The sequence below is a fragment of the Thunnus albacares genome, chromosome 9 (genome assembly GCF_914725855.1).
Source record: "Thunnus albacares chromosome 9, fThuAlb1.1, whole genome shotgun sequence".
Taxonomy (NCBI): domain Eukaryota; kingdom Metazoa; phylum Chordata; class Actinopteri; order Scombriformes; family Scombridae; genus Thunnus; species Thunnus albacares.
This window is the reverse complement of record NC_058114.1, coordinates 25041939-25185813: the sequence shown is the minus strand read 5'-3', so window position 1 is coordinate 25185813 and position 143875 is coordinate 25041939. Positions and strand designations below refer to the sequence as shown.

At 41.4% G+C, this 143875-nt stretch overlaps 8 protein-coding genes across 23 annotated transcripts in view; 3 read left to right on the top strand and 5 right to left on the bottom strand.

Moving 5' to 3' along the window:
- Nucleotides 1-11073: 11073 nt before the first annotated feature.
- LOC122989436 lies at nucleotides 11074-13542 on the bottom strand. The gene is made up of 3 exons (XM_044362317.1): nucleotides 13100-13542; nucleotides 11657-11705; nucleotides 11074-11471 (listed from the first exon to the last, which is right to left on the bottom strand). Exons 1-3 carry the CDS (start codon nucleotides 13349-13351, stop codon nucleotides 11098-11100), a joined length of 675 nt encoding a protein of 224 aa, XP_044218252.1. The 5' UTR covers nucleotides 13352-13542; the 3' UTR covers nucleotides 11074-11097.
- Nucleotides 13543-16270: 2728 nt separating this feature from the next.
- On the bottom strand, nucleotides 16271-31456 carry fam20b (FAM20B glycosaminoglycan xylosylkinase). Of its 4 annotated transcripts, none has more exons than XM_044361876.1 (9): nucleotides 31231-31456; nucleotides 29649-30030; nucleotides 29252-29499; nucleotides 29047-29133; nucleotides 28815-28924; nucleotides 24675-24846; nucleotides 21677-21868; nucleotides 19648-19707; nucleotides 16271-19526 (listed from the first exon to the last, which is right to left on the bottom strand). In XM_044361876.1, exons 2-9 carry the CDS (start codon nucleotides 29775-29777, stop codon nucleotides 19295-19297), a joined length of 1230 nt encoding a protein of 409 aa, XP_044217811.1. In that variant the 5' UTR covers nucleotides 29778-30030; nucleotides 31231-31456; the 3' UTR covers nucleotides 16271-19294. The 4 variants fall into 4 exon arrangements, with proteins under 4 accessions (XP_044217811.1, XP_044217810.1, XP_044217813.1 ...); XM_044361875.1 differs by having other exon boundaries at nucleotides 29649-29969; XM_044361878.1 differs by lacking the exon at nucleotides 31231-31456 and adding an exon at nucleotides 30903-31213 and having other exon boundaries at nucleotides 29649-29969.
- A 4556-nt stretch (nucleotides 31457-36012) lies between these two features.
- On the bottom strand, nucleotides 36013-117487 carry ralgps2 (Ral GEF with PH domain and SH3 binding motif 2). 11 transcript variants are annotated; one of them, XM_044361313.1, is made up of 23 exons: nucleotides 117179-117487; nucleotides 95036-95088; nucleotides 94597-94706; nucleotides 93122-93234; nucleotides 92746-92876; nucleotides 92093-92200; nucleotides 91379-91429; nucleotides 81820-81903; nucleotides 75502-75591; nucleotides 75309-75401; nucleotides 73719-73845; nucleotides 47416-47553; nucleotides 46603-46693; nucleotides 46289-46356; nucleotides 46013-46151; nucleotides 45690-45841; nucleotides 45557-45611; nucleotides 44866-44943; nucleotides 43771-43876; nucleotides 42770-42862; nucleotides 41720-41825; nucleotides 40052-40143; nucleotides 36013-39963 (listed from the first exon to the last, which is right to left on the bottom strand). In XM_044361313.1, the coding sequence occupies exons 4-23, from the start codon at nucleotides 93201-93203 to the stop codon at nucleotides 39934-39936; spliced, it is 1914 nt and encodes a 637-aa protein (XP_044217248.1). In that variant the 5' UTR covers nucleotides 93204-93234; nucleotides 94597-94706; nucleotides 95036-95088; nucleotides 117179-117487; the 3' UTR covers nucleotides 36013-39933. The 11 variants fall into 11 exon arrangements, with proteins under 11 accessions (XP_044217248.1, XP_044217250.1, XP_044217255.1 ...); XM_044361315.1 differs by having other exon boundaries at nucleotides 95036-95084; XM_044361320.1 differs by lacking the exon at nucleotides 93122-93234.
- angptl1a (angiopoietin-like 1a) lies at nucleotides 49625-70279 on the top strand. Its single transcript, XM_044361324.1, has 6 exons — nucleotides 49625-49948; nucleotides 63458-63715; nucleotides 63859-64479; nucleotides 67453-67646; nucleotides 68681-68951; nucleotides 69075-70279. Exons 2-6 carry the CDS (start codon nucleotides 63526-63528, stop codon nucleotides 69260-69262), a joined length of 1464 nt encoding a protein of 487 aa, XP_044217259.1. The 5' UTR covers nucleotides 49625-49948; nucleotides 63458-63525; the 3' UTR covers nucleotides 69263-70279.
- Nucleotides 117488-118343: 856 nt separating the features above from the next.
- LOC122988746 (cytochrome c oxidase assembly factor 7) lies at nucleotides 118344-120297 on the bottom strand. 2 transcript variants are annotated; one of them, XM_044361328.1, is made up of 4 exons: nucleotides 120221-120297; nucleotides 119865-119991; nucleotides 119603-119743; nucleotides 118344-119057 (listed from the first exon to the last, which is right to left on the bottom strand). In XM_044361328.1, the coding sequence occupies exons 2-4, from the start codon at nucleotides 119968-119970 to the stop codon at nucleotides 118612-118614; spliced, it is 693 nt and encodes a 230-aa protein (XP_044217263.1). In that variant the 5' UTR covers nucleotides 119971-119991; nucleotides 120221-120297; the 3' UTR covers nucleotides 118344-118611. The 2 variants fall into 2 exon arrangements, with proteins under 2 accessions (XP_044217263.1, XP_044217262.1); XM_044361327.1 differs by having other exon boundaries at nucleotides 120119-120263.
- Nucleotides 120298-120327: 30 nt separating this feature from the next.
- zyg11 (zyg-11 family member, cell cycle regulator) lies at nucleotides 120328-127025 on the top strand. Its single transcript, XM_044361311.1, has 17 exons — nucleotides 120328-120759; nucleotides 121429-121594; nucleotides 121960-122171; nucleotides 122283-122600; nucleotides 122753-122866; nucleotides 122955-123071; nucleotides 123163-123303; nucleotides 123496-123672; nucleotides 124696-124760; nucleotides 124859-124958; nucleotides 125055-125105; nucleotides 125201-125362; nucleotides 125561-125608; nucleotides 125711-125908; nucleotides 125993-126045; nucleotides 126588-126685; nucleotides 126825-127025. The coding sequence occupies exons 1-17, from the start codon at nucleotides 120736-120738 to the stop codon at nucleotides 127013-127015; spliced, it is 2235 nt and encodes a 744-aa protein (XP_044217246.1). The 5' UTR covers nucleotides 120328-120735; the 3' UTR covers nucleotides 127016-127025.
- Nucleotides 127026-128913: 1888 nt separating this feature from the next.
- On the bottom strand, nucleotides 128914-134113 carry echdc2 (enoyl CoA hydratase domain containing 2). Of its 2 annotated transcripts, XM_044361325.1 has the most exons (11): nucleotides 133802-134113; nucleotides 132741-132808; nucleotides 132568-132655; nucleotides 132379-132465; nucleotides 132192-132284; nucleotides 131202-131258; nucleotides 131023-131085; nucleotides 130805-130929; nucleotides 130161-130211; nucleotides 130004-130051; nucleotides 128914-129578 (listed from the first exon to the last, which is right to left on the bottom strand). In XM_044361325.1, the coding sequence occupies exons 1-11, from the start codon at nucleotides 134025-134027 to the stop codon at nucleotides 129501-129503; spliced, it is 984 nt and encodes a 327-aa protein (XP_044217260.1). In that variant the 5' UTR covers nucleotides 134028-134113; the 3' UTR covers nucleotides 128914-129500. The 2 variants fall into 2 exon arrangements, with proteins under 2 accessions (XP_044217260.1, XP_044217261.1); XM_044361326.1 differs by lacking the exon at nucleotides 133802-134113 and having other exon boundaries at nucleotides 132568-132671.
- A 5455-nt stretch (nucleotides 134114-139568) lies between these two features.
- The window catches only part of LOC122989659 (leucine-rich repeat-containing protein 52-like), a 14774-nt gene continuing 10467 nt past the window's right edge, over nucleotides 139569-143875 (top strand). Inside the window, exon 1 of the mRNA XM_044362680.1 lies at nucleotides 139569-140960. Coding sequence (XP_044218615.1) covers nucleotides 140312-140960 — 649 coding nt within the window. The 5' untranslated portion in view covers nucleotides 139569-140311. The remainder of the gene's footprint in view (nucleotides 140961-143875) is intronic.

Sequence of the window (143875 nt, the reverse complement as noted above, 5' to 3'; positions counted from 1 at the left end):
TCTTTTTTGTTTTCCATAAACATCAACTTTTATTGCTCTCAGTCAAAGAGGGTTTCCACTCTGATCTGTCTGAAAGTTATCCATCTTACGTTATGGTGAGAACTTTAAAGTCCCCCTCCACTAAAATTTGTTTTCTTTTTGTTCCTTCACTTGGATATTTGAGCTTCACAGAATGATGTATGTGCAAAGTTTGACACTGGAAGACAGTTTTCACATTCATCTGCTAAGGAGGGAAAATGTTTGTGAAGATGTTGAAAATGTTTCTGTTTATAACATGTACCTGCAAGCGTGAATTGTGACATCACAAGTAGTTTGAAAGTCAGTCATGGTCCAGTATGCAACTTACACAAGTGTGATGTGGAAACTTAAAGCCCCCAGTGCACAAACACTGAGAATGGACATCTAGTGTTGAGTGAATAATTGAAATGATTTCTTTTTTTACACTCTGTATCTAACGGGAGCCTTTCACACTCCTCACAGTGAGTCTGAACAGCCACTCAGATGGTCCTCATGTGGGCACTGCACTTGCTGCATGCTACTTGTGATATTTGGTGGCTGAACATCAGACAACAATCAGATGATAAAAGCAGTTTTACATCTGTAAAACAAAGCTCAGTCGCCTTAAAAAATCCTGTTTTCCAACGACCTCCACCACTGGCATACTTCGCTGAACAGTTAACTCGGGCACTGTGCAATAACCCTGTAACACTAAAATACTCACTGCACCTACTAATTATACATATTTATTTAAGTTAAAGATACAAAATATGCAATACATTTAATTCATTACTGTATACTTGAACAGGCTGTATATAATGTACATAACCACCTGCTATGTGTATATAAAGTAACATGTCACTTTTTTTTCTTAACATTTAATATTCATCTCAGCACTCTTCACTTCTTTGCACTATTTGTATCCTGTTTACGGTTTATGGAAACCGTTTCACCTCTTTATCTGTATATAGACATTCCTTGTGTATCTGTCTGAAAATGTTGTGTTGTGTAAGTACATTGAGAGCCACTAAACTGGAGACAAATTCCTTGTATGTGTAAACATACCCAGCCAATAAAGATGATTCAGATTCTGATTATCAAGTGACAAAAAAAGCAAAAAGAAATAAGTCAAGAGAATAAATTTCCCTTTGCTCATATTACACCTGTCCAAAAAGCCCCAAATATCAAATGTCTCTGTTGAAACTGTGAGATGTGTAAGCAAACATCCTGTTTCTCTGTTGCTAATGGATTTTGCTCGCTGTGTTTGGCCATATCATGTCATCATAATTTTTGAGACTTTTCCCATATTACAATATATTATTACATCATTTTATATACAGTCAAATTAATCATTTTGTGAGCGAGTGAATGTTTAAACTATCTTGTGTGCTGTAAGTCGTGTCCAAGTCGTTTCCATAATTATGGACAACACACTTCTGGAAAGAAACGCAACTGTCTAACTAGAAAAGTGTTTAGGTTTTATATGCTGTCCTTTACACATTCTGTGGTTGCAGTGTTAAGAGCAGTATCACCACAAAGGTTCAGAGTTCAGTACCTGCAAGAAGTCAATAAATGAAGTCTCATAAAAGTAGTTCTGTTGCTTGGTCAGAGGGCACTACAGAGCACATTATCCATGAACAGATAAGAATTCACCAAATGTGAACACTTTAAAATGAAAGATCTATCAATTGTCACAGCTGATCCTCTGGCTTGAAACAGGTCCATAAGAAGGACAGAAACTCAACTCTTGTCATTAAGTTTGGAAATTAAAGTTTCTGTAAGTACTGACTTAAACTGCAAATCCTAATATATAATATTGATTTTATTTTAAAATTTTCATTACCAAACACTACTTGCTGTTTAACTGTGGTCAATATTTAACAGTGACATGTGAAGCTTTTTTGCAATGTTAAAAATCCAACAACCATCTTCTCCAAAGGAGTCATCCTCTTTGGTTTTGCTGTGGGTGTTTTCCTGTCATACAACTTGCTCATCCTGTGATACTTTATGAGCTTTATACTATAAACACCATGTCACTGTTTCCTACAGAAGGTTTTTACAAATCTACATTCAATTTCCACACCTTGATCATCTCTTCTTATTAACTGTTTGCTAAACCCCTCTCTCAAACAATGATCATCCAGTCATATAGATGTGGCCCAAGTTATTGGTACCCTTGCATTTTACTAAAATAATGCATCATATATCAAGTAATATTTTATCATCAGTGCATGTCCGTGTTTGGTTTGCTGTGGAACAAAACAAAAAAGTTGGGAAAATAACTGAATTCATGCTTATTCTACAAAAACATTCTAAAATAGCCTGGACAAAATTATTGGTACCCTTTAGAAGTTGAAAGAAATAATTGATTTGTAGTGATACTTTAAGCAGACAAGTGTGTTTTAATTAGTATCACAGGTGTTTTCAATCTTATAATCATTCATTCAGCCAGTTTAAAAGGAGAAAATCACTCACTCTGCTGTTTTGTGCCACTGTGTGCATCACATTGAACATGGAAAACAGAAGGAAAACTAGAGAGTGGTCTGAAGACATTAGGAAAAAGGTAATAGCAAAGCATGGTCAACGTAAAGGTTACAAGAGCATCTCCAAAGAGCTTGATGTTCCTGTGACCACTGTTGCCAATATCATTAAGAAGTTTAAGGCCCATGGAACTGTAGCCAACATCTCTGGATGTGATCGCAAGAGGAAAATTGGCCCAAGATTGTACAGAAGGATTGCTCAAACGGTCGAGAAAGAACCAAGGAAAACTTCAATACAGATCCAAGCTGATCTTCAAGTTCAAGGTACAATAGTTTCAAGTTGCACCATCCATTGCTGTCTGGATCAAAATGATCTCCATGGTAGAAGAAAACCCCATTTCTAAAAGGAAGACACAAAAAAGCCAGACTGGACTTTTCCAAAATGTATATTGACAAGCCACCATCCTTCTGGGAGATTGTGCTTTGGACAGAAGAAACAAAATTAGGGCTTTTTGGTAAATCACACCAACCCTATGTTTACAGAAGAAAAAATGAAGCCTTCAAAGAGAAGAACACTGTGCCTACCATGAAACAGGGAGGAGGCTCAGTGATGTTTTGGGGTTGCTTTGCTGCCTCAGGCACTGGGTGTCTCTAATCTGTACGGGGATGAGAAGAAAACGTTGGACCGTTCTGAAGTGGCCTGCTATGAGTCCTGATTTGAATCCCATTGTCATATCTGTGGAAAGAGCTGAAACTTGCAGTTTGGAGATGATACCCATCAAACCTGAGAGAACTGGAGCAGTTTGCTCAAGAAGGGTGGGCCGAACTACCAGTGGAGAAGTGTAGAAACCTTATTCAGAGTTACAGAAAGCACTTGACTGTTAAGCACTTGAATATTAAGTTAAGGGTACCAATATTTTTGGCCATGACATTTTCATTTGTTTTATTGTATTAAATAATATGTTAAGTTGTAAATCAAAAGCAAGAATGAAAGATACCATATACTTTTATTAGTTTCAGCTTAATACAGAGAAAATGTTTTTTTTTAAAAAAGGTGGAGGGGCACCAATATTTTCAGCCATATCTGTAACTAGCAACGGCAAGTCTGTCAAGCTTTGCATTTCTCCATGTTGAAGCGTTATGCTTGAAATTGTAGAGTGATTGGACCTTTTTATCCTATCCAAAAACAAAAACACAAGAGCAAAATTGTAAGGAATGGATTAAACAGTGTGTTTGTCCGGCTGCAAGCATTAGCATACCCAACTAACTAGTTTACGATCTACAGTAATAACCTAGCATTAATTCCAAGGATACATTGGTCTGTCAAGTTACAGGTTACATTTTAAAAATCCTCGTTCATGACTATCACATCCGCTGTGTAGTATTTCCACAGAGTGTGGGATGTGGTGGATGGTATATTGGTTTAGGGTAACGTCCCTGCTGAAAAAAACAGCATAGAGCAGCAAAGCTGGTTTTGAAGAAGAAGAGGAATAAGTAATTTGGGTATGACCATTCACATATTTTATTTAGTTAAACAATAACTACAATTACTGTACCACAATATGTAACAATATCAATAAAAACTGTAACAACAGCAACAACATGCCAGTAATGATAATACTTTAGTTAACAGTAACCACAGCAGTGCTTTACACTTAAAATTCATATTCATGATATAACGCAAGCACTCCACACATCCTCCCTGAGCCACACACCACACCCTATGTGGACCTGAAATAGATGAAAATAGAACATGTTTTAGAAATGAGTAAAAGTTTTATCATGAAATAGCTTTTCTAGTCTCTTTATTGTGGATGACAAATGCAGGTACACTTCAAAACAGTGTTTACTGTAGAAAAATATTAGTTTTTGGGATGTAACATACTCCGGTTCTGTGAGTATGGGTGTACTAATCACTTACTATTGGCTAATGCCTCAGCACTCTGACAGTATGGAAATGTGACAGCTGAAATGGTCCTTAATCGGAGTTAGCTTAATCCAAAAATTAAGAAGTGTTAGTGTTTAATTAGAACACGATCGCTTTTGTAGAATATCACCAAAATGCCTTTCCAACTACTGCAAGTAAAAAGAAAAAAAAGGTGTGGCAAGAAAGAAAAAAGTTGCATCGGAGCGGCAGTTTAATTTCACTGAAAAAAGCTTGCATTGTTGGGAGATCAACAAAAAATAAAGTTATATTCTAAAGTTTGTTTAGCAGCTCTACAAAAATGACTGAGCCTGCCTTATCCTACATGGCTACAACCCCGTACCTGGTGAGTGATATAACCCTGAACCCGCTCCAGCATTCCCTCACATGTGAACTCTCGGAGAGTGAAAGGCTTCACTTGCACAAACATACACAAACACTAAAAGTGTTTGTCCTCAGTGCTGCTGCAACTGATATTTAGGGATTACAAGGTGCATGTCTGCATATATGTTCTGAATATACAGTTATATATGACTCTGCTTGTACTTTGGGACCTACCTCTGTGCATAGAATAGCTTTTACTGCTTCCTGTTCATCCTTCCTGTACTGTTGGTCATGTCTACAGGGATTATTGATGAATACTTCAGCATATTGCTGAGAGGAAATCTGTAATCCAAAGTTTTTTTTACTGTCTTTAGATCTAAAAATGGATGTACAGCATTTTTTTCAACTTGAGGGGTTACCTACCTGTCTTGTGGTGGATGTCATTATTGTCTGAGGAGTGTGGTGGGTCAAATCGTGGCTGGAGGAAGACGCAACCCAGAGCTGTTGCCTCAATGGGAGCTGGACCCTCATAGGGGAAACCAGGACCTACAAACACCTGAAAGGGGAGCAAAGTATACATTATTTTGTAGTACAATTGGGGATCTATCATTAACTATAAACAAGCAGGATAAGAATGTAATGACAGTGATCCACATGGGAAAAATTCCCAATCCTCTCCTTCTCTGGTTTCATAGCTTTATTCTGAGATCAGCTCTTATCTGACCTTGGCTATGTGGAGAAATTGTTGGACGTGTTCCTGAGTCAGCAGGCTGTGGTTTCTGATAAAGCTGGACAAATTAGAGGCGTGCCCTGCATGCTGGTAGACTGTGGCATGGATCTCCAGCTCATCACTGATCACAGAAATAGGTAAGAGAAAGATCTAAAGAAGGACAACAGCAAGACCATGACAAGACCAACCTGTCTGACAATCTTGTGAAATGATAGTGAAGCAAACGGTAATTTTTTTCACTTTATAATCAAACCAATGCCATGATCATTATCTGCCACATGTAGTCATGTTTACCATAGACAACTGCTATCTTTTCTTTCCTGTCGGTATCTGACTCTAGCTCCTTCTCCCTCACCTCCACCCTTGCTATCTCTTCACTTCCAAAGCCCATGAAGGAGTTATAAGGAGTATGAGTTTGACACAACAAAACACAGATCAGTTATATTAACCATGTTAAAAAAAAATAAAAAAGTAACAGTATAAATTATGAATGAATTATGAATTACAGTCTCTGCTCAACCTGCATACAATATTCAAACCCTCAACCAAGAAATTTCCATTTTTACAAGGAAACTCTGAAATGAAGAATACGGACAAGGACAAGAAGTAGTCACTGCTGGAACCTCAGAATCAGGATCTGTTTATTAGCCAAGTATGAAACATACAGAGAACGTGTCTTGGTGTTGCTCCCACAAATGCAACATAGAAGCCAGTACAAAATGTATTCACAAACACACACACATACACGCAGAGTTATGGAACATGGTCAAGTACTGCAGATGCTGGACATCCCAGCTGCCCCACAGTGTTTTATATCCATGGCTGCATGCATAACTCCTCAAATTAAAAGCTGGTTCAGTGCTAAATGAGTCCAGGATTCTGAAGCGGCACCTCGAATTAAATGTTTTTTTTATTTTTAATAGAATGGGAGAAGTCATGTTTTATGATATCATTATGTGATATCATATTGTTACATGATAGCATATGATTCACATCATTGTCATATTCATCAAACCATTAAGTGATCCCTCTCGCCCTATGAATTGGGGCATTGTCATCCTGGAAGTGACCACTCTCGCTACGTGTAACCTGGGTGAGGCAAGTGATCTGATAAAGGAAAGTGACGCCCAGCAGTCAGTTTCAGGCCCTGGGATAAGGTATCTACAACCAAGATAGCCTCTTTTTAGAGAAGGCAGAACTTTTCCTCTGTCCTCTGTAACATACAAATAAGATATCAGAATTACAGCTGACACATCTGTATACATTCTCGGGAACAGAACATAATAGGCTGACACTAGGATGCAGCTCCTCTGCTGTTGGTTGAAGAGTGAAAACTGACAAATTAATAGGCTGATTAATATGAAAAGATGGCCTCTTAGGGAGAAATGAGGGGTTTGGCCTCACTTTGCAGATGCAATAGTGAGTCTTTTTGATCCCACTGAATCTTGGGAGTTAGTGCCTGAGCTGGATTACTGTATCCATTGGAAAGAGTTATCAAAACCAAAGGGTTGAAATCATGCATCCCTGTGGCTGAGATGTTGTGGGGGAAACAGCTAATGCCCGAGTCTCTCCAATGACCTGCCTGAGTAAAATAAGGTTGGTCGAGTTAGTGACCTTCTTTTAACTTGGTGTTGAAAAAAAATAAAGATTAGTCTATTATCATAATTATTGTTTATGTGTATGTTGATGTTGATTCTTTTCAGAAGAATAAAGACTTTGCTGTGTTTCTGTATGTTACAGACTATTACCATCCATTGTATTTACATTTCTCTTGCATGCATATTTCCATGTGTATCTTGCAAAAGAGGAATCCCATCTCGCTGACCTTTGAACTCACTGTGAAATCATTTACCTGAGCGAGAGTTTATGATGTTGCATCATCATGACTGTAAGTGTGTATAGGTTTAAACCTTGTTAATAACACAGTTGAAGTATATGCAGTAACAGTTCACTACTTTAAAGGTGACCTATTATGCTAATTTCCAGCTCTACATTTTACTTTGGGACTCCACCAGAGTAGCTTTGCATGATTCACAGTTCAAAAAACTCATTATTTATCTTATGCTGGCCCTTTATGTAGCCCCCCAGTTCAGCCTCTGTCTCTAACAGGCAGTCTTAGCTCCTGTCTTTGAGCCACCCCCCCCCCCCCCCCCATGAGCCACTTTGCTCTGATTGGCCAGCTTTCCAGAAGCCTGTGGAGGGGCAGCTGTATCAGAATTGTGTTAGGTTACTACTGATGCAAACCCAACAGTTCCTGCTTTACTGCTACAGATTAAAAGCTTTTCAATGACTAAATAACGGGAGACTTTTATTGCGAAGAATTTACAGAAAATTAAACTTCTTCACGGAATTAGTTAGAAACAATGCATGGAGGAATAGTACAAGCAGAAACAGCCACAGTGATGATGTTTGCAGACAACCAGCACACCTCCAACAGGTAAACTACTTATTTTACTTTGCTGTACTGTGTAATGGAGTCATGGCTCGGCATGACTACCTCCAAAGCAATGGAAAACACCATAATGTGATTGATTGTAAGCACTGCCAGCAGAGTTCATGAGAAGTAAGTGCTTGATTTCCACACTTACAACTTCAGGAATTTTGGAATTCATAGATACTATTTTAAAAGTGAACATGTGCATGCCTGTTGACGGACACAGGGGTGTTAAAATAAGCTGTTTTGTGATCCTATTACAATTCACAGTTTTACACACTCTCCAAAAATAAACCTGTTGTGATGACGTGGGTGATTTTTTCTGTTCAAGCCTGAACTTGCTCCAGTGTTAATTCCTTGTTCCTGGTACTAAAACAAATAGTCAGAATGTTTTCCTAAGCAGGGATTTTCCATGCATCTTGGAAAGTCTCTTGTGGTTTCCCATAGAAATCTATCTGTTGTTCTATTATTAGAAATGACAAGAGTCAAGCAAAATCATCTTAGCTGTGGATTCAGATCTTCAAACACAGGGGCTGTTTTACTTTTATTTTAAAAAATACAGCAAGGCAGATGGCCGGTTCTGCTCGAGGTTTCTTCCTATTGCAGGGAAGAAACCTTGCCACTGTCACCAAGTGCCTTCTCACAAGGGAATGTTGGGACTGGGAAATTAAAGAGTACAGTCAAGACCGTGCTCTATGTGAGGAGTGCCCTGAGATCACTTCTGTCGTTATTTGACACCATATAAATAAAATTGACTTGATTTGATCTGGAAGTCTGAAAGTGCAGCCTTAAACCTTCAAACTCTCATAGCACACAAACGGAGTGATCATTCATTGCAGCAGTGCCATGTCAGGTCACTGTGTGACGCAAGAGATCTCCTTCTTCAAACCACTTTCACTTTTAGTGAATGGTGAATGGTCACGTGCCAGGTAACGATGATGAAACTGCTGACTCTCAAAGCAGCCAGACAGACAGTGGGAGAGAGAGAGAGAGACGGCGGTGAAAACAAAGAAGCTCATTGCAAAAGGGAAACTCGTTTTATTAAAGTTTCATTCCAACATGTGGTCAGTGCCAAAGCTTACAGGAGGTAGCTATACTCCTGGATTAATTATACATCATCAGTGTGTATCACATTCATAGATTGCTCATTATGCAACCATTTAAACCATCACTGATATTCATCCTGCTTTTACATGCACTATTGCTGTGGTATGAATTAAATATTTTATCAACAATGATGCTGGGCGTGACATTGTTTAATTGCTTGGACCAGATGATAAAGCCTGCAAATATTATGGCTTAAGAAGTGTACAGTACAATGTGCTTTACAGCATACTTTAAAAAGTATTTTCCCACCATCATAACACCATTGCTTTTCATTTAAAACATCATAGCTTCACTAATACAGTAAGTACAAAAAACCTCACACGCAGGGCCGTAGCTACCACACTGAGACCACATCTTCAGTCTTTTTTTTCTTTTTTTTAATAATTTAGGGGATTTTTAGACTTAGTGTGTATTTAACTTTGACTACTTTTAGGCCAATAAGTAAATGAAATAATGGTATCAGCTGAGTTTATTCCAGGCAGTGTAGAGATGGCTTTGAAACAGCATTATAGAATTTTAGACATTGATGTTGGAAAATAAAAATTACAGAAAAAATAATTCAACAAAACTGAAATTAAATTAAATATTTAAAAAATCCAAATAACTTAAACAAATGTAGACATATTCTTTTTTGGTGTAATGTGGGTATAGTATAGTATTTCCAAAATCCTGGCTACGGCCCTGCTCATAGGGATTGGTCAATACTTTGCCCCTCCTTATAACAACACACCTTATCAAGAAAACACATAGTGACACACACACACACACACACACACACACAGATCACAAACACGTGACATATTACCACAAGTAATGTGAGTGCTGTGAGTGCAGATACAATCAAAAGAGTGAAAACCTCCACTTCCTTCATCTCTTCTCTGGCCTTTACACTGAGCTGCCAGTGTGTCAGTGTGATTGCAGCATCAAACCTGACCACCAACATGTGTTTAAATCTCTTGGAGCACCAGCTCTAACTCGATAAAGACAAATACGTTCATGTCTGGTAATGTATTCGTCATAGAAAGAAACTATCGTAGTAAACTCTAAAAATCTGGTGATCCAAGTGAGTTAAACACTGTTTGAGTCGTGTTTGGTAGCCGCCCTCCACGTAAGACAGAGATTCACTGTACTGTGGAGCTTTACAGGAGAATAAATGCACCAATAACAAATACATTCATTATACATTCATGGTACTATTATAGTGAAATAAACTACAGAAAATTACAGTATATTAGCTATATTATATATATATTAAAACAAGGCACCTGAGGAGTGCAGAATCATTAAAACCCCTTACAATCAGCGGCCTGAATACAGGCCAGGAGGGTTTTCTTACTTTATTTAGGATGGCAAACACTGTTTGAAAGCACTAAGCCTCATGATTCTGTGTGTAAACCAATAACACTGTGATGGCAGTTGCTCATTTGTGGTAAGAGAAAAAAAAAGGGCAAGGAAAAAACTTTTATCATGTTTGTGCCTCTTTAAATGTGGTTCAATACCACGTAGACTAATTCTGACTTTCTGATAGTGAACTCTGAGAGTTAACCTTTAGAAGAGACAAGGATCCTGACTAATTGAAAGTGAAGCTGAAATTTATATTTTCAGCTATTTTTTGATAATCAATTGTTTAAATCATTTTGTAAACAAAACTGCCAAACTTTTGATGGTTCCAGCTTATTAAATGTGATATTTTTCTGTTTTTCCTTGTCTTACATTAAAGTAAACTGAATATCTTTGTTTTTTGGATATTTGGTCTGACAAAAAAAAAGCTTTTCTGAAGACATCACCTTGGTCTCTAGGAGAAGACTCTTCTTTCTGTCATTTTAAAGCCCAATTGAGATTAATCTATAATGAAAATAATCATTACTTGCAGCCCTAATCAAAATGGTTCAAGCACAGAGCCATAGCTCCCTTGGCTGAGGTAATAAACAAAACAGAAAAGAGTCTGTCAACACAAGCTGTGCCGTCAGTGTGAGTCCTGCTTAGTGTCTGTTCTCACAGCGGCAGATGACTGCAAGTGCTGAGCTCCCTTCCTCATTCCAGTCAGCTTCATGTCTTCATGCTTTTTCTTAGAGTGTGAGAGAGCGTTACGAGGCACTCATCAGGTAGTACACCGACTTCCCAGCATATAGTTCAGGCCCACAGTTGCGTTCTTAATCTTGAAGTGATTTGTGGAGTACAAGTGCAGAGCAGCCTTCTCCTTTGCTCTGAGGTAGACTACGGAGTGGAGCCCCCTGCAGATCTCACGTGAACCTTGCATGTCGAAATTGATGAGATGAGTTTCTTGCCCCACCACCAGCAGTTGCAGGGTCCCGTTGGCCTCCTCGTTGCTTTTGGACTTGTAACACACATCCATATACAAAATGTAGGGTCCAGTGCATTCGATAGAGATCGTCTCATTCTTTTCGCCGGCCACACTCATATTTTTTCTGCTTTGAATGCCATTGAACTTCAGTGTATCATTGCCTTCCATTTCTAGAGGATGAAAGGGGGAGTGTGAGGCACAGAGGGGAAAGTGGCAGAAAGTGAGAAAAAGGCAGAAACACGCTTGTTTGTCTTGTTGTGAAACTTGCGAAGCTGTATCTTATTTTCAATATGAGTGATGAATAACAAGATAAAGATCAAGATCAGAAGAAAAAGTTCTTTTTTCATTTACTCACCTGGTATGGCTTCAAACTCTATGTGTATATCATCAGGAGCAGTGGGCTGCTAAAAAAAAAAAGAATAACAAACTAAGTTTAGAGAACTAGTGGGTTAAATGGTTTGTTTATTGACTTTTCTGCTTTCCTGTTTGTCTGCCCTCACTGCCATTATGACTATGGCATTATAAATGTGGCTCAAGTGTCGGTGTTTGTTCAAAGGTCACGCAGCTCTGCTCTGTGATCCCTTTATGTTTGACTGGGAAGTGCAAGTGCTTGATACAGTAGTAAGGTAACAGTATGGTGTGAAAAACAGTCTCACAGTGACATGATTAAAAACTGTAGTGAGAGTAGCATCGCTGTGATGAACACCACAGCCTAAATGTAGTACAAATGTTAGTCATTAAAATTAACATTACACAGTAAGTGTGCGGATATGTCAATGCAGATTCTAGTCATCCAGGTCATATCTGGAGAACCTCTGCACACCATTCCTGTTGCTTTTCACTTTTAAATAGTGTGATTTCTGTAGCTCTGTTCTCTCCTGCTCAAACTGTTAATAGTGTTAAATATGACTCTTCATTTAAAACTGAAAACCACAAGTAAAAATAGCTCTTTTGAAGACAGTTAGTTCCACTGTGAAAGGACTAATGTGGTAACGGTTTGAATATGAACACACTCTACTGCACCGTCAGTCCTTCTCCAATTTAATCTTTTTTTAAAAATCAAAAGAAGGTGTTTAAAAAAAATAAAATAAAAGACAGACACAAAGCAGGGTGCTCTTTGCTGTTGCAATGCCATTTCATTTGGTGGATATTTTTATCCAAAGTGACATACACATGAGAGTTATAGTGCTGTTATAGTCTTAAGTTAAAGTTTATAGTTTGTGTCTGCCGCCTCCTGGTTCCTGTGAGTGCATGCATGCCCCAGACATTTCCTCACTCACAGTATGAATGAAATAAAGCTGCATTGAGGGGAATATTTCCACATTATTAAAAAAAGAAAAAAAGAAGAAAGAAAAGAAAGGGGAAAAAAAGGTTATACGAGGGGAAATGATGTGTCTGAGCATCCACTTAGATTATTATTACATCCACTGAAATTCTGATTTAGGTAATGGTTTTATGACAGTAAGTTAGGTTTAACAGCATGTTTCAATTCACATGTAAATGCATGAGCAGAAAAATAGGTCTGGATGTATTAGCTGAGTGATTGTGATCATTTTTTGAGATAAAGGTTTATTTTATTTTTATTTTTAAATTTTGTGTAGGTTGTTGAAATTGAAATGTCTACACTGATCCACAGCAGAGATGCATTTGAGAGTAGTTTAACACCTTTAAAAGGATTACACACACCTTTTTGAATTCTCATTAGGCTTATACATGGCAGCAAGTTGCATTAAACTGATAAAAGAAGAGAAAAAACTCAGCTCCTCTCTGTATACCCCTCCACTCCCTGCTCACTCACCGGCTTCAGCCCCTGAGTTTCCCAGTAAACGAAAAGAGTGACCAGAAGGCACGCAGCCACCAGCACGTTCTGCACCGCCACGACCACCGCAAGTTGTCCCGCGCGCCTGTCCCGGTGGACCACGCGGCCTCCCTCAGCATCCATCCTCCTCCGGTCCATCAGTGCTCTGAGCGCCCTGCAGGAGCTCAACGACGCTTTTAACGCGAGTGGGTAAGGTGAAAGGAGGGGAGTGACTGGAAAGAAACTGCTCATGATCTGCAGTATTTTGTCTGTGCGTTTGTGTGGGTGGGGGGGGTTATAGCGCGCTCGTGCAGACAGACACACACACACACGCGCGCGCGCACAGAGCGTGTGAGAAGCAGGAGTGAAACCAGCGCATCGGGAGCTGATTGGCTGCTCACTGCTGCTCGGAGACTTACACTGCGATGCTGGAACACAAAAGACAAAGTTCAGCCTTCAATCACTGTCATGTTACAATAATAACATGAGGAGGTGTAGGGAGAGATGTGAACCCGCTGAGGAAGTTGAGCCACAACTTGTTTCTAGGAAACCAAAAGTAGTCATGTGACCATACATCTTATTTTTAAAAATGTTCCCTCATTGAAGTCACAGCAGTGCATGTCAGGTTTGAGTCTCTTTACAGCGACTTTAATCTTTCTTTATGTCCAGTTGGAAGATCCAACAGCTGTTTAACATAAAACATCCAAGATATTTATTGTACATGAAGTGAGCAAAGGACAGTGAAGTTTATAATAGAGAGTACCATCTTGTGTGGTGGTAAATCAAAAAGTACATAAATAAATGGATCTGTTTCTGAATAAATTGTACATTAATGCAGGCAAGGGCGGATTTAGTGATTTGGGGGCCCTGGGCAAACTCAGTCACGGAGCTTCCTTCATGCCTTATTTTCTCTAATTGAGGATGTTGGTGTTGGCGCTCGTAGAAGTAGCCCACTCAGAACTATAAACTATTAATACAACGCTAAACATAGTTTGTTAAAAGTAGTTCTGCATTCAAAGATTCACATAGATAAAAGTGCAGAAGTGTTAATAGCACAGTACACTTACGTTTACTTAATATCTGGTCATGGTGGAGCTCATTTTAACTGCTTTATATACTGCTGGATAGTTGAATCTATAATAATGCATCATGTTTTATCTGTTGATTGTATACTTTGTGTGTAAAATCTTAACCTGTATAGTAACCAGTAACAAGCTGTCAGATAAATGTAGTAGAATGACAAGTACACTGTTTCCCCTTGAAATCGAAGAAAGTGAATCCCTCCCGTTAGAAGTGGAGTTACAGTTGCATAACTTGGAAATATTACAGTACATGTACTTCATAAGTGCAAGCCTAATACTTGAGTAAATGTACTTGGTTACTTGTAATGAAGGAGGTTGATGATTTCTATAACTGAAATCTTTAACCTGGTTTTTCCTCTGCTTCTCTGACATGAACTGCTCTGAAAAGTAACTCAGTTCATTTAGTAGTAGGTAGGTTTACTTGGGTAGTATTCTCCTTATGCTACTTTATATTGATACTCCACTACATTTGAAGATTAAGAATTTTGATAATTTTGACAAAATGAATAAAGTGATAAAATATGATGCATGAACTACCCAGCATTTGGCCTATATAAGGTAGTTACAATTAACATGCAAATTTTGCAAAAAAGGACACGTGTCTGTAGTAATAATAATACAAGTAACATGTAATATTACATAATTATATAATAATTATAAAGTAAAACTTTAAATGCAGGACTTCAACTTGTAATGGAATATTTCTATACTGCAGTATTATTACTTTAAGGATGTGAATATTTCTTCCATCAGCATGTTGCTGCGCTCTTTTCTTTCTCTTTCCTGAAAGCAGGTTTCTTTTCTTATAAGGGTACTAGTTGACCCCCCCCTCTTCCTTGAATGACGTTTTTTCTTATATTGGCATCATTGTCTTTGTCTGTTTTCATGAGGGTCGGGGGTGGGGAGTGAAGAGGGTCAGTGCTCTCGTCATCTAGCAAGCGAGACAACGTGATAGGAAAATGTTAACTGTGGTTCTGCTGGTTGTTTCGGGGGGAACAAGCAGACCACCGTCAGGAGTTCTACAGTAATTGCTTTACCTTTTCCCTTTGTTTTGGGGCTTTTTGTAAGTCATTTTGGGGTGTAATGAGTTAGATAGTAACATCATGTTTCATATCTAAATATAATAATTCTGCTACAGATTTATTGTAATTTTTGGCACCCCTTTTAGTTGGGGGCCCCAAGCAGTGGCCTACCTTGCCCACTGTAATGGTAAAGTCTGTCCCTGCTTGCAGGATGCGATTAACCGCTACCATCCTGTTCCCCAACTTAGTTTGGTTATAAGTTGGTTACACATAAATTGGCCTAAAAGGAATAGTTCCACATTTTGGAAAATGTTCTCTTTCTTGTTGAGATGAAGACTAATATCACTCTCATTTCTGTAGCTACAGCCAGCAACCGGTTAGCTTTGCTTAGCACAAAGACTGGAACGAGGGGCAAACAATACACACCGGCTCTGTCTAGTCACTAGCTAACATGTTATATCTTATCTGGCCAAGAAACAGTCCGCCACATAACCCCCGTTATGCCACAACTTATTTTTTGTATGGTTTAAACAAAGGAGATATATAACGTGTTCATTAGTGAGCTTTAGAGATACTTAATGCTAAGCTAAGCTAACTGGCTGTTGGTGGTAGCTTCATGTTTACGTTACAGACGTGAGAGTGGGATCATCATCATCTCATCCAACTGTCAGCAAGAAAATGAAAAAGCGTATTCTCCAAAAAGTTGAACTATTCCTTTAATAGGCACTCTGTAAGCATAATAACTGAAATATTTAAGTCATTAAAAGTAGATTTTCTTTCATTTTTTCAGCTTTCCATTTCAGTTCATATTAATCAATAAATCGAATTACCACAAACTAATAATCATGTGATGAACTTGGGGCTTTCGGGGGCCCTGAGGGTCTGGGGCCAGTTGCCCATCTTGCAGGGTTGGTGAACTAGTCCTACATCAGTGTGTTGCTTGTGTTTTATTTGTGTAGTTCCCCTTTAAAATGAAGGTGCTTTAAGACATTTGTGCATTTTGCACCATCGTCCCTTTTTAACGTGCGTTAAACTGAGTCAAAGGAAGACTATTTTTTGGCAAGTCATATTTTCAAAACGGTTTTATTTTCCAACAAAATCCGATGATTTCTGGAAGGCCAAACCATTGCGAAATTCCCCCAGTAGCTCTCTTATCTGGAGACATTAGTCTCATTACCTCACTTTAAAGAGTGTTTGTCTGACTGTGGTATTTGTATTGGGTCAACACTCATTATGTCACACTTTATGGCTTTATCTCTATCTCCTACACACACACACACACACACACAGAAATTCCTATAACAGTTGCGTTGGGACTTCTGCAGTGCGTCATATTCAGTAGTGAGTTTGCAGTAACTTTGTAATGCTTCACGGCACTTTGCCCTTACAAGAGGATATTCACAACATACATAAATTATCCTAGGGGGACATCTAGTGTCTGCGCTACGTAGTCATAGGTTAACAGTATTTTAGGGGATTATTATCCACAATACTTTCACTGCTTCCAACCTCAGGGGCGCACAAATTGAGAAGACAACAAGCAAAAAATATCACTCAGAGACCAAAGAAATGGGTAGAAAAAGTCAATGAGAAGTGATAAAGCCTGAATATTGTTAGGAATAATGGCAGCTTCAGAGACAAAACATGGCCAATAAGTGTCAACACAACATGGACGACATCAGGAGACTCAATGTGGTCCCCGTGGGGAAGCACAATCTATATTTCCTGTGACATGACCTGACAAGCCCTAACATGATAAAAAAAAAAAAAAAAAAAAACTGTGGTTTTCATCAGAGTTTCAATGTTTTGGTGCGTGTCCCAAGTAAAACACCTGCTTAGTATAAACGAAACAGGTGTCCTACATCATCTGGTTGCTTGCACACATAAACACAGAGAGGCTGGTTGTGACAGCAAGACGAGCAGGCAGCTGAGAGAGAACATCTGCATGTGGGAAAGGGGGGACCTGCCACATGGTTTCACAATTACGTTTCCCTCTGTGGGTGTAGCAAAACAACAAAACTCACTGAGAGCAGGCTATGAGGACTGAGAATTTACACTTGATAGCCGTGATACCTCTACTGTCAGGGTTAACGAGGAAAATGAAGTAAATGTCAAGTGATAAGGAAGCTCCTGTGGTGAGAGATGATCTGTAACTGAAGTACATGTTTACATGGGGAAATCCATAGAAGAAGTACTGTAACAACACTTAGAATATATCGGTTTACAGGGCACAAATATAAGATCAAATATTGATTTAAGGAGTTATCAGTTTCAGTATTTGAATTTCAGCTGACAGACAAACATTGAGGGCAAATTGATGAGGAAAGTTTGAGTTTATGGAAGAAAAGTATCAGGTTAATCATCAACAACCCACACACATCCTTTCTCAAACCCCTGTAACCTTGAGTGACTACATGATGTGCAAGAGGTGGCAAAAATCGTTCTCTCAGTTCTAATTCAGACGTTTTATGCCTGTGTGCAACTTCTGACTGTAACTGACTGCAGTTACAGTCAGCTGCTCATCAAGCATCAGAGGATCACATTTTAAGACCGCTCAGTGTTACAAACCAACTCGCACGTAAGACAGAGGCTGACAGGTGTGCAAAACCACAAGTCACAAATCACCCCCCACTTCAAACATTAAAGTCTGTGAGGGGAAAAAAAACAAACAAAGAGGACATAATATTTTGTCGTGAAGTGTAAACTGCACCGGCTCCTCACCTGTATCCGTTTCAGACACTGCAAAGCACACAATTAGTTCAAGATAATCTCAGGTAATGGCAACAAGTAAAAAAGTCAAACAGGCACAGTTGTTTGTAGTTTGAGTTGTAAATTTCAGCTAAATTTAGGGCACAAGAAGTGATTCAAACTCAAATGAAAACAAAGAGTGGAGTTATTATAAACTAAATGTTAACTATAACCAGTTTGTTACTGATATGACCTGTAAAGCTTTACAGATTAAATCTGATTAAAATACATATCAGAGCATCTAAACTAAGACCAAAGTGAAAATCCCTGCCAACACAGTCACTGCACCGCATCAAACCAAACGGCTTTTTAAAGTAGCACCAGTGGCACCAACACATATTTCTAGACAGACTCTGCTTTTAAGTGGTGAACGAGCGGAGGAAAGATGACTGAGAGAGAACCACATTTAAATAGATCATAGTTTAATGCTGAAAATGAACCCACACACCCAACCTCTTCTGCCCCCTCTGTTCAAGTCTGTGAAGTCAGTAGCTTTCTTATTTACGGCACAGTATGGCACCCTTCCTTACACACACACACACACACACACACACACACACACACACACACACACACACACACACACACACACACACACAGTTTATTTAATATTATAATCCACAAATTTATATTCTTTCATCTCATAAGTCTATGTTACTACTTAGTTAAATATGTACACACTGGTGGGAATGATTGGGTTAATTTCTCTTTTTCTCCCAATTAAAGTCAAATTTTAATTTAAGGAGAAAAAAAAAGTGTTCAGTTCTAAATGAATTCAACAGGGAACAGGTTCATCTCAGATGAACTGACATTTCACACAGCTTTTCAGTTTCTTGGACTGTAAGCTCCAAACAGCCTGAAATACGGCTGTACAGCTCCCTCCTGCTCTTTTCAGAGTCTGCATCTTGCCGAGCGACATCCTTCCTCCTTAGTTGCCCCCTAAGGAAAAGTTGGGAAAGGGATGGAGGATTTGGCACGAGACAGGAGTGTCATCACAGCATGTAGTAGTTGCAGGAGTTCTTACACGTACAGCGGACACTGTCCTTTAGTGCACAACAGTCCTGAGAGAAAGTTTATATAGTTGAAGGTGACACTGTTCCAACACTTTGAATCCAGTGATTCCCTCTAGAGAACTACTCCAGTCTTGTCACATACCACTGAGTGACAAGGAAAGGACAAGGGAGGAAGAAAGTCTTTGTTCCACCCAGTTGATCCATTTAGTCACTTTGTGTTTCATCTTTAAGACCAGAGTTGATTCTTCCATGTCCCTCTCCTCCTCTCCAGGCTCAGGAAGTAAAGTCCTGGCTTTTTTTTGTTTCTCCCTTATCTCCTCTTCCTCGTTTCTAGGGATGGGGAAGGTTCATTCGGTCCTCTATTAGAGTGTTGTCGGGGCCCTGCGCCTCCATGCACTGTTTGACAGTTGCTATGACGCCAGACAGACGCCTGTCCAGGGCTGCGAGGTGTGGCTCAGCCAGGACGGGGTGAATAGGGTCAAATGCCAGAGCCTGTCGCATAGCTGAACTCAGAGCTCCACCTCTCAGCAGGTTTAACCTGTTCCACGTGGACACACGAACCCTGACAAAAAGGGAGAAAGCAAGAGAGATTATTAAATGTTTTTATTCATTTTCAAATATTACAATAAAAAATTAAGCCTCAAAATTGAATCATCAAGATTTGAGATTCTCTGAGTACTCACATGCAGCACTGATAGAGTGGCGCGAGGATACTTCGTTCATCCAGAGCTGCATTTCCAAAGCTGCACACAGAAAACAAATAAAAAAAAGCATGAAATAAAATCACAATTAAAAAGCCTGTCTGCACTGCGGTTTAGAGAGGCCATCAAAATGCATTAGTCCCACTCTGAGGGCACTGTAGTGAACACGCACACTGCAAAACACTTTTGAATGCAACACATATGACATACTCCACTCAGAGAAGTCAAGTGAACCAGCAGACGTTCGTATTGAGACGTTGTTCAGATTAAAAAGAAGAGGACAAATAATCCAAAAGAATCAAATATTAAAAATAAACCAGTCAGCAAGTTTTAAACTGCTGAAAACAGACAACAGACTGATATCAGGTGGAAGATCATATAAGCAGCCACATTTTAGTTACACATTAACAAGAGTTTATTTGGTTTTAAAATATACCATGAAAATGAGGGTTGTGCGATATCAGATGACCTGAAATCTGTGGCATTACTGTTTTTTGTACTGCTCAATAAAAAAGAAAAAAAACAGATATGACCCTGTGTTTAAGGGCTTCTGTTGTCTCATCCCATCTACGGTATGTTTTATTTAAGGAGGGACATTAGAAAACATCATGTTGGGTCTGAAACGTTGCCCTGGTCAAGTGTGAAATTTACTGTTGTTACTTCTTTCTTAGCCATGCACTTGTCTTGTTGTATACGTAGGTTGTGTTATAAGTGACGGAACAAATTGCTGACATTTCCTTCCTTCCTTGAACTATTTTCCAACAGTAGTCACATGTAGCCTTGTTTTGTTCTGTATCATATTTATGTAACCTCATTTCAAATCTTCCTCTAGTGCAACCACAACTGCAACCCCCAGCTGGAAAATCTCTAATAGACTGGACACTTGTGGTTAAAAACATTGCTTAAAACTGGGAGGTGGAACATTGATGACTTGATTTCCTCTATGTAGGGTTGTTTCTTTGGGTTGGAAGTTATTTTTTGATATTCTGTCATACTGGATTCTGCTCAGGAGTAAGGAAGTGGGCACATTTTTGGAAGCAGTGGCTGAGAATCTGCTGCTGCTCGAGAGCCAGTATCCTCTCAGTCAAGGATCCTTGATTTTTTGCCAAAATATCAAGAAATAGCCTGCTCAAACAAATAATGTGAAGCCATGACTGTTAACTAGCTATTTTTCTCATTCATTATATATAAATGGTATTATCAGTGGCTCAATTGTAAAAACAGCCATAATGTCCAGTGAGAAGTTGCTTGATTTCTGCACTGAACCTCATTCTGCCAACTGTGATTAATTCTTGAAAAATGTTCGCAAGCTAGACGGAAAAGTTTCCACTGTTGGCTTTGATCATGAAAAACGAAACAACTTCAGAGAAGGATTAACGGCTCAGTGTCCTCACTACATGGATGGGGCTGTTCAACATGAGTCAACTATAAAGTAGTTTCAGTGGCGATAATTGAGTTCTTGAAAAAGATGAGCTTGCCGGAAAGTGCCAAAACAAACAGAAATTGAAAATAAATATCAGACAATTCTTCCAAAATCATCAGGCTGTTTTGTTGCTCTGCCAAAAAACATGTTGATAGAATTAAGTGCAGAATATTCCAGTGAGTCAGTTCGTGATATATTTTTCATGTAAGTGTTACAGACAGGAATCAGCCTTCTGCACCACTGTGGTGTAATGAGTTGCTACTTGGCGTCTCATGTGAAAAAGTCATGTATCATTCATGACAAATTCCCATTTCTGATTTCATGGAAAAACCTAATCCAGTTATTCAAAACCTGTCAAAAAATGTTGTTAATTACAATTTCTGTGTTTTATCCTTCATTTGTTTTTGTTAATTTATTGATTTATTTATATTTGTGTTTTAGTTTATTATTGTAACACTGATAATAAAATCTGCTCAATATTAATGATTCAAAAGGTGAATGATGTTCAGTTATCTTGAACAGACAAACAAACAAAAGGACACAAAAAAGATTTGACAGCAAAACAGGAACTTTGAACTTTGAACTCACCTCTTTGCATTGTCTAATAGGATTAGCATGCTGGCACCACCATCATCCTGGAAACTCTCATAGTGATGACGATCAGCGTTTCCGATAAGATAATCAAATATGGCCGTATCAATGACATCAAGCAGCCTCGGTCCTGCGTCATATGGAGGCATTTTCTTCACCGCCTCACAGTAGCTTTCATCGTACTCCCACCTAAAAATAAATAAATTTTCACTTTCACTTAATGCTCTGTCAACCACACGGCTGCCATTCACAGAGCGATACAATCTTGCAGATGGTTACGGTGTTTCTCCTGTTTTATGCAAAGGTAAAAATGTGACCTATATTACTAATTCTAGATTTATATCTTGTATAGTTTTGTAATTTCACATAATCTTACATTTCCACACATTGAAAATCTGATGACATTAGAAGACTTCGGTAGACAGTACCATTAATGCTGAGCTGTGCAGGTTTTTCCTGTTACACAGCTGCTCTGTGCACATATTCAGCTTTCACTCAGACGGTGCACTGTCCTCAGTCACAAGTAGCTGTGTCAGATTTTTAAATGGAACTCATACTGATGACCCAAATTCACTCTTCAGGTATTCTGTAAAGTCAGCTTTTGCTTAATATTTCATGACTACAGAGTGAATATGAATTGTCATGATTAAAGCTGTTGTGCAGGACTTTTATTTCCCCTTTCTGGCGGTGAGAGTAATTACAAAAACACTGTTGTGCTTACATCATAGGCTCCACCGTTACCTACTCCGTTGCAACTGTTGCAGCTGTAAAATGATGGGTAAATTGTTTTGAGCATTACATAACCCCCGCGAAATGACTCCTTTCACTATCAGAATTTGATCCATTCGGTCCAATAACATTTGGAAAGTCTAGAAAAGCCGCACGATTAAATTATTTTATCCCTATTCAAGTTAGCAGAGAGCTAACTGGAAGTCAGCTGCTCGGCCAGCAGAAGTCTGCATTCATGCATTCATCGGGCCAGCGCGGGAATGTCAAACCTGACACCAGATTAAAAACTCTGATATACTATGAAATACAGAGATTTATCTGGCTGTAAAAGGCTTAATGAGCATTGTGTGAGCTCATTTAGCAAGGGCTTGAATGTAACGGACGCTCATTTATATGTAAAAGTTCTGCACTGCAGGTTAAAGGCAAATTCTCTCTGATGATATTAATATAATGTGGTGATGGCCCCTCTGCATCTACACTAAAGCACCTCTGTGTGAAATATTTACCTATCAGTCACTATTTCATTTTGGTGACAAAGACAAGTGTAACGGCAGCAGAAAAATTAGACCATCAATGAGACTGATGTATGGAACAGGAGAAGAGCATGACCGAAAAACAAGAAGACTGAGTCTACTTGACTTCAGTATCACATGCAAGCGCATACAAAGTCATGTATACACATGGTAAGGTAACACTGGGGTAGTCTGTGTTTCAGAATCATATTATCTTGGTAGCCAAAAATTAGTTAGCATTCCCAAGACATAATGCAATCCATGACAATTGTAGAAATCCCGCTCTGCTAGCTCAATTTACTGGCAAATTAATATTTGTCTGCAATAATAATTACTTGTTAACATATGTTAGCCACAACATTTACACGTACTGGAACAATGTTTTCTGGATAAGCCATATTTGGGGATGGGTACCAAACTTCAATACTTTTATGGCACCGACTGAATTGCTTTGAAACTATCAAGTATCAAAAAATACCTTGTCATTCAGTACCAAATTTTGATACCTAAGGAGTAAATCTCATCAGTGTCAGTGAGCCAATAAGCATGCAGCATGCTTGTACCAAGATCTAATAATGCTGGTAACTAGCTGTCTAACATTACACATTGTAGAGGCATGCAGGAAAAACACTATGTTACACCCACGTGTGTGTGTGTGTGTGTGTGTGTGTGTGTGTGTGTGTGTGTGTGTGTGTGTGTGTGTGTGTGTGCGTGTGTTATATTTTGAGAGTCTTGATTACATTTGTACATCACACAGGTGTAATTGGCAACCATGAAGGGACCCTGTCACATTCAGGATAAACAGCAGCAGTGGTGAGCATACAGTGAAAGAACGATGAAATAAACCTGGACAATTAGCAAAAGAAGTACCTGTATTTCCCCACCTGGCTAAGAAGCTAAGCTAAAATGGCACCCACTAGCAAACACTCTGCGGTCAAAAACACAACCTGTCTGGAAAAGTAACAGCTACTCCAACCCTTTCATGTCGCTGACTGCAGTAAGTGAAGTGGAAATAAAAACGGACTATGTGAGTGAAAAGAAATAATGGACTGAATATACTGGTTACACTGGATCCTCTCAGATGGACTCTTTGAAAATGAAGACTGTAAGTTCTACCTTCTGGCTTTATACATTTTATAAAATTGGTTTTAAAAAAAGTATCATTCAGGAACCGGTATCGGTGTCAAAATGTTTTGAATGATACCCTGACTTAGCCATATGTGATCACACAGTACAATTTCTGTGGGGAAAAATGTTGCACAGAAAACTGCTCTGCTAACTCAGTATAGCTGTTACTCAGGACCCATAAAATAAAGCATTATCAATTATTTTTTCTCCAAATAATTTCCATGTACTTTCCGAGAAAGAACTTTATAATTTGGTGCTTATTATGTGAAGGAATGTGCTCGAAAGAAATGCTTCATTTAACCCAATTAAATGATAAGATATCTTATCTTCAATACACCACCCTCACACATATACCTTCCTCAGCCAGCTTCCCACCCAGCAACCACATGAAGTGTTTCTCAACATGAGCAGAGTAGGTGGAGAGTCATTACTCTCTGAAATTAGGAAAGTGCAGGGTGTTATCTTTACATCATCTGACCTAAAATACCACAAATGTGGAAAGGTTATTGATACTCAGCATCAGCAGAAATCTTTCCATTTCCTTCAGAGGAACATCAAACACAATAATTCAGTTAAGATTTCCCCTCGCTCGCTAATAAACCAATGGATTCACACTCCACACCCACCTGGCTAGTTTCCCCTCTCTGTATGTGCGTCCCCAGGGGTGCCTGTGTTTCTGCAATGGCCAGACATCTGGTAGCCACAGGGTTAAGGATCCCTCCATCATCTCTCCCTCTGCACACGCTGGCTCGCTCTCCCGACAGTAATAACACTTTCCATAGAAGCATGTATTATTACCTGGAGGAAGGAAAATGGCCAATGAAAATAAATCCACTTGACAAGACACCTTAGTGATGATGAGATATGAAAGAGTGGCTAACATGGCATTATAAGGAGGTACAGTACAAAGCTGCCTACTACGTTCTCTGAGAGAGAAAAAAAAAGAATCAGTAACAGAATTTGAAATGAGTGAAGAAAAAAGATGAACAGAAAGAGAGCATTAATAAGGACACACACAATTCATCAATACATCTGCCTCACATGGACATCCAGATGTAGTCTTAACACACATACACACTCACACATACGCACAGGTAGATGTCCAACAAAGCAAAAGGTAGCTTACTGAAGAAAAAAGAAACTTAAAATGAACAGAGACCAGAATTCAAGCCCTCATGTAATGTGATAATCAATTCAAATCTTTTAGTCTATTAAATGCCAAAAAACCTAAAAATATAGTGATACAAAGTGATGTCAACTGCTGGACGACTGTTTAGTCGATCAAGTCAGGCTTAACACAAACTAGTTTGTGATGTTCATTTAAATATGGGAATAACAGCGCACTTTCGGACAATCTTTCCTCAAAGGCACTCCTAGTGTTGCACGCTGGAGAGTGTTGTATGAAGAATGAAAAAAGGGAACTTGACAGAGAAGCTCATACCCTGCTTGCCTTCTACCTTCACACACCTGGTCAATCACTGCGTGAAAGGGACACGAGTTTAGTTGTGTTCGACCATCTGACAGGCACTTGGAGCATACTGACACCTTTTGACCAACAATCGAAACACCAGGTTACCAACACTATAAATAAATCCTGAAAACAGTTAAAGGGGACCTATTATGCTCATTTCCAGCTCTATATTTTTATTCTGGGACTCCACTAGAGTAGCTTTGCATAATTCATAGTTCAAAAACTCCTTATCTATCTTATATTGGCCCTTTATGCAGTTTCTGTCTGTAACAAGCAGTCTTAGCTAATGTCTCTTTAAGGCCCCCCTCCCAATGAGCCACTCTGTTCTGATTGGCCAGCTTTCCTGAAGCCTGCCAAGGGGCAGCCATATCAGAGTTGTGTTAAATTACCGCCAATGAAAACCCAACATTTCCTGCTTTACCGGTTTATATTAAAAGCTTTTAAATGACTAAATAACAGGAAACTTTTATTGTAAAGAATTTACAGGAAGTGAAATGTGTTCCTCACTGAATTAGCAGAAGTTTGTTAGCAGCCCTAAAACCGGTCGAAATAACAAGATATGGAGATATTTGGAGCTCTGTGTTCAGCGGATCAGTGGGAAATAATGCAGGGAGGGATAGTACAAGTAGAAACAGCCACAGTGATGATGATGATGTTTGATGAAGAGCGGCAGACAACCAGCACACCTCCAACAGGTAAACTACTTATTTTACTTTGCTCTGCTGTGTAATGGAGTCATGGCTCGGTGTGACTACCCTCAAAACAATGTAAAAATGCAATAATGTTAGTGGAGTGGAGCAGTGAACTTGCGCTGTGCATGGAGCAGATGACCATATAAAGAAATCTGCCATGAGCCAACATCGGCTCAGGCTAAAACTAGAAAAAACCGTTGGAAGTCTGAGGCTGGTCCTTTTTGCTTACAGGGATTTACTTCATTATTTGACACTTTGGCCACTTTTGACATGAACATACAACATTGTAACATTTTATTTATATATATATATATATATATATATATATATATGAAATCTAGAAACTAATTCCTCAGCTGCTTCAAGTGTAGACAGCAGACTGAAGTTACTGCTGTAAATCGCAAGAACATAATTTTAATGGCACAAAGTTTAAGTTTTGTACCGCACCACTGAAAAAAAGTGTGAATGCAGGTATAAACAGTTACATTAAAAAACAAAAGGAACTGGAATATTTTTTTTATTTACTCCATTAGTCAGCATTAGTAAATGTGAACACTGTTCTTGTTTGCTGATGGAGTTCTCATAGGGACTACTTCTTCGGTAGAAAGTAGTTCTAGTGAATTGTTGACACTTTGGTCTGTTGATAATCCCGAGTGACAGGGATAGTTTCTGGAAAACATGTTCCTGTTGAATGTATAAATGTCACTTTTCAATGTTGTGAGAGTCTCATTGTCAGGTATTAAACAACCTGGACCAATAAAAACCCAAACTCTAGGGGTAGAGGTCTTCTGTATTTCGAGTGAACCAAATCTTTTAAGTGTTTCTTTATTAAAGACTCCTCCTGAGAACTTAATGACACATTTGTGTCTTTGCAACTAATATGGTGGGTGTTTTTCACGCTGTAGTGCACAAGTGCCAAAAACCATGACAGATATTAATCAAGTTGAATACTGATTGGCGGTTAGTCACAGCTTTAAGATCATATAACATATGTGCGACCAGCTGGTGTATCAGTCACAAGCACACACCAAAAAAATGATGCAATGTGAAGAGGAGAAAACCACATCAAGCCCATGACAGAAAAACGTAGGCAACAAATATAAACAGGGGTCAGATGTTGACCTTTACAAACTGTGAAAAAGTCATCCAGAGGTGACATATATCATCACAACACTATTAAAGATCAAAGATTGCGGTGAAACACTGCTGGTGCACATTTTTTTTAATCAACAATATTTTACATTTATTTGACAGCAGACAGTATGGACACAACAAGAGAGGGGTACGATCTGTGACAGAGGCCTCCAGCTGGAATCAAACCTGTGAAGCACTTTGCGGTGGTTTGAGATACTTTACACACTCATCTATTGAGTAAATGGTGATCTTGTTTGACAAGTCACACCTGTACAACTGACAGAACTAAGGCCTTCAAATTCATTACTTCAGGAAATTAATATATTTCTTGTGGAGCCGATATTAATTCATTGCTGATATATGAAGGGGGACCCAAAAATTCCCGGAAGCCAAAGATAGCACAGGAGTAGGGTGTAGTTGTTGGATTTGCCACTAGGCAGCATACAGCTCCGTGAAACTAAAATTGGGATTGAAAAGGAGAAAGATTCACCACTATCGCAATCACAAGAGGCTCTGGACACAGTGGACAAAAGATAACTAAAGGAATGAGAGAAATGTTGGGACGGGTGTGTTACATCTCAAGGAGAGTACCATCCGATTTCTTTACACTCAAATATCAATCAGTATCAGCCTCAAAAATCCTGTATTGGTTGTGCTATCATTTTTTGTCTATGTAATCATGTCAGTTAAGACCAATTTTCAATGCATACCAACAACAATTGTGTGAAACACCTACACTTAGTGATTTGCAACCTTTGCTGAACAAATGGATCGAATGAAAGGGTCATGGATTGCAGCTTTCATTAAATATAATGTAATGTAAACTCATGTAATATAATTCTATATTACAATAAAAATGCTACAATATAGCACATTTGTGGACAGTCAAGTGAGTATCTGTTTATAGATAAATATTGTCTAATCCAGTCTTGTCATAAAGCAGTCCTGCTTATTGATTAGCAACACTACCCATAAATGTCCTAAAAAGTGAGATTGGGATGCTCTCCTTCATCTATTCATGCTCTATCTATGACAGACAGAAAATCCATGCAAGAAGAGTATTAAAATCTATCAATGGTTTTAATACTCTCCTTGTATGATCCTTTTCCAGCAAAGGGCTCTGACAAACCTGTTTGTCAAAAGCCTAACCTTGACTTGACATGATTATACTGTATCAACTGTCACACCCTCACCAAACAAGACTTGACAGGGCATATCCTGGTCTGATGTGCTGCTTGGGAACGCCGGAAAAAAGACAGGAGAGGATGAGTGAGACAGAGAGTGAGAGTGATTGACAGTAAGAACTTATTTTGGACTGGGAAAGCAAAGCGGACAGATGAGTCAAAAGAAAGGGAAATCATTCATACAATTACAGCACACTCTCAAACTGTGACGTCTGAAAACACTCACTTCTTAGAAGACGCATATTTGAGAAGTGTGAGAGAAGGACAGAGGGGAGAGATACTCACCCTGCATGAGGAATGTGCTCAGCAGCTGGTCTGTGGCCACAGGTTTGATCTCTGTGCGCAGGTTGATGTATCTTCCCACTACTAGAGGTGCTCTCCTGAACCCCAGGATCCTGCAGAGAGGATGGTGTGACAGTACATGATACCGCAACACTTTCATAGCTCTGCTGCAGGGACAGATCAAAGCCAGTATGAGAATTAATGTCAGACATTACAAATAGCAACGCTCACTCACCTATCTAGGTGAAAAGCAGCCACCTCTGCATTGTGTCTGTCATAGCCTGCATATGGCTCTCCCTCAACCACGTAGTCTCTGTTATATCTGTGTGACAGTGTAAAGGACAGAAATTAAAAATGTGAATCACCTAAGTATAAAACACATGAATAAATTACAAATTCTGGCATCTGTCTGCATACAGCCCATTTTTAACACATCTGACCTCTTGGGTTTGAAGACGACTTTTTGTCCCCCATCCAGCACCAGCAGGGCTTTGAGCTGCGTGCCCTTGTAGCCCACATCTGCCCGTTCAATCCTCGCAGAGCTGAGGGCGGTGAGCACAGCAGCCAGCTCTGGGGTCTCCTCAGGGTACACTTCTCTTGGGCCCACCCACTGGCTTGCTATCTCCCATGGAGACTGGAGGGTGTGGGTGAGGCGAGCTCCCCGCGACAGAGAAAGGCCGGCTTCCATCTGTTAGGGGTTGGTGACAACAACACTGTGTCATGATACAATATAAACTGTCAAGTATGACTTTATACTAGCTACAACCAGTTGGACTCTTGTCTTATATTTATATTTTAAACAAAGCTGAAAATTAAACAGTTCACTTGCACCCTGACCTTGCGAAACGCTCTGAGGTCCCGTCTGCTGGCTGCAGACCCTTCACCTCCATCCAGCAGGAAGATCTTCGCCAGGCCCAGGAGGAGGAGCACGGCACACAGCACCACCATGCGCTGTTTGAGTTTCATCTCCACACCGACCGATCCTGACCCCCTCGCCTGACGCTGTGTGTGTCCCCCGCAGCGAATCCCCCTCACCCCTGATGCATGGCCCCTGCAACTCCCGGTCGCCCGCCCTGTCACACAAACTCTTTTGAAGGACGTGAGCTTGGCTGCCTGTCCTCCCCCCCGGAGTTATGATTTGAGCAAAACAGCAGTCACCTGAAGGGAAGACAAACTGAAATAAGAGAGGGCTGGGAGGCGGGGCAGAGAAAGGAGAGAACTAGGAGAGGGAACAGACAGAGAGAGAGAGAGATGAAAAATGTACTGTCAATAATGTGCAGAGAGAAAACTGATTGATTTGCTGCCCCTCTTGCTTGTTTCCCCTCAGGGCAGACGATGACCCAGTACTGCAGCACAGCTGAAGCCTGCATGTGTAACTACATCAGGATGACACAGGCTGGTCTGTGCAAACCGTGTGTGTACATTCAAAAATACCCAACAACACATAACTTGTACAGTGTGCAAGCTTACTTTGGCTGCAGGAACATTTTATACAAGTCTTTAGCTGCACATTTGCAGCATTCAAACTTTCCTGTTTCAGGTAATAATATCCTTCCTTCTCCAAGCTGGATTTAGGTAAATGAAGGCGTCTGTCTTTATAGCATTACTGCCTGTCTCCAGTGAGGGGATGATGGACATGTAGAGTTCTGCTGTGGTGCAGAGGGGGGGTCAGATGAGGTGTTGGACCCAGCACAGCCCCCCCCCCCCCCCCCCCCTCTCTCTCTCTGCCTTCACAGTCTAACCTTGCAAAGGAGAAAATGCCCTGAAAACCAGATATTACCTATAGTCAGTGTGCACTTACCTGCCTACTGAAGCTAAACACTCACAAAAAATGGGCTGAAACATGGGGCTCGTCAACAATTTCGTATCTGTCTCTGCATGTTATGAGCCCCTAACGTTAATCACGCCAGTTAAATTAACACAACTGCCACGTTTAACTGACAGTTGGCGGTTAACTGACTCTGCTGTCGTTAATTCAACGTTACGGCAGCGCTGCCAAGCCCGACGTACCATGTTAAAAAAAACTGACATTACGAACAAACTAGCCATTATGAGGCTAAAACGTTGAGCTCTGGCCACGCAGGCAATCACCTCGTCAACACAATCGGTCTTTCATGATGTTGCTGCCTTTTTTCCCCCAAACACCAATGAGAAAACGGCTGTCCAGCAATGACCTCATAAAAAACGCTTGAAATCTATAAACGGTGGCTTTGCTTTGACGCTTTCCACCATTATAATGTCAGCGTTGTTTGTCTTATCAAACCGTTGCATCGATACGCTCCTGTCTAACTACTAGAGCTATTAGCTGCTTAGCAAAGCGCCGTTACACCTTGCTGGGTAGGTTAGCCACAGCAGCCAGCTAGCTACTGTACGTCGTCTGTTATGTTTAACTTACTGGCTGAAGACCAGGCTGACTTACCTTATGGTAATATGCTGTTCACCGCGGACAAAGTGGCTTTCAAGTGTCGGTAAAGTGGTGCAATATTTAAGTTACATACAATAATTCGCCCCGCTGCTAAAAGCCCCAATGGTTTGTCATTTTCTCAATCCCCTCGGCAGCTCCCTTTCCTCCGCCCTTTTCCTTCGACTCCTTCTCTGGCCTGCCGAGTCCACTTCCGAAACACTTCCCCCTCCTGTAGGTGCTCCAGAGCGCCGCCAGGTGGCAGCATTGGGCTGCGAGCATTAAATGTATTACAATGTTAAAGGACCGGTGTGTAAGATTCAGGGGGCTGTGATGGCAGAAATGGAATATAATCAATCATCAATATGTTTTGAATTAGTGTACAATCACCTGAAAATAAGAATAGTTGTGTTTTCGTTCCCTTAGAACGAGTCCTTTATATCTACATCATGGATGTATTATAAGAGCTGGATACTGGACCGAAAGTGGCGCCCATTCAGTAGAACTGCTCGGCTGGTGTATATCATGGATGTATAATAAGAGCTGGATAGGGCTCCGCCACTCAGCCTTGCAGCCAATTTTTCCCAGTGGTCACTTGTGGTATTGCAGCAAAAAATACCCCTGTGACCCTAAAAGCATTTTCTCCATAGACCACCATTGTAAAAGAGACATCTGTAAAACTGACAGGACACCTTGAACTGCAAATAATGTCAATTATGACTCTTTCTGTATGAACTTTTGATCCATGGAGGTTAAACTTTCCTTGAGCCAAGAAAAGCGATTTAAAAATCTGTGACATCATCACAATGTAAAGTCTATGGCCTAGATGGGAACTTGCGGGCGAGGCCAGTGGGGGAAGTACTAATGCACATATTCAGCGGTCCGCACAATGCAGAAGCAAACCTCAAAGCTAGAAACTTTTTTTGGCATATGTGCCAGCTGAGCAATTCATATAGGACTGAATGGGCGCCATTTTTAGTCCGGTATCCAGCTCGTATAATACATTCATGGTGCATATGCCAGAAAAGTTTCTAACTCCAGGGTTTGCCTTCACATTGTGCGGCTCACTGAATATGTGCAGTGGTGTTTCTCCCGCTGGCCCCGCCCACTGAGTTCCTGCTCGGCCCATAGACTTTACATTGTGATGACGTCATAAGATTTTTAAATCGCTTTTCTCAGCTTGAGGAAATATGAAACCTCCATGGATCAAAAATTCAATATACAAAGAGTCATAATCAACCTTATTTGAAGTTCCAGGTGTCCTGTCAACAGTTTTACAGACGTCTCTTTTATAATGGTGGTCTATGGGGAAAATGCTTTTTGGGTCACAGGGGGATTTTTTGCTGCAATACCACAAGTGACCACTGAGGAAAATTGGCGGCAAGTCTGAGCGGGGGAGCCCTATCCAGCTGTTATAATACATCCATTATCTACATCAGGTGCATGTTTCTATAGTAGCCCAGAATTTTTCGCAAGTTTCGCAGCCACTGTAGGCTCTCCTATATGCTTGGAAGAGAAGGGGGATGGGTATTCAGTTAGTTGCAATCTGCAGCTTCACCGCTAGATGCCACTACATCCTACATACTGGTCCTTTAAACTAGAACACTATAGTAGAGGGACTAAGGCCCCTAAAAGTTGAGATACCCCTACCCAAGGGAGAATGAAGCACAACCATATTTTTTCATAACTTTAAAATGTGCAGTCTTTGAAATGGATGGCTGCATAAAAATGTTTACTGCACAATTAGTTTATCTGGTTGATGTTTGGGTCCTCCCGAAAACCAAAAATATTGAAAATTTTCTAGTACCACCCAACCTTTTGGACTTGTGACCCCTTAAAACAGTAGCTATGTCCACTTGTCTGTCCACTTGAAGACTGATTCTTACAATTGTCTCTTTTTTCACTTAATATCAGGGGTTTAACAAAAAAAATGTTAAAGATCCACTCCAAACATGTTTTAAGACATATAAAAATACTCTGCTTTGAATAATAATTTATCTTGTTTTTTTCCACAAAAAAGTTCAATTAACTAGTTAGAAATTCTTAAAATCACATCTACTCCTTCTCCCTCATTAAAAATTCAGAATCTATGAATATGTAAATATTTTTCATTTAAAAAGTTTAAAGATCCCCTCCAGACATGTTCTAAGATTTATGTAAAATAATCTACTTTGAATAATAATTTATGTCTGATATTGTTTTTCCACAAAAAAGTTGAATTATCCTGTTAAAACTCCTTCTCCCTCATTTGAAAAAAAAAAAAAAAAAAGTCCATGAATATGCAAGTGGCGGCGGCTGTGGCTCAGGAGGTAGAGCGGGTCGTCAACTAATCAGAAGATCGGTGGATCGATTCCCGGCTCCTCCAGTCTGCATGTCAAACTGTGCTTGGGCAAGATACTGAGCCCCAAATTGCTCATGAAAGCTGTCCCATCAGTGTGTGCGTGTTTGTGTGAATGATTATAAACTCGTCCTGATGAGCAGGCACCTTGCATGGCAGCCCCTGCCATTCAAGGTGTGAGTGTGTGTGTGATGGGTGAATGTCGGCATGCAGTGTAAAAGTGCTTTGAGTGGTCAGAAGACTAGAAAGGCACTATATATATGCATCCCATTTATTTAATCTCAGAAGTTTAACTACTGGACACAAGATGTCTCCTACTTCACTGTAAAGTCAATTCTCAGTGCTTGTGCACCAGGGGCATCAAGTTTCCGCATCACACTTGAATATTGTACCAAGACTGGTTTCAAAGCTAGTTGTGATGTCACAAATCCTGCTCGTAGGCCCAACATTTAACTTAGATCTTCAATGAGCACAGAGAAACTTTCCGCTTTCTGCAGATGAATGTGAAAACAGTCTTCTTGTGTCAAACTCTGCACATATATCATTCTGCACAGTGAAGCTCAAACATCCAACTGTAGGAACAAGAAGAAAAACACATTTTTGAGTGTAGGGGGACTTTAAATGAAAAGCTTTATTTCCTTTTTGCAAAACAGTTTAGGGCAGATTTTTGTTTTTTGTCCAAGAATCTCACTCTATTATTGAGGATGCCAATGTTTTGAGGCCTCAGTGGGGTAATCATATGTGGCTCTCACACAGCTCTGAATGCTCAGCTGGTGTTGTTAGCTTAAAAGACAGATTCAGTGGATACGTTTTACATACAGATGTGATCCAGGTGGGCATTTTGTCTGTCAAGTGATTAAGTACAATGACGCTGCTTTTATTTGTGCTGATACTTATAGGTACAACAGCAAACTGGAAAATTATCATCTTTTGTCTTCTATAGATAATAATTTTACAAGCTGGTTAGATAAATACACAAATGCCACTTTATTTTCAGGAGGGGATTTTAACATCATCCTAGATGAAATAAATGACAAATAGCCACCTGGAGAGCTGAATATATCTAGCTCCACCTTAAAAATATTTATGGATAAATTTACCCTTGCACATATTTGGAGAGTGAAGTTCTCCACTGACAAAATGTTCACATAGAGCAATAAAATGGGTTCTAGTCAATCTAGATTAGATTTTTGGTTAATATCTGATGGGTTCAACACAGACTGTGTGGATGTTGAAAAAAGACTGATTCTTCCTTTTAAGATCTTTTCAGCCATTAAGAGATCCCTTTAAATGCATTTTCAATGTATGCAATGGGGGTCAAAATCCACAATTGTCCTTCCATGCAAAAATGTTTTCAAGTTTATCTGAAGCCAATATGAAGCTTCTGCTGCCCAAATTAGTCAAATCAAGTCAACATCTTTCAAAGTTAGTCTTTTTAGTGCCAAAGTCCCTTGTTTTTTTTTTTATACTATCCTTCCACTGCAACTGAACAGGAAAACACTGTCAATGAAGACACAAAGAGGGTTGTTTTGTTTTTTTTACACTAAAAAGACTAACTCAGTAAGATATCCACTTTATTTGATTAACTCAGACTGCTGAAGCTTCATATTATCTTCAGATAAACTTTTAAATACATTTTTGCTCAAAATGAGGACTGTGGATTTTGTCCCCCATCATGATGATTACAGTGAGCAAAACCTGCTTCAATGTTCGTTTGGCCACCTGACTGTTATTTTAAGAAAGACTTGAAAAACTGTGAACCTGAAACTGTTAATGGAAAATATACTCAAACAAAGACAAAGCAGTTGGGTCTTTATATTGAAAACAATAACAAAGTGCTGTAGACACCTTGATCGAAAAACACGAACTTACAAAATAAGTAATTTTTTCCTTCTCTAACTTCCCTTACTGCCAATAGACCCACAGTTGTTCATTTTGTTGGTAATCCAACATCTGCACTGTGATGGATGTGATTGTAACTGAAGACTAATGGAGTAATGCTTCATTAAGAAAAATTATCAACTGAAAAAATAACCCAACACATGTACCGTAATTAGAGTAAATGTAAATTGTTCCTTAGCTGATTTAATAAATCTAGATTTTTGGATAATATTTTGGAAATATTGTAAAGAAGCCAAACTAATGAGGAAATTAAACTCAATGAAACTCTCAAGCAGATCCTTTCAGTCAATTTTCAACAGTAGCTCTTAAAGGCATTGTTACTGCTCTGTAAGAACTCAAATAGGCTCTACAGCAGCTTGAAAAACACTGGAACTGATTGTCAGTATTAAAAGCTGTCAAAAATTGTAGTACCTGTGCACATCCAATAAACATCAAACAAGTGCTGGACCAAAGAAACAATGTAAAAAAGAAAGATGAGAGTCCACACACTGCACTGTTTAAATGCAGTTCAACACACACACACAACCCTTCAACAGACCAATGAGCATGAAACGAATGTGTGGAGTAAAAAAGGGCAGAGTGTTTATTGGTTCTCAGTCTTCACACCAGGCAGCGCATCACTCAGCAGTGAGGTCACGGCGCTCGCCACAGTCATGACATGGGCAGACAGAGACAGACACACACACACAGAGCCAGGTAAAGGGTGAAGGTTAAAAGGTCATTTATACATCACCCTCGCCACCTTCAATGATCTGAACTAAAGTTGTTGATGTCCTTGGTAAACAGTGAACGATGCCTGTCCAGCACGCAGGAGGCAGGGTTCACAGTGGTTCCACTTCCTCTGGTGGAAACATTCATTTCAACATTTTTCATGACTGTAAAAAAAAAAAAGGAACGGCAGATTCACTCAAAACACTTAATACAGGGCGAATTGTACATTTGTAGACAGTATGGTCAATTTAAAGGAATTAACATGAACGAATTTTCAAGCATGACATCAAGTTTCTTCATAATGACCAAAAATGATCCCAAAGGAGGAGACATTTGAATTCTCCACTCTCATTCCAAAACAGTATCCTCCAACAATCACGGAGTCATTACGTTAGTTATGATTGGCCTTAAAACCCCAAAAAATGATTAAAGAGACCACAAAACATCCTAAAGTGAAACATGTGTTTCCATTATCTTGACCATACACTGTACAGAAATGATAATAATAATAAAAAAAAAAAAAACATGTAAACTCAGGTTACAGCGAGGGAAACCTCACAAAAAGCGCTTGACATAATTTGGGTATTTATTGAGAGAAAGACTGATAAACCGAAATAAATTCAAATCAACCTCTCTAGTCTGGTTCAGTACAAAACAGGGAACTCAGACATACACATCAATTACATATCTTTTTTTTTTTTTTTTTTTATCTTTCTAGGTTAACATCAAATAAAGTAAACAGAAAGAGGGGAAATGATGTTGACTCCTGGGGTTACTGAGACAGCATCAATTCTTTAACTGCATAAACTTTAAATGGTGCTAATTCTCTTGTTGATATACCACATTGTAACTGACAGCAGGTTAAACTTGTCTGATTACGCCAGTGAAGAGACACCAACCAGCATCTGTAGATACATACAGGTAAACAGTCTCTCAACCGAACTCTGTCTCACCCATTTCATTCACAGTCCTTTTCATCTGCTGCCAACCACCAGTATTCAAACACCAGTAATGATCAGCCTCTTTAGTGCTTCAGCTCTGGGATTCTGTCATTTCATACAGTCTCTGCTTTAACTTGCAGAGAAAGCTCTTTCAATTTTGCATTTTCACCAGCCCTTAATGGACACAGTGCAATTTCTACCTCCTATCTGCTCACGAGTCCTCCTCTCTTTTACACTTCAGCATCCAATACATCACAAGCCAGCGTGGAGTCATAGCACGAGCTGGCAGTCAGCCACACAGACGATTAGGTAGCCAGTTACCTCACTGCTCAGCAGCGACGGCAGCCTCAAGGGATTGCCCATCTGGCTTGAATTACAATGTTTAAAAAAATAGAGAAGTATGCACAGAGCACACGCATACTTGAGTAACTGCCGCATTATGCCTGTCTTTGGCTTTCTCATTCATTCTTCCACAGGTTAATCCACTACCATCTCTTCTTTAGGAAAGGTAATATACAAAGAGCTGGACATCTCTTAATGGGCACTAAATTGACTACATTTGTAATGTTTGACCTAAATTGACTTACAAAGTTTCATTTCTGCATATTATGTGGAGGACAGTTTTAATGCATCAGTGGATGGATGCCTTCAGCAGGACAGCACAGTGCACAGTCCGCCTCTTTGACTAGATATAAGCCTGAGAGTGGGGGCTTGACATTGTCAGGGTGGAGGTTCAGGCCTGTGACCAACTGTGTCTGTGAAGCACATTAGTGAGGATCCACCGCTGAGAGTATATGGATATGTTCCCCTTTCCATCACCCTTTATCGACAGCCTGGAACAACTGTAACTCTGAACTTAATATACCCCACATATGTTTCCTAAAGTAGATACAGTACATGTGGAGGAGTGAAGGGATTGTGACGTAGGGCAAAAAGATTATGTAAACATACAATGTAAACAGCTGTTTCAAAAAGGGAGAAAGAGAATTTGATGAATATTACGGACGAAATGCGCCCCCATCATTGTCATCACCACAGTCCTGATCATGTTAGTTCATTTGCTCCCGACAAAAACAAACGGCAACCGTCTAATTCATGGCACACCGAAACATCTGCGATGCACACTGGAAACTGTAAATCCCACTGAAACACGTCAGTACCTACATCTGATTCAGCCTGCGCTTCATTGTGACAGTAACATCACTTGGCACTAATCATAACCAAGGTGCTTATGCTATTCCAAATCAGATACAATAGGATAGGGCCTAAAATTGGGTTGTGCTGGATCCTGGTTAATAGAATAAGGGGTCAAATAAAATCCACATGTACATAAAATATTCAAAATAACTGGAGGAAAAACAAAAATGTAACATTCAAATGTAACAGACAAAACTACAGTGACGTGCGATCATCTACTACATGGTAATACTGTGAACTGCACCATCCCTCCCAAAAAAAAGGAAAAAAAAACAAAAAAACAACTAACAACACAAAACAATATCAACAAACAAGATTTAAAATAGACTCTGTATGGCTCCAGGTAGCTTTGAATGTCTGCTCCAGACCAGAGGCTCTGACCATATTAAGCAACAAGAAGAAGAGGAGATAAAATCTTGTATTCTCATTGCTCTCCCTTCTCTCTCGGACTCTTTCACAGTTTCAAGTCTGTAGTGTTTAGTGTGTGTGTGAGTCTGGTGAACCAAGCATCAGTTTTCTAAGCTGATGGCAGCCAACTGAGAGCAACCAGCACTGGAGAAATACAGGTTTGTAAAAGGAGTAACGATATACTCTTTGTCTACCCAACCGTGAACACGTCTTAGCTTAGATTCTGGGATTATCGTACCTATGTGGAACACAGACAATATTCCTGTAATTTAAGCAAATACCTCACCCTCCCACCCCCCCACCCTCGCCCTATGCAGTTTATATAAACACGCACACATACATACAGAACACTTAGCGAGTATATGACAGAAAAAGGGGGGGGGACTAAGTTCTGTAATAAAAACTGGACACATTCAGGAAGTGTGGGAATTGCTTCTGCTGGAATCGATTGCGAATCAGAGCCCTTATGTTTACAACAATGCAATCAAACAGGCCTGTGTGTGTGAGAGTGTGAGTGCGTGGTTCATGTAAATCATCCCGTGACTCCAAGCCAACTCAAGTGAATGAAGAGACCAACGATATCTGTGTTGAAAGTGTGAACCGTATAAGTACAAAAAAGTGTGTTTCAAACCCTCCAAAGTCCAATGGGTTAGTCCGATGTGAGTGTGCGTGTTGTGATTGAAAGACTTTGTGGGTCCAGCTGATTAAAAAAGCCGGAAATCTTGCATTCGAGCATGGCGGGGGCACAAATAAAAATAGTTAACCCCTTAAAAAACGAACAAACAAACAAAAAAAAACAACAGAGAGGGTTATTTATGTCCATCCAGGGACAGTCAGTGTGAGAGAGGAGAGGAGAAGTCAAATGGCTCCACTGAAGTGCTGAAACACTCGCAGTAAAAACAAAAACACAGAGAGCAAATGGGAGACAAGAGCAGTGGTGCAGGTCCTTGTTCAGTAGTCAACACATCCATCCATCCATCCAAACACACATACACACACATACACACACATACAAACACACACAGGGTACTCTAGTTAAGGCAGTGGTGGCAGGTGAGGCTGCAGTGAGGCCAGGGCTAGAATCGGAGAATCGGCGGTCAGGGCTCATGGCAGTGAAAGCTCCCACTACTGAGTCAATACTCCTCCTCCTCCTCCTCATCCTCCTCATCTGTTTCCTCATCCCTCTCTCCTTCTGTCGATCTCGTGCATCTTCCTCAGCATCAGTCACTCGAATGACATCAGATTGGCTGGCACCTGAGGGAAAGAGGAACATGAGTAAAATGCGAGTATTATCCAGTATTCGGTGTGTGCGTGTGTGTGTGTGTGTGTGATGGCACTGTACCTGTTGTCTATTGCTCTGACAGGCAGCACTCAGATGTTTGAACCAGAGCAAAGCGTTCATTCTGTTCCCAGCTTGGTACTTGTAGGTGTTACCTAGGCAACGGAGACAAACAGTGTGAGACGCCAAGGCTCTCGTTTTCCATCTGCATTCTCGACACTCTGGAAAGATGGCTGAAGCCTCACTTGACTTTGGCCAGCCCAGTGAAATAAAAACAAAGTTACGGTGGAAAGGTTCAAGACAGAGACAGCGGGTTTGTGTGCGCGTGTGTGTGCATGTTTGTGCGTGTGTGTGCATGTGTGTGCGCATTAACAAGAAGAATGCCAGATATGACTAGTACGCAGGCCACATGCTTAAACCGACAGCAAGACTACCGCTCAGTCAGATGGACATAATGTGAATGTGTGTGTTTGTATGTGTGTTTTAACATGTGCAGGTGATGCCAACATTCAAACCAAACTCCACTGACACAGTTCACCTTTTCACTGCATCTGTTTTCAGAGACATGACTGCTTGCTTGTGTTGTCAGTTCCTCTTTGCATTTCCTTGGCAATGGCAGAGTATGAGTGTGTGTGTGTGTGTCTCTCAACATTAGGGCTGGGCGGTTAATCGAATTTGATTTTCAATTACAATTTTGGCCTCAAACGATTATGAAAACAAGAAAATTGAGATAAATCGATTATTGTGCTGCATTCCATTTCGCAATGATGCTCTGGTTTTGTCTTGTGTTATAAATCCAGCACATTGTGCATCTTAGCAGCCAGACAGCACAGTGAGAGACAGACAGGCGGAGTGGAGCTCTTCCTCACAGCAAGAATGTTTCTGCATTTAGCAAACAATTAAATTCAGGCACATTTTTTGGATGAAAGTGACTTATTCAAACATCTTCAGGCTACTTTGTTTTAGTTTCAGTCAGACTTTGGATGCTATTATTTTAGATACAAGGATGCTTCGCCCTGTGAAATGATCCCTCCTTTCATCCAGATGCTCAGCGCTGTGCTTTTTCTGTCTTCAGTATTTTAATTGTGCACATGCTTACTTGTAAAAAGCTTATGAGAAACCTGGTTACGTGTATACATGGCAGAGAAATCAGTGTTCTCCAGGGAGTAAAATCTACCTGAAGAAACCAGGTTTCTCTCATCACATACTCTGATTACAGAAAGCAGGTTTCTCGTTCATATGACAGATATCAGATTTCTGGAGAAAACCGACTGTAACCTGGTTACAAGTGCATGTAAACACACTGCAGGATAATACAAGTCAATGATTTCTGTCAGACCTCTTGCTTCTCAAAGTACTATGATGAATGATCATTTAAGTACTGATCACTCTCCACACAACATGCATCTTAACAATCATTACAATAATATAATCTCAATTGTTTTGGTCTAATTTATTTTTATTTATTACTTTTTATAATATTTATTTAAATATACTGTATATATATTTATATTATATATTATTTATTCATCTCTTTTTTTACATTCATTTTTAAATTTGTTTTTCAGTTGAATTATATTTAATTTTCAAGTTTTTTTGTTTTTTTTTAAGTGCAATAAAAGCATGATGTTTCCAAAGTTAATGAGTAATCATGTTAAATAATCGTGATCTTACTATTGAACAAAATAATCATGATTATGATTTTTTCCATAAACGAGCAGCCCTACTCACCATGCTCAGAGTCAGTCAACAAGAAGACATCAGGATGCTCCGGATCATCAGCCATCATGGCCATCAGACCCACCACACACACGCTCTTACTGGACGTTGACTTGAACTGGGAAGAGGACAAATGGGAACGGCATTAACTTTATTTTTCTGAGTACTGTTGTGTCTAGGAGGTGGAAGAGAAAAGTTAATGCTGGCTTTGTGTGTGTGTGTGTGTGTGTTTGTGTGTGTGTGTAACCTCTCAGTCTTGCCTGTGAGTCTACATGTGGACTCCACAAGGTTCTCATTAGCCTGTGAGTGACACACAGGTCTGCAGTGATGTCATTGTTCTCATTATTCAGTGAGTGCTACCATCTGTTTGTCCCCCCACTGTGCCAGGCCCTGTCCAGCCCCACCACACACACACACACACACACACACACACACACACACACCGCATCTCACGTCCACTCATTCACTGTTTTTATTCCAGTTCTCATTGTCCCTCCTGCCTTCTTTCTCCATCTCTCCTCCTCCCTCCCCTACACTCTCCTCTGAGCTTCTGTACAGTTTCAGTAAACGTTCCTGTCAAATGGATACAGTCCAAGTACTGAGACACACACACAAACACACATCCATCCTGCTCCACTTGTTGTTAATTTATGCCAAAACTAGATTAAAAATGGAGATTGATCTCATCTGCATTCTTGTCATCATTTCCTTTCTCCTGTGTACACCAAGTAAAAAACACATGAAGAACCACTATGCAGAAGTGTTTCGCCTTGAGCTCATTTTGTAAATAAACTTTATGAGAGTGACTAAGTAATGGCTATCAGATGTCAACACTAATTTCTTTATAAAACTGAGGTTGATTAGGGATAATTTGGTCCATTTGCGCCCTCACTTCTAACAAAAAGTGCAGATCAGATGGCGGAGGACTTTCAGATGTCTCAGTGCATCTTATCCTCTCTGCACCTGAGCTCCTATGGTATTGTCCTAACCTGCCTAAACAAACTAAAATAGTACAATTGTTAAACAGAGGGGAATGACGGACTGTGTGTCTGTGTGACTTACATGTTTTCTCTCAGTGGCCTTCAGGGACTTGGCAGGGTAGTAGTAAAGCTGAGTTCCGCAGAGAGCCACCCAGTATTTGGTCCAAGATGCCACCTGGAGGCACAAAGGTGATATCCAGTCACAAACTCCACTTAAGCCTGATAGAGGGACTACAATATAGTAGTCAGGAGCTATTAGGTCATTTTAAAGAGTAAATCCAGGGATGATTTTTGTGGTTTTATTTATGTCTGGATCTGTGCTTACTTCAAAACCCTCAACTGGGACAGATAAAGAGGCAAGATTAGAAATGCAGAGACAGAGAGTTGAATGACAGAGAGGGGGACTAAATGTCTTTACTTGTCTGTGCTTGTTTGGATGACTGAAGAGCATTTTTTATCAGCTGGACACAAAAGTCACTATTGAGCAATTTGAACACTAATACAAGGAAAACAATGAGGATTAGGATGGATGAAAATCATGTTTAAGAAAAAAGGGACATAAAGTAAGTAAAGCTGCTAATTAATACTTCGGGTGTGGAGAATATTATCTCTCCACACAATCTGGACATGAGGCTACATGGGCAGATTTGGAAAAAATTTGAGAGCTTGTTACATCATCAAAGATGCTTGTAAATCACACGCACTACCTATGACAGTTTTAAGTTATTTCAACTACATAAAGAGCTCCAGATTTGTTTCCATCCAAAATAGAATAGGATAATCTCCGAGCCAATATAAAATGGCTTAAGAGGCACCAGGAAAACAAAGGCGGTGAAAAAGAAATGCATGCACGGTCACGGAGGGAGAAAATTAAAATGAGTATAAGGAACGGAAACAGACAGAAATAGAGATGTTCTGAAGGTTAAGGAGTCTCTGAGGCGCTATCTGTGCTGTGCACGAAGCATTTATTGCCCATCTGCTCTAGAACTCCTGTACAGAGTACATGTAGGTGTATGTGTGTGAACAGCGATGCACGTGTTTAGTTATGCATGTGAGTGTGTGTGTGTGTGTGTGGGTTCTCACTGTTGGTTTCTTGCCCTCCTTGAGTACAGTCTTCCGTCTCAACACCCCCTGGACTGTGACTGCCCCGGGATACAAGTGAACTGCAAGCTCCTCTGACTCGGCTGAACTACAACAGGACAAAAACAAACATTACGAGCTATATAAACAAACACGTGCACAAGAAAACATGCATGTTCTCATGCACACGCACATACCAGATGAAATTAGAGATGAGCTAGTAGTAAAGGCAGACGCAATCTGCAAAGCTACCTTAAACGCTGCTTGATGAATTAGTAAGCATTTTAAAACTAATCCTATTTCTGTCTTGCTTTCACAGAAGTGAATTTCACGGATATAAATCTTTGCACTGCTATCTGAAGAGAGGAGAGCAGAGACGGGCAAGGTGGTGTGCAGATTGTGTCTGTCTGGAGGATCAGAGCAGGAAGCCCAGTGCAGGAGCCCAGTGCAGCCTGGTGGAAAGAGAGAGACCGAGAGAGAAAAGAGACCCATCCCTAACCGCAAGGGACGCTTGATATGCAACGGCCATGAGAATTGGCTTTAATAATCCCGAAGAGTCTGTTCCTCTCGACTTTAGGAATGAGGATGTAACAGTTTGTTTCCAGCAACACATGGAGCTCAGTGCGACTGTGGAAACTCATTTTTAACTCCAAGTTGCAAAATATCTTGGAAACCTACCACAAGAAGAATTCTAGGTTGACTAGAAGCTCAATGTGTGTGTGTGTGTGTGTGTGCGTGTGTGTGCGCGCACGCACCCGCAAGTCAGACATGCAAGAAATTCAAGAAAGCAAAAGGCAGATTACAGACTGATACTATGCTATAAAAGATAGAGAATCATAACCCCATATCACAACAGATCCTTTCCCCTACACCTGATTGTGATTTCACCCCAAAACACACACACACACACACACACACACACACACACACACACACACTCACACACTCACACACGTTTCCCATCACAAGATTATCCCAGCATTACACACACTCTAAGCACCGGCATACAGCGGCCCCTGGCAGGGACTGAGAGGCATGAAGTGAGGATAAGAGAGGGTTTGGTTCAGGTCAGGTTTGCTCCGGTCGGGATGTGTATACCTGCTGGGCCTCAGGACTCCTCTGTAGGGGATGCGGGACACACGGGTCACTGGGCCCAGAGAGTGATAGAACCGAGTCCTGTTCAGAATAGGATAAGATATGACAGGATAGGGGGCACGGAACACTGTTAAGGCTGTGCTGGCGGGTTTTTGTTGCTGTTTTTTTTCCCTCTTCAATTTGCATGAGTTAGGGCTGGATGGAGGAGTGGTCGTCTGGTTAGAAGAGTTATTGATGGATTATTTAAGCGTTTAAAGAAATGGTTATTTGGAAAGGAGGTTAAGATGATTTTTAGGCCAGTTGAATTTTGAGCTTTTGAGTTTTTATTTCAGAACTGGTGAGTGTGGCACCAGACACTTGTTGGCACAGTGGGACTACTGGTTAGGGGATTTAAATGTTAAGCACTTAATACATTCCAGGCTGCCAGAGAGAAGCGTCTTTATATCTGTGCTGAAGTCTGAGAACAGTAGTGGAGGGATGAGGCATGACGGCCTTGGCTGCAAGGCTAAAAGCAAGGCGTGTGTGTGTGTGTGTGTGTGTGTGCGTGAGTTTTAATGGCGCATCATTTTGCATAGCTGTGTCTTGAGGCTGGAGCTTTGAAAATTGTACAATCACATCAGGAATGGGAATAATTTTTGATTCTGCACATGGATGTGATGAAAAAGCACTGCCGTCTTGGATGTTTTAGCCTTACCTCTCAAAAGCCGGCCAAGACACCTCTTCACTGAGCTCAGAGCCTTCACTGCTCCCTGCGTACAAAAAATGATCGTGTCACTGAAAATACAAACTGTGCAACGTGTTACATAGTGTACATGTGTATTTCTTACCAAGTGAAATACCACTGGACAAAGTTGAGCTCTCTGCATGTCCCCTGGTGGGACTGTGGCTCTCCATCACGCTATCGTCCAACAGATGGCGAGAACCAGCGTTGGGAAACGTAGCGCTTTTAAACTCTACTGTATTCATCTTGTGGATAAAACTATGTAAACACAGCAGAGAGATAAAGAGAGACAAACAGAGAGGTGTCAGTATCTTTACTTTAAACCATTTGGTGTGTTTTCTTCAACAACTATAAAATGGTGGATCCATTTTAACTGACAGGTGGAAATACTGTTTTTCCACTTAATACAATACAAAAGCAAAAACTGACTTGTATCCCAGGCTGTGGCACTTCCTGTGTCCGTAGGGCAGCAGGTTTCTGGGGGAGGGAGGCGTAGCCGGGACTTTGGCTCCTTCAGCTGCTACCGTACATTTACGGCCACAAAGAGGAGATGCTGACGCTTCCTGGCCTGTGGGTAAGAGTGGGATGGAAAGAAAAAAAAAAATTATAGACCATGAAGAGTGGAAAGAGAGAGAGGTAAAAAGATGATTTCCGCAGGTTTGATTCAACATTGAACTCCCACTCGTGATCTGTACAGAAACTCACCGACAAGATCCTCTTTGGAGGCATTTGCTCGTGGTGTGCTGGTGCCTGGCTCAATCTTCTGTGACAACCTAAATAAAGAACATTGCTATTTCCATCGGCTTGAATTCATCCACTGTGAATTTCTCATTATGAAAATTATTGTGGGGATGGAATTTTTTTTGGGTGACACAGATGAGGTTTGCGCCCAACAACAAGTAATAAAATTAGAAACAAGGATAAAAGGATGGCAGGAAATCACAGCTGCGACCAGATCAGTTAGTATGAGATGCGGACATGTGGAGTTACTGTATGCATCTTATTTTTATTTTTCTTACTTGTAGTTGTCGTCCTCCACGAACTTCTGCAGCTCCTCAATATACCTGACTGAGTTGAGATACTTCTGTACATGAGGCAACACTGGTATATCTGAAAGAGGAAAGATAATGACAGACATTAGAGTTTATGTGGATACAGATGGGTTTGAACACCTGTTACCAAAACTGGCAATCTATGAAGGCAATAAAGTATGCCTGTGAGTGAGGATATCAATTTTCTAAAGGTGAAGGTTGGTGAAATATTGAAATTCTGGAAATTACAGAAACATATTTGTTCTTTATGGAAGTTTATGGAAGTAATTTCTTCTCAAGTGCAGGTGTGAATTAGGAGCTTAAAATATCCTAACATGTTTGAAATATTTGACCGACCCTGGATATATCTGGAGGTAAAACTATATGAACTGAGTATATTTTATTTAACTTGTTCAAATGCCACAGAGACACACAGACGTACAGAAGTATTAGTGTCTCCATGGCAACAGAGAACGAAGTGACAAAGGCTGTTTCCTTCCAGTTTTTATACAGACTTCCTCCTCCTGTTTGTTCCTCCGCATGACAGACATGATGCATCACATCAGAGTACAGAGAGAGTTACAGTTTAGAAGCTGCTGATAAGAGGAACTATCTGTGAAGATAGTTCAGCTGGGTGATATCTGCCAACACTTTCTTTCCAGCCGCGTTGACAGAATCTCTTGTGCTTCAGCCACTCCACAGGCGGAGGTTGGTGCTCACGGAAAAGAACAAATTGTAACAAACTTTCTTTCCAGTCACCATATACCTTGACATCCTGTTAGTGTGTGTATCTAAACTCACCGTAGGTACAGGATCTCTGCAAGTCCGATATGATTCTGAGAATGTTATTCATCAGGTTTGATCTCTGTTCGTTCTCCAGTATGCTGCCCGTGGAGGGGTAGGCTGAGTCTATGTACGTCAGGTCAGACAGGTACATCCCTAAAACAAAACAGCAGACAGAACAAGATGCAACATGTTACATGACGATGTAACCCCTCAATCTTCCCCTCGTGCTCCCATCCTTCAGCAAGTCAGCGTCCCCAGTGGGAGCCAAATGAGGACAGAGTCCATCTGTCAGAGGTGTTATTTCATACACCAGTGGGGAACACAAGGATTTTTCTGACCCAACACAGAGAGCTCTGCTCATTAGAAAGCAAATATGTAGATACAAACAAGGCTGGACATCGTAACAGGGCCAGATTCCCTTGGGTACATGATGCAAGCACCATGCAGCTGTGGGTTTCATGGTGTGAACACCAGCTGGTAATTGCATGCTGCTTATTTAATATCTCACAGGCCAAAACAGACCCCGCACAAACTCCCATTTGCATATACTTTGCTCAAGTTTCAGAATGTTTTTTTTGCCGTGATCCATTCCACACTAATCTAAAAGATAGCCTTGAGTAGATGACTGATCTTCTCTTCAGCCTTTCCAACTCAAGCTCGTCTTCTCTACATCTCTCCCCCGGCTCTTTTTGGCAGACTTGGAGCAGAGCTGAGATTCTAAGTCTCTCATTACATAAATATTAACATTAAGAGAAAAACCCAGGAGCAGCTTCCCACCATTCTGAAAAGTGATTATCAAGCTTTAGAAGTGAACTGATGGTGCGCCTTTCCTTCCTCCTCTTTCTCTTGCTCAATGTTTCTTTCACACGCCAGCGTTGAAATTGAGTGCAGATGTAAGAAAAGTTATCACACAGTAGACTACATGATATCCACACCCGTGCATTTCTTGGAAATTTGGGTTATTCTCGCAGATGTGTGCACACAGCGATAACGTAGTGCATTCAGAGTCTAAACACAGATGCACAAATAAGCAGCAACAACAACAGAACTGTAAAACCAGATCCAGTAGATAAAAAGGGCAAACCTTGTCTTCAGATAACATACACACAAACACAACACCATCTGATTAGAATCAGAAAGAGGGGGAGAGGCAGAGTGCAGAAGAAGCACTTTACAAGCTTTTGGAGACACAGCTGTAAGGAGGAAAGTGAGAGATGGGGAGAAGAGGAGGAAGAGAGGGATCCTGAAGGCTTAACCGCTATAGCTGCTCTTCTGAGAGCATGTCAGGGATAACAGCAGTTAGTCATGCACAAATCCAGGCTGCCTGGAACACCCACAGACAGATGTGTGTTTTAAAGGACCTGTGGTTAGGGTATGAAGACACTTTGTGTGTGTTTACATGTGGCAAACCTTGTATCAGGATCAAATTAGAAAGCTAAGGGTATGACAGAAGAGATGTGGTCACGAAGTATGGGAATGGGAAAACCACTGACTGCACCTCTTTGCTACCAGTTATCTAAAAAGGAACCATAAAATATTTCAGGACAAAAAAAAAAAAAAAAACCTTATCTGTCCATTTCTCACATACCTAAACGCATTAAAGTAAATGACTTCGCTGATAAGGTGCAAGCAGAGTAATGAAGAAGACCAGGCAAGCTCAGACTACACCTGGAGCAAGGACTGCTCCAATAATGCCATGAATCTGTTTTATCTGCCTTGCCTTGCTCTTCTGCTCTCACATACCCAGCTGAAGCTCTACAGGAAGTTACTGTTCAGAAACACGAGCAGCATTACAATCAGCTCTTTCCGTTGCTGCGGGGAAAGCAAAAAATCAAGGGATTGGGAGTTGTTACGGTTGTTACTCGTCAAAGTAATCAGGTGAAAAGGGGTCAAAGAATCTACAGACTCAGCAAAAACAATTCAAACAGGTCACATTTCCTCCCACTTATTTTGCTTCTTCTTTATAAAGAACCATGAAACCGTTGTTGAGGATGGGAAACTTAATGAGGCAGCTCTGTTATTCTCTTTTTCTGTCTTTTTTTTTTTCCAGAGTGACATCAGAGGTAGGCTGGGCCACTCCAAAAAAAATAGGAGAGAGGAGGAAAAAAAAAAAAAAAAAAAGTCAACCTCCAACTCCAACTCCCACACCCTCATCCCCCTTCTCCTCCCCTCTCTTCCTCCTTCCCTCCCTCTTCCAGTCTCCCCCATCCTTTGTGAAAAACTCGAGGCATCAGTCGCCAGAGCTCAGTCTGTTGAAGTGGCCGGCTTTTGAACCATGCCCCAGTCTGAGCCCCGGGACAGCTGAGTCCACAGAGAGGAGCACATCTTTGGGAGGTAGGCCTTGATTAAAGGCCTTATATTGTGATTTCCAGCTGCAGGACAGAGGGAGTCAGTGGAGGAGAGCAGCCCAGAGTGGAGGCAGAAGACTGGGACAAAAGGAGAGACAGAGAGATGAGTCCTGAGCACTGCAGCTCGGTGAAGACACAATACAATACACACGTGAAACTATAACTGCAGGAAACACACCCCCACTACTGGTAACAAAAAGGTAAATGTTGCCTGAGTTCATTCTGAGTTTGTTTTTGGAGTGTGTGCATGTCTGCGTGTGTGTGTGTGTAGATGTATGTATGAGTATGTGTGTCTGAGCAGCTGTGAGAGCTCTGGCTGAGAGGTTGGAGAGGTTAGGACGTTTCGTGACTGGAAGCTCCGTCTGCAGACAGAAACATTTAGCAACGCTTCTTTGGCTTTCCTCTGGAGTCTGAGGACTGGGATATACTGAGACGAATATATGAGACTAAGTACGCTATGCAAAGGGTGTGCAGGACGAGATTTGTGTCACAACAGGGATGAATTTATAGAGTGGGCTGCTAGATAATTTTTGGTATTTCTAATTGGTGGGTCAAATTGTTTAAGAAACTTTTTCAGTCATTGGTGTCTCAGTTAAACTTAATTTGAAATGTGCACAACAGCCTACCTGCATGGAAACAGGAGGCTTGAGGGAGAAAAGAAAAAGAAAGAAAAGTAGGACAAGATCATGCAGAGCATTCCTGCAAAACACTTGAGGGAGGCTGATCTGATCAGATGGAGAGATTTGAGATCTGGAGCCAGCACTGTTTATTTTTTCTTGGCTTTTAGTTTTCTAATACAGCTCCACCTGAGTCTGGCTGCTAAATGGGGTGCAGGGATGACGCTGAGTTAACCTGGTGGAATAAGGGTTAAATCAATAATATTAATGAGGTTGTGACATGTCTTTCAGCACATGCTGATCCGTGTTACATAGGGTGGTCATTAGATCATTCATCAAGATACACAAACATAACGCAGTGTAGTTTGTGAAATCCCTCAAAGTTACAGGAGTCTCCTTTACAGGGTCGTGTTAGGTTGGTAATCCAACCCTGACCACATCCTCTATCAAATACAACCCATGGATATGAGACACTTCAGTCACAACTTTGTCATAATAGCCAAACCTTTGAACACTAATAACATCAATGTGGTGCACTTCCATATCACCAACTCACAATTATCTTCAAATGTTTTCACTTACATCCTGGTCTGTGAGATCTGTGGAAAATATTCTGTTCACTAAAAAGCCACATCTGTGAATGCTGTACACGGCCATGAGAGAGAGGACAGTGCATGCACACAACCACACACACACACACACACACACACACAGACACACTTCAAAAAGCCTGAGTTTGATGTAAAATGCAAAATGAGGGAATGGCAAAAGACTAAGAAAACATTTCATGAGCTTGCTCCACAGACTAATAAATCAAAATATCAATACCCCCAATAACTCAGTCTGGAACAGAGGAAAGAAAGCTAAAAAGATAAAGAGGAGGAGGGAGCAGCAGTCTGAGAAATATCCAGAACATTCTGTGCAGGGGCGGCAGAGCTTGGCCCTCAGGTTCACCTGAAACCCGGGTGCATGGGGACAGGCCTGGGAGAAAGCTTTAAATGGGTCATTACTAACAATTCATACGTAAACTAACCATTCTCTTAAAACTCACTCGGGATAATAAATCACAACAGAAAATCTGTTTGATGTCTTTACCATTTAAAGTTTTTAAGACTCCCTGGACAAGCCAATAAATAGCGATCAGCTAGTGCCTGGTAGGCTGTCAGAGCCAGTTAACTGCTGCCCTCCCCCAGCCATCCTGTCACACACAGTGTTGTAACCCAGCAGGAGATTGATAGCTCACTCAGCCAGCACCAGCCAACTGCGGTTTTGGGCGATGGGCATGCGGCCAATTGTATCTTACTATTTAACCTGAGGCTGTGTGTCGACCCTTTGCAGACACAGATGTCTAACGGACAGCTCAGCTGATCTTATCAGTAAAACTGAACCACATATAGAAGCAGACACACAGATAACACACACACACACACTGAAACACACTAAACACAGACATGGGCTTGTCCGACAACACTGCTCCTGCACAGCTGGCAACATGCGGTTAAATCCAACCACAGCTACAACAGAAAATCCCGCACACATAACTTTTAAAAGTTAACCATACATTATGAGTTGCAGGGCTGTGTGTAGCACTTGTGTCTAGCTTGAAGAGCAGCAAAAAAAAAAAAAAAGAAATCTATGGGGGAAAAGAGCCAAGGCTGTTGCAAAATTGGAGGAAAAGTCTTGTTTATAGCTGCACTGTGAAGCTCATTTAGAATCCCTCTAATGAGAGCTTGGACACAGTTGAATGGACAGGTCAGCATAGGGAGGAAGAGGTCAGCCAGGAGGTCGGGACAAACAGACAAGAGAAGCAGAGGCATGTAACGAAGTGGAGAAGTGCGTAATGCTGTGCGTGTGTGTGTGAATTTTACGTGTTCTTCCTTGTTGATTCAACTAATAGAAAGCATGTGTATGAGCTTAAGATGAGGTGTGACTCAGAAGAGAAATTAATCCAAGAAAGAGTATTGGAGGCTACAATTAATCCCCTGAATCAGAATCTATCAGCCAAAGGCTATAAATGCTGTAAAAAAAAAAAAAAAAAAAAATTAACTCTCCCTCCTCCTGGCTCTCCGCTCTCTCCTGACCCTCCTCCAGCTCTTCCCTAATGAAACTGTGTGAAACCTAAGTAGCAGCATATGTTCGTCCAAAGTGTCATTTTACTGGTTTAATTCAATCAAGAGAGGAAACCCACCTGAACAGGCAAAGTTACAGCCAATCCGTTTAGTAAAGCCTGAGTAATAAAATTGGGATTTTGTTATGCAAGACTTAATTCATGCCTGTGTGTGTATGCGTCATTCTGAGTGTGTGTAAAAGGAGGCAACGAGGAGGTTGTGTTTGTGATGAGGGGCAGGGTTGTGTATTTGTTCTGTGATGGAAGGGAGGTAATGAGGATGAGTGTCATGAAGTGATGGAGGAGGGTGTTGGAGGGTGGAGAGTCCTTATCTTGACAAAGTATGACAGATAGAGAGAGAAGGCCTTATATGAACTCTGTCCTGCTGGATTCCCTGGGCACAAGAACTGCATGTTTGTGAGTGTGGTGTGCAAAAAGGAAGAAGGGGAAACTATTTTTCCACAAAGACCAATTGATTGCAGGGGTTTGTGGAGCGGACGGGTAGGGGGTGAGGCTGAGGAAGGGTGGGGCTGCACCCTAATCCCACATATAGACCTCTGACCCCAACATCAGCCCATATGTTTAGAGTTTCACTACAGAAGAAGGAAAACAGATGGGGGGCCGTGGGGCCTCAAGGGTTTTGGGGGCTCCCTGCTCAGTAATATGCATCATGAAGGTAGACAGCTCAGTAGCTAGAAAGCAGGAGGCGGGAACCACTTCTGAGGATTTTTTTTTTGTTGGGTTAGTTGTTTCCGAACCAAAGCCCAATGCCTTCCTAAATCGAACCACTTCATGTAACACAACTTGTTCGTTTTTCCACCTCACCCTTCATTTTTAAAATCCTGAGGGGAGGCTCCAATTCCAATTACTGGCTCCATTCATAAATGCAGATAAAACCCTTGTCTTGCTCTTTGTATCTGCCTTGATTTCCCTTTTAATATTTCCAGGATGCACTGTTTAATGGGGAGATATAAAACAGCACCATTAATACTGCAACATGAAGCATTTCATATTCCACTGTGGTAGCAGTGCTTAATCTTAATTGGGTTTCTTCAGTTTTGTTGATGAGGCTTTTATGAGTTTTTCCTTGTTTTGTTAGAGCTGTTTTTATAGTGTACTTTTTTGTACTGCTGTTTTTGTTTGCTTTTTTTCATAATGTCAACACTTTTAAAAACCCATCATGCTGCGTTCACCTCTGCAGCCCTCGATAACCTCACATACTTACCATTTATTCTCTCTGAATTCATTCAATCCTTTATTTTAAACTGGTTAGATGGTTTCTCAGATGTCAGTTCTTCATTTTCCTGCTCATGGCTCTGTAAGCAATTGTTTCAGCAAGCGCACAAGAATGAGTCTTTGAGGAGCAGAGTGCATGAGTGGGCATGTATACTCAGCTCTGTTGACAAAAACAGTGAGTGATGACATCATGTATAGATGAAAGGCTCTGGCTGTGTACTAACAGTAGAGCTGGCTGAGCTCCATGTTGTCATGTTAAGTAGTGTTGCCGTTCACTATTGCTGGTCCCACGCCTCCTCTCACTTATATCTTTGCTTTTCTCTCTCCTCTGATCTGTCTTCTGACCACTGATGGATGTGTTGTGTGATTAAGGGCATTTTGGACTTGTGGAAAAGTTTGAGAACCAGATGCAGGGTTTCCCACATAATTCACATATAATTGTGGCGGTAGCTGACTGGATGGGGGGTTCTTTTTCCAACTCTCAGCCCAAATTCGTCCCAAACTTAATTTACCGTTACATCCTCCCACCCCGGGACAATGGGAGGTCCACTCCAGCCCTGCACACTTGCTAATAACTTAAGAGTTGGGTCTCCGAGACTGTGTTAAGAACACAAACTAAGTTATCAGAGTTAACTTGAATGCATCAGTTTTGGACAAATTTGTGTAAAGGTGTTCATGATGCTAACCATGCGTGATCTCCGGATTTATTCGGCCAGCTGTTCTCTCTGCCAGGAAAAGCCAACAACCATATAGACCGCTCCTCTTCTTCTCTGGTTTTATTGGCAGACTACAAACCAATATTAAGGATGCATGCTGCCACCTACTGTACTGGAATGTGTAACATCATGCTATTCACAGACGTGTCCATTGTCATGTGTTTGTGAGAGAGAGACAGAGAGAGAGAGAGACAAAGAGAGAGAGCAGGGTGCTCAGCTCCAAAAATAGTGGCGGGTAATGTTGATATTGTGGTGGGCCGGCACAAATAAATGAATGTATGGGAAACGCTGAGATGGGGCGGTGGAAGGATGTGGATTTTGAAGCTGGGAAATACATTGGCCATGAAAATCGAAATACATTTTGTCCAAGTTTTTCCTCCCCTGCTTGTTGAACTGTAATCCATCAGGCTATAGGCTGACACATCAGCATTGGTAAATCACTGCACAGACAGAAGCTTTGAAACTCACACAGCACATATCAAAAGATACTTCTGGAAGTAAAACAGCCTCAATCAAAGTTTGATACACTCTTGGGAGGCCAGTATCCCCCTTTCCTAATACATGCATCCAACAGTCCACTGTACAAATGGATTAGCACATCACCAGAGATTCGCCCCACATATACTCATCTAGTTTAAGAGCCATGCATCAGGAAAGACAGAAATTAACTGTCGTGCTACTGTCATCTAAGACTCTGTTAGATGGGACTAAGGCACATCGTGCTGATGAACATGTTTACATGAAAGCATTTGTGCAACTTATCTTTAAGTCAACCTGTTGCTACTCAATTGCCAGTTTCATGCAACTCATTCCGCTGGCATATTGTACACTATTCCTGGCTTTTTCTCTTGTTGATAAACTTGGAATTGTTGTACAGTATTACTAATACTTTCATGGATTTGCCAATAATTATTACACCTACATTTATAATGTTAAATTAATGCAGTTATTGCTGCACAATATAAATGATATGCTGGCACGCTCAGCATCTATTACTCATTATTGCTCCATGTTATAAATCCCAGTTTATGAAAGGAAAATTTAAATGAATAACAGATGCATCTGCCAATAATTTGCCGTAACCTACACAGCATGAAAAGGACAGACTTACTCAGTATTTAATTTACTTGCACAGAAAAGTTTGTCTATTTTGCTCATATTGATATTTGTTCTGTACTTTGTTTTATTTGCAATTATTTGGTATTATTTTCTCCATTACAGAAAACACATACATATATGTTACAAGTAAAATACTAACATTAATGGGATTCATCCCAAAGAGCGCACAACATCTCCTATGTTTCTAACAAGACATCTGCAGCCGGTCAGCTTTCCATAGCAGTTCCTACTATGTGTTTATTAATCAGTTTATTGACATGTTATTTGTCTTGGCTCCGTGTGTTCCATCAGGGTTTTTGCCAACACATACAGTGTAACCTGAGGCCACAAGCATGACATATGGTTGTCTTTCTAAGGTAACAATAAACATTTATTATGCTGTTAACTGAAAAGGCAAAAACAAATTTTTCCTGTCAAGGAGTAACGTAAACAGTCATCTAGCTTAAACAGAAAACCAAGCCAGATGAAAGCCAGTCTCCTAGCCTTATACTCCAGAGAATGAGCGTGTGGTGAACTATCATTGTTAGAGCAAACCGAACCCAATCTAAAATAGTAACTCAGCTGTGGGTTTCATCAAGGCAAACAACAACACTGAAGTGCACAGTTGAGCTCATTGTCACAAGGAGCAAAGCCAGGGGTAAAGCTGATACCATGTTGCAATTTGTGTGTGTCTGTGGACAAAAATTGTGTTCAAATATGGGTACGTGTGAGGAGGAAAACAACCGTGTGTGCATGGGACAGTCCAGAAAGCTGTCATCATGGCACTAAACTCTTTAATTATTATTAGATTAATTAAACGAAGCCTCTGGCTTCACAAAATCACCTCCTGTTCAAGACAAAGAGCTGTATTCAGTGACAACCAGCAGAGCTGTTCATTTCAAACAGAAGAGCCTAACACTCTAATGAGAACATTAACAGAATGAACAAAAAACATAAGCAAAATGCAGAGTGCGGCTTAAGTTGCAGACACATGTGGCACATTTAAAAAATTGTCTTTAAAAGATGACAGAGTTTGTTTAATGGGCTTAAAACAGTAAGACCATTGCGTCTCTACCACAGCGCTCGAAATTGTCCTATTGTCCAAGTGACAATAAAAATAGCACCTAGGACACCATGATATGGTGTCTGGGACAATTCTGGGACAGTAGAGAAACTCATCATTATAAATGAAATTATTACTTTTACGCATCATGGAATATATACTGTATAAGTTTAATTGTTATGTGTTCAAATGTAAAAAATGAGAGGTGGCATCAGATGTATAAAGGGTTAAGCACAGTTAAATGCTATAACATGTTCAACAGATATACAGAAGTTGTGACGTTTGTGCTGCAATCTCACTCTCTGCCTCATTATTACAGATAATGACGTAACAAGGTGTCAGAATAAATTTTGGAAAGACATCTGAAGTCACCCGAGGGGAGGAGAAAGATGCACCTCCTTAAGACAGTCAGGGGGGGAAAAAAAGTCGATTGCAAGTCCTCCTGTGTGCAGAACAGAATTAGCCAGTAGCTAAACAAGCTAAACAAGCTAGCAGTGTCGCCAAAGCAAGGGAAAAAAAAATTGTTGGCCAACCATAAAACAAGTGAGAGTGAACCCAGCTGACGATAAGTTGGAGAATAACACAGGAAACAGGTGTTTGAGGTTGTTGATAAGTCAGACAAAAGCAAATGAGCAAATTAACAGAAAAATAAGTAAAAGGCAGATAAGATGAGCCAACCAGTACAAGCAGCAGCTCCAGTTAGCAGTGTCCAACTGAACCCACCAGGAAAGTTTGATTTTAATAGTACAAGTGAATGGCCAAAGTGGATAAGATGTTTCCAGCTCTTCAGAATAGCATCAAGTCTGGATAAACAGACACGAGAATATCAAGTAACTAGACTGATGTATACTCCAGGGGACGAAGCTGAGGACATATTGAACGTCTTGCCCTTAAATGATGATCAGAAAAAAATCTAATGAAGATGTGAAACAGGTTTTTGAGAAACACTGTGTGAACAAAAGATACATTATTTCTGAGCGTGCAAGATTCAACAGGCGCAATCAAACGCCAGGAGAACGTGCTGAAGCATTTATTACTGCTGTCCATAGCCTAGCTGAGAATGTGCATTTGGAGATTTAAGAGGAGAACTGATCAGAGACAGGATTTTTGTTGGCTTAACTGTCTGAGTCATTGCAGTTAGATCCTGAACTCACATTAGTGAAAACTATAGCCAGAGTGCATCACAGTGAGGGAATAAAGAAGCAGCAGCCAATACTACGTGGCAGCTTACATGAGAGGCAGTGAGAGAACTTAGATGCAATAAGTGCAAGGCAACAGACGCAGAGAGGCACAAAAGGACTAAAATACAGCTCCATGTCAAGCCAGAAAATAAAAACAGAGCCATGGGTTGTGGAAGATGAAGAAATGCAACAAAGCATCAGAGGAATGATTGCCCTGCCAAAGATGCAGAATGGTGCAAACGCAAACAAAAAGGACATTTTGCCCAGAAATGTCAATCAGCTGGTGGCATCTATGATATCACAGATGATTCTGCAGACTATGGAGCAGATGTCGCCTTTCTTGGAGAAGAGGTTGTTGAGATTGGCAGTGTTGAACATAATCGAATTAAGCGTTTACTATGAGATATGTTCAAAGTGTGCAAATTTCCATCGCTGTATACCAATCAGAAACAAATTTGCAGTTTGCACTTATGGATTTATTGATCAAAACAGTTAGAAATGAAGAAGAGTAACTCAACCAATGACTAAAAGAATAATGAAACTGATTGTGGCCAGACACCTAGGGTGATTTCAATTTCTTATCCAAATATAAGTGCAAGAAACAACTGGTAGAACTTCCATGGCGGACCAGAGTGAGTCAATGAAGTGATGCGAGTTACTGAAACAAAGTTATTAAACTAGATTTATAATGTAGAATTTTAAAAAAAAGAAAAACGAAAAAAAAAAGAAGAAAGAAGAAAAACAGTTGCGGGACACTGAGGAAAAAAGTTAATTTCAATTCCTGGTCTTGTTTAATTTACAATTATTCCCAGTTGGACGAACGTGTGTCTGGTAAAAAGAGCAAAGGAAGTAAATACAGCCTGTCCTTAAGACTGTTCCAACAACAGCCGTGACAATAAATTAAACGATAGTGGGGAAAGACAGACAAAGAGACAACCAGTGGGGAGTGAGGACAATTAAAAAGCATTTGTCATATGTCTCCAGACTATTAATAACTATAAGTGGGGTGACAACCCAGCAGGACACGTAAGAAGACTTATGAAGCTAAGACTGTTGCCAAAATATAATGCTGGCGGAGTCCGATGCTCACTGTAACTCCAACACAGTGTCTCACTGGTTTCACAGAGATATTTGGAACATACAAGTTGTTTGTCAGGATGGATGAGCCAACATGAAATTTAATGAATTCTATTATTATTAAGAGAAAATTGGTTTCAATTCCTCTTATTTGCTCTACTGCTAACAGTCTATGACTTTCATATGTATCTGGAAACTGTTGCCTAAAGCCAGGATCAGACTAGAGTAATTTTAAAATCCCAACCCATTTTGAAATTGGGTTGCATCATGCACATAAGGAGAAACTTCAAAGATGTTCCTCTCTCTAATCTCAAACATGCACACACTATAAGATTTGAAAATAATGGCGCATCACACACTACAGTATATTATTAAGATTATTGTGCTAGAGGGAGCAATGCACCACCTCACATGATCTCATGGGGAAACAGATGTAAACAAAATGCTTTCAAGTGAGAAAATACGAAAGCAGATTGATGAAAAAATGGTCGTGGAGACGTGATCAACACGGATTGTCTGTTCTTCAGCGAGAACTGGAGGTGAGATTTTAACTGTCAGTTTTAATATCTGCCAACAGTAGTATGCTAGCTAATGTTAGCCTCAAGGGCTTGAATGTTTATCGTTGCTTGACAACACCGTCAGCTCTCTCTCATTGGCTATTGTGGTTGCGCTCTGAAAGTAGTGATGTAATCATCCAGATTTTAACTCACAAAAACAGGTCTAAAATTATTGGGGTGGCTCCGATGAGTCTGCGAGCAGTTCTGGAGGTTTCAGATTGGATCCGTGAACCCTTCACATTACCAGATAATCTGGGCCGAACATCAGTACAGACCAAGGTCCCAGACCAGATTTCTCTTCCTATTGTGGGGAGGGGTGAATCTGGGATAATTTGGCCCAAAACCCCATTAGTCTGAGCCCGGCTTAAATGATTTAGCTGTAACCAAATAGACCTTGAGAGAAAAAAGGGGAAAGAACACAGAACAGAGAAAGCAAACAAGGCAGAAAGCATTCAAAAAAGGAAGGAAAGGAAAGTGAGGAGGGGTTTTACACATAAAAGAAAGCAATTAATGGAGAGAAAGAGCCAGAGAAAAAAGTGCAAATCTGTCAAGAGAAAAAGGGGAACAGGAGTATTTCATCTATGAGAGGCTCTGCCTCAAGTTATGTTCATGATGGCTGGCCAGGAAGGGAAAAAGGGCCATGACCCACTTTCCTTCACTTTAGTCTCTTCTATCTTTAATTCACTACTGTCTGTGCTATCCTTTTAAATCTTTGGGCTTTGTTTCAGCCTTACAGCCTGTCACTCCTCATCTCCTTTTCTTGTTCAGTCTCTGTAGTATCTGTACACACAGGCCGGTGCTCTTCTACTTCCTGACTGATGCCTCAACTGCCCTTCATATTCAACTCAAAGTAACATTTCTCTGCAGCAACTCACAATGCATTTCCAGCTAAATAATACTCAGAAACATGTGAAGGAACATTGCCCGTTCATGCCTAGGCACACCTCAGACATACAGTACTTATACATGTGAGTCAAAAATGTCCAGTGATGGAAACACAACAATGCAAACAAAATATTGTGCTGTGGTGCACATTTGTATTAACTTGTCATAATGAAATATACTCATAAACGTAGGAATTACACAGTTCTTCAATTGTAATCTAAAACCATATTCATCAGATGGTAAACGACTTATCTCAGTCAGGCACTGAGTGACAATTTACTGATGTCACTTTTATTATTTGTTGCGTCTTTTGTTGTCAAATTTAATACATGCCAGCTATGAGCTGTTGCTGGCGTAATGGTCTCCTCCATCTCCGCTGATCTAATATACACAGTGTAGTCAAGTAGGTCTGCTACATTTCTCAAAGCCATGCAGTAATAAAATGATCAAGTACAGTGCCGTATACAGGAGGACAAGTCTGAATGGTTTTTGTTACAAATATCACTGAACTTGCAGAAACAAATCAAAATTTAAAATCAAAAGAAAAACACAACATGTAGGAATACAGACTTTTACCCAGCCACATGTGAAGGCACATTCACATGCAAAGTAAAGTTTTACTCCCAAAGGTGACCACTTTATGTTTTCCGCTCAATTACCTTCCCAGTCCCCAAGCCCTTTAGCAGTGTTTCGTTTCGGTTTGTCGGGGTAGAAAAAAGGAGCCGCTCTGCGTGCTCTAAGGAAACACTGTAAAGCTTGTACCTTCATGACACACCAGTGACCTCTCCACGTTCACTGGAATGTCTTTGATATGCTGTGGTTCCATGAAAGAGACTAGGCCCCTCGTACTCAGAACCACCACCCAAGAGGAAATCAGACTCCAGAAGTCAGGAAAGAGAGGGAGGGGGAGGAGAGAGAGAGAGGAAAGAGAATGAGAAGAAAAAGAGATGGATGACAAGAAAGAGATGGAAAATGAGGGGAGTGATAGCTGATGAATGAGCTGTGATGTTGCCTGTCCTGTTTATGCCTCCTAAACTGTAGATTACGCTGAATGTGGAGCTCACATCAACAGTAGAAAGCCTTTCATAGTTTGGAAGAGAAGATGCACTCGAGAACTGATACCGCTGATGCTGCTGCTAAAGTCATTAGCGGCTCTCACTGAGGTTAGCAAGGATACAGTACCTGGTTACGCTGTCAGACACATCGGCTGCTGGAAAAACACACAACCATGAAAATGAATAACGTCTTTGGATAGTCATGCACACACGGTATTCAATCATACAGATGGACGCAAGCTTACGCATACCAGCGCGAGTGCGCACACACCAACAGTTCTCCAGTACTAGCTGTAATTCTGTCCCATCTCCAAATTGTTCCAAGTGACAGAATTGCCAGAATTCTTCAAGAACCACAATGGCGTCACATGGGAGACATACAGAGCCTGAGTTTCAGGGTGGAGGTAGGATTTAACGATGTGGCACTGAGTAGAGACTGACTGTGAAGAGTGATGGAGTAGATTGGGAGGGACTAGACAGTCTTGGCCTTACGCAGGACCGAGCCAGAGTGTTAAATGGAGCAGTGTGTCGCCTGTGTGTGAGTGTTTTCGTGCTTGTGCACTGATGAGACACAGAACTAGAATCAGTAGGGATAAGAAAGAGGCAAGAGAGCGCTAGGAGTCTCCCCTAAAATTAAACAGACTGAAGGAAACTCTGCTCATATTGTTTTCTTGCTTTCATCTCACACCCCTGTAGTGACTGTCTGTGTGACTATGTGTGTGAAATCTTTTAAGTGAAACATAAATACCATCTCTTACAAAACATCCCTGCTGGATGTATGGAGCTGTGGGCGCTCTGTGGTGAGCATATTTCACCTGTCTCACAGGAAGCTGCAGCGGAATTAGGGGTCAATGTGTTATACTGAGCGGGGCACAGAGCAAGACAGCAATACTGTTGTATGGGACAATAAGATCTGATCTCTGGGCAGGAAGGGAGGTCTTGAACCCTCTTAGAGGCCCTTTTGACCAAATACTTAAGACCTGAGGAGCCCTGGGACATAAACTCAGGAGCTAAATCAGAATCCAAATGTTCCTTTGAGTTTGCATTTCCATTGCTTCTAAAGATGTGTGAAGATCAAGCAAATAAAGTAAAAAGCATCAACTTACATGTAAATAGACAAACTATTGGCTGACTGAGATGCTTCAATCTTTGTTGAAAAGAAGATGCAGAGGTAGAAAGGCAGACTCAAAACTACAGTGAGGCAAAACACCCACTTCAAAAGTAGTGAAGAGAGTGTATTTAGTTTTGATATGTGATTGCAATGAAACAATAAACAAACAAACAAACAACATAATCCTGCTCATTTTAGACTAGACCAGAAATGGGCTACATAGCCAGTTTAAAAGTTGACGTTAAAAAAAATATTTTCATCTTTCTCCAAATATTGGTGCGTGTGTGTGTATATATATATGACATCATGTATATCAACAACCCCCTTTGTTTGAATCACGTCCATGAACTGTAGCAGTCAGACCAGGCTGTACCAACTCAGGAGCAGAGACTGTTTGGGGGGCAGCAACTATAGTATGGCCCAGACTCCAAAACTAGAACTAGGTTCCTGTTGCCAACATACAGAAAAGTTCCTCGATTCCTAAAAAAGTATTCCTGGAAAAGTTCCTGCGGTCGAAAAAGACAATAAGGTTCATACTATACAAGACAAGTGATAGGAGTTTGGTACAGAAAAGAATAAAGATGACGGACATGCACCAAATTTAAAGCACAGTCACATATCAGATCTCTTAATAGGGTAGGGAAGCAACACAACCTTAGAAAAATGGGGCGTCTGTCAGTGGGGAAACTAACTGAGACAGAAAGCAGACCTCGTCCTGTTGGCTGGACAGCAAATGTGTTCTTTCATCTTTCCACACAAACAACACTATGTGGAGCTATGACCTGACAACTGTGCTACTGCGCACTAACTGAACACTAAACAATTGCTAATTGGCTGATATCTGAAAAGTGTCACATAACTTTTCATGAAAAGCTTATGGTAGTAATTTTCTCTGGTCTGGAAAAACATAAAACAACACTCCCGCTGTTTGAATTCTTTTTGTTACCCTCTGTAAACAAAGAAGCTCTTTTCAACTTCTAACTCTTAAGGTTGTGTATTCTTGCAGGGAGGCCTGGAGGGACTTGGAGGGAGCACTAGAAGCTGTCCATCAATCCATCTAACCGGCCAGCAGCAATGCATTGGCTGATGTGGAGCCTGTGCGCCCTGCTCTGCCTCTCCCTCTGGGAGGAAAGTTACTGCAGGAGCTCCAGGGAAGCCCGGAGGACCAAAGAGCCATCTCTCCGCAGAAGTAAAAGAGCTCCTCCGGATCCTGATGCCAAGAAGTGTTCCTACACCTTCCTGGTGCCTGAGCAGAGAATCACAGGTTCAAAAGATATCATATTTTTGTAATAAACCTTAAGTTATTCATCATATCTGTCTTAATATCTCATAGATTTAATTCCTTGCTTTTCCTAAAGTCAAAACAGCTTCTTGGTAATCTTCTAAATAATTCATATCTGTCATCAGGTCCAATCTGTGCCAGCACCACAGGCCCTGAGCCAGACAAGGACAGAGTGACCCGTATGGACATTGCAGATGTGCGGGAGGTGCTCAGCAAACAGCGGCGTGAGATTGAGACGCTGCAGCTGGTGGTGGACGTGGATGGTAACTTGGTTAATGAGATGAAGCTGCTGCGGAAAGAGAGCAGAAACATGAACTCCAGGGTGACCCAACTCTATATGCAGCTGTTGCATGAGATCATCAGGAAGAGAGACAACTCTCTGGAGCTGGCCCAGCTGGAGAACCGCGTCCTCAATGTGACCTCTGAGATGATGCGACTGGCTTCGAGGTACAAGGAGCTGGAGGGCCGTTTTGCTACAATGGCCGGGGTGGTCAACAACCAGTCTGTTCTCATCTCCGCACTGGAGGAACAGTGTCTGAGGACCATAGGACGCAGTGAGCTGCCCGCAGTTCCCCCGCTTGTACAGGTGGTACCTCAGAATATACCAGTTAACAATCGTTTCACCAATGAGATACAGAGGGACAATAACAACCGGGCCTTTCCCCGGGGATCACGCATGGACTCCCCCACTGCAAGCCCATTTGGGATCTACCCTCCACCACCACAGGGAACACTTACCTCAGATGGTATGTACAATTATCAAAAGACGCAGGGGATGATCAAGAAATAAGTGATCGAATGCTGTAAAATAATAATAATAATAATGGGTTTTTAGGAGATGAAAGCTATGCAAAATCAAAAAGTCAGTTTCATAATTTTGCAATTACTTAGGTTATTGTAAGTTACTTCAGTAACTGCCCTAATTAACTGTACAAAAAGTTGCTTGCGTATAACTGCAATTCAAAATGTAATTTCTCACAATAGTTGGTATTGCTGAGGCACAGTTGGCTCATCCTTGGCATGCAAGAGAGGCAGTGAAATCATACATTCCTATGATTCCCATTTGGCCTCCTGTACTGGCTGCACTGCACAGAGCATATGTGCTAAATTAATAGGACGTGGATTAAGCCTTTTTCAAAAGCATTAGAGACTTCAAAGGACTGGAATGTATATCTACTGCAAAGCTTTACTCTGGTTTACATCCGGCCTATGCAAGTGTATGCATGTACAAGAAAAAAGGGGGGGCAGAGAGCAAAGAGAGCACACATCTGATGGACTACACTGACAAGTCCCAGGACTCCAGACAAAACCAACAAATCAGATAAGATTATCTAACATCAATAAGGCTTCTGTACAGTACTAGTGATTGAGTAAGTGTGACATCTGAGGAAGTTCAGCTTCAATATGAAACCAATATGCAAGATTCAAATGCTACTTGGAAATGGCTCCTAAAAATTAGTAAGGGCTGTTGTATTTTGACTGGCAATTAGATTGTGGCAGGGAATGTTGACAGGGGTTATGCAAACAGATGGCGAATTGGAAGAAATAATTCATAATATCCCATAGACAAAAAGGGAATGAAAGGAGGTATGTTTTAATACTGACAGGGGAGTCACTTAGTAGGGTGACAGAAGAATGTTGAGGCAAAAAATACTTTCTCATTAAATCTGATACTGAAATCTCTGTTTAAATTGGACACTTAAAAACCACAGTTAAAGATATGATTGCTAAAACTTTTAAAAAATAAAATAAAAATAGGTCCGTAATGTAGTGTAATGTTTTAACATTACGGTTACTGCCTATATACTAATGTGATGTGTGAATTTAATCCAAAGTAGCTCAAAGGTATTTTGTCAAGAGTTTGTCAAAAGTAAATGTTCAAAAGTCTGCTACACCTTCAACCCACCTTCAGCACTAATAATGATGCCTATTTCAAGCTCAACAAGCAGAGAAGCAAGGGGGTCGTATTTAAAAAGCCCCCATGGAGAAAAAAAACCCCTAAGGAAACAAGAGACATGGAAGAAAGAGAGAGGTGTGGAAGTGGTTGGGGGAGGTAAAATGGCAAGAATTTCACTTGTAGAGAAAAAAAAAGGACTGAGTGTTCTCATGGCTATTTCTAGCTTTGTATAACAATTCTCCACCTACCTTGCTAAGCCCTTATTGAACCGTAATTTTAGTGTTGCAATAGTTAATCATAGCTCGTTAGAACCGAGAGCTCAGATGCAATAACTCTCCAATTCCAAACGTCTCATCCATACTGTACATAAAATGTTCAGCATTAAGCTGCTGCTCAGACAAACTCACAGAATCTATTTGTCTGTGGCTGAAACAAAGCTGTCAATCTGGACTGTCCCAGTTTGTCTACAACCAAAAAAAAAAACAAAAGAAAGACAGAAGACACGAATTAATTTGTAATTTAGTTTTTTGGAAATGAAAAACAGGATATTTCTACCTCTTGTCTTCATAAAACATGTACTTCAGCAGTTCCCTTTCGTTTTCTGTTTCAAGATGAATGAAATGGCTTTTACAATATTTAGTGCCTATCTAGGTAAGACTTCAAAACCATAGACCACTAATAGGCTCTCTTCCATGTAGGTTCACTACTACCATAAATACACATTGCCTGACCGCAGTTTGGTCTAGTTGAGCTCTTTTTAAACCACTATGGCTTGATGACTCAATTTATTTTAAACCTCAACATCTTAAGGCTTTGTTTAGACAAACTGACAAGAAACTGACAGAAAATGAGAGAAAATGTGAATAAGCTGGAAAACCCCCTCACTGAGAGGTCTGACGAAGACATATCATTACTAGAAAAATACGAGCTTGTGTAAGGGAGTTTTAGGTATCTGTTCTAGGGCTTTACACTGGATCCCTATGTGCTCCCACACTCAGCTGAGAAAACCATCTTCCATAGGCCTTTAGGCCCTGGAGGCCCCCACACAATGCCTGTGTTCATGCTGGTTTAATACATATTCACACAGGGGAAAACAGAGGAAATATGCTGGGTTTTGGTTTAGCTGCTTCAGCTTTGGGTGCAGTGCTTCCACATGGCTTCATTTTTGAAGGCAAAATCTATGTGAATATTCATACAGCAATTAAACTGCATGCATACATGTTTGTGTAACTTCAGACTGCAGGATGTTTGGATGGTCTGAGCAAAACGAGATGTTTTCCAAATAATGTGGCCACAATAATGCACCCACTCAAACTGTGGGGTCGTGGCAGACGTTCCTTCCTGACGTTCTCTCTTTTCTTTTGTCCGCTGTCTACAGATCATAGAATGATGATGATGACTTTTGCATATGCGATAAAAAAAAGAAGACATCTTGTTCAACTTAAGGTGCAGTGTGGTATATTCAGGAGACTCAAACTGTCAAGCAAAAAACTGTTATTCAGGCAATTATAGTAGGAACCAAAAGACCAAAAGTCAATTACAAAAGATATGATAATTTATGGATTTTCTTACATGGGAGTAACAATCATTTCAGCATTTCATTGACCCAAGAGATATTAGCATTAACCATTACACCAGAAATACTTGGGATGTTTGAGAACATTATCAAACAAATCAACATTACTGTGTATTGTGGACCAAGATGATGTCGCAATAGGAATCCCCAGATATCAAACATTTTAAATCTGACTCACTAACAACATTTCTATTCAACTAATTATTTCTCTCTCTTTTTCCCCCACAACCATGTTTCCAACCTCAGGTCCCTTCAAAGACTGTTACCAGGTGCGACAGGCAGGTCACACCACCAGTGGGATGTACCTGCTTAAGACGGAAGGCAGCGACCGGCTGATCCAAGCCTGGTGTGAACATGGCCTTGACAATGGAGGATGGACCGTGTTGCAAAGGAGGAGAGATGGCTCTGTGAACTTCTTTCGGAATTGGGAGAACTACAAAGTAAGTTCATTGATTGAAAAAGGAAAGTTGGTTTTAAGAGGGTAAAGGTAAGGTTTAATAAACTAAACAAAAAACAGCAATCGGTTATGAGAAAAAACTTCTCTATTCACAGCTTTTCCTTTCCTCTTTCCTACGCGACCCACTCTCAGCAGTTCATTTTGGGGTCGCCAAGTGAGCATTAGCTCCATCAATGTAAACAGCTTAGTGGTGGATTTCCTCGCACCAAAATCACAGCCAGAAACTGTAGCCAGGGACCTACATACAAATATACACAATCAGAGAGCGCTGGTGGGCTGAGAAGGAAATGCAGCTCTACTCTCAACCCCACTGGAAATGATCCCTTCATCCTTTTCCTCCCATGTGTCAGCCTGTGCAACTGAAATGTGATCCAGCAGCAGACAGACGAAGGAAAACAATTTTTATAACACCCAGAGCAAAGAGTGACACTGATACATGGCGTGACAGAAATGTCTGGTCTCTCTGTTTTCTTTGTAACAACCGTGCAGAGCCAAGAGTTCTCCCCTTTGTCAAAATTAGATCTAGAAATCAATACGTATACGCTGTCTGGATCAAGGACAGAAATGTGTCTCTGCAGCTCTGCATTTGCTATATTCAACTCTCCATCCAACCAGAGCCAAATCACCACTGACCCTGCCATTCAACTAATTTGTCTCAAGTGAGAAACCACAGATCACAACCTTAACACATTATCGTCTCAATGGGAAACAGATTTTATTCTATTTCACTTGATTGCAGGCATCGCTTTTAAACTCTGCACTCTACTGAAAGATCTTATTAACCTCACTCTGCATTACTGTTTGTGTTTTTTGGACGTGACTTTACTACACTGACCACAGACTAAAGGGAGATCTTTTCTTTCACCCGTTGCCTAACCCACTGTGTTGACTATCAAGACTCAAATCAATGCAGCACTTTGTTGGTCTGAACCACATTGCAATAACATTTTAACATAGACCACAACTGAAAATGAATAACAGAGTGTGCTGCGGCCTGTGGTGCTTGTCCCCCTACAGAGAGGCTTTGGAAACATAGATGGTGAACACTGGCTTGGGCTCGACAATATCTACAACCTGGGGAAACAGGGTGACTATAAGCTGATGATAGAGCTGGAGGACTGGACAGGGAAGAAGGTGTACGCTGAGTACAGCAGCTTCCACCTGGAGGCAGAGAGCGAGGGGTATCGGCTGAGGCTGGGCACCTACCAGGGCAATGCTGGGGACTCCTTCACCAGTCACAACGGCAAACAGTTCACCACGCTTGATCGCGACAAGGATGCTTTTTCTGGTAAATGCAATTTGATTTCTGATTATTAGTGGTACAGCTATGGCATAACAGAGAGTAAGCTACTTCTTAATCGGTTCATTCCACTGATCTTGTTTTCTACCATTGTGTTCCTCTGTCCACTAGGTAATTGCGCCCACTTCCATAAGGGTGGCTGGTGGTACAATGCTTGTGGCCAGACCAACCTGAATGGTGTGTGGTACAGCGGGGGAGTTTATCGCAGCAAATTTCAGGATGGAATCTTCTGGGCAGACTATGGAGGAGGTTTCTACTCTCTCAAGTCAGTCCGCCTCATGATCCGACCAATTGACTGAAAACTTGGACTGTGGTGTGGACCTTTGACCTCCTTCCTTATCTTTATCTACCCATAAATAAATACTGTAAAGGCACAACGAGAGATCTCCGCCATCATTCAGCTGTGCCTTGTAAGAGCTGGAGGAGGAAGAGACGATGGCATGTGTTTATGGCCAGACAATAATGACTCCAGCAGTCTGCGCAGGGGCTAGCTCCCAAGTTGACTTTAACGTTGAGATGAAGACTGATACCATTGCCCTCCTCCACCTTTCAGTCTGGACAGTAATGGTCCATCAAGCTCCCTGGGACCATTCAGTATTACTCTCAAGTGTCTATTTTACTCACTCTTGTTGAAACTCAGTATGTAATAAAGGGAAATGGTCATTTACTAAAGACATGAGATTTCTTCTGAGCAGCTAATGGTGACTTATTGAAGCCCCCCTCCCAAGGGCTATTGGATGTACTGGGATGTTTCACCTTACTAGCATGAAAAATTATGCAATTACAGTTCCGAGTGTTGCCAATTAGAATACCTGCCAGTCAAATGGTTAGAAGACAGGCCTTACAAAACCTGCTGTCTTGTGCTACTTTTTTATAGGTTTTGTCTGAACTTCTGGGGTTTCTCTTCAACGCCCCCAACAGAAAATGAACTTGTGCAACAATGTGCTTGTCCAATATGCATATGGCTGAGCTGGCTTTGGTATGTAAATATCGTTGGCTTTATTTGTGAAAGTTAATTTAAGAGGTGTGAATCTACTCAGGCCAAATGTTCACAATGTTGTCACTCTGCCATTCTTTGTTATTTATCGGTGTATTTATAGTAAGTATAGTCATGGCCATTTTCTATATAGCCCTGTAATGGTACAGTTGTAATAAATTTTATTTAGAGACACATTAAAAACACATGAACAGAAACACACACAAATAGCCAACACAAACAATTCCAGTGTGGATGTCTAATTGATTGGAGGAATGAGAACCTGTGACATGCACTGTCAGTTTTCATCCAAATCAAATTAAATTCTTTTGTAAACACAGTACTGTCCTTCACTCTTCGCTCAGCTTCTTGCTCGGATGAATAGCAAAATGAGTGTTTAAAATGCAAATGCCTTCTTTGACAAAACTATTTCCAGAGTGAATATAAAACTTGAAATATTACAGTACGTGAAATACCAGCTGAGGTTTTACCTCTATAAAAGGATGATATAATCATCTGAAATGAACCACTTCAAATTTCTCTGATCTGATGTAGTTGCAATCCAAGCTGTCAAGGCACCGAAGTAGGTCAGGGGGATTTATTAATTACAGAAAGTGGGCAGCATAAAAATGAACTGTGACCATAGAGAGAGACTGCATTTAAAATCCCATTACTCTTGTTCTGAAAGAAAAACGCTAAAACAAAGGAGAGGCTTAGAAGAAATATGTAAGAGAAAAACACTGTTTCAGTAGAAGCAGATAGGACTATATTAATGTAAGAGCAGAAACAGATAACAGGGAGGACATTAAATGATGCTGCTATAGAAGAATGTAGACTAAAGTGAGAACTGAAGAGACAGCAAGGGTGATAAAAGGCAAGAGACAGACGGCGAAGAGAAGGAGGGGAAAATTCCTTCCACATAAAAACTGTTGAGCTTTTCTTTCCCTAAAATACATACGTCCATCTTGAAATTATGGCTCCCCTCTGGACCTTTCCCTCTCAGGAGCTGTAAGTCAGAACAGATAGGAGCCATCTGACGCAAACACTGCGAGGAGCAGAAGCTAACGGACACATAAAGTCAACACATTTAAGCTCACACAGACGAACACACACACACACACACACACCGACTGAGCCAACAAAACTGGCTTTCTGTGACAGGCTTACTGTCAGAGACCTAAAATACTTTATATCCATGGAGTCCAAGGGTCTAAAGCCAGATCTGTACTAGGTCAGAGGAACCAGTAGGGAGTTAGTTGGCTTGCTTTTCTGATCTGACACATATGACACCTTACCCCTGGTGCTTTCCATTACACTGGATATTCCATACAGTGCAGCTTGTGTCCCACAGCTAGCCAAACAACAGCAGTAAGACTATGCTGGAGCAGAAGAGAGTTAAGGGCCCTTGTGCCTGTTTCTGGCCTCCCGAAGAGTCTTTCTCCACTGACAGAGACCAAATAGCAAATGCACACTACATTAACATCCCATTAATAAGTACAATAAAACTACACTGGAACTATCATAAATATTAACGAACTCTTGCTCAACAACACATCATTCAGAGTAAGTGTAAACCGCCTGTCTACAGAGCATGCGTCTCAGCTGTGTTTTTCATTCATCCTATTGGAAAAACAGATAGCATCCCGCTCATCACCCACACATCTGAGACCCAAAGTTTTAAGCTTTAAACCAGCGTCTTCCTCTCATAAATGTGTAACTATATGAGTGAATACTGTCAAAACACTTTTGCATGAACAGTAGTCCATGGCTGTGTAGACACTTTTGCTACGTGGCCGGTGGAGACAAGGTGAAAGGATAATGAGCTGGGGAAACATTTTAAAGTGTGTGCATTTTGTCACAGTGCTGCCATACATTTCTGTGGACTCTTTGTCCTTGCATGATTGGCTTGTGAACAGGAACGAGATCATCTGAGCATTTAACAGGCTGGCCCTATGGTGAGCGCAGACAGGAGGGAGCTGTGTCTGCCAAGCCTAATGGCAGGTCAGAGTTCACAGAGTCACTCGCCCGCGCACACACACACACACACACAAATATACTTTAGCACAAATGTATCACTGTGGAGAAACCAAAGCTCAGCACACACAGGGTTCTTTCTCCAGCCTTGTTATCAACAAACATAAGCATCACATACACAAAGATGCAAATGGAGCAAAGACAAAGAAACACGATAGAAAGTCACGAAAGTGGCACAAGTCCACAAATACACGCAACTCTCCTGTGGCGTATTTAGTGCAAAGAAAAACACACATGGTAATTTTAGCCCTCTGCTGTGGGTTGGGACTTTATTTTAAGCCAAGACCCAAATTTAACAGGTATTCTGTTTGATGACCAACAAGGTAAACATGTGGATGAACACACCAGGCAAAACCTCAACCTGAGTTTACCCATTACACACACACACAAACACCTCCAACACTTACATTAGGTGTCATGCTCTGGAACAAGCACTGTGGTTTTTATTGTTCCACTTATTCATTCCCACTTCCTCTTAGAGGTATCGGGTGGATTTATGACGGAGGGGAATGTCCGAGAACAAGAGAGTGGCGATTTCCCTCCGATGTGCCAACTTGGCTCGGTCCAACCATGAGGACAGCCAGCTGGTCACACAGCCACACGCATCATTGACAGGACCACTGTCCCACTCAATCTCTCTCTCTCACACACTCTCTCACACACACACACACACACACACACACACACACACACACACACTCAAAGACATATAAAACAAAAAGGCTCCACACCAAGAACAACCAACTAGTCACACATCACCGAAATGCTTATTAAATGGAAAGTGTCTCCTTCTTATTCACACACACACACACACACACACACTATGAGGACATACAGTAAAACTGCAAATAAATGTGTGCAGTTTCACAGTTTTAGCTCTGCATTTGTCTCATGGTCTGTCATTACTTCCAGACTTCCATGACGGACCACGACAGGGGGAACAGACTGGACGTTTCTTTAATTATAAACAGACTCTTGGGCTCTAAGTGTTTGTGCTTGTGTTTGTTTGTATATAGTGTGTCTAACTTTGAGTCTCAGAGTAGTAGCTATGATACGGGCCTGATGGTAAAAGGAAAAAAAAAAAATCATGGCAGTAAAGAACATCAAAGTCATCATCAAGTCAAAACAAGAACAAACAGTACAGCAATAAAACTGCACACACGAGCATGTGTGCTTTCCTTGCACAACTCATAAGGGATTCCTGTGTGATGTCATACTGCGGGGGCAAAAAAAAAAAAAAGGGGGTATAAATATTTAAGGAAAAAGGACGGAGACATTTATTATGATTTTTTACTGATTTATGTGTTTGTCCCAGCTGAAAAGAATCTAGATGTTTTACAGCAGAGCCACAAACCGGTGTCCAAAAGTCACTCTCCTCCACTCTGAGAAGCAAAGCAAAATGAAAATTCTGACAGAGAATAAAGTGAAAGAGGCATTGACTATTGTGAAAACATGGAACTTGCTGACAGGCTTACTGAGCGAGGAACAACGGACGATAAAATGTGACTGACTGATTGACTAACTGAGGCACTGAATAATCCATGACATAATAATGTGAGTTAAAAAAAAACAGCTCTCATTTCCTTTGTTCGTTTTGTAAAACCCAGACGCTTGTCCTTAGCCCATAAACATCAGCCCGTAAAGATAAGAAGCTGATACCGAGGCATCTTAGAGCATCCTTCAAAGATCAAACCTTGTGGTGGTCTGCGTGAGTGTGTGTGTGTGTGTATTTTTGTGTCTGTTACCTAGGTATGGTATACAAGAGACCATGCTCTGGCTGCTTATGAAGTCTCTCAGACGTTTGTAGTTATCTTCTTTGGACATCAGGAAGTCGAGTCGATCAAACGTCGCCTTGTCCTTCCGACTCAGTAACTATAAATATGTGAGGTAAAGAAGGAAAGAAAAAATAGTGAGCAAAGAGAAAAAGACAATTAATTTACCTTTATTCAGCTACACTTACTAAAGAGTGAAATCTGAAGTGCTATAGCAACAGTAACAGCAAAAAGACTCAGAATCATAAACGAAGAGTGTGCAGGATTTGCATGCTGCACGACAATCAGGAGGTGGATGATAGTGTTCTCTGTAAGTGCTGGTTGTTTGTTAATTAGCTGTCTTGCAACAAACTGTTGTCCAGCTTCAGTTTTTTTTTCAATTTTGAACCTTCTGTCTTCAACTTCTGGAATTTTCAGTCACCTTTCAACAACACCAGAGAAAAACCCAGAAATTTAAAAAGTTTAATTTGCTGTAGTCGATCCTTTTACTATTCAGTGCTGCTGAGATAATTGTTTTTTTTTTATTTGTCATATACCAGGCAACATTCTGCTATGATTAGCAGTGAATGAAATGCAGCTATCTTTAACAGAATAAAAACCATTAGCAAGAACAAATTACATGTCCATGTCAAAACATTTTATGACTGTTGGTAAGCCTCCAACCCCCTCTAGCTAGTTTATTATCTCTAACTTACTTAGCGAGAACACCACCAGTGCCAGAGCACAAAAGTATGCAGCTTTCCAGTTAGAAACAGACTGTTTGGATGCTTGTGTGTTTCTGTCTGTCTGTTTTTGAGAACTACAGATATTAAGTCTGCTACTGTAAGACGCCTGCACTGCAGAACAGTTCACTTGCGGGCCAATGCGATGCAGCAGACATGAAGCATCAGACCTCAGTCCAGCTGAACCGATGACATAACAAGGGCTGTGAAGATGGCACAAAGTCCCTTTGATATCAGCTGAGATCAAAAGTGCGTGTGTGCGTGCTGTTCTGTCTTCTGAAAGACAGGTGTGCTATGTCCTGGCCAGCAACCGCATTCGCTGACTGGCTAGAAGACTCTCCTGTGGTTTTGTGGACCCAAATATAAGAAATTTCCATTACATCAGAGCATCATTATGTCATTATGTAAGCTCAACATCTTCACTCAGAAACTGAAACAGATTGGCTGTCCCTCTCACATGTTCGTAAAATGGACACCGATACGTAATTTCCTGTATAAAAAAAAGTCTACAATTGAATAATGTGTTCAAAATGTCCCCACCATCTGTACGGAGGTGGTGGGGATTTCATTTGGGGATGGACTGGCAAAGCTAAGAAATAATAAGAGTAGGACTAAAAACTATGAAATTGGGTGAATTTAAGGTTTTCTGAAATAGTCTGCTTACTTATTTTATTTTCCTGCCCTTTGACGTTCATCTTGTCATGTCACTTGTGTGTTGGTTTTTATTAGCCTCTATTTATGTGTCTAATGTTTTGGTACAGATCTTTGTGACGTTGCCAATTGTCGACAGCACTCGACTGAGAAACTTGGCTTGCCTTCAAAGTAGAGTAAAATTACTCACCGCCCATGTTTTGGTGAGTCTGAAGATGGGAGCGCTTTGTAATGCTGATACCACAGCCATGACCGCATGGAGGTTGTTCATGTCACACAGTTTCTATGATAAGGAAAAGTACACAGTGCTCTAAGTTGAGTTCACAATGCAAACATTTGTGAAGATAAAACATTAATGTCATGTTGTGCATGGCTGTGTGTACCTTGGCAGTGCGGATGTAGAGACTCAGAACCTCGGCTCTGATCTTCAACGTCTGCGCATGGAGGATCTCTCGAACCACCCAGAAACTCGTCTAGATTAAAAAATAAAAAAATGAAAAAACACACACACACACACACACACACACACACACACAAACGGAGATTACAGCATGAAGCAACACTCACAAACTCATCAAAAACAGAACCGGCGCTGCAGTGCCAGGGTGATACTGCAAAACTGGTGACACAGAAAAACTTGCATGTGTTACATTCTTCAAAGTGCAATGAGGATTTCAGGTATGTTGCAAGAAAGACAGGGAATTCTGCCTCGTTAAACTTCCAGATCAGTGTCCAGAGCCAAGGCCTGCAGACAGTCAGGACTACTCTGGGCTGAATTGAGAATCTAGTGGAGCAAGGAGAGCACAGGGCAGGCTGCTAACGGGAACACTCCATCAGAGTCGATTAGAAAATTAGGTCTTGAGGAAAACAAGACGTTCTGAGGAAAATCCAACTGATTCCAACTGATTATACAACAGATACACATCATAACTCCTAATATGTCAACCAAGAAATAAGTGTGTGCATACGTGTGTGTGTTCAGAGTACTTGGCCAGACCAAGAATGATGTCGGAAATCTGTCTCTTTAGGGAGAATGTTGGCAAGGCAGAGTCCTGATTACACACTCACACTCACACACACATGCGCACACACACACACACACACAGACAAGTCAGTGAATCAATCAGTGTTTAGGCTCTTGGGACCAAGGGAATGGAAAGAGGAAAAGGAGAAGAGTGAGGGAAGAGAAGAGGTAATGGGAGGGGAAGTTAGTTTCTACGCCACAGGGCTCGGAGGGCTTTCAAAGCCCACAGCTGTCTGCACATTGTGTTCTTGATAAGACTGTCTCAGGCACGCTGACCATCTCCACTTTTTCTTCTAACTTAAGACATGTCACTCAGTTTCTAAAATTGCTCATTCTTCTCTCCTGTTAGGCTGTAGTGTGTGTTTGATAGACTGACTTTGCCTGTGTAGTCAGCATTCCACCGCTAGAGCCACAGACCACTAGGTGTGCTCTTTGTATGTGTCGATAAATTAAGTGTGTCTGCTTCTCCGTGCTTTTCTACAAATTCTAACCTACATCTGGCTTTGCCTACTTTTTCCTGGAAAACAGCCCCAAGACTTGTTTTTGTTTCAAGGGAAGAGGTGAGGAGCTGAGGAGTGAGGAGATAAATTCGTCCAGCTCGCTCATCTTCTCTTACAAACTCATGATACATACATCAAACAGCATTCAATCTATGCAGGTAATGTATCTCCAAAAAAACCAGAACCATATGTGTTCAGTTTTCATGATTTCATCTGTGAAGAAGATGAATATGAGCAAAAAAGGGCACACAGATGCTGACTTCCATTGGCTCTACTTTAATGTGCGGATTTCGTCGTGAGACAGTGACCTCATGTGAAGACGCAACTCCCACGCCCAAGTTAAGAAGGTGGAAGGTCAATTTGACAACATTTCAATTTTTTCTTTATACAGTAGACCAGAGTTTCCAAAGACTGTAAAATGCAATTCCAATCCGGGATCAAAACATGCTGCAGTTTCACATTAAGTTTCCTCTGTGGTATAACTTTATATATGAGGTCTATGTCTCTCAAATATCACTATACTGATGGGAATCATAACAGAGCATTGGTCCCCGTCTGACTTGGCCTCCAGAATAGTACTGCGATGAGATCACTCAAGTTTGACGGCAGCGCTCCACATAGGTGTGTACACAAGTGTGGATGTGCGTCTGAAAAGGGGGTTAGGGGGGGAAACAGGGGCTGTGCAGACACAGTCCCGTCGTTAGAGATCTCACATTATGTCCTGAAGCAAAGATCATGTCATCGGGACTGCGTTTATGAGCGTATTAAGGCCTCCAGATGGGACTGTAAGCGCTTCAATCAATAAATCAGTCAATCATTTATTAATGACCACATGACCAAGGTCGGTGGAATTTGCTTTCGGTACAGCATTAAGAGTAAAAGCGCAATTCAACAGTGTCAATAACATCAAACGTAGACAGATATCAGCATCACATTAGACACATGACGAACACAAGAGATGACAGATTACCGTAAAACAGAAATCACAGATGATATTTACAAGACACAAAGGTTTTAAATGCAGGTACATCTGTCCGGGTTAGTGAGAAGTGTTCAGAGTCCTTATTGCAGCGGGGAAAACACTGTTTTTAAAAAGGGATGATTTGGTGGGCAGGGACCTGTAGCGCCTCCTAGAGGGCAGCAGCTGTAAGAGCAGGGTGAAAGGGATCAGACATGATCTTTTTTTTGTTCTTTTGGTTGTGCGTTTGTGATATTGTGATTCAGCTGATGGGAGGGAAGTACCAATAATCTTGATGATTTATTGACTATGTGCTGCAGTTTTTTGTGTGTGTGACTGTCCGTGCTGCTGTACTAAATTGTTATGGATGAGGCGAGTGTGCTCATAATGATGGTTATGTAAAACTGAAGGAGGAGGTTTTGCTTTACTTTGAATTATTTGAGCTGTCTTAGGAAAAACAGTATTCCCTGGGTTTTTTTGGTAATGTGGTCTGTACTGATGTTCCATTTGAGTGTGTTGCTCATCTGTGTGCCATGAAATTTGAATGAGTCAGTGATAATTATGGGTTTTCCAGAGATGTGTATGGGGGTTTTTGGGCAGGGCGCTGTGCCTGAAGTCCATAATGACTTCTTGTGTTTTAGATGTGTAGAGCTGGAGGTTGTTATCAAGGCACCAAGTGACTGCTCGGGCTACCTGCTCACAGTGTCGGTCTTCGATGTTGTCGGTTATGAGTCCAATTATGGTTGTGGCGTCTACATATTTAAGAATGGAGACTGAGCTGTGGTGGGATGTGAAGTGGTTTGTGTAGAGAGAGAAGAGCCCGGGTGAGAGGACGCAACCCTAGGGGGCCTGTGCTGAGGGTCAGAGGTCGAGATGAAAGGCTATTCATCTTAACCCTCTGTTGCCTTCTCCACAGGAAGCTCCGGATCCAGTGACATATGCAGGTGTCATATTCATGTCCAGCAGTTTATTGAAGAGATCGACCAATTGTGTTGAAGGCTGAGCTAAAGTCGATTATTAGGATGCTCTGAGTGTTGTAGTGTATGGTAGAGGGCTAGGTTAACAGCATCCTCAACAAACCGGTTGGCTCCATAAGCAAACTGGTAAGTATCCATCAGAGGGGTGGTGTAGGATTTCAAATAGGAGCTTCATGACCACAGATGTCAGAGGAATTGGTCAGAAGTCATTGAAGCAGGAGATGTGGGCACAAGGATTTAGTCCTGGAAACACTGTGGTACTGTAAACTGGCAGAGGGAGGTGTTGAAAATGATAGTAAACATTGGGACCAGTTGAGCTGCACAGTGTTTGAGTACAGCTGGGCTCATCCTGTCCGGGCCTGCTGCTTTCCACTTGTTTGTTTTCCTGAACGTGGCTCTCACCACCTCCTCCTGAATGTAGAATGGAGGGGGTTGGAGGGGGCATGGAGGTTCAATAATCATAAATTAACGGAACCAGGCAGATCCAGTCACAAGCTGATAGCTGTGGATCAACCCATTTAGTGGCCTGAGGGGGACCTAGATGGAGCTGAAAATCTGGCCAATGATGGATCTACAGCTGACTGACTGCGTGATCTAATGCATGAGATGCTAACATCTGTTTAATGGTTGAGAGAGTTACGACTGGGCAATACAGCCAAAAAAATCAATCTAGATTTTTTTCGAGCTTGTGGTTGATTCACGACTTTAAAATTGATTTTTGTTTGCCTGCTAAATGCAGCCTTGAAACATCATATTTTTTTAACAGACAGTTGAACAAGAATAATAAAGGCCCTGCATCACCTGCAAAGCTATTATCATTACGCACAAAATACAGGTTATCCCAAACAGCTATTGACTGTCCAGTACCAGCTGCTTCAACTAAGTAGCTCATGGGCATCCAGTTTAATAATCAGTTTCAGCGTAGACAGAGCAAACAGGTCTGCTCATTAATTGATCCGATGCGGTTTGTGTTTCTAGACAAAACATCAGCCTGATAGCTGCAGACAGCTGCTGATAGTCAACTCCCAGCACTTTGACTCTCGTAACCAGAGATGATACCTCGTCAACAAGCACAAACTGAGAGCACAGATCAGTGTGCAGTTATTTTTAGTCTGTCCCCCTTGCGGATGCGACCGTTAAATACATTACAGGATAGCCAGAGACAGCTAGCCAACTGGAGTCATGGCAGTCTTGTAAACTGCAGCAGGTGTGCATGTAGTGTAACTAATCACGTCACAGTTTACAGGACTGACGCGTCTTAAAACTGCTGATGTAGCCGTCCACATTTCTTTTTTGACTAAAAATAACCTTTGTGTATATTGTAACAATTCAGTTTTACGATTTAGACATTTCACACATCGTGCAAAAACTAAAATTTTATCGAGATATCGCTCAGCCCTAGAGAGTTTACAGAACTAACAGTCCTGTGTTCAGAATGATCCAGAAGCCACTGGACCATCAATGATCAGTAAGATGGTGATTGTGCTCCTCTACGCATTTACAATTGCACTCTAAACGTTTAGCTGATTGACAGTCCGCTTCCACCCACACCTGCCAATATTTATTTTCCACAATTTATGGAATAAAAAGTTCATAATTTGTCGTTTCTGTGTGGCTTTTTCAGTTGCAATTGCATCAGTGTAATGTCTTGTTTAGGTCTTCGTGGTGAGAATATAGTCATCACCACAAATTCCTCATTGTTGCCTCGGTGTTTGATTGTAAGATTACTGAACAAAAACATTTAGTGTGTTACTACTTTAAGCAATATGCTGATTTGTCTCTGCACAAAACTCAACAAGACAGATTACTGTGCATCAATCAACTGTCTCTGAATTATTCTCTCCTCGCTGCCTGTTAAACAGACTAGCCAGTTCTCTTCTGCTCCACTGGCTCTCACGACATGGAGGAAGAGGAATATGGCTGCAGTTCATGCTAAGGAGCTTTCTGGGACTCTCTGCCCTCCCAATCCAAGTCCCAATCCAACTCCCATTATCCAAAAAGCTCATTTTCCTTGGCTCCCAGCTGCTGAATGTGAGCAGCTAACATCTTGAATCACCGTTTGGGATCGCTATACATGGAGAAGTTTCCACAGCAACACATTCTTGTTAGATCATCACATTTTATACTGGAGGGCAGTAAAGTGGGTCTTAAAGGAGCCTGGTAAAAACACTGGAAGGGGATTAAAAGGCATGGCTTCCCTTTACATCATTACCCACCACTTCCTGTTGATGATTTAACAGGGCACTGAGGGAGCATGCCATACACACTCCTGCATACATTTGGAAATGTTCAGACACGTGCTTCATCAGCATGCAAAAGCATATTAAATGACTTAATGAATTACAGAGCCAAGGACCAGCTAAGGAAAAAATGCTGTTCACCTAGGGACTATTAATGAAGTATATGACTGGTAGGGAGGAGCCGTGGAGATTATTAGGAGCTGCTGTGACAACCAGGATTTCAAAGTCAGCCATGTCTAGGAGAGCTACAGTGATGATTTAGTGGACATAATGGAAATAAGAACTGTAACCTCTTAGGGCTGCTCGATTATGGCAAAAATCATAATCACGATTATTTTGGTCAAAACTGAGTTCACGATTATTTAACACGATTACTCACTGACTTTGGAAACATCATGCATGCACCCGGGTTTCTAATCAGCTTTTTACAAGTAAGCATGTGCACAATAACAGACTGCAGTCAGAGAAAGCACAGTGCCAAGCGGCTGGATGAAAAGAGATCATTACACGGAGCGAAGTGTCCTCGTATCTAAAATAATAGCATCCAACGTCTGACTGAAACTAAAACAAAGTAGCCTGTAGACGTCTAAATAAGTTAGTTTCCGCCGCTGAACATTTGCCTGTGTGTTAAATTCAGACACATTCGGGCTGTGAGGAAGAGCTCTGCTTCCATTGTCTTCCATTGTGCTGTCTGGCTGCTAAGATACAAGATGCTCTGGATTTATAACACAAGACAAAACAAGAGCAATGATTGCAAAATGGAATGCAGCACTAAAATCAATTTATCTCAATTATCTTGTTTTCATAACCATTGGAAGCCAAGTCGTAATTGAAAATAAAATTCGATTAATCACCCAGCCCTATAACCTCCTCATACCTAGGTGGCTCATAAATCCTTAACACTGCAAGAGGGACTGTTTTCTTTGTCCTTGCTCTCTTTTTGGGGGTGTACTTGAGGTAGCACTGAATGAGACATAAGTGCACGCTGTGTATGTATCTCACCTGGTTGAACCTGCGAGTGAAGGCCACAACATTTGGAGCAGAGCTGTGCTTCTCCTTCTTGTTCCAGCCACAGCTTGACAGCTCCTGAAAACACAGAATCAGAGAAATTGACATTATGCACAGAGCCAGAGTACTGTTTGTATTCCCCAGCATGTTATTGAGTGAACTCAACAGTCTATTCAGACTCCAGGATTTTGGAGGGGTTTTTTTTGTGATTGTTGCGATCAAAAATGCTTGATTTTGCAGCAGCTTTTCTCAAAAACTCTCTGATGTGTCTTGTTGGTTGCTTTGATTAGACACAGGGAAGTGCAACGCTTGGTAACCTAATTCTCATGACAAGACCACATTTCCTATAAATCCTGTCATTTCCTGTTCTGCCGTTTTTTCAGCTGGCATGGGGTTTGTTTTGATAATGAGAGGAGAGGTTGAAGAGCCTTGCCAACTGTAAATGAGGAGTTACATTTGCTGATAAAGCAAGTTTTGTTTGGAAACGCTTTCTTTGTGCTGTAATGCCTTCAGCAGAACTCCTGTGAATCCAACCTGGTTGCACACAAAACGCAATACAAAACAGAGCATATTGACGGACTAGTTGCAAATGTCTTTCATTCTCATCACAAGGTATGAAGCTGGGTACTCATCACTGACTGAAACTATTCCAATGTCAAATGATCACCAAGGTATGGATTGATTTGTGCAGTTTTTGGAACCATAACAAAGCTTCAAGAATTATATCTCAAAACTTTAAATCTGTAATAAGTGATTTTTCAGCCACCTGGGGGCAGCAGAAACAAATAGTGAACACGACACTGACATATCATCACCTTTTAAGTTGATACAGTGAACTATCATTCATTTGGAGTCGTCTTTCTGTCCATCTGTTGAATGTAAGTCCAATGTTCACTCTCTTTTAGCTCTATTTCTCGTCTCCATTAACCCCTGAGAAGAATATCAGGCTCTTTAGCTGCTAAATGCTCCATTATGTTCACCAGTAGTTGCTAACTGTATCTGTTTGCCATGTGGTGCTGAGCAGGAAGAGTGAATGAACAGTGAGAGTGAGCCAAAACATACGCTGCAATAATCCTCTATAGGTTCATCACTGCAAGCATTGCCTCTCACATTACACATTGTCATGTCATACATTGTGATTATAAACATAGATTATAGCCACTTTAGAGATCATGATTAAAAGAAATTCATATCGGTTGATCTACCAATAGGCGTTTCTCCCAGGGGACATTTTGAGTTGCCAAAGCAGGAAAAGCACCGGTGTAACTAATAACATTACTCATAGCTCAGATCCAATTAGCGATACCCTGGAACACCCACACTGAAATGTAATGCAGCAAGGCAAAAATCTCCGCTGTGAGGAAGGTCTTCTGTGCATGAAGACACACATGTACTCCAAAAGCACAGGGGTGATGTGATGCGTATTTCATCCAACTGTAAAGGATGGTCATGGTGGCGGCTATAATTAAGTATAAAAAGGTTGCAATGCCAAAGTAAAAGATAAGACAAAGACCATAAGCAAAAGTAAACAATGCAGATTTTAAAACAAAGAAAAGGCTTTGCAAATGCAAAGAAAATGCATTTATTGACATTTGTTAGAGCAGTACTTATAATCTATAAAGTGTCAAATATTATCAAATGATTTACATTGATACAAAATGGAGAAGAGCAGGGAATCCTCACATTCAATAGGTTAATCAGAAAATCGTTGCTATTGAAATGGTCTTGATTAATTTTCCAAAGATCTTTTAATCAATGAATCCCCTCTGCTAATACTAGTCTTACAAAGAAGCAGCAGCTGTGAAAGCAGCAGCACTGATAGTAATTTCAGTACATTTTTTAGAAGAAAGGCGGTGATTTTGGATCTTGAACAGAGAGAATTCCAACAACACACAAACAGCAATTTCTTTTGAGTACCAGGCTGCACTCAGTTTGGCCTCAGCTGCTGTCCTCAGTGATGAGGTAAAGATGGAGACCACACAGACACTGCATGGGGAACCCAGACCCTCCTTTTAGCCCCAACAGGCTGTCCGGAGGCCAGGGACACTGACGTAACAGTAGGAAAAATGTTGTGCAAGCTCTCCTCCTAATCCCTGCCAACCCAGCCGACTTGGACTACAATATGAACAGCTGAATCAGACTGCGGCTCCCCCACACAATACCCCCCGTGAGACTGACTGTCTGGAAGCAACAACCTCTACCAACTGTTCACAACTCCCTGACCTGGACCGCATCAGGACAGTTCCTTGCACAGAGAAGTTATGCTTATTCAAAGGTGAGTTTCTGTGTGTGTGCAAACTTCTTAGAGGCAGCCAGCGGGGGTAAAGAAGCAACGTATAAAATACAGATGTTAAAAGCAGACATTCATGCGTGGGTGAGTTGATGCCTCCGGGTCTATGTTGCCTGAGTCTGGATGAGGATACAAGGAGAGGAAAAGGAGGACAGCAGAGGGAAGATGAAGACTATAAAAAGACAACAACGTGGAAGACCCCGCAGCATCCTCTCACAAGGTTTACTGGCCTGTGTGGAGCCTCCTTTGACTTTCAGCCAGTTGTCCCCATCACAGGACAGGCAGGATGTGGCTGAATCAGAGAGCAGGAGACTCTCGCCTGTCTCACCCATCGTTTATTTAACATCCTGCCTTTTTAAATAAGCGTTTTCCGTCTTCCTGACACCATGTCAATCATTCTCCTCCCCAGCTTCCACACTATTGTTAATGATTCCCAAACAGAGACGTTCCATAGTTAGTGGGAGGTGGGTGTGTTTGTGTGTCTCGCAGCTCGGACCACCACCTGACCACCCAGGTAGGCGGTACACCCGAGAAGAGACACACAGGCGGTCCTATGTCTCTCTCGCTCACCAACGCCGCAATATTTCAACAACTTACACTGCATCATTCAACCCTGGACCACCTGGGGCTGTCTTCTCAGGTGAAAGAATCTAATTTAACCATCCATCTAACTAAGCTTTAAGTGGAGACTTGAAGTCATTTAAGCACTATTGTTCTTCAGTTGTGTAATAACCAAGGCCGGTTGTCTCATGTGTATTTAAGCAGCAGGGAACTGATCCACAGCCTCTCCAGGAACTATCAGATTTTATTGCTTTTATTATTCTTGTGCCTTTATATTCTCACTTCACGCTGAGGTATTACAAACAGCAGGCAGCATTTTAAAATCTGACAACAGCCGAGTCTTTGGAGAAAGGCTTTGACGAGGCAGCTCTGGTAGAAAGAGCACTTTCAAATGCTGCAGTAAAAGAGTGCAGTAAAAAGCCTGCTCCGCCAAACCACAGACAGCCGGTCATTTTCACATGCTGGTCTGGACAAGCAGCATTTTGATTAAAGAAAGAGTCTCATGGGTCTGCTAGAAGCTGGCTTCTGACTTCTGTTGGGTATGTATAGTTAAAATGAGGGCTGTCAAGAAAAAAAAACTGACGTCAAGTCTGCTTGAACATTTAATTGACCTACAAGCTGTAATCATCAACTAATAACTATTGAAGGAGTAAAATGGCGCCCCACCCAAAGTCTTACCTCAAACTTAAAGAGGACCTATTATGTTCATTTCCAGCTTTAATTTTTTTATTTTTGGACGCCACTGGAGTTGCTTTGCATGAGTCACAGTTCAAAAAACTCCTTATTTATCTTATACTGATCCTTTATGCAGCCCCTCAGTATAGCCTTTGTCTCTTTACAGTCTGTTTTAGCTCTTGTCTCTTTAAGGCCCCCCTCCTGATGAGCACACTCTGTTCTGATGTCTGAAAATAAGGAAAAGCATAATAGGCCCCCTTTAAGGACACCAAATGTTCACCTAAACCATATGTTTGTTTATGTGACTTTGGTTGACTTCGGTTGCAAAACAATTAGGTACAGCTTTGTTGTTTTCTACATCTCATTTACTAACCCTAACCCAAGTGTAGGTTCTGCTCTGCTGTACAAAGACATTATAAGGAGTATTAAATAAACAGAGGTACAGGCTGAATAAGATAACCAGCTGCAGCTAAGCCACAAATTGCAATGACCTCATGTGAGATACCACAATCATTCCTTTTGTTTTTGTCTACATTGTAAACGGAAAACTAAAGTGTTGGGGTCCCGGGTAACATTAAAAAGAGAAGGACTGATAAAGATGACAAACAGGATGGAAAAAGAAGGAAGATGAGGAGGAGAGGACATGAGACCAAACAACAAAGTTTGTTGCAAGACAGAGGACACTGTGAAGATAGATTTACTGAGGATGACAGGAAGGAGTGCAATGAAATGGAAAATCTGCACAGTTGGGTCTGTTGTTGATCTGTGCTTCAGCTTGAGTGAGACAGAGGAACCCTAAACTGATTGCTGACTGACTGCCAGGTTATGCCAAATTTATAGTGCCACTGGTCTACAGAAAAAAGTTTACTATGACGAAAAACGAAGACCATAAAATACATTGTTTTCTCAGCCAGAAAGTTCTTAACTATAGACTCTGGCAGGGACCTGCAGTATGAACAAGCCAGCAGCAACAACGGAAAGAATTACTTTTCCAGGACTTTTAGTACATGTGATTCTTATACAGGCCATCTGTCATGGCTAGTAAAACACACTAAGCATGTTGTTATATGAAAATTTCATAGTGCACTTTGCTAAAGATGGTTCAGTCTATGATATTGTCTTAAAAGGGGACAGAACATGCACATTTCCAGGACTATATTTTTAATATGGGGCTGTTCTGGAGTATCTTCTGCATGATTTATAGTACAGAATTGAAGTAGTACGATTTCACTTCTTTTTTTCCGTTCTTTACTAGAAATGGAAACTTCTTAAATACATCCGTACATATTCAAGCATAAATCCAATCTGATATATATGCAAGTGGACAGTACAAACCACCCATGGAACAACCTCAGTAACAGCCTTAGCAACAAAGGCTACTGAACGGATGGTCGTTTGAGGGCATTCGCAAACAATCACATCACGAGGATGAAGTAGAGGAAACATTTCAAACGACGCAATCAGGGTTTTGGAACTATGACCATGTTTAACATAAATATCTGACATCATAACAGTATATAAATGACAGACAATCATAAAAAGCCTAATACATCCCCTTTAATAATTATTATGTTAAAAAAAAAGCATTCAAAGATGATTAAAACACACTTTAATTACAAAAAAAAACTTCAGATGTGTCATTTAATGTGTTTTGATGTAGTTTTCAGCTTCCACTTCTTTTAGACAGATTCTGAGAGTATTCCATTGGCACACGTTTGAAACTTTGAACCAAATCCTCTTCGACAAAGGAAAACATGTCATTGTGGTTTTTCTGTCTCTGCTGCCAAAACATTATTTTCCTCCACCTTTCACCACGATAAATGTGTTTTACCATTATGCTGACAGATTGTAGTGTAGGAAGTGTTCCCTCTTGTGTTTGTTATGTAGCAATTACTGTCCGATCCTTACACCACAAACACAACTCTGCAAGACTACAAGGCCCTACGAAGTATTGCATACAACATCTCTTATGTCTTAGTTATGACTATATGAAAAGGCACTAAATGACTAAGTGCTTTTTCTCTCACAATCAATGCTGGAAAACATTAAGCCTGCAGAAGAGACAGGTCTGAGTGTGTGAAACATTACCTGCCTCCAAATACAAGTCATCATCGTCTCCATGACTCACATGAGACCTTCAATCTGTTCAGAGGATTTCTACAGTGGAAGCGCAGACGTGAGGAACTGACATACTTTTCAGCGGTACGTAAAATGCAATCTGATAGCTATTCCCTGAGAGCTGCAGCACAACTTGCCAGCCAAAGCCACTAAATAACTTACTTGGCTGTTGTCAACCCCCCCCCCCCCCCCCCCCCCCATCTATATCCTTCAAACTTTCTTTTCCTCCTTGCCTCTACTTCACAAACTTTGATAAACATCCAGCTGTAGATCATCAGCGGTATGTCTGATTATGAAATTAAAATGGCCTACTGGGACAGAACAACAGAAAGAGATGAAGAAAGGAAAAGTCTTCCACTGTTCCCATTACACACAACTTTATTCTTTCCATTCCTCTTGTCAGCTGGTCTAGCCATACAATAGTGAGAAGCGATCCAATCTAAGTCGGGCTTGATGAACAGGAGAAACCCACGCTCACAACATATTAGTAATCACTGCCTCGTAAATTTAGATGAGAGAAAAAAGATTTAGCTACAAGTCCCTTGCATCCTTTTCTCTCTCTCTCTCCCTCTCTATGATCCATCTTGTCATTTTAATGGCATTTCACTTTGCAAACCAACAGCCAAGGAACACATCAAGGATTCATCTGGGGGTTGTAGATTAAACTTTGCTCTGCTCTGCATTATAGATTATTTTACCATCAAAAAATAACTTCTGGTGTTCCGATCAATCACCTGTTCTGCAAACAGAGATACAACATTTGATAAACCACTGAAGATCCTCTGCTCCAGAGCTCTCCGTCAATGCCCCTGCGATCATTTGTTTTACAGTTCGCTGATGTAACCGTGAGTATTATGGTGTTGTAACGGTTTGACTAAGCGCCGGGGTGCCAGTCAGAGTGCAAGTCTGACAAAGATAATATTTTTTTAGTTATATACCAGTCAACTCTACATAGGACTTGTGTCTTGCAGTACATGGCCCCTTAACAATCACTAACAACCAGGTATTTCAAAAGGCTCCAGCAGACAAGAAGAAACTCAAAACACACAAGCATTTGAAGTCCATCACAGTGTATTATGCTGTCACTGCTCAATACCAAACTCACAGTTCCAATTCCTACTATGAATAAGTCCTTATCTCAACAAAAAAAAAACAAAAAAAACTCCTCTTCGGGATCCCAGAAAGCTAACAAAAATACTCAGTTTGAGTCTCAATACCACAGCTCGCCAACGAAAATAAACCCAAGTGACCCGAGTGTCAGTAGACGAGGGTCCGTTACGTGTGGGAAGTAAATTACAAAATCCTCATGCACGGTGATGTCTTATGAGCTGTCACTGAAATATCATCAAAAGCAGATGTGTTTAGATTCTGTGTTTGTCTGCTGTGTCAGTGGCATTGTTCGGCTCTGAGTTTTCAAACCTGGCTCTCTTCTTGTAACCTTTCCAATTAAAGGGTTATTTTGAAATACCGGCCGCTCCAGTCCAGCCCAGGGTTTGGAAGAGAAGAAGATAGAGAAAATGAACTATGCTTCCTGCTCAGAGGGATTGGCCAGATTTTATACCATCTCCTCACACTGGTGAAATTAAGTGCCTCCATCCACAGTTCTCATGTAATCTTTCATTGTGATTGTGACAGAAAGTTATCTTTTCTTCTCCGTCCAGAACGATTTGGCGAGACTGCTTTCCATACATCTGCTCCATGTCAGGGTTGGAACACTTAAGTTAATGAGATCCTCTGTTCTACTGCAATCTCATGCCAGAGTGTCTGTTTGTGTCATATACACATGTAAAAATGTTGTAAACGCTAGCACACATAATAGCATTTGGACATTTAGTCTCTCTTTATGGTTCTCACTTTTATACGCTCGCATACGTTATATAAAAACCGTTATGGTGTGTTTATGGAGGGTTACAGTATCTGCTGTAAGGGCATTCATGAAGCGTGCAATAAAAACATTTTTAAATCAGTGCAACCACAGAAAAGGAACACTTGGAACTAATCTGGTGGAAAATTTGACCCATCTATTGTTTGTTATTATGCAGAGTCAAAATATGTCAATTTGAAACATTCTGAAGAACATCTGGACATGTCAGAGATCGGTAATGCGTGAAAATCTCCTGGAGACATGATATCCAACCAAAAGGTCGACACCCACACATCTATTTTAACAAATGAGAATTACAATTTATCACATCATGGAAACTAACACACGCTTTGCCTTCTTTCCACCCTCTCCATCATCTGAGAGAAAATCATACTGTGAATATCACAATATTTTTCTATAATAAGTTTTTTAACTCCAATTATGGCCATAACTGCTGCTCATTTATCAATGACAAACACACTTTATCAATGTGTGTATATCAGTGCTGTTTTATGGCATTTTAAGGGTCCTGAAAAAGGCAAAAAAAAATGGGCTGTATGTCAGTAAAAACATTATTGCAACTCAAGGATTCAACCAAGTTATTTAATATTTTCCTATTCAGGTAGCGAACAGAGTGAAACAGCAGGTGTGCACCAACACATGCGCGCGCACACACACACACACACACACACACACACACACACCTGCTTTCCCCATCATGTGTCTGAGAGGAGGGCAAGGAGACTGACAGCAGTGGAAACTCTAGTTGAGTTCAGTTCACTCATAGCTGTGTAACTTTTTTTTCAGCGAGTGCTTCGAGACAAAAGCACAGTGAGAGCAGGAAAAGCTTCTCTAGCCCACTCTGTCCCTGCCAGGATGCTGCTGGGTCACTCTGCATACTGTACACTCTGCTCACTCTCTCTCTCCAGACTGCAGCCTTCATCTCCTTGTCAGCCCGCCCCCTCACTTGGGCCGGCGTGGCCATAAGACACCTTTCCAAATGCCCCCTCTTGCTTATTTTTCCCCGTTCCCACTTCATATCCCTTTACAAATCTCACTATCTTGAAGCAACAAGTGAAACCACATTTCCAACCACCTTAACTCTTAAATCTTCACCCTGAACCAATACTTTTAACTTGCAGCATTAAACTTAATGCAAGGACACATTTTCATTAGGCTTATAAAGTTAAGCCAGACTGAACACGGGAGCAAGCTTGCATTTATAAATCCTTCAATAGCCTCTGCTTGAACCTGGCCCAGTGGAGTTAAGACGATGGGGCTGGAGTCCAGACAATGTCAATGATTTCCCTCTCAGTGAAAAAAAAAGGCAACAGTGCTAAGACAAGCGTTGAATAAAGCTATTCACAGACTTTAATCTTTTCCATTACTCAGACAACATTTTACTACAATTGTTTGTGTCGTTGTTATTAAAATTAAATCAAAATGTGGTTCAAGGAATAATGAGGCCGGGCCTTGCCAGAGGAGTGTGTGTGCTAGAAGCTGAAACTGAGACAAGCAAGTGTTGCACATATGCAATAGCAGGAGACAGCCTGTACCACACAGCATTGTGCTGTGGTCTATATGCTGCTTTTATAAGCCCACAGTGGCCAAGCCTAAACACAGGTTATCCATGACTGGTGTCAGGAAGGGTCTAACAGTCCAAAAGAGAAAAGGGTCTCACTGAGGCAACAGACCGCATTACTGACTGAGACGCAGGTATCATTTTTCTACATGAATGTGATATGCAGCTCTGCGTGGGAGCGCTGATCACAGCTGCTCATAGCACTGCATGATGCAGGGATATTAACTGCAGAAAGGCAGCAAATGGAGAGAGTAAATCCTTAAATATACATATGCATATAATTATGTATATTTTCTGTTTGACTATGTGTGTTCTTGTTGCATAATTTCAGATGTGAGAGTCCATGTATCGGTCTTTGTCACATACAATTTTAGATAAGTCACTCCTAAACCAACAACAAAAAAAAAAAAAAAATCACAATATGTTTTAAAGTGGTCTCTGTACAGATTCAAAGGCAGCTCACCTCTGGCTGGATGGCTTTGAACACAGGAGCATCCATGAGTGTAATCTGGCCCTGGAGGAGACAAATTCAACACCTGTTAGTTAACTGCTATGTTCAAATCATGCCACACTGGCAAAATATCATTTTTCATCATGCATATGCAATACATATATATTGCATAGGGAACAAATATTAGTCTTCAAATGTACAAAATCCACTAAAAAGGCCATTTTACCTTTATTCATAGCACTTTTAAATGTGTTGATATACTAAAGAGGAGATGTCAAATGAAAATGCTTGAAAGCAAAGAAGATAGAGAGTGCCCTCTTGTGGCTAAATCGGGCAGGCCAATGAATAAACAAAGCATTAAAATCAGATTATAGGCATCAAGAGGAAAAACAACTTTCATTTGAGAAATTGTGGAAAAATCCTGAGCAGAATTATTGCTCAAAACAAGGTAATTAATTAATTAAACAGAAATGTGACTCCTGTTTGTTCAGAGGTGCCATGGAAAGTTTGTGCAGAGCCAGCCAGAGGAAATCTATCAGTGCCTGCTTGTCACCGCCAAACATCAATTATTACTGATTCAAACTCTGACCCCATTTCCTCTTCTACCATCCCATCTCCTCCTGTCTCAAGTCAGCACATCACATTTGTGCTTACTGAACGTTTCATTTTTAAACACGCATGCATACAGGTTAACCAGGCGAGAAACACACTAAGAGCTTCACTTACTGCATATTCTTCAGGAGTGACCTTCAGCACATCAAACACAACAGCATCAAAGCTCTTCTTCAGTTCTGAAGAACCTTTATCACTGAGAGACTCTGAGCTGCTGCTCCTCTGGAAGACAACAAACAAACACACACAGTTCCTGTATATTATAAAGGTAACAACTGAGGTAAGGTAACAGAGAAATAAGAATTAATGACTGTGCTGTGAATAACGAGGTTATCAGCTAGAGGTGAGAGGTGGAGAAAGAGCTACAACAATTAATCGATTGACAGGAAATTAATCATCAGTATTTTGAAAATCAATTAATCGTTTCAAGTATTTTTTTAAGAAAAAAAATTATCTGTGTCTGCTGTGATACTGAACTAATATCTTTGGTTTATGGACCTGGTTGGTTATGGTCAGGACAAAAACAAGATATTTATATTCTCAAACCTTAAATATGGGTATGCAAGGTTTGAGAGGGTTAAACAACAACAGTGTTAGTAGCATTAACAGAAAAGGCTGAAAATGTGTTGGCGTAATATTTCAGTAGGAAAAAAAACAAAAACAAATAAACATATACTTAAGCTCTCTATGTTGAGAGACAGAGCAGCATGCAGAGGATGAATTTTGAAAAGCGTGGGGAGAGGTCTGACGGGTGGGCGTGGCCTCACCTCAGAGACTGTTGCAGCGGTGGTGGTGATGCTTGATTGGCCATTAGGGAGGTCCATCATTCCCACACCATCTAGCTCTAGCGCAGGAGACCATTCATCATCCTCAGCTGCAGCAAAGCCCGCCTGGCCCTCTTGAAGGAAGACACACACACACACATACACACACACACACACACAAACACACACACACACACACACACACACACAAAATGTGAATAAACTTTGGATCAGCTCGATCATTATCACCTGCATGTAGAACAGATTGATCCTTCAGCTTGTAGCAGCAGCACCACCTTCTGGCTGAATTAAACTGACTTCAGTATTCTAAGATTCACTCTATTATGGGCTACTGACTTGACAACTGAACTGAATTCACCCCGAGAAAATGAGTTGAGTTGATTGAACTTGAGATGGCGATGAAAGTGTTGACAGGTTCGGCTATTGTCCCAGCAGGCCATACGGACGTACACTTTCACAGCCTGTCATTTACTACACAGGAGAGAGAACAGAACAGAAGGAGCTTAGGCTGAGTATCAGGAAGAGATCTTCTGTGAAAGGGGTTTGGAGAAAGCAGCTGTCAGTAAAAGCCACAACACTAAACAGCTTACACCCGACACAAGAGTATGACCTGCTGCCACTCAGAGTATGACCTGCTGCCACTCTGTGTCTCAATTTGTCTCTTTTTCCTTTTGTCAAATGTTTAGCAGAGAAGGAAATGTACATCCTGAAATTCACCAGGGTCACTCACAGCCAAGCCAAGTTTACTCACATGTTAGTCTTCTTTTCAAAACTGATCTGACTGACAAGTTGTTGTTAAGTGGATTAGTTAATACTGAGAATCGAAGTACTTATACCACACTCATGTATGCCATTCATGCTACGGTCAGTAGCATACAACTGATTAACGCAAACATATAAATATGAATAAGACCTGCACAATACAAGCTATCAGAGCTGAAAGCGCTGTTTTGAAATGGTCTTTCAAATGTCAAAACACAAAAGGTATTGAAAGCTTTAACTAGTAAATGATTGGTATTTTTCCTGATAAATTACATAAATTATTGAATCAAATCTCAACATTGTCACTAATTATTGTGACAAAATATTTTGGCATGAGCATCAATTACTGAATGTGGCACAAGTGCCATTTTTGTTGTCTTCATCAGTACGTCTGACATTTTTCCTCACATCTCACAAAGTGTTAAATAATGGGAGCTGGAAAAAAAAGTAAAACAAGTATCCATGTCCATAAATATCCCACAACAATAGATTATTTAAACATTTGATGATCTTATGCAACATTAAGGTAAGGCTGGAGAGTCCGTCTACTTCTTTTACAGATAGATTGAAATTTTGTGTATGATTCTTTATTAGGATATTTTAAAGTTTCTGCATAATCCTCTCTGGCCAGGACTGAAAACAGTTCAGAGACTATTCTTTGCCAAAAGCACACAGAGACACTAATGAAAAGTAAGGAGCTGCTCAGAATAGCGAAGGCCAGCGAAAGCATCTCTGTGTAATTGACAATGCAGGCCTCTTTGAGTGTGTGTGTGTGTGTGTGTGTGTGTGTGTGTGTGTGTGTGTGTGTGTGTGTGTGTGTGTGTGTGTGTGTGTGTGTGTCGGTCTGTCTGTCTTTTTGGCTGGCTCAAGGCTCGAGCTGAAATGGCCTGTGCTTTAAGAACCATTAGCTTCCTTCCACAGCTGCACTCTGCTGAGCCAAAAACAAACACCAATACATCATGTCAACTTCTCTCACATTGTTTGACAGCGGTACATAATTACACTGGAAGCAATATCCAGCCTGTCTGTTTATAGAGTCATACATCTGTAATTACCTTCCTGCTCCAATACCTGTGTATGTCTTATCCTTTTCTCCCTGGACAATGATGTAAAATATCACTTGGGGTTACAGTTGTCACACACACATGCATGCAGCCCAGGGTTTTTAAAGTTAGTGAACACTGCAATAAATGTGAATATATACACATTTAAAGACATGCAAGAGCCCTTTCTGTTGAAAAGAACACACTAAATACACATGCAAATCAACATAATCTATAACTCTTCTCTAAGTCAATTTGTAAAAACACTAATTTATACTTTGTTGGATTCCATCTACATTGCTGTACATCTAACAAAATAAGCAATATTTGCTCCTGAAACTCGGATAAGTCAGCCTGTAATCATGTGCCAAGGTAATCCTACAACCCAGCAGGCACACAGACATTCCTGTGCTGCAACCACAATTTACCAAAACAAGCTGTCCATGCACAGACAAGGTCATACTTACCAGTCGTGTGTCAGATGCGCATAGTGCTGGAGGTGAGGTTAGCCTGCTGCTGTCTGTGTGAAAGTGAAAAGAACAAGAGAGAGAAAAAAAAAGGGGGGAGAGACAGAGAGGAAGGCAGTGTGATTCTTCTGAACATGACCCACACATCCACCAGTGACACACACACAGCCAAAAATCAAATGGCTCGTCTGATTGGTGTAACAAATCATCACCTAATACAATGACAAGATGTGTAGCCAACTGTTCTTATGGATACTTTGCTGGTTTTGACAACCTGGTCATCATGAGCTCACTACTGTAAAAAAAATGAGGGGAACAGTTTGACAGAATTAAGCTTCACAACAAACAAATTCTCTGTAAATCTTCCCTCACACATGTGACCAGGAGAGCGCCTGTATACCTCAACTGCACTGCCAAAGGTATTTATGGCGATGATACTTATGTGGCCTCATTGATCACCTGTAATCACATTACCGTTGTGTGCCTGAATTTACTATGACCACTGCAACACCTACATGTGCTTGAACTGACCCCGAAACAGTCAAAACAACAAGACATGAATCTAATATTGACTGAATCTGAAACGCTACATCTTTCAGGCTCTTTCAGGAGTGTAATGCTGGATCTGTTTTGAACAGACAACCCTGGTCCAATCATGGCAAGTGTGCTGGTTTTGTTTTTGAGTTATACAGTAATCTACCAGACAAACAAATAATCATTTAACTCACAACTTTAGTTCAGTTTATATTTTTATTAATTAATTCATAGCAAAAACTTACTTAAATACTCAAAATTTGTGTGTTTGGGATTCTTATACACCCCAGACTGTTTGCAGCCAACTTCATGCATTAAGTATAAACCCCATTTGGTCTGTGGAGCTCCGACTACTTATGACTCATATCAGCCAGTAGGTGTCTCACTACTCTAAGGGATGAAAGCCTGTGTGTTGGGACTGTGTGGGACTCTGCTCTAGACTAATGCTGCATGCTCATGCTGGCAGACAGTAGTTGGCCTTTAGCCATCAGGTAGGGGCTAAGATCTTCTCATCCGCTCCAGGTTGTTATCATGGTGGATAGGGGTACAAAGCTCAAGAGCAGAACAAACAGTGGATTAAGATTTCCACTCACCAAAGTAAACTTTAAACCTTTGCTGACATACGCCTCAACATTCTTTCAAAGATCACATCCGACCAAGAAAACACTGTCCCAGAGCTTCACCTCCGTTAGGTTTTAACAGCCCTGAGGAACGACACGTTTTTGAACGAGGAATAGAGGGATAACATCGCTTTGTACACAAAAGGTAACAGTGCAAACAGCAGATACCTGTCTTTTCCACATGCCATGCTCACTGTAGTCATGTGTCACTGTCACACAGTGGAGCGTTGATCTGCCTATATAGAGTAGTATAAACATCCGCTGGCGTAAGTCTGTTTCTGCTTGTCTCATGTTAGTCATTTTGCTCTGTCTGAGCTGCTTGTCAGCCATGATTCCCACAATCCTGGACCAGCTTACATTAAACCTTACAGCTCCTCACGACGCCCACACCTCCAGCTATAAAACTTCCTAAACACAGAGAGCAACAACACCCCCTCCTTCTGACTCACTATCCTCCCTATCCAATCCTAAGTAACCAGTGACCCTGATGTAAGAGCCCCCCCTCTCTCCTCTTGGAAAGATCTGTGTACCTCTGACAGTGAGCCGAGTTTGATGACATAATTGTACATGGTTGAGTCCTCGTGTTTCACTCACTGGGGAATATTTATACGCCCAGCCGAAGGAGTATAACGTGAATAATGATTAGGAAATGCTGGGAATATCAGGATGAAAATGTTTCGGCATGGCAAGGATAAGACTTTGGGACGATTTGAAAGGAATTAGAGGAGGAAGTGGAGAATAATAGAGGAAGAGTGACAGAAAGTGGATTGACTCCTGTTGGAGCTCGTAGGAGAGGATGTGTCGCTGTTAAGCTAAATGTGACTCATTACACTGTGTAGCAGGTGCTGTTGAATCAGGCCTCTCTGATTCGGCTGTCTCTCTCTCTCTCTCTCTCTCTCTCTCTCTCTCTCCCTCTACTCCTGCTTCCAGACTGCTATTTGACATTCACATGCTGCAGCTCCAAACACAGAGGCACAGGCTGCCTAACGGGCCTTGTTACTGAGGGGCACAATGCGAATTAGCAAGTGTTTGTGTGTCGTCATGCACATGCAGGCGTATTTGTGCATGTGACAACACATTCCACATCCTGCACTGACCCTTTACATTCCTGTCCCTAGTGGCTCTGAAAACAGGTCTGAACCACCTCCACTCTGCACGTCCTCTGTCCTCCCTATGCTGCTCATCACCCGTCCCTTCCCTCTTCACCTCGACCTTATTTCAGAGCAGAAATATGTCTGTACTGATTAGTTAACAATAAGGATATTTTGCAGAAGACAAACAAGTGAATAAAAAAATGAGTATATACACTGCATATAAGACAGTAGGGCTGCAACTAACAATTCTTTTCATCATCAATTAATCTGTTTATTATTTTATTGATTAATCTATTAGTAGTCCATGTCAGACAATGATGAAAACGCTAATCACTGTTTACCAAAGCCAAAGTGCAACATCAAATGTCTCCTTTTGTCCTGACCAACAGTCCTAAACACAAAGATATTCAGTTTACTGTCATAGAAGACTAAAGAAAACCAGAAAATATTTTACATATAAGAAGCTAGAATGAGAGAATTTTCTTATTTTTTTCTTTAAAAAATGACTTATGACAAATGACAAAATGATTAATTGATTTTTAAAATAGCTAGTGACTAATTTTCTGTCAACAGACTAATTGAATAATCAACTAATTGTTGCAGCTCTATGAGAAACTGTTTGTGACGATGGAGGGAACAGTAGTCCACTATTCCTTTGCCTGCACACAGAGGAGATAATTACAAATAAATCGAAACACACAATACAATCTGAATCGATTAGTAAATTGATTCCAAGAAGCACAGGAAGTATTTAATAAATCACATCTTCCTGGATTATTAATCCCATCCACATGAATGAATGTTATCATCTGATTTTATGGGTGATAATACACAGGTAAAAGTGCTTTTAAAACTTTACCAATAGCCTCATCTTGACCAACTGACAGCAGCTGTGCAATATGGCAGAGATTTTTAACACAAGTTGAATAATTAAATTTTGATCATATATTATTGGACAAAATGGTGGCGGTGCATCACAGATGGTCCTATGTAGGGTAACACTGTAAGAACCTGGCATTCAAAGACACAGCACACCAGACTGCTCCAGCCTTAATCCCATTTACTTTTGTATGTGTATACATGTTTACTCACAACCACATTTCTGTCTCAACACCAGGCGCAAGCTACCACACACACACACACACACAAACAAACATAAAGGATTAGTGTGTGTGTGTGTGTGGGTGGGACCAAACTTTATGTGCCCCCTTTACAGAAATGTATCTAAAGTGTGTAACCAAGAAAAAGTCACATGCTGTGAGCCTGAATAAAGGATCAGACATGTGAGATTTGTGTAACTGTCAGCGTTACAGAGTGTTGTGCGACAGAGACGGTTGTGACAGCTCTGCCAGTCCCTGCCTGCAGCACTGCAGGCCTGTCTTTGACACCTAACAGCCCTGCAAGCCTCGCTTCTCAATCTGCTCCCACTGTGAGTGAGAGCACCAGAAATGTCCTTCTGCGTCACGCTCACAACAAGACTCAGACCTCATAATTATCAACAAAAAGTACATGATTAAAGTCCTGGCCTTTTCACTGCACAATCTTTTTTAAAAAAAAAGGGAATAGAAAAGAATAAATTTCTTCCTTCCTTTCCACTTTTGGATACCTGCTCTCCGCCACTGTCTGTATAATGCATGCGCTGTACGAGCATGTGCATACTATTTTTGCCTGGCAGCGGCAGGACCTGATGTATTTGAAAAGCATGTCGCAGATGCACCAAAGTCAGGGAGCCAAAGTGGGTCAGTGTGTTGAGCTGAGCAGTGAGGGGTGTGACAGTCCATTAAGCTGTACCTTCTTTTTTTTTCCTCTTTAGTACACACAAACTGTCTGCAACCTAATTACACTGTACACCCTAAGCAAGAGCATCCCCACTGTTAGGAGCCTACAAAGTCAAAGTCAAAGCTGTCATTTTAAAGGCAATTAACTTGACATATATAAAAATATTGTTACAGGCCTCATTGTCTTAAGAAGGGGAAACATTGTACAGAGCTAAACCTGTAAACATCTTGTACCTTCAACATTAGGTTTTAAAATATGAAATGTGGGCCTACTGCAACTACCCTCATTACCCTTTCAATTCTGTTTACAGGAACCAAAAGAATAATCTTACCTCTAACTTTTATATATTTTGTGTATCCTTTTAAATCACCAGAGAGCTGGTCAGTAGTGTTTCAGTTACGCTATGCCATTGAAGACTAGATTGAGGTTCTCACTTTCGCTGGGCTGTAGTCAAGCCTGCAGGGGAGAACACTATTGATCTGGAACTAAGAGGGGCCGGGCCGATCACACACACTCTCTAATAACCTGCACATACACACAGTAACACAGCATGTGGCTGCATGTCACAGCAGTTCGATATACACTGCTTTCACTCAGCAGGTTGGCTGTACGAACAGAGGTTGGTGGGATTGACAGCATAGGGACAATGGTGTGTATGTGTGTGATGTGTGTGTGTGTGTGTGTGTGTGTGTGTGTTGAGGGAACATGACTAACAGCCCACCATCACTTAACATGCCACTGATGTTCAGACTGTTCTGGAGGTCAATAATATCCCTGTCAGACAGTACACACACACGTATGCATGGGCCTTCTCAACATGTGTTTGCATTCATATAGTCACATTCATATAGCCCTGCTTCTCACTGTTAGTAGTTCCATACACTTCACTGATAAACCTGAGAATTACACTGAATTACATCAAATAATATAGATAAAAGTTAAGTTTCAGTTTAACCTCTCACTCACCATCTGTCTGCTCCCACTCTCTTGATCTCTCCCTCTCTCACTCTTGTTTCAGCAAGTTAGTTAAATGGCATTTAAACGTCAGTATAGTTGAATTAATTTCTGTTCCTGGTAGCAACACCAGTTCACCAAAAGTAGGCAGTAGAGCTGCAATGATTAGTTGAACTATTGACTCAATCAGCAACTATTGTGGTAATTGCTTTATTGTTTGGAGTCATTTTTTAAAGGAAAAAAAAAGTCCAAATTCTGATCCCAGCTTCTCAAATGTGAATATTTGCTGCTTTATTAAGTCTTTTATATAGTAAACTGAATATCTTTGGGTTGTGGACTATTGGTCGGGACAAAAGAAGTCATTCGAAGACGCCCCCTTGGGTTTTGTGAAACAGTGATCGAGATTTTTCACCATTTCCAGACAATTTATGGACTAAACGATTAATCGATAAATCAAGAAAACAATCGACAGATTAATCAACAATGAAAATAATTGCAGTCCTAGTGGGCAGCATTCAACTCTGGTCAGGAGGAGGGTCGACTAACACGTGTTGATCAATACAGATAATCCCTGATGCAGGTTTGACCTGTGACACTGAGTCGGTCTGAATGGGGTTTAAGCAGACAGAGGCGGCTCTATTGTAGTTTGGAACAATAGAAGTTTGGAACAGAGACTGTTTACGCGAGTATAACTGTAGAAAGGGCGGAGGGAAAACAAAAGACTAAGTTTATAAAATTAGGGCTGGGTATCAGTACTCGATACCTGTAAAGGAATTGACCGAAATAACCCAGTACCAAGTACTATTGAAACTTCTCCAGTCAAACAATACCTGCATTCGATCCTTTTTGTACCCAGATCTAGGAAAAAAATGACTATTTGTATGGTTTTGCTCATAGTCAATGACCACTACGGCCCACTACTGCAGCAGCTACAACCCATACATATGCTCGACTTCACCACTGCGGTGTATTTGACAGAGTTGGCGGTCCAGCTTGCCAAGATGCCACCAAAACATTTGAAGGTACCGAACGAAGTACTCTATTGTTATCTGTATCTATCACTTTAAGGGTACTACTATTGGTACTGGTATTGTAATTTTTTAAACGATACCCAGCACTACATAAAATCCACATGCTCCATTTGCTCAAATTTTGAATAACTGTTTTTGCCCAAGGCTCTCCAACTGTCATCCCTGAACAGGGTGTTTCTTAAATTTAATTCTCACACACTGAACAGGTTTATAATTTTGAGGAATCACATGGTTTGCTGAGACAGCTTACACCATATGGTAGTATCCCTGTTGCTTAGCGAATATGGCTCTGGTTTCTGGCTTAACACACACACACACAAACGGAAGTGAGAAGATACCTCTGCGTCACAGATATACTCGTCCTTCCAAGGGAGAAGCCTACATATCTGATTAATCACGGCAGCATGATGCCAAAGAAGAAAATAATTTCATGCTGCCGTATCACTTCACAGTAAGAGCATTTTTTAGAAAATCAATAGGTAATGAACCCATTGACACCACAGACTTATTCCACCCCGACACTGAACCAACTGTGCTCTACCCTCTAACATACTGAGCCATCAGTTCATGAATATTTAGGCCTGTCTGACTGGAGAGAAGCAGGATCTAGTGGGAAAACAGAGCACCCAGTGATATCAAAGGCAAGGGTGCAGACAATGTAGAAAACTGTCTAAGAGTGCAAATTAAAATAATATCTAGTAGCTCATTTTGGTGCACAGTTGACACCCTTCTCCACTACACCCTTAGTATCAAACATGATAAATGACGACCTACTTATATCAACTAAAACTAAGATTTTCCCCCATCCATTCTTTGTTCATCACCAGTGCTTGAATTAGAATAAAAAACATGCCAGCACTCCTGCAGCTGTACGGTATGTGGCTTTTACCATAGATGGTATATTCTGTTATGGCTACTGTACATCCCATGTGAGATCTATTTCTGTACGAAAATGCATGTAAATTCATGAGGAGCATATGTGCAAGTAATCATTTTTGAAGTTATGAAGATTTCCTTCACAGTTTTGAACTTGAATGTAGAATATATGATAATAAGATACAAGACTTGTATGCAGTAGTCATGTATAGACAGATAGAGTTTGGTATGCGTGTTTCAACATAACCAATTGAAAAAACAATGACATTTATTGACCGAAAGATTTACAATGAAAAAGACTGCCGATAAAAGGAAAGCCATAATGTTTGGGACATTATTTCTAAAAGTGAAGGCAAATGAAATATCACCTTGAAATATAGTTTGTAACCTTGAGGGGTACTAGGATAAGTGTTACCACCAACAATGCCACATAATTTACACTACAGCTAAACACTGAGGTTAGAAACAAGAGAAGTTGCAGCAGCAGCTAAATTCAATGAAGATCCTTAATCATTTTCTTTTCTGAGTCCATCTTAGTGGTAATATTTTAGCGCTGTTTGTTTTTTAAGCTATTTGGCTTATTTTAGTTGTTAGTCATAGAGTTGTGTGTACTTGGATTCACCAGGAGATCAGGGTTGGGCAATCGTCTGTATTTCATATTGTTCTGCTGTCGTTACCAGAGATCACTGATAGATGATATGATCGCCTACGGCAGCAGATGGGGGACGACCTCTAACTTTCTCTGTGATCGCTCACTTTAAATGTCACTATAGCCGATCTCACAGCACTGCTGCCGTCATTGACCTGTATGTTTGTTCATTTTGTCAAACCATGTAGTTATCACAAAATAATGATTTTATGTGCAGAGCAGAGCAATTGTAATGACCGCTGATGAAAGTTGTATTTATGAGCTGTGATCAAATTTCACCCTACTTCCGACGCCTGACAACAGAAACAAATTAATATGTAAATGATATTGATATACTGTATAACAATCTCTCAGAAGTACAGTCATTTATGATTTATTGTGTAGTTCTCAATTGAATAAGCTGCAAGGTCTGACAAGATGTGACAAAACAACATGAAATTCAATGTCTTTGTCTTTTCTTCAACAACTGTGTTGATTTTCTATGTAGAATAATAGAAAAAAAACAACTTCTACATTATATCTGTGCTGACTAATGAAATGTGTTTGAGTTGTCAGTTTGTTTTTTTAAACTGTCACACTTTAGTATTTCGTTTTGATACATAAAGAAAGCTTCATTTTCAGCCGTAAAGGCCAACAACTATAATTTACATGGACAATTAAACACCATCACCAGGTTTGTCAGCTGTGGTTTGTGGTGAAGTGCTGATCAACTGATTCATACAGTACAAAAGACTTGATGGATGTTAAGTAGTAACATCAAATTAAGTAAAGGATAATCAACGAGTAGGTGATTATCCGCTTTGCAACGGGTGGTTCATCGCCTCCACGTCACGCCTTAAAACAGTTTAACGCACACCTGCAAGTTGATTATCCCGCTTATACAATGGTCATTTGCCAACAATATAAAATAAAAACATTCGCAAATTTTTGGTGAAAGTTTTGCACTCAAAATCGAAAGGTTATGAAGCAGGAGCTTACCGTTGCCATGACAACTTGCCACACTGTACTCACCGCCAGCCTGCACTGAGGCATAAAATTCACATAAGGTGTCATTAAGCATAACCGCAGAGTATGTCTCCAAATCAGTCTTTTGTTTTTGGTAGAGAAAGTCTCTCAGTATATTAACTGCCCATTTTATTTATTACCTTTTTTGTATTAATCTCATCCCTATCTTCATTTAAGCTCTTCAGGTGTCAGTTCCTTTTTTCACTTGGTTTCTTCTTTTCTTCTCCATTTCTTTTTCCTCTGCTGCGTCCCATTCTTCAAAACTTCAAAATGAGTAAGCTTTGACAGCTGTGCTCTTTAATGTTGCTATGGTTACAGGTTGGGTAGCAGATGAATTTAGAACGGTGATTAAACTTGAGCAGAACTACGTGTGCAATACACGCTTGTAACGCACACCTGCCGGCCAATCAGAAAAGAGTATTCACCCAGATCATGGTATAAATGCAAACAACCACACGCACACCTAAACCTAGTTTAGAGAGATCCGTCTACCCTGTTTGTGAAATTCCACTAGTTCTAAATCAGTGTCGTAGCAGCAGCTTGCACCGTGGGGTGTGATTATGCTTTTTTTAGATGTACTTGCCTCCCTCTCTCTTTCTCCCCTTCTCCCTCGATCCCTACAGGTCTCTGGGTTGATAATTAGAGCTCAAGCTTTACAGACAGGCTGTTCAGGCCTGTCCCTGCCTCTGTCTTTTCTCCTGGCACATCCTCCAGTGACACATAAACACTTGGTATACAACTGTCACAGAACTAGATAACACCTACAATTAACACCTTCCTGTAGCCCAGACCTACAGCTAGAAGCAGCATTCAAAATGAAAAATGAATAAATACAAGAAAAAAAATAATCCTACCAAAAATCAATATAATGGTGCTACTGGTCTTGATAACAGTATCTAGTTATCCATCAGACGAATCCAAGAGAGGCTGCGGTGCCAAGCTTGTGAGTAGCGGCATGTGGCAGGATCCCAGAGCAGCAGCCTGTCACGTGTGGGTAAAGCACTAGCCTACAGTTTTTGTGTGTGTGTTGGCTTCAGCCTGATTTGTAGCCCAAATGGGAGCGGGCAAGCAGCCCAGCCCAAGTTCAACTCTGCTGCTGAAGACTAGGCGACCTGTGCATGGTGACAGATGAGCGGGGGAAAGAGGGAAAGGAGTTGAGGGGGGGGAGGAAGCAGAGGAAGTGTGGAGCTGGCAGCAGCACTGATGTCTGTGGTCATTCCCTGCACGGACTATTAACAAGGAAAGGGCAGACTAACAATACAGAGCAACAGAGCAGTCAGTCAGAGCAGTAATGTTTAGAGGAAACTGATATGATCTCTATGTCTTCCTCTATGAGCCTCCGAGGACTGGCAAAAGTCAAGCCCATGGCACTAAAACCTCCTCATGGAGACCAAGCAAACACTATTTACTACTACGCAGTGACACTGCATGCCATATATGTAGGAGAAACTATCACGATATATTGTCTTGTCAGGGACAGGATTCTGTGATTGTGTGTGCGGATGTGTAAGTGAGAGATAAATGTGAGTAAAGCCCAAACACCCGGCACAGTGGGCCAACCGTTGGATGTTTTTTTCTTGACAGCATCAAATATCAAATCAAGTTAGTAAAAAAAAAAACACCCAACTTAGCTCTCCACAACTGTTACTGTAGGGTTGGATAATATGACAATATATAGCCTAAGATGACAGAATTTCTTTTAAATACTTTCTACCAGGGCAGCTATCCTTTTAATATCTCTGGGTCTATTACACCATTACAACCTTAATTTGTTGGGTATTTAATTAAGTGGATTATCCATAAACATACAACATCTATTTTATTCAGGTGAGTTTCAGTCTCAAGGTAATTTGTGATACAGTAATATACTGTGCTACTTCAATATTGAAACATATAGTGAAAGAATTGAGACTATGATGTTAGTTTTACTTTGTCTATAATCGAATCACACACTGCCAGTGCTTTTCTTGAGAGGACTGCTGACTGTCTCACAAGGAACAATTTTCCACAGGCAGGAAAAATAAGCTTCCTCAACGCTCAGGGTGAAACACTGGATTTACTGTCCATGTTTTTAAAAAAACATCAGGGACACAAAGACGCGCCCTTTAGAGCATTGAAGCCATTTCAACAACTGGTAGTAAATACGATGTATATTATTATATGAATCATATTAATAATTGAGTTTCTATTTTGTATCTTGGGATAATACTGTACACCCAGAATATGAAACTCTATTCATTGTACAGCATTAATGTTTTTTCCCAACATTTAAAAAATAAAAGCATACACAGAAAGCGTCTATAGACATGACTTGGTCTTAGAAGACATCTGTAAAATGTCAGGTGTGATTAAACTAACATGAGGGTTGGATGGAAATACATTTAAGGAAGAAATCGAGCGTCATTGTCACTATGCTCGTTCACTAATTTGAGTGTCTTGCATTACATTACATTTTGAACAAACACAAGTCATCTAAATTTCTACAAAGCTGGCAAGTGAAGTCCCGGTGGTGAATGTGTCAGTACAATGGTTACACAACTATCACTGACATCACAAAGCATCAGTCTGAATGATTTGAGGTAGAATTTATTGTACTTTGTATAGAAACCTTTTGACTAACTCCAGCTAGCTTTCTATAAAAACAGGCACAATAATACAGGATTAACTGTGAATGTTTGCTGTACACACTGCATTGAGTCAGCACTGTAAATATATTATCTGTGGTTTTGGTCACAGCAGATGAGTGCAGGGTTTTTCCTGCCTATCTCAATCTAAGACAGCATGTCTATATGTGCTGTTGTTTTTCCAGAAGCCAAGAAAGTTTAGTTAAAAACAGCAACACAATTGCAAAAACAACAAGGAAGTGTTGAAACCACAGAGAACAAGTAATGTTAGAGGGCTGGTAATGCCAGACACTTCCTGTGGTTGCTTTTTACAGTAAAAGCCTTACATTGAATAGGATTATGCCTGGCTTTTATTGTGGTAGTCACTGGTTGCTTTGTCTAAATTTAAATTTTCATAATAAACTTTCCTAAGATTCCCACCCCTAGTATTTGTCCTCCCAAACTACAACGTTGGTGAAACCATGCTGATGCCCAGTGTTCAGGTGTTTTAAAGCAGGCGTGTTCACTCAACTGACTTTCCTCCAATTATGAGGTTTTGTGAGTCACACTTTAAAAAAGAAGAACATTATTTATTCAATATATAGGTTCCTCATTGTTTACAAGACACAATATGCGTGTGTCCTTTGTTTCTATGAGAACATCATAGTCAACACAACTTCCCTCTCTTTGAGTTAAAGTCACTGCATATCAATAGGACATCAGCAAACAGATGGTGTTTGAGCAAAACAGTCTTATCTCCATCTCTGTCTGCCACTCAAAATATGGTTCTCTCACCTTCACATTGATGATAGCACAAAGAGGGACACACAGCATGTCCCGAGGTTAGTTCCGGGTGGGCCCTGAGGGCTTTTGAACGAGACACAGACTTAAGAGATATGGCATGCTGCAACCTGACAAACCGTACAATTATGTGAGAGCAAAACACACACAAAAACACACCCAAACAACCACACTTCTCGAATAACAATACCTTCTTTCTAGAAATGACAAACTCTCAACGTACAACCACAGGAAACTCGCTTATGGCGGAGACTAGTCAACAAACCCCTAACTGTAAAAGCCTGCTCCTATCAACCAAAGCACATGCGCTCTTAATCTTTTTTCAACAAACACACTTCATTTGATCCCAGCTGCTCATGTTGTAGCCATCTTGTGGTAAACTCGCTTGCTTGTTGGTCCTGCCAAGGTCAATACTGCAGCCAAACAGGGACTGAGATACAATATATTAAGAGGCAGTTTTATCAGGTAGAATGAGATAAGACAAAGTCAGGGAGCAGCTCTATGGAAAAACAGAACGAGTCTTTCTCAGCATGCTATACTGTAGATCTCTCTGTGATTTGAAAGTACAAATCCTCAAGTCATCCATCCCTCATATATAACAGTGAAATCTACAGGGCATCTCCTGTCTCTGTAACAATGAGTTCATCTCCCTCCAGCAAGTTATTCTGTCCTCTTTTAGGTTGGCCTACTCAGCTGAAATACTGAAATAGCAGCGCACCAGCCAATGCTGAAATACTCCACAGTGTCTTTAAAAGCAACCGTGGGCTACCTCCTGTTAGTCTAATATCCTGTGTGTGAATATGAGGTTTGTACAGCAAAGTTTTTATTAAGACAAATATGGACTTGGCTATGAATATAACTCAGTATTGCAGATACTGTTAACTTTAACCTTTGATCGTTTACTTTAGTTTATTTTTGATCCACGTCACTTTGAACCTGCTTAACTGAGCAAGACTGAGATAACAGGCCTCCCATACAGCTTAACACACGCTCGCACACACAGTGCTGCATGCATGACTTCCCCTAACTTGGCATTGCTCTGCCTCCAGGGCCTGATAAAATGGCCAATTACAGCTTAAAAAACAAAGGGAGCGCAACCAAGACAGAAAAGCAAAAGGACAAAAGAGTAGGAAAGGGACAAGAGGAAGAAGGAGTTTGTGATCAAAGTGTGTCCACTCACAACACTTGTTGTTCAGGATAGGAGCCAAAGCAACAGTCATACTGTCACCCAAAGCTGGTCAAAGGGACATGAACCAAACACACACACACACACACACACACAGTTGTTTGCTCATGAGAGAGAGTTCACTAGGTCAGAGGTCACATGGGAGAATAAAACATGACACCCACACACTGAGGTCAAGGGAAAAAAAACAAAACAAGAAGAGATATGGGGAAGGGAAAAAAGCAAAAATTGTGAAATCCTCTAAGAAAGTGAAACTGGACCAATGTAACGTCTTGGCTCAAAGCAAAAGGAAAAACAAAAGCAACAGGCGATGAAAAGAGACAGAGATTTTGCCTAATCTGGACATAGCAGCCTCTCTCTTACTAATATGGCGGGTACTTACTATTACCATCTGATAGCAGCTATGAAAGATTGTTTCTTTCATCCTTCTCTCACAAGGCAGAACAATGTTACACTGTGTGCTTCTTCCAGTTAGGGTGTGTGTGTTAGAGAGAGAGAGAGAGAGAGAGAGCCTGCATCGAATGGAAGAGGAGCAACAGCTGAGACTTGGGAAACAGCTGTATCTCTTCAATGCCTGCACTGCTCCCCTCCCCCTCTCCCTCTCTCCCTCTCTCCCTGAATGAGCCCCTCACACCCCTCTCTGATCCTCCTCTCCCACAGAGCAGCATGGCCAGGGGCTACGCTGTCTGTGTGCACAAAGACACACAAATTACAGTACGTGCACGAGTTACACAGACACCATCGGTACAAGCCTCTGTTCTACTCTCAGAAGACAAGTACAGACAGGATGCTACCAAACATTCATCTATTGACTAAAAATAGGAAAGACGTTGCCCTCCCTCTTCCCAAATCCTTCAAGTCCTCCTTGCTTTACCAGACCCTTACTATGAGACAAAAGGAAGCTATCTTCAGATTATCCTTTGAAAAACAAAGCAGAATCAAATTTAGGCCTGCTCCTCAAGTATTTCTGGGTACACTGACAGTTTATAGTCTTTTACTGTTGCAAAATCTGTAGTATATACTACACATTACTAGGGCTGCCCCCTACTAGTCAACTAAATATTAGTCTTAGTCGACCAAGTTTTCACTGGTTGGTTGGTTGCAGGAAAAAAAAAAACAACAACTCTTTTCAGGAGCTGCACCTGTCAAAATTAGGTCAAAACATTCTGGCTGGACCGTGTATGAAAACCTAGAGAGCTTTTAATTGAAACGACCGACACGGGAAGTGGCGACACACGTTTACGCGGCTGGTCCCTGCAGTTATTAGATAGTTATGAGATAGTTAGTTACTATGTCGGGCAGGAAATCCAAAGTGCGGGATCATTTTGAGAAGGTAAAGGACGACCCCGAGAACTCTGCAGGCAAATATTCCCCTGTCATTCATTGACCTCAAACATGATTTATCATCTGAAACATGTAAGTAACGTTAGCCTGACATTAGCCACTTAGCATGGCCGTTCTAACGTTGGATAGCCTAGATAAACAGTATATATTGTCATTAAACGTGCGATGACTAGTCAACTAATGGCTTGAACTAACAACTACTAGTTGACTAAGAAAATCTTTAGTCGGGGGCAGCCCTAATATACACATTTTGGACTTTTCTCTAAGTGAGTATCCTTAAACTTGTTTTTGTACTCACATGAAAGGACATATGATAGTAAAGCTGAATTAAAATATTGCGAAAAAGGAAAATAATGCTGTTAATAAACGTCCAGTTTGCCAATTTGACAGTTGGTGACATACAGTGTGTAACTGAAGGCATGCGAGCGTGAGAGTCTGTCTACAAGTCAAGACCCGACCTGTGGGAGCGTAACAAAGGCAACAGGAAACAGGTTGTCTCGGTCGCACAGATCTAAACGGATGACACAAGAGAAAAACACATTTGCTTAAGAAGTGAATCATCACCATTCATTCAACAAAGGAGGTAAAAGGAGAGACAAGAGCAGAACAGGTGGGGAGAATAAGGCCTCATATTCATACACTTTGTACTTCAGGCCAAAAAGCCCACAGAGTGCCGGTCTGATGTGGAGGAGAGACTTAAAAAGAACATTTGTGGGAGAACAAGAGAGCAAAAGCAAGAAAGAGAGGTGGAATCATGTTCTCTGTATGTGATCTATTGTCTTTGGCAGGGTTCAGGACCAAGTTCACAAGTTTCCATGATATAGCCGAGGCTCAGCTCTCAGTGTAGCTCTCGAGCCAAGACACTCAGGATTCAGACAGATAGATGAGGCTGTGTGCTGAAACCATGAAGCCTCGTCTCCGGCACCTGATATAGACCGGCGGATCAGAACAATATGCAAGGGAAGTGGAAGGGTGCGGCTTTTGTCTGTTTATGTACAATTCAAACAGAATTGGGAGTATGGTTTGTATGCAAGCACAGTTTTCACTGCCTGGTCCTCACTCTGTATCTTCACAACAAAACAATCGTCTCACAAAATCTTGGCATGTTGCTGTCTCACTCTGGAGTCTGTTAATCCACATTTAGACCTCAAGTGAAACATCCTCTAGTGAGAATATTCCAGATATGCAGAGCAAAATGCCACATGACACAGCAGGCCAGCCTCAAGGTGTCATGTGGAACGGGACCCTCATAGCTGACATTCTGCATGCCTTAAAGGCTAGGCCCTTTTACTACAACCCTGTCCGTGAATTCACCTTTGACCCCTAACCTTATAACCCCAAACACCTACGACCTGACTCACCAAGTCTAGCTAACACCTATCAGTTCCGACCTTAAAATAGGTAGATTAAAACAAAAGCATATGCACATACATAGATGCACAAAGATGAAAAGACATGCAAGTTAAGCGGAAAATCTTACCACGCAAGTGAGGCAGCGGCAGCATCGAATGAGCGGGGAAACGGCAACTCTACAACCCTGTCTGACACCATGCAGGAAAATATTAAGATTATACTGAATGCTCTCTCTTACCACTGACGGATGGACATCGCTGGCCATATATGCTTATGACAGTTACAGTAAATTGTATCTCCGACAAATTACAGTATATGGGTTGTGTTCGAATTAATTTTAAACAAATTACCTGTTAGCTTGAATTTGTTCAAATGCGATTTTTGGAAAATGTGACAGCCCTAATACAGACATCTTTCCACTTTCATAGGATCTGTTTTAAGTCAGAGGGAGTGTGCGGTGGACAAAGCTTCTGACAAATGGTAGAAGCTGGTCAGGATTGCTAAACAGGTTTGCTGTCATTTGGCAGATAGTATTTTTATTTCAAGTAGTGGTGCTCTGCTTTTGTAATCGCTCTTCTTTCTCTAGTTCCAACTAGTAAAGCCTAGAAACAATTTTGCTGATGACGGTTTAGATCAATAATTCAACACTAGCTGCAACTACATAACAACATACACACACATGCACATGAGTCACATGAGCTTGACCAAGAATCACACAGGGAAGCCCCAGGGGTTCCTCAAATGTTTGACTAGTCAGCCAAACACATTGTCTACACAGGGTGTGTACCAAATGTTAGCAGAGCAGCAGCAGAAGCTCAACACACAATCACTGTAGTTAAGCACGTAAAACTAAAGAAAATAGGCTTGAAGTGTATAAATGCTCTTTGGGTTGTAATTATGCCTCCTGTGTAGACAAGCTGTAATGCTGAATTCAAACCTGTCATAAGCTCCACTCCAGAACATGTTAGGAGCATCTCAGTTACATCAAAAACCAAAATGGCTCACACAAATGAAAACTAGCCCCTTTTTCACAGCCTGTTCAAGGCGTGAATGCTGCTCCTTTATTCCGCCTCGCTGTTCTGTATAAAAAAGGTACAGACACAGAGTGGGGGGGCAGAGTTACTCCGCCAGTAAGCCAGCTACGGAGGTAGTCACAGAGCCGAATCGACATCTTTGTAAAAGGGACAGCCAGCGTGGCGGGACAGGGAGCTGACAGGGAGCTGATGCTGTGTTGTGTTACACGACTCTGAATCCAGAAGGCCGGCCTGCTATTTAAAAGTACACACAGGGGTGGCATTATGCCGGCTTTGTTCGATTCAATGTAGAAAAGCAAAGGCAGCTTAATGACGGATCTTCTTTATGGCTGTAATGCAGGATCTCTGTATAAAAGAGCCTATTATGTTCATTAGATTGTTAAATCAATAGTCTGGTAGGACTTCCACCGCCCATCTCTAGAAATGTTGCGACATGTAAATATCCATGCATTACAAGTGCCCAGTGTCACAACAAATCCTGTTTCCAGCTGCATGTTCAGGTTAATAAAGGACCAATGAAATAAACATCAACAGGCCGACAAGGCCACAGACTGGGTGGCAGTCACAGTGAAGGAGCAATTATGACTGATAAGGTTGAAGGAGAGCTGCCGCTTGATTCATAGCTCAGTTATGGCTCAGCACAGCTCCATACTACCATGAATAGTTTACAAGTAGGGCTTGAGATCAAATTAGCACCAAGTCTCCAAGACTATCACGTACCAAAAGTTGGCCCAAAATGTTTAATCAGGGTATTGGCTTTGTTCGCTTTTTCATTGTGTTCAGATATTTCCTGATTTAAACCATAATTATTATTAATTGTATAGCACATCAGTCAGGAAGAGTTAGTATCATTTGGTATCAGTACTGAAAGCCGGGTATGGTACCGGTGCCGGTAATGTCACAAGATAGCCAGACTAAAGCTGAAACTGTTAGTTGATTATTCAACTAGTTCATCGACAGAAAATGAATCCACAACAATTTTGATAATCAATTTATCGTTTCAGTCAAAAATGCCCAAAATTCCCTGGTTCCAGCTCCTCAAATGTGAATATTTGCTGGTTTTCAAAGTCTTACATGATAGTAAATTGAATATCTTTGAGTTTTTGACCATTGGTTGGAAAAAATAAGACATCTGAAGATGTTTATCTGGGCTTTGGGAAATTGTTATAATCAGGAGATTCACACATATTGAAAACAACCTGTAGTTGCAGCCCTAAGCCAGACATGTTTACAAAGACCCAGGAGGACGAGCACAGGGAGGAAGCAGGAGGCAAGGGCTTGTGGGTTGTTGAATTTAGTAGGCTATATGTCAATGCATCATTAGAGATTTTCCTTAATAATTAGACAGAATGAAGACAAGACAGGACTAAAATAGCATAAGACTGCACTAATACAAAGAAAGCAACATGAAAAACAAAACACAGAAAAGTAAAACAAACCAGAAACTAAGAGTTTGACAAAAGAGGGGTAAGAAAGACAAATTTGTGCAGCAGTGCACTTGCTGTGTAGTCACTCCCACCAGTGGTTAAATTCAGGCGAAAATGTTCTCAACGCTCCAGGCCTCTTGCCACCGCTCGGCTTATTCTGGCGTGTGTTAAGTAGGATGTGTGTGTGCGTGTAACAGATAGAGATTCAGACATCAGTCACGAGTGACCCTCTGTGTACAGTTTACACTTTAACATTGTCTGTGTTGAACTGCTCCTGATGGCCTCTACTTCTCTTAAATGAGAGTTGTGATTTCAACACAGCAGGAAGCACATTGTAAATACACTAACAACAATAAGAAGAGGCAGTTTTGCACTACTTCCTCAAACACTGTTCGGTGTACAAAAAAAAAAGACAGTGGTCAGTCTACGCAGTGAAATGTGGTGCCTGCCTCTGAGATTTCTGTAGTGAAAGCTGAGCCTCACTTTATCCTTTCCTTTTATCTCCTTCTCACACATACGCAAACAGTCATGCACACCCTCAGCTAGTCGGGTGCGAGCCAAGCGAAGCATCTACAACACCCACTTCAACCAATTGCCAACAACATCAGAAACACCTCATATGAAAATCTTTGACTAACACACAATCATACGCAATATTATTATCAGTGTTCCAAAACAACTTGTCAAGACCTTTTATATTACACCAGACAGGAACAGAAAAATATGGAAGGCTTAGTGGGGTCGACAATAAAAAGCTTTGTATTTGTACTTGTTGTGGCGGAGCCAAGACTAGGAAGGCATCAGAGGAAGAGTGTGACGACATGTGACTTCGCAGTTCCATCTGTGCTGAATGGATGTGCCAGACACACGCATAAAGTTACCCTGGCAACTGAGCAACAGCACTGGTTGGAGGTCACACAGAGAAAAAGCTTGATGCAGACCAAAACGCTCCCAGAATATGTATAGCATCTAGAAGCAGGCTACAAGATGACTGCTTGTGCACTCAGAAGGAAAATGAAAGTCAACTAGTGAGCTGCACTAAATCATGATGGCTCAATATACTGTTACACACAGACACATGCTGCATCTAGGAACATTTCACATAAACTGTGCAGTGAAGATGATGTAATACAGACCAGATAAAACATGAGGAAGACCAGGGGTTGCACTTGATGACGCAAAACCCCTACAGTGTTTTATCCCTTTCTCTTGTATACACATGGCTCTGATTCGGAGAGAGGGGAGTTTCATTTCACACACACTCAGATGTAATCTCTATCTAATCACATTTGCAGGCCTTGGACAGAGCAGTTACACCACAGTGCTGAACAGATGGGCTTACGTACACTAGGCATCTCTGGGATTAGCCAAGCCCAGAAGGTGGAGGTGGTATGTAGAGTTACCGAGGGGACAGTTTTTAAAACATATCTGGTGCTCAAATGAAGTTGAGGGAACTCTTATCCAAACAGCCGAGCTGATAAGGTATATGGAGATAGTAGTATTACGCCCGGGTAAGTGTTATGAATGATTTTCTCCCTCTGATTGCAACATGATCAACTGTTTCAATGGAGAGCTGTTGCAAAAGACAAATCATGTAGCCACAGATAATTATGTGTGAAACGCAAAGTGATTAAAATAAAAATAAAGAAAGCCCTCTACCCATGTGACCTTCAGCATATCCTCCAGGCACACACACTGTTTCTGTTGGCAAGCAACAGATACGCAACGTGACTTTTTTTTCTGTTTACAGTCAGGAAGAGAGACAAAGAACAGGAAAAACCCCAAAATACACAATGATAATTCAATGCCGCATTTGTACATATGTAGTATGGATGGGTCTTGTGTTGCTTCAGACAGACTCGCGGAAATCTCCACACTGAACAGAATACTGAATCAACTATATTTTATTGGATTAAGTTCTAAGCTCTCTAGTACTAGAGCTACTTTGTAAACCTTTTAGATGTACCCTGTACATTCACTGACCACCGTCCTGAAGGCTAAACTTTTACACAATTCACAGCTTCCTCCTCGGTTTGGCCTGAATCAAATGAAATAAAAAGGAAGATTCAAAACAGATTTCATCTCAGACATATAGAGGTACTGAGGACCTCTAGCATGTGGAAAGAATTGGATTTCATCTCCCCCTTTGGACTGAACTTTACCTGTAGTATTATCTAACCACTCAATCAAACAATGCTTTCAGAACTGGTATGACCGCTATCGTCAACACTATCTAATGAATAAACACATTCTGCATCTATTTCACTATTTAAAGAAGGCAGCTGAGGCCAAATGAGATTGCTTCAGTCTTTTTCTGCACAACGCGACACCACAGTACTGTAAAAGCACGCCAGTCATGAGTCTGAACCACTGACCTCTGGGTCATATGTTAAGTGTTGAGAACAGCAGCGCCACACAGCAACACTAAATATCGATATGGAACATTCCTTAGAGTCTTTTAAAATGGGGTGAGAGCGGTGGCCAACGTCACACAGGACACTGACAAAGAGTGTGTTAGATAGGAGGTTTGAGCAGAGGGAGGCTTTGTTTATGAAAAAGGCGGACTAATAGTGAAGAGGGACGAGTACTAATTCTGCTTGACAGCTAATAGAGCTGGCCCACTCAAGTGTGTGCGTGGATATTCTTGACCCCACAAATTAAGGAAACAAAATGCAAACAACCACACAGGAAGAAATAAAAACTGTGTCATTGGAGGAATTCAATTGAGTTCTTTAGATTTTAATAATGCAGCTTTTTGACAGAACATGTTATCAGACCCCCCATTTTATAAATCTAAGTGTCTGGCATTGAGTTACAATAAACAGATATGTAATTGAAGGCCATCACTCTTCATACTAATAGTATCGATCCACAATGAGATTATATTAATGGAGGAAGACAGGAAGAATAGCTCAAGTGAAAGCCTTAACTGGGAGCCCCACCAGCTGAACTTGCTCATGCTCTAAAAGTTACCCTCATTTAAATCATTTCAGGGAATCGGGGTCGCCTTTACTAAACTGAAAATACCTTCACGACTAGCCTCCTGCGCCTATTTCTACTACCAGAAGATGCTATGGCTAAGACAAGACAGGCTATGGCTGTGCACAGTATTGTTCGTGGGTGAACCCACGCCACACCCAAAGCACTCCCCGGAGAGCAGCTGTGCGGGGGGTTCACCGCCAACGAGCTATCCGGAGCAGAGCGCCTGCAGTGTGTAGGCTGCAGCTAAATAAGCTCTGCTGGGCTAACAGCACAAATGGGTCGACATTAAGTCCCCCGTCTCCCTAAACAGCAGCGAACTGTGCGGCGACTTAAGTAAACAAAGTAAGGCTGCACGGGAGGAATCACAAATTGCCAACTCACTGACTCTATCCCACTCTTTTCTCTCTCAGGTTTCCATTATTAGCATGTTGCAAATCTCGCTAGCCCGATTCGTTAGCTTGGTGAGGGAGCGCATGATTTATTACCAGCAATATATCAAACTTCGCCAGTGGCGCTTCTTGGTGTGTGCGGTGGGCCGACCGTGTATTCACGTGGGTGGCGGAGAATAATAAAATAATGGATAAAATAAACCCACTAAATCCAGCTGCAGATGCACTGCATTACAAAAAAACAGCACTAGTCCTGCACAACATTTCTCTCACATCTCCTTGTGCCCTCCTCTTGATGGATGCCGATTTACTTTGATAAGGGAGCATCCTGCACATAAAAACAAACACACCCAAAACCATCCGTGGGGGCTTAACGTTACGTTAGCTAGCTAACCTAACCCCAACTCGACGGTTGGGGAGTGATTTACTAAATGATGTCGCAGACGATAACAAAGTTTGCCTCGCAGTGCATTGTAACTCACCGAAGTGCGCCGTTTTTCCTCTTTCTTCTTCTGATATTCCAGTGGGCTCATCAGAAGACAGTAGACTACAGTTTTCAGGCTAACGCTCAGCACACAACGACGCGCCTCGCAACAGCTGTGCTCTGTTTTGAATGAGGACGAGATGCGCGGAGGACGGGCGGAGCTTGCAGCGTCCGCCCATCATCTAGACCAGCATCCAGACGGACTTAGTTTGGTTATATACACACAGCTTTTGAGAACGTCCACATTATATGTAGGTTATGTACAATGTCGGTTGAAATCTTGATAGACGAGGATGCTATTGTTGTACCAGACTGGACCGGTTAAGAGCACTGTGTGAATTGAAAAGAGCGCAAAGTTCATGTCCTTTATTCTTACTCCCTCTTGTGGTCCAACCACCGCTGTGCCCTAATGCAGTGATTCTCAAAGTGAGGTCCGGGGACCCCAGTAAACAGGGGAATCATTTATTTTCACTATATTTCCATCCATAAGTAACACAATGACAGAATATATGACTACTCTGGTCATGGGTTTCATACACTTTCTGCAATAAAACATCTAAAAGCAAAAATCTTATCAGATGGGGGTCTATGGGACAAAATCTTAACAAATTGGGTCCGTGGTCTAATTTGTGTCAGTTTAGGGGTCCTTGACGTGAAAAACTTTGGGAACCATTGTGCCTCAATTAGCTCCAGGACAGTATATATTTGTACTGTTGTGAACAATTCAAACGTATTTATCAAAATATATATACATGTTCACCAGTTTTAATTAAATTGTCCCCTTTTTTCCCTGCAGACATTTTGACTGATCGTCAGGAAAAGCACAGGTGTTAAAAACATTAATGGTCACTAAGCAGCTTGAAAATTTGCCTTCAATCATTTTGTTATTGACAATATATGTACTGTATTTATGGTCCATTTCCACAGGGTTTTGATGAAAATAAATTTAAATAGAATATTTTTAAAAATGTCTATATTCTGCAGATGGTGCTATACATGATAATGAAATACACAATAGATATCCATACACAATACTGTATGTAGGTTGATGAGACTAACTGATGCAGTGAGTTTAAACTGCCCATTAAACCTGTAAGTTCATTAACTTTTATGAGACAAATCATACACTTTTAAATGCATATTTGATAACCAACTGCTGTACATGACATTTAAAATAATTTTTTATTGCTTTTACATTTTCTTGTATACATTTGACTGACTACAGTAATAAGTTAAACGGGCTCTCTGAATCCACAGTAAATGACACAAACAGACCCATTTAAGCATTCTATTATAAACTAATAACAGACCATCTACAAGCTTTGAACCCCCTGAACAGGCCTGAACACACACATAGGCTTGTTCACAACAACCTGACTGAACACCACATGTGGAGACAAACCAGCACCAAGTTAATTTATTGAAAGTGTTTCACTCTCCAAATTTGAGCTGCCTTTCCTTCTCTAAACCATGCAGCTCCCTCGCTCGATTCTTAAGCTCCTCTGCTTTCTTGTCATTCTTCTCTGTACCATCCCCAAGTTTGTACATGCGACTTGCGTTGGCGCAGCCCCACACATGTCCCAGCTCACAAGCCCTGTTGGCATACTTAAAGGCTTGAGTCATATCTGGTGGCAACCCTTTGGAGTTACCCTCAATGAAAAGAGCACTGAGGTTAAAGCAGGAAGGAGCAAAGCCACCCGCGCAGGCCTTCTCATAGTACTGCCGAGCTGCCGTAAGGTCCGGTTGTCCTTCCATAGCTCGTCCATCGTGAGCTAACAGGCCGACGTTATGACAGGCATCTATGGACTTCTTTCCTCCAGCATTACAGGAGCGGATGAAGCAGGAGTAGGCTTTTTGCAGACATTCAGTCACTCCACCTGGTGCAAAGATTTAGGAGATTGATGGAGATCTTAGCACTCTAAAGAAGTAATCTAAGTACTCACATCCCTCCCCTGAATGATAATAAATACATAGATTGTTTTTTTAATTAAATGTTAAGTCTAAAAAATATTTTAAAAAATAAACAAAATGTCCATCACAAGCCACCAGAGGCCAAACTGTTGTCATGCTTAAATAGTAAAACAAGAAAATCCTCAACAGCATCAAACAGCAAATGTTTTTTTAAAGCATTTATCTGATCACAATATAAATTTGATTAATTTCTTTAAAATCAGCTAACTAATCATTTCAACACACATTTCTATGTTGTAAGTGGTCCGGTTAGTACCCCATATAAAACTCCAACAAAGCACCAAACTTTATGATGGTACCATATGTTTTGCTTGTAAAACCTCATATTGTGCTGTAACCAGTAAATACAGTACAAACATAAAAGTCAAGATCTAAAATAACATTAAGGACTTTGCTTGAGTACTTCATGTCACAGTAATGTGTCAACCAATAAGCCACATTGCAGGTGTACCTTTGCCTGTGATATGGTAAGCTCCCAGTTTATAGCAGCTCTCTCCAAAACCATTTGTCTCACAGTTATGTTTGAGCACTTGTGCCGTGGATTCGTAGTTTTTCTTCACCCCTTCCAAGTAATCGGCGAGCCTTTGGCACCCTAAGAAAGACATGTGACAGAAGAAAGGACATCTTAAACAACAAGGCAAAGTTATCAAACACAATTCACTCATCCTCATCTCCAGCTGGGGGCTTTCAGCACCACTGAGCAGGGTTTTTACCTTCAGGATCCTTCTCTTTGTAGCACTGGAAGCTGTACTCCACTCCCAAATTGTCCAGAAACTGTTTCACCTCATTCTCATCTTCAAAGTTTATGAGTCCAGCCATGCTTCAACTTGCGCTTCTGCCCTTTAAATGTACAGCAAACACATGTGCCGAAGGCTTAGTGCCCACTACCTCCACTGTTGCTTGTGACCTTGCAGTGGGATGAATGAGCGATGTTACAAAAGCGTTTCCTGAGTTAAAAAAAACTCACAACAGATGCCTGCCCTTAACTTCGGGTTGTTATTAAAACGCACTATAATTACAACTGTAATCGTTTTCCTTTGATAAAACAGAAAAGGGACTTAATCCTGACTTGGTCATGCGTCTCTTCAGCAGATAAACTCTTCCGGGGTCCATAACCATCCCTCCTAACGGGCTTCCGTAGTCCAGCCCCCTGAGTAATGTACTTCCAGTGCTGTGACCTTTACTGTATGTCTAGTCAAAAATAGACCTAGCTGCCCGCTGTGGAAACTATATTCTCCACCCGGGTCCTTTCTTCGGTCGCTGCATTGATTTGTCGATATATTTTAAACATGAATTCCTGCACAGCAGACAGCTGTCAACATTTTTTCTCAGAGAGCGATTTTCCGCAACGGAGGAAACAACAAGTGAGCTAGCTGACTAGCTCGTCGTCCTGTGCTCCTGTTTGCTGTCCAGTAGATTAGTATAACAACAGACTCTCAGACAGGTGATCGCTGCAAACTGAAACGACTGAAAACGGAGCCGCTCGACGGCCAGCACGCAAAGACACCTGCGTTTTGTTTTTTAAGGAGGAAGACACCAGTCTCTGTTGCATAAGCTACAACTAACGCTAGACTTTTTTAAACCATGGCCTGCAGTATCCTAAACACGGTGAGTTTCACTTTCGTCTCCAGGTAACTTGTGTGAGTTATGTGTCTGTGCTCTGTAGTTTGCAGGCTTTACACACACGGTTTCCTAGTACAGAGAAGTTTGAAAAAGGAACCAGTCAGTCAGTTATCGTAAGCACAACAACACTCCAGTTTTAGCCAGAAATTAGGGTTGAAATTACATTAGAGTTTTCCATAGAAGAATGAATTCCCGTGGTTGGAATATAACAACACAAATATCTTTTGCATGCCATGTTGCTGTTCTAATCGATAATAGAGAAGCCAACTAAGATGATTATATTTAGCAGGTTCCACACACCTGAGGCACAGTTTTCCAGCACACACATTCACACAGATACTTATAGGAAACTATCTTGATGAGCTAACAAAAGCCATAAACACAGTTGATATCTTCACTAGTCAGTTTTTTATTACATTGCTAGGAATGTTGTTATTCTTGTAATTCGTGTCTATGTACTATTGAGTACAACAGATGAACAGCTATGTTTAGAATGTCAATATTGAACCGATGTGCTCTACAATACCCAAAGTAAGAATAAGTAAGAGTAAAATATACAATGAAGAAAAGTTCAGGTGAGGTATGTTTCTGTGCTCAGTCACTACAACATGTGGTTATGTCAAACATCAACAAACATCTTGCTTTTGTCTTCAGGATGAGGCATCTCCAGCGTCTCTGACAGACCTGTGCCTCACCTATGTGAGCCAGAACCTGGAGCGTTTCTGTGTGAAGCGTCCCGATGCCTCTCTGTGCTTCAGAGAGGCTGTACTCTTCCCACAGGAGCTGGCAGACCAGCTGCTGGCCAAGATGGCCACTGAAGGTAACCTCCAAAAACACTCCTGAATGACGAAAGTTGGTGATTTCTGACTCTACACAACCACAAGACTAAAACTCCAATTTATAGTCTGCTTTTTACAAAATGAAAACCTTCTGTTTAACCCTTGATGAAAATGAAACTTCTTAAATTGCATACATCTCCTGAACGATGTTCAAAATCCTCTTCCATAGCCTTCTAAATTAAGAAAAATGTGTAAAATCTTTGAGCCACTGAATCTGATGTTATGTTATCATACAAACCAAAACTCAGCTCTAGATAAGCAGAGGTAGACTTGTGCAAGGCTCAGTTCTGTTCGGTCCTACTGAAATCCCAAAGTTGCACCTTAACATGAGTTTGGTCCACTACAGGTCTGTTGAATGACAGCACAGTGGGTGTGTTTCGGAACTGTGAATACCTGCGGCTGAGGCGAGCGTGCATCCGTACTGCTCGTATATCTGCAGAGGCCTTCAAGAGAGCGCTCTGTCCTCATAGATTACTGGAGCTGGATGCTGCCAGGGTCAATGCAGACCTCACTATTCCTGATATTCTGAAGGGACTGGCCACCAATAAATATTGTCAGGTAAGAGTATGTCAAGTAATGTGAGGGGAAAAAAAACCTTAAGCCTAAATGAACTGAATATGATGTGGTTGCACTCATCTGTTTGTTGTTTTTTCCTCACACATCCTGCAGGAGTCCCTCCAGCGACTTGTCCTAACAGGTCTCACCATGTCCTCTCTGGAGGAACCAATCCGGCATCGCTTCAGCTCCCTCCGGGGCCTGCGCTCCCTCTCTTTAGCGAACGTAGACTTCTATGACTCTGGGCTAGTAGACGTGTGTTCCCTGCCTCGGCTGGAGAGCCTCGATCTCTCCAACACCTCAGTCACCAACCTGAGCCCACTGCTGGGCCTGAAGGAGAGGCTGCGCTCACTAACGCTACACCAGCTGAAAAGGCTGGAGATGAGCACCGCTCAGCTGCTGGGAGTCATTGGCCAGTTGGATGTATTGCAGGTTTGTGGAAGAGTGGAGCTGAGTGTGGCGCTTGTGTTAAATCTGTTTGTATTTGTTTATTGAGAAAAATACTTTCTTTGTGATTTCACAAGCCATGCTTTTGTGTGTGTGTGTGCGTGTTGCTGGGTGTGTGTGAAACCCTGCCTGTGCAGCACCTGGATATCAGTGATGATAAACAGTTTACCTCTGACGTGGCTCGTCAACTGCTCGGACAGCCAGGGATCCTGCCCACTCTCGTTTCCCTGGATGTGTCGGGGAGGAAACAGGTGTGTGTCTCTCTTTGAGTATTTCAGTTAACTTGCAAATAAAACATACCGGTTGTCGAGAACGTTTTTTAATGTGTAAATGTTGCAGGTGACAGATGCCGCTGTTAAGGCATTTGTTGACGAGAGACCAGGGATGACCTTTGTGGGACTTCTGGCCACAGATGCTGGTTTTTCTGACTTCCTCTCTGGAGAAGGAAACCTAAAAGTAGGAATAGATGCATACATTAACACTGATAACTGTGCATACAAATTCAGGTGTGCTAAACCGTTGTTTTGTTTTTGTTGTGTTTGAACAGGTAACAGGGGAAGCCAACGAGACCCAGATCTGCGAGGCACTGCGTCGCTACAGCGAGAGAGAAGGTTTTGTGAGAGAAGCTCTGTTTCATCTGTTCAGCCTCACACATGTCATGGAGAAACCACGGCCTGACATCCTTAAGGTCATTATTTCTACTGTAATTATTTTATGCATCATGCATTACCACATATTTATTTGATGTGTCAGCCACATTTCCTCCCCTCATAGAGCTGATTTATAGTATTGTGTCAAAACCCTACCCCTCTCCACCACAAGTTCCTCATCTGTCTAGTGAAACATAATTTAACTTCCTTCTTCTCTTTGGGTTTTCTAGTTGGTGGTTTTAGGTATGAAGAATCATCCTGCCACTCTGAATGTCCAGCTGGCAGCCAGTGCCTGTGTGTTCAACCTGACGAAACAGGACCTGGCAGCAGGAATGCCAGTCCGGTTGTTAAGTACCGTCACTCAGCTTCTTCTGGAGGCCATGAGGACTTTCCCCAACCACCAACAGGTAGTTTTATGAATTTTGTTATCCCTGTGGGTAATTCATGTTTATGTACTTGTTGAGTACAACTGTAGATTCCCAGAGCTGTGCAGAGTGAAAGACTTGTAAAAAGCATCATGTTAAAAAATATTAGGTGTTAAAGTTAGGTTTACACTTCAGACTTTTTACCCTGAAGTATTTCAGCCACCTGTGTAAATATTCATTTGCACAGAACCTTCTTGTTTGGATAAATAAGTTTCAGACATAACATACATGAAGCAACAAAATCCTCAGCTGCAGTTGGTCACAAACAAGACAGAAGTAATAATTCGAGTGTGATCTGGGGTTGTCTGGGGTTAGAGGGTAAGCATGCAGGTGCACATGCTGGAACACCAGTAGGACTTTCCATCTCTCTGTAGGTTGGGAAACACCCACATACCATCATTAAATTGTGATAACCTGAAAATCCTGTTGTGTTGGGGAACACCCCACAACAACAAAAAAGTACAGCTTCCTTTTTTTTGCTTTCTTTACCATGGCAATAAGGGTTTTATACATGCAAATATAAAACATAGTGCAGTTCAGGTCCATTGGGTGTTTTGTTAACCAGTAAAACAAATGTTAATCAGTGTAGCCTTCACTGGAACCAAACGCAGGGATCTGGTTAGAACTGTATTATGGATTAGTTATTGCAGAAAGTAACATGTAAAGTCAAATGGCTTATGCATAATGATACAGGATGTGGTATTAAAACAAAATAAAAGAGCAATACAAATGCAACTGAATAAAAGGGGCACAAGAAAAACAGCATACATAATGTTAACTTTAATATGTTTTTAACTACAGAATTGCATAGACCAAGATAACTACTGTTTTGCCCTGCACAGGCTCTACATCAGACATGATAGAATATTTCTGTACATACCTTTTATTAACACTGTGGAGTAAAACAGAACTGATGAGGAGAGTATGTTTAGAGATCTTGTGAGCTCATTGTAGTCAGAGTTTGAGGTTTTGCACTGATGCCTGTTCTGGTTTCTCTGTCTTCAGCTGCAGAAGAATTGTCTGCTGTCTCTGTGCAGTGATCGCATTTTGCAGGAGGTCCCTTTTAACAGGTGAGAAATACACATTTAGTTAAAACATAAAACCAAATCTGCCAAAAGAACTGTATGATTATAATAGAAATGTTTTTCTTTCACTTCCTGTTATCAAGGTTCGAAGCTGCCAAACTAGTGATGCAGTGGCTCTGCAACCATGAAGACCAGAACATGCAGAGGATGGCTGTGGCTATCATTTCCATACTGGCTGCTAAGGTATATATTGCGTAGATGTGTTAATATCACACATGTAGTTGTTCATGCATTCTATACACGTGTCGAGTTAAACTCTTAGATGTTTGTCTTTCCCAGTTGTCCACAGAGCAGACGGCTCAGCTTGGAGAAGAGCTGTCCATAGTCAAGGTAAGATTCTCATCTCTGCTGTATTCTCTCTGCCTTTAACTAATTTACCGAAAAAGCCAAATTTTCAATGCAAATATGCTCTTTTCCGCCCGCAGCAACTGCTCCACATTGTGCGTCAGAAGGCTACTCAGGGCACGGTGGACGCCACCCTCAAATTTACACTCAGCGCACTCTGGAATCTTACCGATGAATCGCCAACAACTTGCCGCCATTTCATCGAGAACCAGGGACTGGACCTGTTCATTAAAGTTCTAGAGGTACACTGACATGTCAGCATGTTCATGTAAATAAACGATAAGCATACGTACAAAACAGCTTAAAGCTGATTACTGTGCTAGTTAATCATCACCCTTAATCACATGTTGGTTTGTTTAAGTATGTATGCCTGTTGGGCCGGCTGACTCACTGTTGTTTTGTATCCATACCACCCCCTCCTCCCCCAACCCTCTCTGCAGTCCTTCCCCAATGAGTCCTCTATTCAGCAGAAGGTTCTAGGTCTGTTGGTGAGTTAACTGCTTTTTTATATACCCTGTAGAAAAACTGAATATTGAATAAATTAACAATATAAAGATATCATTATTCCCTATTCGCCCTTTGTTGTGTAGAACAACATAGCGGAGGTCGGGGAGCTGCACGGAGAGCTGATGGTGCAGGGCTTCCTGGACCACATCAGCACTCTGCTGCACAGCTCAGAGGTGGAGGTGAGCTACTTCGCCGCAGGCATCCTCGCACATCTGACGTCCCGAGGAGAGAAGGCCTGGAAGCTCAGTCCCGATCTTCGATCATCACTGTTGGAACAACTGGTAGGAATGAGCATCATGCACATAAATATGCATGTTTTTTGAAAAGTTGGTTTTTGAGTCTCATGCATTTGTGTGTCTCTCCAGCATTCCGTTATTATGAAGTGGCCCGCACCAGAGTGTGAGATGGTGGCCTACAGGTGAGATGCAGTTTCTCCATAGTATTTATAAAGAAGGGAATCGATTACATTAAAGGAAGTAAGTTCATAGCTTAAGTGTTGAGGTGTTTACAGAAGAGCTGAGTTATCAGGTGTTTCTTAAATGCACCATTGAACAGGTTGTCAATAAGATGCTCAAAGTGCATCTGAACTTTTTCATGGATTTAAGAGACATTTAGCCTTATATGATGGTGAGATTAGACTTATTAATCATTATGACCAAAACCTTTATCTAGTATTACTGACAAAAGGAGAATAAACAAAAATAACAGAAATAAACACTTGCTCGAGTGATAAAATGACGATTTGGGGTCTTTCTGACAGATGAATTCAAATGATCTGTTTTAAGAGGACACCTTGAAAAACAAGTCTGTAAAATGTTCTGCATACTTAACTTTATGTTTTATTTATTTATGTTTGTGTGAGTTGTTCTAATAAGGCTATAGACAATCAAATTGTCAAAACCATAGCATAAACTTCTGACATACATAGTAAATATATTCTTATCGTCTTTCATTCTGTAGGTCATTTAACCCCTTCTTTCCCCTACTGGAGTGCTTTCACACCCCTGGTGTCCAGCTGTGGGCTGCCTGGGCCATGCAACATGTCTGCAGCAAGAACGGTGAGACACAAATACATACATGCACATACAAAACTAAGTGTGATTCTGGTAATATACACTTCACACTTCCTTTTACTGACATCAGATAAGGCAGTTACTTTCTCACATATTGATATCGTGTGAACCTGTGTGTCTGCAGCCGCTCGCTACTGCAGCATGTTGTTGGAGGAAGGCGGCCTACAGCAGCTTGAGCAAGTTCATACACACCCACAGACGCACAAAGATGTCAAACTGTTGGCTGAGAGCATTCTGGAGAGCCTACAGCGCCACAGAGCCCGCACCGGCCAGCCTGCACTTACGCACACAAGTCGCCGCCCGCCGCCACAATAACCTCACAGAGGTAAAGACGCACACACACACACAGAGACACACACACACACTAGTAGTCATTTAGCATTTCACCCCTCACATTGGCTGGAGATTTTTCATTCTTTTACATTTTCTCTTTCAGAAAATGATGCTCCCTGACCAAGAGGAGGACATAAGCTGAGTCCCACCACAGAGGGGATTTTGTATTTGTGTGTATGCATATCGCACACACAAACACTCGTATCAAGTATCCCCAGAAAATATACATAAAAGGACGGAGACTTTGCAGTTCTTTGCACACACACTAACCTTATTTATTTTCATTGTGTTTGTTTCAAAACAAAAATATTTCTGTGTGCTAATCTTGTGATTAAAAAAAAAAAAAAAAAAAAAATTCAACTGTTGGTTTAAGCTCAAATCTCAACATCTCTTGTTGGTCAGACATCGGAATCATGATGATTTTTATACCAAAAACACATCAGTGCATACATACGAATCTCAGTTTAAGATCAAGCCCCCCCCCCCTCTCCAAAAGCTCAGCTGAGGGTCGACACCCTCCGGACCCTGTATGTTACTGAGGGTTCTGGTTTGTCTAAATTGGTTGATTAGCTCATTAAATATACGCATGACGCTGCTGTGAGCTCAAGCATGCTGGAGTTTGTCTGAATGCTTGTACTGTTCATTTTAGGAATGCCTGCCTTTTCTTTTGTTTATAGCAGTGTTCTATTCACTGAAACCCATGCCTCTGGGTCTGCAATAGTACTGTTGCTCTCCTCTTCATTTAGTCTTTTATCAGCTAATGCCTTTGATTTGATGTGACGGGACACTTGCCTAGGGTGTGTTCAGTGGGTTCAAATGTTCAAACATTACAGAGGAAAACCTAACTTATAGAGAAATAATATATCTTTGAGAAGATCCAGTGCTTTTTCTTTTCTAAATAAACCGTATCAGTTGCGAAATTACACCGAATTAATGCTGCGGCCATTCGATAATGTCTGGTGAGTACAAAAGTCCTTTCTGGACACAAATGGCAATAATGATGTGGTCAGTATAGTTATGATGGATGTACATATGTATTGAGTCACAGCTGTTTTTCTCTTTGAGGAAACTGTTTATATATTATTGGTATGTTCACTGTGCTTCCTAATGTGTCAGAGTGTCTTAAAGACAGAGGCAGCACTTCTGTTGAGCATGTGTGTATGTACGTCTGTACAGGTAGCTGCATCTTAAAGAGTGTATGTAATTTGTACATAATAGAAGATGGCAAAGAAATAGTAATGGTTTGTTTAGGACCGGTTGAACTGGTTGCATGGAAATTATTATATTGTATGTTCCATTGTTTGTCTGACTTCCCGTTAATTAGGTTTTTTTTTTTTAAAGCGGGGTAAACAAAGGAGGAATGTTATTTACCCAGGAGAGAGCGTAGGTGGTGTTATCAGAAGTATTCAAGGTTATTTTTCTGTGCTCTGAAATGGCCGTGTGACTTTAGTATCCACCAGGATGTAATCTACCAGATATACGTCTGCTGTCCAGAGAAGCCAGCTGACCTTGATGCCCATATTCTCCTTTTTCATCTGATGTCTTGATTCTCATAAAGGCTCCCGTCATCGTTCTCTATGCAATCCAAGTCGGTGTTGCTGTCAAAGCCCTGATATAGTGATGACAAATTTTGAGGAAAAGTGGGTCTTTGCTTCAGCAGGTATACCAGTGGTAAAACTTATATGAATGGAAATAAAAATAAAATATTGGGCTACAAAGGGCAATGGTACACTAAAACAGCCACACACATCACCTCATCTGCTCAGTGAGTTATGGCCTTACTGTGTTCTTTAAACCAGGTGTCGTTTTATAAGCTTGCTTCTTATGCATAGGTCCTGAGCAGATAGAAGAACCTGTTTTTTTGTTTTTTTGTTCTTTCCTGTTGCTCCTGTTTACCTTGGATTGTTTAGTTGAGCCGCTGAACATCGCCCGGGATGAAGGCCAGTTTTTGGCAAAAATGTAATTAAGATGGAAGATGCAAAAGTGTGGATACTGTATGTCTGCTATGACTGTGCCATGTTGCTGCTGAGAGTCATGTTTTCAAGTTTGGAAATAAAGAATGTACATTCCCATAAACTGGAGATGACAACTGTGTCGTCTTTTTTTATTCAGTCACCTCACAAAGATGAGCTTCATATCAACCATGAAGTATAGAACGTGTAAGTAAAAGTAAGAAACTGCCATTAGGAAAAGCTTTATTTTTATTCATATTATTTTTATTGTCATATTATGTTGTTGTGTTTTGGATCAAATGAAATCAAATCTGTCTCATCCTGAATATCACAAGTGCAAACAGTCACCACTGGATGGTCACACTGCCCTAAACTAATGTATTGACACTGGCTGGGATGCACACAGACAATCAATGGGAGTTAATTGTCAGACAATCAGACATGGGGTTAGAGAGAGTGCTTTGCCTCTGTGTCTCTCACTTATGAGTCACCGAAACTCAGTGACTCAGAAGTGTTTATTCTCCAGTGTACCGCGGAGGTCTCTTCTCTATAAAGGCAGCCATACCCTCTTGTCTGTCACGCGTGGGAATGACCTGAGAAGAGAGGGCAAATGTTACAGCAGGACAACAGTAATCTGACCACAGATGACCTCCGAGAGTTTCACAAATGTCAGATTAGAGCTGAATGTAACTTAAATTATATGCGCTGCTTATATTGTCATTTTTATGGATAATAAAGTATGTATTAAAGCTCCCGAAAACATGGCCTCAAATCAAATCGAAATATTTTTCTACAACTTTAAATATTCATGACTTAATAAGAAACTATCAAAGTAAAAAAAGCAGCACGCATTTAGTTATTTACTGAGAGTTTAACACTCAAACAAAAACTTCTAACTAAGCAGAAAATTGTGTTTGTGTAGGACCTGATTGCTCATAGTAAAAAGGTGATTGAGAAAATACATTTTCAGGGTCTTTCAAGTATATATATATATATATATATGTACTGGAACTCTTACCCGAGCATAACACATCCTCTCTATTGCCATTGCTGAACTGATGTCGACCTGGAAGAGACAGATCTCAGTCACAACAATCACTGATGTAATAAAAAAATTATTATATATATATATATATATATGTATAAAGAAATGTAATCTATGAATCACAATGTACCTCAAAGCCTCTGTTCATTGCTTCTTTTGCCATACGCACAGCGATAGGAGCCTGGGCAACAGACATGAGACACAATTTGTAAAAACATGTAAAAAAAAAAAAAAACATCTAAAAAAAAATAGAAAAATCACTGAAACATAAAGAGAACGTCTGGTCCTTCTCTTCTAATCCTAGCAGTTTTTCCAAGGAGTCACTTAAATACTACAACAAACATCTAAAGGCTTACACAGCTTATTATCTGCTCCATCCTACCTCCTTTTCATTCAATGCAAACTCCTGTCAATTATTCAATCCACACCGACACCCGCACATGTTTGTGAGTGTGTGTGTGTCGTGCTATTTGTGGTCTGTTTCTCCACTTGACTGCCACTTGGGCCCTGCTGCCGACTGTGGGCATCTGAACTGGAGTGAAAGAAATATGGAACGACAGAGGCCTGCAGAGAGGGAGAGATAGAGAGGGGAAGGTGGTGAAGAAAGCAGCAGGATGGGAAAAAAGAGGAGGACGAAAAAGAGAAGAGACGAGTTGTTGAGAAAGGGGGGGGGGGCAGGGAGCAGGAGGTAAGAGAGCAGGTCCCTTGCCTGGAGGAGGAGGGATGCATCACTATCTGAGCTGTAGCAGAGTGAAAAAGTGAGTGTATTCTAACCTGAGGCAGTATCTCTCTGGCCAGGCTGAGTGCCTCTCTGTAGGCAGCGTCTCCTGTCTGGTTCTGTTCCACAGCTCTGTTTACGAGCCCCATCTCCAGAGCTGTCTGCCCTCCCACACGCCGACCTGATAAACCAACAAAGAGAGAGAGAGAGAGTGACACACAAAGCCCTCGCTGAACGACAAGCATCCTATGTGTCAGTGTTTCTGTCAAACCACCTGTGAAGATGAGCTCTTTGGCCAGAGTCATGCCGACCATCCGCGGTAGACGCTGACTGCCCCCTGCAGGACAAAGCACTTCAAGGTCAAGCTCTTGCAGCTGCTTTGTCTCTTTACTTAGACACTCAGTACTGTGAAAGGTCATTTGTGAGTGCAAGTGTGACCTCTTGTCGTCTTACCCGCCCCTGGGAGCAGCCCCCGTGTTGTCTCAATCAGACCCATCTGTGCAGAATACGCTGAAACACACATACACACACACATACAAAGGACAGTTGAAGGTCTGTACTGCTGGGTGCCATTAAGCCAGGGAGGGCATAAAGTCTGACTGATGCCTCTGTCAGAGGAGCAGACGCAAACACCTGCTCACCTAGCTCCTCAGCGCTCAACCAATCACTGAGCTGCCGGGACTGATTTAACCAATCGCATGTAGATTCAGCTACACGAGCAGTTGGGCAGATGTGTCTGGCCTCAGCAGCTATCATCAGTCCCTGAGCTCATCAACTGATCGTTATTGCGGGGTGAAAAGCCCATATCTCCAAGCTTCTTAGCAGCTAAAAAGAGCAGCCTCAATTTTAGCTTGGCCCTGTTTGTATTTCTGTGGTTTTTAAACAGTTTCATACAGTAAGTCCCCATTAACTCAAAAAAAAAAAAAGGAAGGACATATTACAAAAAAGGAGGGTGTAGCAATTCAAAAAATTCCTAGTTGATGACACTTGAAACATTACAGTGATTACAGTGAAAAAAATGATTTGCAACATAAAAAATGTCCATCAGATAAAGGCATTAGATACAGAAAATAAACTGTAAAAAACTAAAGGAATAAATGAATGACTTCTACATCTTTAAAACTTCTACAACATTACAAATGGGCTCATCTCCTGTTTACACATATCCATTATCCTCTAATCTACACTGATGGGACAGGGGAGTTGTCAGTCTCAAGAAATGGCCCCAAGTGGATTTAACTATCCTCCTCTCTCCTGTTTGGAGTCAACCACTGATCTAATATGACTGGATTAGTGACAGCTGTGAAGAGAGCATGACATCCCCTTTCCAACCTTATTAACATCACCTGAAGGAAAATGAAAGAAGAATGTTAAATGTATTCAAGCTTGACGCAGACTCGCGCAGTTTAAGAGTTGACAGTTGAAGGTTCAGAGTTCACTCACCAGCAGAGCGAAGGTCACAGGCCAAGGCCAGCTCCAGGCCACCTCCCAGAGCTGCGCCATCCACCGCAGCGATGGTCGGCATGGGCAACAACGCTGATGGGACAATAGAATAAACTTAGTCAGGGTAAAAAGGTGAGTTTATTCATCCATCTATCTATCCTTCCATCTTTGTATCTATCTATCTCACCTATCTGAGTCATGAGGGATCGCAGGTTGTGAACAAACAGATCGGACTCAGAGTTGTTCATCAGAGCTCTCTCTTTCAGGTCGGCACCTGTACATACATCAAAACACACACAGTCACCCATCATTTAGACAGTTTTTGATCACAGATGTAGACGACGGGCAAGTTTCAGATGTTCCAGAGAACACTCACCTGCACAGAAAACCCCCGGCACCAAACTCCTGAAGACAACCACACGCACTGCTGAGTCATTGGACAGAGTGGACACCAGCTCCCTCATCTGCACACACAGGACACTGTGTCTCAGTTAGTGTGTGTGTGGTGTGCGTGTGTGTGTGAACATGGCGATGTAGAGGTCTGCTCACCTGTGACACAAACACATGGCCCAGAGAGTTTCTTGCCACATGTCGGCACATCAGCACCTCTGCTATACCTGAGGAAGAGACACAGCAAACAGAGAAAGAGAAGGCAGCAACTAACTATTAACTCTCATAGTTTTTATCAAATTACTGTTTCATCATACTGTTCAATTGTCAAAACTGCTGATCAGCTATTGATTTCAGCACTTTAGGCTGTGATCTTGATGTGCTATATCATGACTTTCTACAGTCAAATCAGTATGGAAGTTGGTTCCTGTTGGGGAAATAAATAAATAGATAGATAGATAAACAAATAGCATATTTCATAATTCCAACTGTATTTATAACTTCATAGTGATGTAATAATTACAGCATTAATCGATTAGTCAATCAACTAAAATTAATAGAAAACAATTTTGATAATTGATAAATAAAAAAATGGCCAAAAATGGGATGTTCCAGCTTTTCAAATGTGAGAACTGGCTGATTTTCCCTGTCTTATATTGTAATTGATTAAATATCTTTGGTTTTTGGACTGTTGGTCAGACAAAAAGGTAATTTGGTGACATTGCCTTGGTTTCTAGGAAATAGCGATGGTCATTTATTCACAATTGTATAATGTTTTACAGACAAAGTGTTTAATCCAAAAAAATAATCAATACTGAAAAAATAATCATTAGTTGCAGCCCTAATTAAAATAATAAAAAAAACTCACTTGATAAGTCATAATTATCAGGTAGTCACGTATTTTTATCTTCTGTTTTTTCATATATTTATTCATTTATTTCCTCGGCAGGAATGGGCTTCCATAAAGTCAAAACATGAATTTCTGAGACATGCTCCTGCCTGATAATGCTTTTCAGCTCAGAAAAACTTTTCAGACGTAAACATTCATGGAAAATTTGTTTAAAATCACAACCGAGTTTTGTAAAATAGATTCTGGTACAGAGTCTAGTTTGGAGAATATTTGACAAGTTTCCTCAATACAAAACCCATTTTAATCCGGAAATACTGAGTCGGTGACAGTGAACGTGGACAACGCTGATCGCATGAAAGTGAATCCCTACCATTGTCCTCCCCATCCAACCGCTTCAGATCCACCTCTACAGCAGCTTCCGCCTCTGTATGCTGCTTACGGCTGAGTGCGCGGCTGTAACCCGTCAGAGAACGACCTCCACCGGCCAGCTGTCGCGTTCTGTCCCGGGGGGTCAGATACGGTGTTCGTGCGTGTGTATCCGGCAGAATTACACCCAACCACCTCGGCCCCACCAGTCTGCAAAGGAGAGTTGTCATGTTTATTTATCATTCGCCGTTAGTGACAGGAAGCTTGTCCGGAAAGTTGCAGGAAGTTTAGTGCAGGTTTCTTCCTGTCTGAGAAGGAGGGACTTGACCGCCCCTGACTGTCAAATCAGCATCAGACAGGTTCATGCAAGGTAGTGGACCTCAGAGATAAAACCTAATGATGCATTGAAAGTAACTTCTATTTTGGTAAATAGGGGGGGATTTTTATACTACCTGATACCACTCACTATTTCACTCAGCAAGACTCAGAGCTGTAATTGTGAAAGTTTATTTTACTTCCTCTGTCCACTCATCCTGTCGTCTGCTCTCTCTCTCTCTCTCTCTCTCTCTCTCTCTCTCTCTCTTTCTCTCTCTCTCTCTCTCTCACACACACACACACACACACGTACACATACACACACACACTGTCCTCCAGCCTGGTGTCCTGTCTCTGGAGTGTCCAGTCGTTGGCCAGACAAAGCAGGGTGTTGAGATAAGGTTTTCCGTCAGGCTGCTCATGTCTAGTCTGACCATGCATTATTGAGCAGGTCTTTACAGGTTATGCAATTACACAGTCAGGCATTGGGTCTGATGGTGCAACAGTCTGAGCAGTGTGTGTGTGTGTGTGTATCCATATGCATGTGATACAGATGGGAGAGACAGATATTGACCATAAATGACACATTACAGTTCAACCTCTTACCATTCAGGTACATCAGATTGCATTTATATTGATCTGATTACTTCCCTTCTGCCAACGGCAGCACATTTTATTGTCCATTTTATTGGTGTCTGCCTTTGTTTACTCTTGGTAATTAACATGGATGTCAGTGACTCTGGGCAGTCAATCATGTTAATTTGTAACTGAGATGTAAATGTATTATAAGGGTAGAGTGTAGATGGATGTTTGTGCTGGAGGGTGTTGGGTCAGGAGGGTTGGCAGGATCAGGTGGGTTAAGTGAAGCTGAAACTATAGCTTATACCTACAGTATAACTGTATGTAACATAGACAGATAGGATAAAAATAGAGAGAAAGAAGAAAAGAAAAGGAGAAAGGAGACATACGTTACTTAGATTTGCATTTGTCTGTAGGTTCTGTTGCAGTGAAGTGAAATGTCACCTGATTGATTTCTAAGGTTCTGGTCTGGAAGAGAACAGGTGGTTTAGATTTGCTGTCTGGCAGGTGTGCATTGGTTTTCTCATGTGTACGTGCCTTGAGATGGAAAACTGATGGTAGATGACGCTCACTGTTTGAATGTGACGGTGTGTGACAGAACCTGAGCCTGATGGACTGTAACTGACACTGCCAGTATATGTCTCTGGACAAGACACACAGGTTGGACACACATCCAAGCAGGAGCACAGTCCACCCACAGGGAACACTGATGCCTTTTAAGAGCAACCTGCAGGCATTACATAAGAGGACAAAGGAGAAAGTTGTTTTTTTTCCAGCATGCTTCAGTGATTTTCATGCACATCTCCTCCCTCCGAGCCCTGTTGGTAGCATCATTTCCTGGCTTTAGCTGGGTAGATACGCCGCCCCTTCTGTCGACAAACATCCTGGACATGGCACAAAGTCCTCATTTTCCACACTGTACATGATGTCAGCCACACAGCATTTCCCCTCCCATCCTGCAGGGGTCAGTCTTGTATCAGCAGGATGATTGAAGGAGCACTATGCTCTGTCCTGTTGCTCCTCTGCTCCCTTTACTCTCCAGTGCAGTCATTACTTCTGTTAGGCTTGCTGTCCAAGTAAATGCACGCCCCCCTGTTCCCACCATCCCTCTTTAAAACATGGTTCTTTTTAGTCTTCTTGCTCCACCTTCTCTCCTCTGTCTCCCTTTCCTCCCATCAGAGGAGGCAGGTGACGTGAGCAGGGCGCAGAGTCGTGTCTAGACAGTCCTCCAGCATCAGCCTCATCAAAGGCCGGGGTTGACTTTGGGCAGGGAAGCCTGGTGACAGGGCACGAGGCCGGTCATGAGTCAGAGGGAGTGAGTGGCGTCCTGTTACTGCATCTGTCTGTCAAGAGTGAGACGACACACTGATCTGCTCTGGGCATGTACAGTGTGTTTGACCTTTGTGTCTGATGTTTTATCACACAGATATACTTTAAGATAGAAACATACATGACACACTTTTTCAGCCTTCGCTTTGGATCACAATCACAATAGAACAAAGTCAGTCAGGCTCATGTAAGGAGCTACTTTATTTATGAAACCATGGAAGACACAACAGTTGTGCATCACTGCCACGTTTGTTCTCTTGTAGGTGTGTCGGTATGTGTGTGTATATTAGATAACATGTAGGTTTGTGTGTGTGTGTGAGTGAATGTCAAGGGGCAGGACTAAGGGGGGCTGCCATTATGTGAGTACATTAACTCCGCTAAGGTACACAGAAACAGGGTGGAGTGGATTAACACGCTCTGCTGATACCACAGAAGCAACGGCCCAGCAGAACATGATACTGTCAGAATGAAGACATGATACTCGCTGATCTTCATCTATGAATAATCGATGTGTAAAAGGTTGTAAACATATTAAAGGATAAGTCTGGTTGTGTTTTACTTTTTTTCAATGATTCTACTAATAGATATTGTCTACAAATTAAATACTGTAGCTTATTCCTCTGTGTCATTGAGCTCCATGGTTGTCCAAAAACTATTTAAAACACATCACCGACCAGAACCGTTGCACTCACTGATATGTTCCATCGTTGGCATGAAATTATTTAGCTGTCTTTAAATATGAAAGTTCCATTTTTGTCACCCATTTTTAAAGATTTATATCTTCAGTAGGTAGTAAGATTTCGCTTGAGTGCCATGCACAGCACTCCATTAAGAAACTGTATCCTGTGATGAATAAAATGTGTGTGTAATGTGTAAAAAAAAAAGCATGCAACCCCAGAGCACACATACAAATACACACCCAGTATGACACCATAAAGAGCCTGAGACTTACAGCCTGAAAGATAGTGGAGCAAGATGGGAGAAGAGTTACAACTAGACTGAGTCACAGAGAGAAAAAGGGAAAGAAGAGTTACTGCCTCACATAGAGGAGGAGTAGGGCCAGAGCTCAGCCAACATTTAATATATTCTGCTCTTATAAAAAAAAAAACCCTTTCACTTGTCATTATTTAGTCCAGGGATCCTCCAAAGAAAAATAGAGAGCTATAAAGATGTATAGCAGTGATGGCCTCCCCTCGGCTTGGGATCAGACCGGCTGTCTGGCTCTTGACAGCAGACACTGCACCCCTCCTATTAAAAAATAAAGATGTTTCACTGCTCAACCTGGAGCACACACACTCTGCACGTGCACACACTCACAAGCACATTGTCACAAAGTCAGCGAACATCCATGCAGCACTTACCCACGTGCTGCACTCACAAGACCGTACAACACAAAAACTCCAAATATCAAATATCCATGATACACATTGCCATGTAAACTCTTGCGCACACACACACACACATGCACAGGGATATACACACTTGCCTCTGGAAGCTGACACTGTTTGCAGCGTAGAGGGAGGAAAGTTACATGAATGATTCTGATCGCCAGGCTTTACCGAGGCAGTTATCTGCGAACACGATCCACCGAGGCCATTAAGACAGCAAACCCATGACAGAGGTAGCAGACAGACCGACACAAACTGATCAAACAGGCTCCTCCAGGCTGCTCTGTACTGTACCTTCAATAATCATACATCAAACTGAAGATAGATAACCATGTCTGACCACAACAGCTCTGAAATTAACAACTGAGCGGGAGGATGTCAGTGCTGTCATTTTTCACTGTCAACTTGTTATCCAATCACAGTCAGATGATATAGCTGCCTTGACTTCTCAGTTGCCTTGATTATCTTCAGGGATGGCAGTCTTGGTCTGTGTGTGTGTGTGTGTGTGTGTGTGTGTGTGTGTGTATGTGTGTGTATGTGTGTGTGTATGTGTGTGTGTGTGGATTACCATGAGATTTTGTACAGACATCAGTGGTCGCCAGAGGATGAACCCTATTGATTTTGGTGATCCAATGGCGTTTCATCTAAGGCCACCTGCAGAATGACATTTGTGGTTTTGAGTGAAATATGTCGATAACTATTAGATGAATGTCCATGAACATTTGAAACACATTCACGTAGCCCTTTACTTTCCATATAGCGCTGTCATTGGGTCAAAATTTTAATTTGTCCAGTATTTTGGTTTATGGCCAAAAACTGCAAAATTGACATTCTCATCAGTCTTGGCTGTACTTTGCATTGTATAATGTTAATGTTCACTCTTGTCTAATGAAAAACAGGCAGGAATCAAATTGGTCATAACACTGTTCTTTCCCAACCTTAACACAAAGCCATGTCATGTTAACTTGTGTCCCCTCGCCACAGGTTGCTTGTCTATGAATGGTGAGAATCGAAGACTGATTTTCTCTTCTTAGGTTGTTTCATTTGAAAACTCCTCAGAGGCCTAAAGAGGTAAAACTATACAGTCTTTAGTGTAAGTAAACTAAATTTTCTATGATAGAATTTAAAAAAACCCATAATGTTATTTCTTATACCCTGGTAATCATCTAACAACCCCACAGATTCACCTTGCGACCCACAGGTTTAAAACCACTGCTTTAAAGCTCAATCTCATAACATCTGAGAGAACAGCATTAAGGTGCTTCATTAGGTATAATGATAGTCTCACTGAAAGCCAAATGACCTCTGTGTGACCCTTGAAGAAAACTGGCTTGAAAGCATCTATACTGTGCACAAAAGTGTAGCTAAATGATCAATAATTATGCTCTTGTGAATATTTAACCTCTTAACCCTCCTATTAGAAGCAGGGTCATTGTATATATTCCTTTCTACTCATTTCTTCATATTTTTTACAATCATTTGGTACATGTTGGCATTAAAACAGAGTTGGAATGGCAACTAATTTACCACTTGGCATTACATATAATATTTCTTAATTTCATTTTTCACCATAAACCAAATGTCAGCTGTTTTTGTTTCATTGAATGAGACAGTAATGAGACACTGGCAACAAGAGGTGGCAATCAGCATCCTTGCAGTCTCCTTCCACGTCCACTATTCAGACAAAAAAAGTGACGCACATAGATGTGGACAGCCGACTTCACCGCCTTCCCAAATTAAAATGTGCGTATGCCAAAAAATTAATAACTGAGCACGCACAATCCAATTTGAATGCATTATGTTATCAACAAACCGCTGGGGGACAGAATGAGGAGAAATTAGCCACTGGACCACATGAGATAAGGCCTGTTAAATCTGTGCTGCTTTCAGGCAAGATTATGATTGACTTGTATTTTACGCACACGCGCACGCACACACACACACACACACACACACACACACACAGAGAGAGAGAGAGAGAGAGAGAGAGAGAGAGAGAGAGAGAGAGAGGGAGAGAGAGAAACTATCATCCTTCATTTCTTTGAGTTCCTTTGGCCGGACAGACGGTCTGTACTCTGGACGTCTGGCTGGTTATCTCGAGTGGGCAACACCTGGTGACGTCACCATCGCAAATTACACCATTGCCAACTGACACACAACACACACACTACATCTGTGTGTGCAGACCTGCAGTGTGAGCGCGGACGGAGAGACGGAGAGGGAGGGAGCGCAGAGCGAGAGCGCATCAGTACCGCGCAGCAGAGAGCGACGATCACACAGAGCCGTCTGAGCGGAGTGGAAGGACGCACTTTCCATCGCGCTCTTGAGAGAACCCCGACTTGTCTGCTGGACAGAGGTACATATCAGACCCACACACACTCAGACAAACACAGTCAAGGACATATGTGAGCGGTGTGCGTCTCTGCTGAGTCTACATCCAGGATTCAGGAATTTTTGCGCAGGTCATGGCATTTGTTTGGTAACTAAATGAAGAATGCACTCTGCTGGCGACAACTAATTCACAAAGATGAGTCACCAAGCGGGTGGTCGCCAACACTCAGTGGTCCGCTGTGGTTTCTTCAGGAGGGACAAACTCCGGTAAGCTGCTCGATTCACGCCCGCAGAGCGATAAGCGTCTCTCGGTCACCTTCTGAAATGATGTCTTGTGGCGACGTGCGTGGCGCGCCAGAGTGCGTGTGAGTGACTGACCGATAGTCTTTCTGAGAGAGAAAGAGAGGCTGGATATAAACAGCAGCCAGGCTTTCAGGCAGCGACAGCCAGACACCCAGGGCAGCCATCTCGCCCCTCTCACAGCTCCTCAGACCCATGCAGGATGCCCGGAGAGCGCCGGGGAGTCCTGGTCCAGCTCAGCCCGAGTTCATGACGCTCTGGGCGGCCTCGTCATGCGTCTCTTGCCCGAGCCCAGCGCCCAGTCCCTCCGGCTCCTCTTCCTCTTTATCTTCGTGATGGGGGTGGCCCCTTCACCGGCTCTCACAGCCGGCTGCCCCGACAGATGCGTGTGCGACGACCAGCTGGTGGTCCAGTGCGCCGGGCAGGAGCTCACCCTGTTCCCTAATGACCTGCCCCTGGCCACCCGGCAGCTCATCATCTCCAACAACCGCATCGGGGACCTTCCGGCGCTGCAGCTCAACTACCTGTCTGATCTGGTGTATCTGGACTGCAGCAACAACTCTCTCACCGAGATCTCCGAGTCCACCTTCGGGAACTTGCGGAAACTCGCCTATCTGGACTTGTCGTTCAACACCCTGCTGCAGATCGAGGACCGGACTTTCGGGCCCCTGGCGTCACTGGTGATGCTGCGGCTGACGGATAACCCGAGTCTGGGGGAGATCCACCCGGATGCCTTCTCGGAGAACATTGCTCTGCAGGTGCTGGATGTGAGCCGGAACAACCTGACGGTCCTCAACATCAGCAGCCTCATCGCCCTGCCTGCTCTCCGGTCTCTGGGGCTCAGCGGAAACCCCTGGAGGTGCGACTGTGACACGGAGGACCTCTGCCTCTGGGTGCAGATAGAGGGCTTCAAGTTCCAAGGTGAGGATGGGTGGAGTTTGATAGATGTTCAAAACACACAGAACCATTTGGGGTAATCTAAACAGTCAAATATGGGATGATTTTTCTTTTAGATGATCATTAAGGACTTGATCTTAAAAGAAGCATATTTCTGAAAAACAAAAACACATGCCGCCTGCTTTCTTTGCCAAAATCTGGCCTGTTCAGATAGCAACAGTCACACCTCTTGCAGGTGGTCTCCTGTTTGTTTGTTTGGTTCTGGAAGCAGGATCCTGTTGATGGCCAGTTTCCTGACAAATAAATAAAATGTTGCTCTGCTGAGACTATTCGCCAAAGACGCTCCAAGGTCTTATCATTTGTTATTGTCACATCAGCTCATTTAGATAATTTGATTGTGGGCGCTTGGGCCATTTAGTCCCTGATGGTTGGCCACTTACTACACTGTTGCTCTCCCTTTATTTTGTATGCACATACTTATCTTCCACATACACACACACACACACACACACACACACACACACACACACACAGTGCCATGTGCTCTCCCACAGATGCACAGAGGCTCTCTCTCTTTCCTAGGCACACACACACACACACACACACACACACACACACACTCAGAGTCCAGAGCTAATGGTTTGACCTTAGAGTCAGAGCAATCTGAAGATTTCATTCCCCTGCTTCTCTCTGCAATAAGATCTCCTCAGACTGCCCTTCACGTCTCAATAATGTGTCAAGTTTAATCCAACAAATCAGCAGACTTGTGTTACATTTACTTGGAAAACAAAAGCCACCTCGGCCATCCATTCTTTAAAGCGTCAGGGATTGAATTAAAAATCAGTAAGAGAGGGCCTCGTGACCTTCTCAGCGAAGGCAAGCATAGGTGATCTTTGCTTGTAAATGTTAATGGAGCTTAGTTCTAAGAAGGTGAACTGGGTGAAGTGTTGTAACAACATTGGTCCTGCTTATAATAGCCATCTTAACAGTCAGTGTGCATCCCATTGATCTTTCTGCATTGTCTGTCTGGGTCCTGAGGGCAGAGATAATGCTTGTGCCCTTTTTGTTTTTTTTTTCTGGCTAGCCCCTCACACACACACACACACACACACACACACACACACACACACACACACACACACACACACAAACACCTGTATGAACACACAAAAGCTGTGTGCACCTGGGTGTGCTGGCGCTCCCACTGCCGTATGCTTTGGCCTTTCAGTCCAGATGGTTAATGATGGTGCTCAAAAAAGCTGGACTCCTATGCTCCCATTAAGGACAGAGTGTGTGATGTGTGTGTGACTCACTCCACTTAAGTGTGTGTGAGTCAAACTGGCATCTATAGGTTAGAGGAGACCCTAAAGCCAGGGCCTGTGGGAGAAAGGAATGAGATTAAGGGACAAGGAGCTTGTGAGGAAGGCCACTCGAAGACAGCAGGTCCCCAAAGTTGTTATCCACCTTCACTTTCACTGAAGTACACTCAACAAATGGCACAAACATGAACACGCCAGCACATACACACACTCACACATACTTACTGCTCTGCTCCTTATCCCACCAAACACCAAATCCTCACATTTCTGCAGTAAAACAGAAAAAAAAAATATTGACAGAAGGGCTTTCGAATCGTAAGTGACACGACACAACACAACACAACACAACACACGGCAGAGTTTTTGTGCTTTCAACATGCACACAGCTGTACTGGCTCTACTAAATCACAGCTGCAGTAATATGAAATCACAGCTATATCCCACATCACATAACACTTTTATATAAACGTGACAAAACCACTGTGCTCCCTCAGAAACACACAAAAACACGCACTCTGTCTCTCAGACTGACAAACCGTGTATTGATATGGCACTTATAAACAACTACAGTAACCTGTTTAACAGAGGGAATGGGGTCAAGGGAGCGTGTGTGTGTGTGTGTGTTTTAGAGCATGCAGTGTGTTTCTGTGGTCATGAATGCCCTCCGATGTGACTGCAGGGCTGTGAGTCTAATGTGCAGAGATTCCAGCTGTCGTTACCTCTCAGTGTGAGTATGAATCAGGTGCATGCAAGTGTGTGTGTATAAGTGTGCAGTGTCTTCACATACTACTACATACTACTGCTAACAGGGCAGATTATTGTTAGAAAAGTCCTGTGTTTGTATGATTGTTTGTTACTCAATTTCTTTTTCAGTTCCAGTTTTTATATAGTTTTTTAATGCTTGCTTGTGTTTTCCTGTGTTTAAATAAGTCACTCAGTTTGTGTTTGTGTTTGTTTTAGACATGTGTCACTGAGAAAGGTTGACATGACTTGACTCTGGCAGCCACCAAAGTCAGAGTGTGACTTCAGGAAAGCAGAAAGATTGACAGATGCATTTGAGCTGTCTGTCCATAGGAAAGAGAGAAGAGAAACAAGAGGGAGAGTGATAGAAGAATGTGATATAAAGACAGAGTGGGTGTGTTTTTTGCCAATGCAAGACAGGAAAGAGAAGATCACAGGAAAGCCTAAGATTAAACATCCTGAAGACGTTCATTAGGTTCTGTCTGAGCTGGTGGAGTGTCAGGTGCCTCTTGGTGTGCCGGTTGTATGTTTCTTCCTGCTATGTAAAAGAAATCCCCCCTTATAGAGGACAAACAAAATTATGTTAACACTTTTTTATTACAAGAAAGGGAATCTTGAAAAATGTTCAAAATGTCAGTAACAAATATTGTTCTCATCTTTCAGCTCTTTTTTCTTTTTTTGGGGGGGTGGGGGGTGGGGGGTGTTTAGGCAACTGCCCACAACTTTACTCTTCTGGTTCAGTGTCACTGATCTCATCAGTGTTGTTTCAAGCAGCAGCCAGCTGTCTTCAGCCATAAAAAGCTCTATAAAACCACCATATGCCATTTGCTCAGCATGAAGCAGACAACATTAGTGACCAGCCGGTGAGCACGGTGGAAA

Bases quoted from the DNA above. Each gene is read 5' to 3' on its own strand.
- LOC122989436 (XM_044362317.1), bottom strand. From the start codon at position 13,351: ATGAGCAGTTTCTTTCCAGTCACTCCCCTCCTTTCACCTTACCCACTC. The intron at 11,706-13,099 runs GTGAGTGAGCAG...TTTTTTTTTTAG, and splicing joins AAACTCAGGGGCTGAAGCCG to CAGCCCACTGCTCCTGATGA. The intron at 11,472-11,656 runs GTGAGTAAATGA...TTCATCCTCTAG, and splicing joins AGAGTTTGAAGCCATACCAG to AAATGGAAGGCAATGATACA.
- fam20b (XM_044361876.1), bottom strand. From the start codon at position 29,777: ATGAAACTCAAACAGCGCATGGTGGTGCTGTGTGCCGTGCTCCTCCTC. The intron at 28,925-29,046 runs GTGAGTGAGCGT...TCCTCTCTGCAG, and splicing joins GCTGCTTTTCACCTAGATAG to GATCCTGGGGTTCAGGAGAG. The intron at 24,847-28,814 runs GTGAGTATCTCT...TCCTTCCTCCAG, and splicing joins GAGCACATTCCTCATGCAGG to GTAATAATACATGCTTCTAT.
- angptl1a (XM_044361324.1), top strand. From the start codon at position 63,526: ATGCATTGGCTGATGTGGAGCCTGTGCGCCCTGCTCTGCCTCTCCCTC. The intron at 67,647-68,680 runs GTAAGTTCATTG...GTCCCCCTACAG, and splicing joins GGAATTGGGAGAACTACAAA to AGAGGCTTTGGAAACATAGA. The intron at 68,952-69,074 runs GTAAATGCAATT...TCTGTCCACTAG, and splicing joins CGACAAGGATGCTTTTTCTG to GTAATTGCGCCCACTTCCAT.
- ralgps2 (XM_044361313.1), bottom strand. From the start codon at position 93,203: ATGGCCTGCTGGGACAATAGCCGAACCTGTCAACACTTTCATCGCCAT. The intron at 73,846-75,308 runs GTGAGTAATTTT...ACATATTTATAG, and splicing joins GACTCACCAAAACATGGGCG to TTACTGAGTCGGAAGGACAA. The intron at 44,944-45,556 runs GTAAGGCTAAAA...TATTCTGAACAG, and splicing joins TCTTGGCCGGCTTTTGAGAG to GACTCGGTTCTATCACTCTC.
- LOC122988746 (XM_044361328.1), bottom strand. From the start codon at position 119,970: ATGGCTGGACTCATAAACTTTGAAGATGAGAATGAGGTGAAACAGTTT. The intron at 119,744-119,864 runs GTAAAAACCCTG...TGTCTTTCTTAG, and splicing joins CAAAGAGAAGGATCCTGAAG to GGTGCCAAAGGCTCGCCGAT. The intron at 119,058-119,602 runs GTACACCTGCAA...TCTTTGCACCAG, and splicing joins TTACCATATCACAGGCAAAG to GTGGAGTGACTGAATGTCTG.
- zyg11 (XM_044361311.1), top strand. From the start codon at position 120,736: ATGGCCTGCAGTATCCTAAACACG. The intron at 125,106-125,200 runs GTAAGATTCTCA...TTCCGCCCGCAG, and splicing joins AAGAGCTGTCCATAGTCAAG to CAACTGCTCCACATTGTGCG. The intron at 126,686-126,824 runs GTGAGACACAAA...GTGTGTCTGCAG, and splicing joins ACATGTCTGCAGCAAGAACG to CCGCTCGCTACTGCAGCATG.
- echdc2 (XM_044361325.1), bottom strand. From the start codon at position 134,027: ATGACAACTCTCCTTTGCAGACTGGTGGGGCCGAGGTGGTTGGGTGTA. The intron at 132,656-132,740 runs GTGAGCAGACCT...CTGTGTGTGCAG, and splicing joins GCCATGTGTTTGTGTCACAG to ATGAGGGAGCTGGTGTCCAC. The intron at 131,086-131,201 runs GTAAGACGACAA...TTTGTCCTGCAG, and splicing joins GGGGCTGCTCCCAGGGGCGG to GGGGCAGTCAGCGTCTACCG.